This window comes from Ictidomys tridecemlineatus, chromosome 14 (assembly GCF_052094955.1).
Source record: "Ictidomys tridecemlineatus isolate mIctTri1 chromosome 14, mIctTri1.hap1, whole genome shotgun sequence".
Lineage (NCBI taxonomy): Eukaryota > Metazoa > Chordata > Mammalia > Rodentia > Sciuridae > Ictidomys > Ictidomys tridecemlineatus.
Genome location: NC_135490.1, coordinates 45,106,750 through 45,241,536, shown reverse-complemented (window position 1 = coordinate 45,241,536; position 134,787 = coordinate 45,106,750). Strand labels below are relative to the sequence as shown.

Genomic DNA, 134,787 nt, shown 5'->3' with positions numbered 1-134,787 from the left:
AAAATATTGATGTGGGTGCATCCTTATGGTATGCCCATTTTAAGTACTTTGGGTATATGCCAAAGAGTGGGATAACTAGTTCAAATGCTTGTTTCATTGCAAGATTTCTGAGGGATTTCTATACTACTTTCCAGAGCTTGGGAGGTTGAAGCAGGAGAATTGCAAGTTCAAATCCAGTCTCAGCAATTTAGCAAGGCCCTAAACAACTTTACAAGACTCTGTCTCAAAATTTGAAAACAAACAAACAAACAAAAAGCGCTGGGATATGGCTCAGTGTTAACCCCCCATGAGTTCAATTCCTGGTACTAAAACAAATAAAAGTAATGTTTCATAAATCACTTCTGAAAAAAATCTCATTAATTCTCTTAACTGGTGTTTTAAGATTAGGTCCACATACAAAAACATGTCAACCATTTGACACCCAGAACAATATTCTGCCTTCAAAATGCAGGAAATCTTGTGATTTGAAACCCTAATGAGCTTTAGGAGACATTATTCTAAGTGAAAAAAGCAAATGTAGAAGGTCGTGCTCTATGACCTCAATGAAGTGTGGAATCAAAACCAGTTGCTCTGTTAAAGCAGAGAGCAGGATGGTGGTTCCCAGGAGCTCGGGGTTTAGGAAAACAGGAGCTGTTACCCAAAGAGTACAAAACTTCAGTGATGCAGCATGAGCCAATTCTGGACATCTGTCCTACAACTGGGTCCCCACAGTGAATAACACTCTGTTGTATGCTTAAATTTGCTGCTCTGTGAGCTGGGGTTATGGCTCAGTTGCAGAGCACTTGCTTGGCACATGTGAGGTCCTGGGTTCAATCCTTAGCACCACACAAAAATAAATAAAAGAAAGGTATTGTGTCCAACTACAACTAAAAAAAAATTTTTAATTGTTCTGCTTGAAAGTGTTCTCACTACACACACACACAAACACAAACACACACAGACACACACACACATATGTGAGTGGGTGGATATGTTAATTAGCTTGATTACAGTAATCATCAATTTCACATGGTACTTTTATTTTAGTTTATTTTTAAGCAGTTGTTATTATACTAATGTATTAAGACAAGTACAAAATAACCTTGTAATCAGGGTACTGTATCAGTCAATAACAAAGGAAAGACCACTACAGTATGAAGAGATATACAAATGACTCAAGTATACAGCTTTCATAGTTAACAGACAATTTTAAATGGGAAGTTGGTTTCTTTGACAAATGGTAAATTTTCTTGAAATAGGAAAAACAATATACAGTGCTCTAAGCATGAATAATAATTCCTGCCATAAATACAAGTGCCTTGCAGAAACTCCATGCAAATTTCAATTCCATTCTCTTTGTGAGTGTGACACTGTAGCTGACTTACCAGCTCAAACACTAGGTCAAGGGAAGCCTCCTCACTTTTGTCCTGGAAGAGCTCAGTACTCAATTTATCACTGATGTCCAAATGTCCAAATCTGTTGACTTGAAAAATCCCTGGAATATAATCAATCCATTACAATGCATATGCAGTCGGGGCTAGTAGGAATATCACTTGAAACTGAATGTGAGTGTTTTCTCTGATAAGTAGATACTGATCCATAATGGGGGAGGGGGCAAGGGAGGAATGGATGAACTTTGGATAGGGCAAAGGGGAGGGATGGAAAGGGAGGGCCATGGGGGTAGGAAAGATGGTGGAATGAGATGGACATCATTACCCTAGATACATATGGGAAGACACGAATGATGTGACTCTACTTTGTGTACAACCAGAGAAATAAAAAGTTGTGCTCCATTTGTGTACTATGAATCAAAATGAATTCCGCTGTCATGTATGACTAATTAGAACAAATAAATAAATTTTTTAAAAAGTTCAGTCTGGAAGTGCCCTGCGGTCGAATGGACCACTGTCTCACCCGTGGTTTCTGGTGGAAAGCTGTGATTTGGATTGGAACCGTTTTTTCTGGAACATCAGTGGAAAGACGGGCTTCTGGTAGTTGGTCCCCCACAGGAATCAGGACAGATACATCATTTTCTTCTGTTGGACATGATGGATTAATTTCCAGAGGTTTCATTTCCATAGGTTCATGGAAACTAAACTGCTCTCATCACCACTCTCGTCTCTAGATCTAAAATCCCCATGAACTGATCCAGATTCTAGCAAAGTGTTTAACATTGGTCTCAAGACCTCTTTGAGTTCCCAATCTCTTCTGATCCTGCTTTTTCTTAGAACAGTCTTCAATGGAGTGATCTTCTCAGAGTCTCATTTGGCATCAAAGGTCATCAGAACAAGAGGCAGGCTGCACTGCACTGTCTGGCTCAGGTTCGGTGGTTTCCATTCCCATAATGTGGATCAGCTCCAATTCCTCCTCAGGGTCTAAAAACCCTACCAGAAAAGGAAGAAAGATGATCATTTACAAAATGACAATTGAATCCCATTCATTCATTAAAATATTTTGTGTTGGTTTGTGACTAAGTCACTGAAATCACTCCTCCTGTGCTGTATTTATTCTCTACCAGTCCATTTTAACTTTTAAGAAACGAAGGCTCCAAAACAGCACAAGCTATTCAAAATCAAAGCACAGGTAAAGGCAGGTGAGAAAGAATGACTTTGAACAGGACTTGGCAATTATTTGTGGACTTAACACTTTGTAATTCTGCTGGGTTATGAATTTTTATCATAAGGCCAAGGTGGGGTAGGATAGGAGACAGACATAACTGTGTCTAGATGAAGATAGCAGAGAAACACATCTCAGTTTGTGGTTCTCTTTACAGTTGTTTATGTATCATCGGCTTCATGAGTTGAGAAAAACTTGGAATCTTTGTGAGGGGGAAAAGTTCATCAAATGAAAGATAAACTTCAAAATTAAGTTGTGAACTTGGGGTATGAGTATATACAAAGAAAACAAGAGACTCTCAATTCAAGTGTTACATGGGATAAAGTCAGAAGCCTGTTAAACATTTCTATATTCATAAAGTTCCAATATACTCCAAGAATGTGAAAGGCCTAGTATGGCAATTGCCAGAAAAACATTACCACTACTGAGAAAGAATACCAGGTTTTCAGCTTCAGCAGTAACCACACTGCATACTGTGTTAAAAACCAAACAGGACCCCATTATAGGTAAAGGCCTCATTTTTGTCTCCAGAAAAGTTACATATGTGCACTTTAAAAAGCCAGTAAAGGCATATTATAGAAAGGCAGCATAAAATACACACAAAATTTCAGATACTAAATGAACTCCCCAAAGAAATTAAAATGTTCTTGCAAGAATCAGAATCCTTGAACAAAAGTGAAATTTGAGAGTATTGGCTGAGATTATTCCAAGCAAGAAAGATAATGAGCCATTGATTCTCTTCTTTTTTCCCACCAAACTGAAAGGACATGTGAAGCAAAAGCCTAGGCCTTAATCAAATATGCATGGAGGGTGTCCAGTACAGTGCCCAGCACAATGCACACAGTGGGTGATCCATACATATTTCTTAGCTGAATTAATGAAGAAAAAGGCATGCATTAAAGGCTAAGTTTTTGGTTGCTTGTAGGTCAAAAACAAAAACCGAGTTTTGAGAAAAACATTAAAGTCCTAATTGGAGAGATTCATAATTGATCTATAGAAAGTGAATAATCAAACTTAGAAACACAAATCACAGAGCATGGCTCATGACAAAGTGTTTGCCCAGGTACAAAAGGAAGCAGTGGAAAAAGGAGCTTTCAGAGTGAGTGGTCATCCTCAGGGAAAGCTAGGAGGCAGCCAAGCAAGGCCTGTGGTTCATCCTCTGGTGCTCCTGCCTGGAGGCACAACTGGCACAGCCCGCGGTGTTCCCTCTGCACCACCTGAAGCCCACGCATGCTCGCTGACCACTCACCTGGCCCCCACCCCGCGCCGGCGGACAGGTGGGTGCGGGTTCCCTCAGGCGCTCATCCGCCGCCCCTCCCCAGCTCCAGGGCGCCCCAGGCGGCACCCAGTCCCCATCAGCGGGCACCACAGGGACAGAGGTAAGAGAGACACGGGTTGCTGCGCGCCATCCCCGCCCGCCGCGGGTCCCAGAGGCTCCTCCTGGAGGACACCTGCCCGCCGGCCGCCCTGGCGCGCGGGGCAGGCAGCGTTCTAGCGGGAAAGAGGCGCCCGAAGTTCTGGTTGAGCTGCCGCGGGCCGCGGGTCTCAGGCCGCGGAAATGGCCGCCTCGGCCGGTCCGGCTCTGCACACCTGCCGGCGACGGGCGGAGCGTGAGGCCGGGCCAGTGGATGCCGCGCCCGGGCAGCGCAGGTAGCGACCAGAGCGGGACCTGAGCGGCACCGCCATCCCGCAGCCTCCAGCCGTCCACGCTTCCGTTAGCGGAAGCGGGCGCTGGGAGGGAGCGCGGCGGACAGTGCGCCCCCTGCTGGCTGGTCGGCCACTCGGCTGCCAAGCCGCCAAGGAAAGCGCAGGACTCTGCAGCTATTTCAAATCAAAGGCTGAATGTTCTCTCTGATAAGTGGATGCTGATCCATAATTGGAGAAGGGGGGATGGAGGAACTTTGATGGGGCAAAGGGAGGGAGGGGTGGGAAGGGGGAAATGGAGGCTGGAAAGATGGTGGGATGAGATGGACATCATTACCCTAGGTCCACGTATGAATGCACAAATGGTGCATCGTGTACAACCAGAAAAATGAAAAGTTGTGCTGCAATTGTGTACGATAAATCACAATGCATTCTGCTGTCATATACACCAAGTTGTCCAGAGATCAGTTTATTTAGCATAGGTAGAAGCATCTGCAGCAGGAGTGGTGTGGTTCTAGGGACCTATATAGCCCCTAAGGGAAATGTGCCAGATTACAATTGGTCAGGTGATTGTCAGTGCCTGTTGTCAGTTCCATATTGGGCTCCTGGGCTGCTGATGGATCTTTGGCGGGTTCTTTTGGCTGGCTTTTCCTCCTAATCAGCAAGAAGGATCTGGAAGCCTAGAGTCCTAGAGGTGGCTGCCATTGTTGGGCGGTGGCCCATCCCTGTCCTGACTCTGTGCCCAACAGAGGGCCTGACAACACAGAAGTCAGAGCAAGAAGATGCTGTGTGGCCCAGCATTGACTCAGCAGTAGGAGCAATGGCAGAGCCACTCTGTAGCCACCTGGTGTTTGTTTCTGTTTTGTAGGATTGGATCCTGGAGAGTATCTTTGTCTTCAGCAGTGAATGGGATGACCCACTAGACAGTCACACACTGAAGGTAGGACACCAAGGGAGCAGGTCTCTGTAAGAGCTGGAGGACACTGCTGCTTTTGAACCTGGGGAGGGAGTTTTGAATCCAAAAATATATGTCTGAATGCAGGTCTCTTTATAGTTTTCATATCTTAATGACCTTGTGTCAAGAGATCTGATTCCATGACCTTTGAGTGTGCTGTGTTACCACCTTTTCTAGCTCTATATGGAAAGTTGCCCTTTGTCAGGAGATGAGCTCATTCTCTCCTTGTCACCCAAACATCTAGCCTTGGGCTCTGATTGGTGATGACCTCTCAGGCAACAAGCCCAGGAGGTCTTATTTGGGATTAGTGTTTATTTCTGCCTAGACTCTTTCTGCTCTGCAACAAATTACCTGGGGATGGTCATCTAAGAGAAAGAGAAATTCCTTTCTCACAGCTCTGGAGACCATGGAGTCCCAGATCCAGGTGCTGAGCATTGGACTGCTGAGGGCATTCTTGCTGTGTCTGTGCATGGCAGAAGGCAGGAGGACAGAGCATGGGGTGGTGGGTGGAACTCTCACAGGCACAACCTGGAGCCAGGAGACAAAGTTCTGTCATCTGTCAGGTGGAGGGAGGGCAGTGCACCCACTCTCTGCAGGATCAGGATGTGCAGCAGCATCATCACCTTCTCTTCCTCACCCTCAACATCTGGATAACAGGGCACAGCGAGGACTGGATAGTTCAGGAGTGTTTTGTGTGGGATGAGTGTGTGTACGCCACCATTGTGGGGAGATGAGGGGAGAAGGAGAACCTCCTGCACCAGAATCCAGTTTCCTGGAAGAAGGAGATGAGAGGATACTAAGAGGAAGAGGGGAAGTGTGAGATTCGGGGGCTGGATACAGAGTAAGACAAATGGGTGCCCATGTTCTAAAGTGCCCGGCTCACTATTTTGGCAGATGATGTAGGAAGAAACCAGACACACTGAGGGGAGCTCCGCAGAGGCTGCTCCTGTGTGAGCTCACAAGTGGAGACAAGAGGATGGGACAATCCACGTATTTCATTGAAGCAGCCCCAGAACACTCTCCCAGGGAATCCATCACCACTCCATAGCTGCTCCTCCTGCTGCCAGGATGAGGCTCCGTGTCTCCTTTATCCAGACGCAGAGGCTGCAGGTGCTGCTGGCACCAGGGTGTGTGACTGGGGTGGGGGGCTGCCCACTATGTCCCTGATGGAGATGCCACTAGAGAGGTTCAATCTCTTACTCTGCAGGGACTGACAACCACTCTGCCTGTCCAACCCCAACTCATCAGGGCCATGGTCAGTGAATCACTAGGTGTGGAAGGACTGGGAAAACCTGGCCTTCAGAGTCTCCCAGGCTCCTCATGCAGCAGGCAGGACCACCCACTGCACCCAGATTTGCAGCCCTGTGGGCAAGCAGTCCTGGCCTCAAGCAGGGACAGTATGGCTTCAAGGACGAGTGGGACACATCCCAGTCCTGGAATCCCTCAGCTGCTGTGAAGCCTCCTAGGACTTGGGACACATTTCTCAATCTGAGGATTGAAGGACGTGGTGTGTCAAGATATATATCACTTTTTGCACATATGCCACATTCAACCAAGCCCAATACCTATTCATTTCAATGCAGTACTCATGTGGAAGATCAGGATTGTGGTTACTTATCTTCCTTTTTTCCCCTTTTGTGACTGAGAATCAAATAATATAAACATAGTCAGTTTTTTTCTTTGTTTTACTTTTTCTAATTTTTTTTCTAATTAGTTACGCATGAGAATAGAACGCATTTTGACACATGACTCATAAATGGAGTATAGCCTCTCATTCTTTGGTTTGTATGTGATGTAGAATCATACTGGTCATGAAATCATAAGCCATAATTTCATTCTTCTTTAAAGCTGAGTAATATTTCATTGTGTGCATATGCCTCATGTTCTTATCCATTCATCTGTTGAAGGGAACCTAGGTTTGTTAAATAGTTTATCTATTGTGAGTTGATAAATATTGATAAACTTTGATGTGATTACATTACTGTAGTCTGCTGATATTAAGTGCTTTGAGTATAAACCTAAGAGTGGGATAGCTGGGTCAAATGGTGGTTTCATTCCCAGTTTTCTGAGGAATCTCAATACCACTTTCTGTAATGTTTGCACCAATCTGCAAGGCCACGGGCAATGTATGACTGTACCTTTTCTCCCACAGCCTCATCAACATTTAATATTGCTTGTATTCTTGATAATTGTCATTCTGAATGGAGTGAGATAAAATATTAGAGTAGTTTTGACTTGCATTTTTATAACCACTAGAGGTGTTAAACATTTTTTCATATATTTGTTGGTTGATTGTATATCTTCTTACTTAAGTGTCTGTTCTGTTCCTTAGCCCATTTATTAATTGAGTTATTTGTTTTTTTGGTGTTGAGTTTTTTGAGTTCTTTATATATTCTGGAAATTCTCTATCTGAGGTGCATGTGGTAAAGATTTTATCCCATTCTGTAGGCTCCATCTTCACATTATTGATTGTTTTCTTTACTGAGGAGACAGTTTAGTTTGAATATATCCCATTTATTTATTCTGGATTTTACTTCTTGTGCATTAGGAGTCTTGTTAAGGAAGTCAGTTCCTCGGCCAACATGGGACTACTTTTTCTTCTACTGGACCCAGGGTCTCTGTTCTAGTGCCTAAGTCTTTGATGTACTTTGAGTTGAATTTCAACCAGGGTGAGAGATAGGGGTTTCATTTTATTTTTCTACATATGGATTTCCAGTTTTCTCAGCATCATTCGTTGAAGAAACTATCTTTTCTCCAATGAATGTCACCTGTATGAAAGAAGATTCCTTCCTACACAGGATCTAGCCAACGCAAATGCAGACAAATTGGCAGAAGAATTTAAGAGGTTTGGAGTTACATCAAGGGTAAGATTATGTGAAGCCACTCTAGACACTCCTCTTGTGGAGAAAGAAGGCAACCATGTGCTCGATTGGCCTTTTACTGATGTTGCACCACCCTCCAACAGATTTTTTTGGCTCTTAAGTCTTTGGAAAATTACCTTTCATGCAGCACCTGGCTATTTCATTGCTGTCTGTGGCCCTGAAGGCCTTGGGAGGCTCCAGTGTGGGTTGCTCTAGCATTAGTTGAAGGGGCGCTGCGTCATGAAGATGCACCACAGTCTCTAAGACAAAAACAGTGTGGGGCTTTGAACAGCAAACAACTCTTGTATTTAGAGAAGCATCATCCAAAAATGCAGCTGTGCTTCAAGGGTTCCAGGGGGCACAGGAACAACTCCTGCGTTCAGTAAGTCGTGGTGCCTGATGCTACTGCCTTGGAAATGGGACGTGTGATGGGACCTAATTGGGTGTAGATATTAGCTAGTGTGTTGGTGTGCTGGATGGGTGTGATGGAACTTCCATGGGAATACTGGAAAGGAGTTTCACCAGGCCACAAGGTAGACAGAATTACATCATCAATGATCTGGTGATGATCAACCTACGTAGACCCTGAGCAAAAACTACTTTCTGTTTGGTAATTAAAATGCGTTATGCTTTGGGTGTGAGTTGTCCCCCAAAGCTCACGGGTGACAGTGCAGAAATGCTCACAGTGAAGTGATTAGATTGTGAGTGCTGTGGCCTAACAGTTGACCTAACAAATACTGAGTTTTTAAAATACTTTTATTTTTATTTATTAATTTTTTAAATTGTTGATAGATATTTATTTTTATTATATGTGGTGTTGTGATTCGAACCCAGTGCCTCACACATGCCAGGCAAGTGCACTACCACTGAGCCATAACCCTAGACCTCCAAATCTTGATGATTTTGAGTGGATGATTTGAGAGGACTAGGTGTTTGGTGGTAACTGCCAGCAGGTGATGTGAGTCAGCAGGAAGGAGGTCGTGGGCGCACGCCCTTGTGGGTTACATTTTCTCCCTGGGAGCTTGCTCTGTCTCTCTGCATTCCTGCTGCTATGGGACAGGGTAGTTTTCCTCTGTCATGGGCTTTCACCATGATATTCTGCCTCTGCTCTGGCCCAAAGCAATGGTGCCAACTGATCATGGACTGAAACCTCTGATATTGTGAAAATATCTTTTCTCCTTCTACGATGTTCTTGTTAGGTATTTTGGTCACAGTAACAAACAAACAAAAAAAAATGGGACCACAATAAAAAAATTTATATCATTTTTTACAGAAAAAAACAATATCCTTTTATTTTAAAAATTCTATCAAAATAGGTTTCCATATGACACTGCATTTTTAAAAAAATTAATGTTAACCAGCCTGTGAGTTAGCAGACTCTACAGACTTCATCAGAGCATTCATAAATGCTTAGAATATTTACAAGTGTTGTTCACTAGGTGGTAAAGTTCTGTTGCTATTTTTCCAGTACATATTCCACAGTAAAAGAAAGGGCATATATTGGAATTCTTGTTTAAAAATTCTTAACAAATGGAAAAAAGCAAAATTTTCTGAAAAAAGATTTTTCTTGAAATAGTTCTCTTAAACAATCAGGAATATGGAAATGCAAAATGAATGTAAAGAAGAATAAGAAGGTTTAAGTTCATATTATTCTTTTAAATTATTTAAAGTAACATTAAGGTAAATTTTTACATTCATTATAAAAATGTTGTCCCACCTTCTGCAAATGATTTAACTCTGATTGCTGCAATGGAAATTTCACTTATTTAAAAAAATATATACATGGAAGAATGATATCTTGCTTGCTACCTATGCAGAAATTCCAGCTGACCTCAGACTAGTCAGGCAAGATGACCTTTGAGAAACATCAGTCCCAGAGTCTGTTGGAGTCACTACTCAAGTCTTGCAAACTGAACAATATTTTGACAAGAGAGCCAGGAACTCACTGAGTCTTCAAGACTGTGCCAAACAGCCTCCAATGATCTTCTCCATGAATGCTTGTGAAATATGCATGTGGAAGAGGTGTGCAGAAATTCTGGAATAACCAATATTGATTGATCAAAATAATTGATCAGAAGAAACACATGATTTGGGGCAATTCACATAGAACTTTGTTGGAAAGAATCTCTGCATTTTCCTTAGCAGGCAATTGGCCCTGTTCCTAGTCCTAGTTTCTGCAAGCAGTTTAGGAGCCAACCTGTGGCAGACTGGCTGGAAGTGTCCCTGGCCCAATGGAGCAGGCCATGTTTTCACACACTGGCCCTTTCCTAGAGGAGCTTCATCTTCTTTTTCTCTTTAGCAAGCCTCCTGGGGAAATCACACATGGGTGGGATGCACTGTCTACACGGTCCCCACAGTCTGGGCTGCTGGACAAATTCAGACACAAGAGGTGCAAGGCCTTCTTGGGTGGATCCCTCCCCACCTCGTTGTCACAAGGGCTGAGGCCAGGGCCAGAGCACAATAGGAATCCTGTCCCACTGAGGACATGACTTCAGCTGGCAAGGCCAGACTGAAGCCTATGTGGAGCCCATTTGACCTGAATAATGGAGCTTGCTATATTCAGGGTTGGTGCCCTCTCCTGCAGCAGACCTCACAGGGGCTCCTGTCCCTGAGGCTATTGGAACTGTTGGAGGGGAAGTAGTTCTGCTGTAATCCTCTGAGTTAGAAGATAGAGAAGTTGGAGTCACAAGAACCAAATTATTGCTGTTAGGAGAACAAGTCTTTGAATTCATTGTTTTTAGGTTTTGGTTTTCCGGTTTGAATTCCCTGTTTTTTCGTAGGAAGAGGTTGAGGCACTGCATGGAGTTTCTGATAGAGTCCACAGGCATTGCACGCAGGTTTGCCTTCAGCGTTTCTGCACCAGAAGGTCATGATGGTGGTGTGCCAGTTGTCATGGGATAGTCCTAGCCACCAAGATGAAGGAACGTGCTTCTGCTGCTTGATGAGGGGCAGACTGAGGTCATTCATCTTAGTGTAGAGGCTGCAGGCTTTGCACAGGTAGGGGCCAGTTCCCTCCTACCACCAAGTAGTGTCTAGATGGAGCCACAGTTTATGCATTTGGTGCGCTCTCTGGCAGGTCCTCAAGTAGGTTTGCAGTGGGGCCCAGAGGCACTGCAAGCAAACCTCAGGCTTGGCTGTTCAGACTGCGCAGCAGTAGAGTCTCCAAGGGTCCAGCTGTCCAGGCAGACATCAGTGGCAAACCTATGTAGGGACTCAAACTGAGTCCTTTTGAAAACTGCAATACAATTTAGTAGTTTGACTGACTGACAGCCTCGTTTCTTGAATAGCCTTGGCTCAGGCAAGTACAGCAGCTGAACTTGGCCAATGCAGAGTCGTAATATTGTTGTAAGCAAGGAAAGGATTTTGTGCCTCACTTCAGTTCGTAAATACTGCCACATGGCACTGCACACATTAGTTCCATGGACATTTTGTGATTGTGAGGGCTTTCAGAGAATCCAGTCATTCCAGTTGTTGATTTTTGTATTTCTGCTTGCTCAGACAAATTCTATGGAATTGAACTTCTCTAAAGTTATTTTTTCCTTTGAATATCAAGTAAGAGCTTATTCATCTTAAGGATGAGGGTGTTATTAATGTTTATATTCTATTTTCATCATTAAAACATACAACTAGAGTTTCAGGGATTGCTGACCAGGGTTGGCTGTGCTTAAACTCTGAATTCATCTGTGGGCTGGGTACCCATGCTCTGGGTAGCTTCCTGGTTTGGGAAAATTTCCCCACTCAGTCCCATGGCCCTCTAGTAGTTAGGATCCAGCTCTCCAATAATGTCCCTGATGACCCTTGCAGCAGGGCAGGGACATACCCTCTTGCCAAGGAAGTGTGCAGACTTTGCAATCTTCTGGAGGGTTGGACAGCTGCGGTGGCATCTCTTAGTGTGAAAAGTCAGAGTACAAGAGCCTGGCCACAGTGATCTTTTCTGCCCAGTGGTGGACCTGGTCACCCAGGTAAGGAGCTGGACTCCTCCTCTGCAGACTTTAGAGTCACTCTCATGGCTTTAGTGCCCAAGGATCCTGGAGGGCAGAAGCCAGAACTTGCCTCCCGAGGAAGCTGTGGACCCCTCCAGGTCTACAGGCCTGAACACTACCACTCAGCCAGGCAGTGGCCTTTGTGGCTCCCAAAGCCTAGGGGCCCTCTCACCTCCACAGGCACAGATGAGCACTTGCTGCTGAGAACTGCAGGTAGGAAAGGATCTAACCAGCACTGGAGATGAGCCTGTGCATGGAAGGAAGAGGCATCAGGATTGGAAACTGGTGCTTGGTGGGGAAGGGACACCCACTGGGTAGCACCTGAATTCTGTTCCTGTCCCCAACCACATACCTCTCCATGCCCCATGCACCTGGCATAATGGCCACAGCAAGCAGCTTTGAGTACATCTCCTGGACAAAATGCAGGGCTTTCAAGGGCATGGTGAGCTATTTCTACATTTCCCCTTCTTCATTCTGGGGTCCTGAGCAGACAGAAAGCTCCTTTTATTTTGAAAACCCAACTCCAGTGCCTAAATTCATGGCAACTTTGGCAAAAGCCACAAGCCGGATGTAGAAGATGGAACATGACCCTGTTGGAGAGCCCCATCCCATGTATGCTAGTCACCTGCATGACCAGGTGACACCCTCTTACCCAAACACTGTCCTCACTGGCCAAGTAATCTTCCCTCCAGGGGGGTGCAAACTGAACTCACCTGGACTAGGAGGTAGATGTCTCAGGGTCAAGAGGCTGGTGACCCCATCTAGTGCCCAAAGCCTGATCAGATATGGAGGGACAAGGAAGAGAACCAGTGGGGCCAGACAGGGGAAGAATTGCAACTCCCCTGTCATGAACTGCCTGGCTATTGGTGGCAGGGCAGAGAGGGGTGGCCTAGTGAGAACCTGCACATGGAGGAGGCTAGTCCCTCCAAAGACATCTCCCAGACCTGCACCCCCATGCCCTACCATAAGAGGCTGAAGTGGTGGAGGGCAGGCTACCCTGAAAGCCTGAAAGATCTACAAGGGATTGTATTGTGAGCTGCAGTCCATCTCTTTGCTGGTCTTGTCTGGACTTGGAGGGCTGCAGGTTGTTTCCTACCAAACCTCCAACCCCACTATCTTCATCTGTCCAAGAGATTCAATTATGGCAATTACGTCTTTAAGCTGTGTATCTCCAAGGATGCAGGCTCCTGTCACAGTGAAAGGAAGGGTGGGTCCACTTAGCTGGCAGGATCCCAGTGGGAACTTGGTACATAGGATTGCTGTAGTGGGGATGGTACGAATGTGTTTGGGAAATCATGGGCTGGTGTGGCTGGAAGGGGCAGTGGGCTCCTCGAATCTAGCTGATACGTTGTCAGTCCTGCTGGGTTGGGGGATAGTGCCCTGTTTGGGGGGCCACTGGCCCTTGTCTGAGGATCAAAGCACCTCTACCCTCCTATGCTAGTCATTTTTTGGCACTGTCAGGGAGTTCCATGTGTGATGGTTCATGAATTGGATTGTATGTCCCTTAGTTTCAGGCTTTGGGTCACCCAAGGAGCCCAGTATCCCCTAAATAGGGGAAGTACCTGGGGTCAACCTTTATTTATCTGGGCATGGAGATGCTCTGCTGTTCTAACTTTTCAGATTTCAGGGAGAGGCAGCCAAGATTTCATAGCATTCTTTCTCCCACACACCCAGGACCTCTCCCACTGTTTCAGTTACCATTTCCTTGTGTCTGAAGACAAGTCATTATCAGGCTCTCTGTCTTCTCATATGGGCTGACCCCCTGGTACCAGAATCACCTTCCTCTCACACATTCCATTGCCTTGAAGGGAAGGGATTCATCTGTCACATTTGGATAGAAACCTGCCTGTGAACCTGGAGTTCTGGAGCCACAGAGGAGGAAAGAGATTGACCAGTGCTGTAGTGGGTGATTTTCACCACTGAGTAGTGCTACAAAGGCTGTGGAGAGGGAAGGTCAATGGCTTGTCTGAACACTGTCCTGGGGCACTTGATGGGAGGGTTCAAGGTGAAAGGCAGGGCTTCTGGGTAGCAACTGGTTCTCCTCCACGGGCTGGTGCTATGCTGGCAACTGGAGGGATAGACAGAGCACAAAGGATGATAAATGACCTAACCACAGAGGTAGGATCTTGAGAGTCACAAGGGCCTCCTGGCTCATTGACCACTCGCTTGTCTTAAACAGAGATGGAAAGCTACATTATCTTCCAGGTCCCAATCTATACATGTTCCCACATCCACCCCCCAGTAATGATGACCAGAAGTGACCTAGTGAGCCCAGGACACACAGTGCTTAGCCCAGATTCTCAGGCAGCACTGGACCATGCTGTTCGATGGGAGATTACATTCCATACCATGGTGAAGATGAGGCTTTCCTCTAATATATGTGTTTCAAATTTAAGAAATAAGGGAAAGGGACTTAAAAATTATTAGTCAATCCAGGTGTGGTGGTGCATTCCTATAATTCCAGTAATTCAGGGGCTGAGACAAGAAGTTGTTGAGTTCTAGGGCAGTATCCCAAAAGTAGTGAGACCCTGTCTTAGAATAAAAAGTAAAAGAGTTTTGTAAAGCCCAATGGAAGAGCACCTTTGGCTCAATCTTCTGCACACACAAAACATGTTGTTATTCCAAATTTGCATAATGTCTAGCTCCACACATTACCATGAACATATGTCACATCTTTCTTTGACATCTAATCAGAAAGCAAGATAGATGCATAAAAAGAGTCAGAAAAACTAGAAACAATAAAATTTACATACATTTGCGGGGCAAGAGCAAGGCCATGGAGGCAAACACGTGAGTTTTTAAGAAGCCCCTTTAGCTAGCAATGAATATCTTAGCCAGGTTGAAGGTCAGGAAAATTGCCCAGCTCAGATCAAGCAGGTTACTATTAAACCAGAGTGTGGGTTTTGTGATGGTGTCAGGTCAGGCATACATGCAGATCTCTTCTATGCTCCACAGTGAGTGTTTTAGATGCACAGTGTTTAACCCTGGGCTTCAGTGTGGACCCCAGGACTTGAATGAGCACTTCAAAACCAGCTTTCCCTCCAGGCCCAGCAGTGCAGGTTTCAAGACCACTTCATGCCTGAGAGGGAAGCTGGCAAATGGGAAGTCTGGATATGATGTCCCATATCCAGCCCACCTGTGACAAAGTCCAAGCCTTTCCTGGAGACTCTAAACCCATGCAGTGCACTATAGGAAAGCCTAGCCAGCTGTTGAGTGATGTGCACAAGGGCATCTGGGTTGACATCATATCCACAAGACCAAGCAGCCCATTGCTGCTATTCAGGGTTGAAGGGTTGGTGAGTTCAAGCCTACAGCCTGGGCTGAGCTTCCTGGGTGGGTTACACTAATTGAATGTGTTATGTCACTTTGTATTTATACACACAAACTCAACATAGACAATGCAGTGAATGATTATTCCACTTAGGAGGAGTTAACTTAAGAAACTATAACATATATACAGTGAAAACTACTTTCGTTATATGCTCTGAACATCCCATAATTGTGTTAACAAGTTCTTTCTGAATTCTTTCTAAGTTTTAGGTTCCCAAGTTCCACAGGCATGATTTGTGATCTTTTGGAAGTTTTCAGATATTTGTATGTCTGTTTATATTCCTTTCTCCCTTGTAGCATTTTCTTTTCTTGTATTGTCTAGTATTTTTCCTTAAAGTCATCTCTTTTGGTTACATTCAATTTACTGCTCTCCCAGAGCATTCTTTATAACTGCAGGTTAAGTTTTTAGGTTACACCTCAAACTTTACATGGTTTCTATCCTTCCTGATGGAAATAACCCCATTAGTTAGGAAAACCACAGTATTTCTTTTTCCTTTATTACCTTATTGTCCTCTGATGTCTCCTAACATAACCACACTTTTATATATGAAAATTAGTTACTTCCTCCAAACTAAGACAAAAAAGATCTTTATTGTCTCCAGTCTCTGTCCCTGTCACCAAGGGAATTATGATAGAGTGCTTAAACACTGCAATTCTTTCAGACTTTTGTTTCCTAGAAGTATTACCCTCCCATTAGCCTGAAATTACTTGAAAGTAATGGCCATATTTATTTTGCTCATCACCAATTCATAGGTAGTACCATGCAGAGAATATACTCAATCAATACTTATGAATGAGTAATTACTCTTGACCTTCACATTGCATATGGATTTAGTGTTGTAACTACTACTCTAGTTGTATCCTCACATTTTATCATAATCATCCTCTTCCAGAAATGATATATTCAAGAAAGACTTTTGGTAATTGTTAATACAAAACATAAAATAGAATTTGAACAGATAAATTTCTTTTCCCTCACACTTTGAAATGGAAGAGAAAGAAATTACCATAAAAAGAAACATAACTTTGACAGATTTTATTATAGCAATCTAAAAATATTATTTCCTTATACATTTAGATCAAAATCATAGAGAAGCACCCAAATATATAGTACTAAGTAAACTAGAATGAAATTTACAATCCACAATTAATTCCTAAGTATTGATTTGACAGATGAACTGATGAAATCTTATCATTAATCTGTTTTTTATTCAGTTTAGTAGTATTATCTTAAGTTTATTGAGCAGTTATTCTTGTTGTCAGACTGGAATTAAAGAGATGAAGCTAATAAGATGTAAGATCTATGAATTAGTTTATAAAACACACCCATATTTTATTAAAAGTGAAGAATGTTAACTTTTCTCATTTGCAAGTTCTACTTTAGTTCCCCAGAAATAAAAAAAAATCATAAAGGGAATAAATGACTCATGGCCAAAACATCTAATAAAAATTGTGATCATTCTTTCAAGAATTCTTTTTCCCGACACATGAATTTTTCATGTGGTAGTACTCTTTTTGTGCACTTTACAGTGGAATGGAATTTGAGCATGAGTATCTTTTCTTCTATTCCACAGTGACCAGTAGTCTCTTCAGAAGATAATGAATGATATCGAGGGTCTCACTGAGACAATAAAACTACCGTTCCTTTTTTGGTTGAAGCTAATGCAAAAAATAAACAGTGTAAGTCAGTCCTCATGCCAGTGTGTCTAATTTTCATCATATCCTCAGGGATTTATCTTAATCATCTTTATAACTCTAATGCAAAGGAAACATATCTGGGATATAGTGGGGATATAGTAAATATCCTATAAAAGAATGCAGATTGGTACTTTAGGGAGAAGACAAACTAAGTTTAAGGGAATTGAGAAATGGATTGTGGGGATGTTGGGGAAGATCAAATGGCTGTAGTTAGGCTCCCACATTGTGACTTCTGGCATGCTGCTATGTCTCAACCACAGCTGAGAAATAGCTATGTAATAATTAACCAAGGACAGAAACACTCTGATTCAGTGTGTAGACTCTAGGTCATAGACATTTAACTTCTGAGCAGATGTCCCCATATGTAACCTGTTGGCAATGTGCCTTCTTTTTTTTTGGCCTGCATATAAAAAGGACCTATAGAAAAGGTTAGGGGACTACTAGAGACAAAGTGGAGGTAATGAGGACTAAAATGGACCTGGCTGGGAACTGAAACTGAAGCAGGAGGCTGGAGGCTGTGGCCACCACTGAATAGAGCATGTCTACTCTCTTAACTGTGTCTTGTTTCTTCTTCCATCTGCCAAACCCCAAATCTGTTTTCTGGGTCAGGGACCCTACAGGACAATTGACATAATTAGCAGCATGTTCTGCAGGTGAGCGATGCCTTAGTCCCAATGAGTAGGAGGGACCAGTGACTACTGAGTAACACATAGCACTTGGTGACCAAGGCCCTGTTAGCATGAACTCCTGTGTAGAGTTGAGACACAGTGGCTGGGTTCCCTGTGAGCACAGAGAAGACTTCTGATTGCCCTGTGGTGAAAATAGATCTTCCAGAGCAGAGTCTGAACTCTGAGCAGTGGCACCCAGGCTCCTACCTACAGCCAAGGCACAGCCAAGGACAAAGATGGCAATGGCAGTGCAGATGAGACAGAGAAATGACCTGAGGTGCTGCATGCACAGCTGCTGGGGCCATGGTATAGATGTTTCTTCCAGCTCTGTGAGCAAAAACTAATGCAGCTTTACCAGAGACTGCCAAGATGAAGGAGTTACAAGATAACAAAGGTGCCTTGAGTATGGTCTTTGGGGGAGGGTCTCCATACCTTGAAAATACCCATTGGCCTCTCCCATAATACTAGGGAGGAGGAAGAAGAGTAATGCCTGCAAGCATGCCCAATGGTAATACAGAAAATGAAAATAAAAATGGTTCTCATGGGCAGCTGCTGGAGTACCAGCAGGGCTGGCCCAGGTGATGAAGTTCACTACATTCCACCAGTAAAGCGGAGTTAGTGAACTTGGAAAAATATTTTGTACAGATGCCAAGAGAGCCTCTGACTGCTTTGTTGATATACCTATGAGATTTAGGGGTGCCCAGAACTGACAGGGAAAAGATATCCTATGTGCTACATGTTACTGATCCTGTACAACCTTGGGACATAGATGTGCTGGAGGCCAGCAGGGGACAAGAAAGCCCTGTATACTAGAAGCTGGCAGGAGCCAGAGAACCCAAATGTGCTGTACCTAGAGCCAGCAAGGGCCAAAAGATTCCAAGAGTATTTGAATCTGGCAGTGGCCAAGAGAGCCCAGTGTACTAGGAGTCAGCAGGACCACAAAAACTTGAATGTATTTGAGGCTGGCAAGGACCACAAGAGTCCAAATGTGCTAGAAGCTAGTATGGGCTGAGAGAGCCCAAGTGTGCCAGGACCTACAGGGGCCAGGAGAGCCTGATTGTGCTAGAAACTGGCAGGGGCTGAGAGAACCAAATTGTGCTAGAAGCTGGACAGGGCCGAGAGAGCTAAAGTAAGCCAGGCATAAAGAGCCCAAATATGCAAGGAGTCAGAAGGCCTAAGAAAGCCCAAGTGTACCAGAGCCTGCTGGGAACAAGACAGCCCAGATGTGCTGGAGACTGACAGGGGCCGAAAGAGCCAAGTGTACTAAAAACTAGCAGGGGCCAAGAGAGCCCAAATGTACTAGAAGCTGACAAGGGCCAAGACAGCCCAAGTGTGCCAGGTGCCAGCAGGGGCCAAGAAGCCCGGATATGCTAGATATTGGCTGGAACCATGAGAGCCCAATGTACTCGAAGCTGGCAGGGGCCAAGAAAGCCCCAAAATACTAGAGGGTGGCAGGCATGAAGAGCCCAAATGTGCCAGGAGCTGCCTGGGGACAAGAGAGAACCAAAGTGTATAAGGAACCAGCAGGGGCCAAGAGAGTCCGGATGTGCTGGAGTCTGGCAGGGGCCAAGAGACCAAGATGCTAAAAGATGGTAGAAGCAGGAAAGCCCAAATGTGCCAGAAGCTGGCAGGCACTGAGAGTCAAGTGTTCCAGGAGCCTGCAGGGACCAAGAGAGCCCAGGTGTGCAAGGAGCAGGCTGGGGCCAAGAGACCAAGTTGTGTTAGAAGCTGGCAGGTGGCAAAGAGACCAAGTGTGCTAGGAGCCAGGAAAGGCAAGAGAGCCCAGTGTACTAGGAGCCATCAGGGGCCTAAAGAGCCTTGATGTGCTGGAAGCTGGCTGGGGCCAGGAGAGCCCAGTGTACTAAAAGCTGGCAGGGGCCAAGAAAGCCAAAAATGTTAGAATCTGGCAGGTGCTGAGAGTCCAAATGTGCCAGAAGCCTGCAGCGGCTAAGAGAGCAGAAGTGTGCTTTGGGCAGCTAGGGCCAAGAGAGAGTCCGAGGGTGCAAGGAACTAGCTGGGGCCAACAGAGAACCAAAGTGTGGAAGGAGCCAGCAGGGGCCAAGTGATCCCAGTTATGCTGGAGACTGGAAGGGGCCATGAGAGCCCAGTGTACTAAAAGTTGGCTGGGCCCAAGAGAGAACAAGGTACAATAAGCTGACAGGCACCAAGAGAGTCCAACTATGCCAGAAGCTATCAGGCACTGAGAGCCAAATTTGCCAGGACCTGGCAAAGTCCAAGAGAACCCACATGTACAAGGAGCTACCTGGGGCCATGAGAAAGCCCAAGTGTGCAAGGAGCTGGCTGGAGCCAAGAGATGTGCTAGAGGCTAGCATGGGCCAGGACAGCTCAAATGTACTAGAAGGTGGCAGGGGCCAGGAGAGCCCAAGTGTGCATGGAGCCAGCTAGGGCCAAGAGAACCCGGATGTGCTAGAGACTGGCAAGGGCCATGAGAGCCACGTGTACTAAACTTGGCAGGGCCCAAAAGAGCCCAAATGTGCTAGGAGGTGGCAGGGGCCAGGAGATCTCAGGTGTGCCAGGAAACTGTTGGGGTCAAGAGAGCCCAAGTGTGCAAGGAGGTAGGTCAGACCAAGAAAGCCCAAATATGCTGGAGGTTGGCTGGACCCCAGAGAGCCCAAATGTGCTAGAAGGTGGCAGGGACCAGGAGAGTCTGAGTGTGCCAGGGGCTGGCAGGAACCAAGAGAGCTCAAGTGCGCAAGGAGGTGGCTGGAACCAAGAGAGCCCAGATCTTTTGGAGCATTCTGGCAGCCTAAAACAAGAGAGGTGCTAGAGCCCATTAACTCTGTAGGTGAACCAGAAACAAGCCCATACCTTGAAGGTAAGACACCTATTCTGTTCAGGTTTGGTACCCTGATGACTCTAGCCATGGTCAATAGCCTGGGTGGTTGACAGTGACAGTGGAGTCTCAAATAGTCTCATTTGATATGGCTATATGATAAGGAAGCCAGTCAGCTGAGCTAAGTAGTGATTGCAAATGAAGGGTACCCCCCTTAGTTACATGTATAGGTGTAATAGGGATAAGTTCTGTGGAAAGAACTTTAGGAGCTTTAGGAGCTTAGCCCCCAGGAACAGGTGACTATAGGGCATGTTATTGGACACACCCCCCTGGCTAGCCCAGGGAATGATGAAGCAGTTGCTTTGGCTCCGGCCAGTGGTTAGAGTGGATGCCTCCCACTGACTTGGCAGCTTGGTTGCACTGCTGCCTACAATATGTAAATGTGAAGATTATGTGGAATGTAGTCAAACAGTGTGGTTTAATTTGGGATGCCCTGGTAGAGGCCTGCCAGGCATGTGTGGTTTTATACTCAGGAGTATCCTTGGAACCTTGGAATATCCGAATGCTTTGGAACCATGAATAGCCAAGTAATGCGTGGAGGCATCCCTTTAACAACACTGACTACATTGGCCATTTGTTGGGGTCAGAAGGGATGATGTTTCCTTGACAGTAGTTGATATGGCTTGTTATTTGCCATTTGGACCAGTGGTAAAATGAATCACCATGCTACCATTCATGCTCTGACTCTATTGACAGCTTGGCGTGGTCCACCCATTACAAAAGAAAGTGACCAAGGAACTACTTTGCAAGTCAAGATGTACAATGATGGGTAACTCATTTACAGATTCAATAGAAGCTGCACATCCATATCACCCACAGACTGCAGCCAAGATAGAGATAATGGCCTGTTTACACAAGGACTTAAGACTTCAGTCAACCCACCTTCTATGAAGGGGAGGGCACAATGCCTGTGGGCAGTTATGAGAGCTCTAAATGAGCATATCCAGTGAGGACATGGGGACCAACTCCTCCTCACTCTGGAAGTGGAAACATTGCTGCATCACACAACAGCCCCAATAGAGGTCCAGGTGACAAAGGATGTATTTCAACCTGAGTTTTGGAACAAGGGAATGTTCTGTTGCCTGCTCCCACTGGGTTGAATAGGGGGCAAATTGTGGATTGGACATGACCCTAGACAATAAAGGTCCCAACGTTTGTTGGGCAGCCCTGTTAGCCCATAGGGATAGAGGTTTGGAGTTTGATCTTGTAATTCCATTGGTAACTAGGGAATGCCATGCCCCCAGGATATACATGACTTTGACAGGTTCCTCAGATGGGACACAGATTTTAAAGGGTACATTTTCTTTCCCTTTGACCAATTATAGTTCCCTGGAGCTAGAGCACACCAAGCCTGATGAAGTTCAGAATAAACCTGTATGAGCACGGTGTCACCACCAAGGGAAGCTGCCACAGGTGATTAATGTGCTTTTTTAGGATTCTAAGTTGGCATACATTTTCCTGGAAGGATGTGATTTACCTGTGCTAACGCCTGTAACTGCTTTGTTCTTTTGTCTGTAGGCATGTCCTCACCAACAACATTGTGAACTGGACACACATCTCCCACACCTACACCAAAGGTGTCTACTGGATATGCATTGAAATACCTGTGAGGTCTGCTGCTAGACTTCCCTAAAAAATTCAGACTCTGTCCCTGGACAAATGGACATGGCTAAGAAAAACTTTTACTTCTATTCCAATATGGGATGAAACTAGCAATAACTTTTAGTAATTGTGAGTAATGAAGCTTGTCTTTTGGTTGTAAATTGTTGTAGCTTGTATTATTTCTGTGGCCTGTGGATGCAGGGCTCTGTCCTCTTTTCTAAGGGATCATTGCAGAAGACTTCATACATGTAGATTGTACATGAGGAATCCTAAAGGGGTGGATTGAATCAGAAATACTGATTCAGCATGTGGACTCAAGGTCATGAACATTAACTTGTGAGCAGGTGCCTTCTTTGTTCTGCATATAAAAAGGACCTGTGGAAAAGACTCAGGGTGAAGGGGGCTAAAAGGGGCAGAATGGGGCAAAATAGGGGACAAAATCGAACTATCTGGGAGCTAAAACTGAAGCTGGAGGCTATAGGCTGTGGCCACTACTGAATAAAGCATGCCTAGTAACTTAACTGTGCCTGGCATCTTCTTCCACCTGCTGACCCCAGAATCTGTTTCCTTAGTCAGAATCCCTGCACAACAGGAGAGGTGAGAGGTATGAACAACTCAGACTCTTATTTTCTCTTAACATTGCTGAGGAAGTGGACTGTAGGAAGGAAACCAAAGATACATTTTGCCTACTCCACTAATTTGTCTCCAGCCCAGTAGAAAAAACAACAGGCCAGGGGTCGGGGAGGGGGTGCTTCATTTTAAATTTCAAGTGACCCTGTAGTATGCTGTTTTTAAGTCTTTTGGGTATATGCCGAATAGTGGGATAGCTGGGTCAGATGGTGGTTTCATTCCAAGTTTTTCAAGGAATCTCCATACTGCTTTCCAGATTGGCTGCACCAATTTGCAGTCCGACCAGCAGTGTCTGAGTGTGCCTTTTTCCCCAGCTCCTTGCCAACACTTATTATTGTTTGACTGGAGTGAGATGAAATCTTGATTTGCATTTCTCTAAATGCTAGAGATGTTGAACATTTTTTCATCTGTTTGTTGATTGATTGTATATCCTCTTCTGAGAAGTGTCTGTTCAGGTCCTTGGCCCATTTATTGGTTGGCTTATTTGTTGTTGTTGTTGTTGGTTTTTTTTTTTTTTTTTTTTTGGTGTTAATATTTTTGAGAGTTTTCTATATCCTAGAGATTAGTGCTGTATCTGATGTGCTTGTGCTAAAGATTTGCTCCCATTCTGTAGAATCTCTATTCACATCACTGATTGTTTCTTTTGCTGAGAAGAAGCTTTTTAGTTTGAATCCATCCCATTTATTGAATATTGGTTTTAATTCTTGCACTAAAGGAGTCTTATTAAGGAAGCTGGGGCCTAATCCAACATGATGAAGATTTGGACCTACTTTTTCTTCCATTGGACACAAGGTCTCTGGTTTAATTCCTAGGTCCTTGATCCACTTTGAGTTGAGTTTTGTACATGGTCAGAGAGAGAGAGAGAGATGTTTAATTTCATTTTGTTACATGTGGATTTCCAGTTTTCCCAGCACCATTTGTTGAAGAGGCTATCTTTTCTCCAGTGTATGCTTTTGGTGCCTTGTCTAATATAAGATAACTGTAGTTATGGGGGTTAGTCTCTGTGTCCTCTATTCTATACCACTGGTCTATAGGTCTATTATGGTGCAAATGCCATGTAGGTTTTGTTACTATTGCTCTGTAGTATAGTTTAAGATTGGAATAGTAATGCCATCAGCTTCACTCTTCTTGCTAAGGATTGCTTTGGCTATTCTGGGTCTCTTATTTTTCCAGGTGAATTTCATGATTGCTTTTCCTATTTCTATGAGGAATGTCATTGGGATTTTGATTGGGATTGCATTGAATCTGTATAGTGCTTTTGGTAGTATGGTCATTTTGACAATATTAACTTTGCCTATCCAAGAACAAGGTAGATCTTTCCATCTTCTAAGGTCATCTTTAATTTCTTTCTTTAGCATGTTGTAGTTTTCAATGTAGAGGTCTTTTATCTCTTTTGTTAAGTTTATATCCAAGTATTTTATTTTATTTTTTGAGGCTATTGTAAATGGGATTGTTTGCCTAGTTTCTCTTTCAGCAGATTTGTCACTGATGTACACCGATTTGTACACTGATGCCTTTGATTTATGGGTGTTGATTTTAAATCCAGCTACTTTGCTGATTTCAGCATACTACAGGGACACAGCCATATCAGTGTGTATAGCAGCACAATTCACAATAGCTAAATTGTGGTACCAATCCAGATACCAGTAGATGAATGGATAGGGAAACTTTGGTATATATACACAATGACACATTACTCAGCATTAAAAGAGAATTAAATCATGGCATTTGAGGGTAAATGGATAGAGTTGGAGAATATAATGCTAAGTGAAGTTAGCCAATCCCAAAAAATCAAAGGCTGAATGTTTTCTTTGATGCTGACTCATAATGGCTATGGGGGTGGGAACATGGGAGGAATGGAGGAACTTTAGCTAGGGCAAGGGGGAGGGAAAAGAAGGGAGGGAGCAAGGGAGTAGGAATGATGGTAGAATGAGTCAGACATCATTACCCTAAGTACATGTATGAAGATGAAAGTGGTGTGAAAATACTTTGTGTATAATCAGTGAATTTAAAAACTGTGCTGTATATGAGTAATATGAAATGAATTACATTCTGCCATAATGTATAACAAATTAGAATAAATAAATAATTTAATAAATAAAGAAGAAACTAAAAAAAAAAAAGAGGCAATTCCTAGTGGAAGATATGGGCACCACTTGAAAGGGATTAGTGCTCTTATCATGAGTTAGTCTTATGGGACTGGATTAGTTAACAAGAGGGCAGGTTGTTATAAGTCAAGGCCACCCCTTTTGCTTGGCTTCTTTTGTATACACCTGTTTTCCCTTTCACTTCTCTGTAATGTTGTAACATAGCCAGAAGTGTGCTTATCAGACCTCAGTGCAATGCTGTTTTGTCACGACCCCCTTGCCCGCAAGGAAGACGCGACTCAGGAATCTTCTTTCAGCAGTTTATTCAGGCCCTTGATATTCTTCTAATAATTCTTCTACTCCCCGGAATAATCATCGGATGCCCCTCCCAGCCTTAATAAAGCACCACGAACCCCAATGCGAAGCTGCCACGTATACCCTTCTCACAGGGTGCTAGAAAATGACACGCCAACTTTCTCTGATAAGGAGCTGGGAACACGCCAACTCTCTTTGATATGGAGTTGTCCTTCACAGACCACAAGGAGCCAGCGCCATCATGTAATGGCTACCACAGTCCGCAGGAACGGCTCACCACACTGTTTGTTTTTTCCAGCCCCAGAATCATGAGGCAAATAAACATTTTCCTTTATAATAAAAAATCCAAAGTGAAAAGTAATTGATTTTTTAAATACTTTGAGTGTTCAGAGACTGTTCTTTGTAATTTTTGATGGAAGAGTAAATGATAAAATTGCACCACACTGGAAGTACTAATGATTTTCTCATTCAGCCACATGGCAAGCCAGAGGAGATGCCACTGGCAGTGGATTCAAAATAATAAAGATATTCTGAAAATTAGATCAGAGTTTCTGGATAAATGTTATTTAAAACATCAGAGACTGCAGCAACAGGAGAATGAAATCCTATAACTTATGGGAAGATACTGAAAAGGATTTCAGAATGTTGTTTATACTAACAACAATAAGAAATCTTGTCATTTAAGTCAGTCAAAACCAAAACAGCTTGACAGACCTCCATAAGAGGCAGAAACCTAAGAGGAGACATTGACTCCCTCTGTTTTGTGCAGGCTGACAGAGGAAAATATTCCTTTTCCATGTCTTCTATAATAGAATAAATGCCTTAGCACAACTCAAGGATCTGTAGCAAAAAAGGAAAGGCCAACATCCTTAAACCTTATCGGACTTCACAGAAAACCACATACCAGAGGCTAGTGAAAATTAAAATGGTCCTAACCTCTGGTACAAACGAGATGGTTTGTTCTAAAAATTACTTTATATATGTGAATTTTCCCCCTCTGGCTTGCTCTCCTGCTTCTCATCTGCATACCCTACTTCATTCTTGAGTCCCAGAGCTCTTTTACAACCACTGAAAAGGAAACACAGAGTTGGCCAAGTGACAGATTAGGAGAAAGTTCTGTTTAGAGACAGCCTTGGGTAAAATTACACACACCTGCATGAGACCTGAAAGTGGAAACCAGGGGAAGAGCACAAGGGGAAGTGCTCCAGGTTTGGAGGAGTGCAGAGAGAATGGAGACTCAGGAAAACTGAGAAGTGTGGTTGGTGATGGAGAGGTGCTCTAGGATTGTCTCTGTAGGTTCCTGCACATCCCTGGCAGAGAATGGGTCTGGGTGTTATAGTGGCAAAGTGGTACTTTTTTTCTTTCACCTACTAGACTTCTCTCCACAAATCACAGAACTGGGCAAAATACATTTCTAGAATTTGTGTTAAATCACTATCACAAGCCTTTAATAGAGTAATGACAAACTCAAAGCATTGAGATGTCCCTGTCAGCATTCAAATTCCCAGATATGGTATAAACTCATTTTGCTTCTCTGTTATCTGGCTCTTTCCTAAATCCCTTTGAGAAAAGCTGTGACTTTTCGAATGACTTGGTCGATGGTAAAATGAATTGAATTTATGAATATTCCCCCTTTGCTAGGGATGTTCCTTGTGCTGAGGAACTGAACAAAATTAATCTAAAATTGGAATCAGGTATGATTACTAGTGAAGAAATCCAATGTACAGAGCAACGAAATGGTGACATGTCCTGTGATCTTTACTGATTTTGGCAGACGTTTTTGTGTTTTCCCAAACTGCTGCTCATCCAGGGCACAAACTGGATGCTGCTTTGTGTGGACATGCTTCTGGATGCTGGCCAATAAAATGTGGGTAGACATGACATTTGGCAGTGCCATGTCTGCCCCATAAAAATGAGCTGTCTCCTTCCCTATTTACTGGCTGAATAAAAACGGCACCATGGCAATATACTGGAGAAGGGCAAGCCACAAGATGACAGGGTCTAGCACTATAAATGGCCCCTATGTATATGCTGGACTGCTTGAATGGGAAGCTTTTATTAAACTATTTAGATTTAGTGGTTTCTTAGAATAGGAAGTTTTATACACTAGCCAGTGTGTATATTCTTAGGTTGGACTTTATGCATTCCATTTTCTCATCTGAAAAAGAGTGATTCTATCTGCCTGTCCTCTTTACCACAGTTTGGGGAGCTATTAAATGAAAGAATAGATATAATCAAAGTTTTGAAACACACAAATTGTGATATAAGGCATTAATGCTTTAATATTTGACATGCCTAAAAATCAACTAAAATCTATTTTTCAAGTTATAAATTGAACTTTATTGAAATCAAAACTTCTGTTTTGCATAATATACTATTAATAGTATCAAAAACAAATCTTAAAATTGGGGGAAAGAATTTGCAAATCACATATCTTCCAAAAGAGTTATCAATGATCATAAACAAGGGAATTTACAGTAAAATGAAATCTAATATAAAATCTCAAGACAGTTTACCAAATAAGTTATATAGAAACCCACACCTGACAATGTCTTCAACATCATTATACATAAAACCACAATCAGATATTCTAATACTTATTAGAATGGTAGAGATTTTCAAATGAAACTAATAAATTCTGACATAGATTCAGAACAGCATGTTACATGTTTCATACAATGAGCTTCAATTTCATGGTTCTCTGTCTACTTTTAAAAAACTATGTCTATGTTTACACAAAATCCTGCCAATGGATATTGATGTAAGTTATGTTTTTAACCTCAAAAAGTGGAAATAACCCAAATATATTTTAAATTGAGAATATATAAACCATCTGTACTATACTATATAATGTGATATTAATCAGCAATAAAGAAAGACAAAGCAATATGTGTAACACTAAATGTGAAATGTGTGAAAGAAAGCAAACACAAAAGGCTAAATTTTAACTATGATTCTAATTTATATGACTTTTATGCAAAGACAAAATTATAGGTTCAGAAATCAAATCTATCATTGCCAGGGACTAAAGGTGGACGATGATTAGACCAGATAGAAGCAGAGAGGAATTTGGAGGATTGTTCTTCATCTTTTTTTGCAGTGTTGCATATTATTACAATCTTTTTCAGAACTCACAGAGCTATAAATAAATAAATGTTACTTATATACATTAATTATTAAAAAGTGGAGGCAGTTAGTTCTGATTGTTTCTAAAGAGATGGACAAATGATCATGTAGCACAATACTGTTTCTTTGTTCATGAACTTTTAGTGCAGACAGACATAAAATTCACTCATGTAGTCCTTTATTTGGAATGAATATAGGAAGGGGGATTTGTGATGGTATCAGGATAGAAGATGCAAGAATGCCTAAATACTTCTATTTTTTTTTTTCAGTTAACTATGAAGATACCTTAATACTAAGAGTATTTCACCCTTTTCAGTCAGAACAGTCAAATCTTGGAAATCCCTATACTAACAAGGATTGGATATTATTACAAATAAAAAGAACATATAAAAGAAATAGGGGGTACATTTTATTTATGTCTGGATTAGAATGTAGATGGTCAAGACCATTTATGTCTTGGCTTTTCCATATGGGATATTTCCTAACTCGGCTTTAATATGAAAGAATTGAGAAAATAAATATAAATACAAAAATGTTGCCCAAAATTGAAAGCCATCCAAGTATTCCATATTTGCCATGTATATGAACAGGAAAGGAAAGAGAATGCTACAAAATTTGATAAATTTCTTTGACTGATTCATACATTTTCATAGTCAAACAGAAAGGGGAGAATGGGAAAAAGAGGGGATCCCTGAAATGATGAGATGAAAGCCAGCATGCCAGCATTCATCTGACAGACCATGATAGCTCTCCTCTTCTTGTATTCATCAGCTAATGCAGGGATTGAGTTACAAAGAAAGTACTAGGTTGAAGAAAGGAGGTACCATTGATTTCTGGAAAAAGAAGTGTTTTTCCTGAGGAAATCACAATATTATTTTAAAGCAACAAAAATCTCATTGAATTATCTCTTTTAGACTATCATAAGTGGGAAATATGGAGAGATGATGGTAGATAAATAGATGGATAATAGAAGATATATTTGTGCACATTACATTATTAAAATAAGGGGATTTTAAAAAAATGATATGCTGGATGGATGCATTTGCCATACCTCTTGAGTCTATTGTTTATTCTAGAGGTTGATGAACATGCACAACATGAAAATATTCACATATACAGGTTTCAAGTTGTTTCTAGCCAAGAAAAGTCTGATTTCAGAAGTCTCAGTCCATCGATGAAAACTATAATACATTGGTGAAAGAATTTGAAGAAGACACAAATAAATGGAAACACAGTCATTGCTCATTAAAATTCTCATTAAAATATCTTCAATATCCAAGCAGTCTACAGATTTAATTCAATCCATATTAAAATTCAAATGAAATTTTGTTTTTTATTTGTGGCTGAGTAGTATTTTCATATACATATGACATAGTTTCTTAATTTATGTATCCATTGAACACAAGTTGATTCTGGATATTCTTGGCTATTATGAATAAATGCTGCAATAAACGTGAGTGTAGATATCTCTTCAGCAAACTAATTTCATTTCCTTTGGATATATACCCAGTAGTGGGATTTCTATGTCATATGGTAGTTCTATTTTTAATTTTTGGGGGAACCTCCAGACTATTTCGAATAATGTTGTTTTTACCAACATAGTACAACTGATATACCTAGCCTAGTTATCTCATTAGATCAGAAGCCAGCTTGTCACAAGTTATGAAGGATTCATTTCTGTTTTTTGTAAAAATATCAGGATGTCTGTATGGCCTGGCCATTAGTTGATGTTTAAAGCTGATTGGAATGCCTGCCCGTGCCCTGAACTCACTCAGGTCCGGTTTTCCCTGACCATATAACAACCCTTTCCTAAACCTTAGTGACGCCTCATAAATTCTGGCCTTCCCTGGCGGGATAACGACCCTCTCTGAGTCTCTAAGATCTCCATAAATTCTGATGCCGGGGCCAACAAAAATGTAAACTTGTGTTATGCTCCTCAGAGTGTTGTTATCTGTAACCCCCCTTTGTGTAACTTTTTGGGCTATAAAAGTGGGCCACAAAGAAGCCTCAGGGCTGTCCTTGGCTCCCACGATTTTGAGGGGCAAGGCAGCCCAGCCGGTCGAAATAATAAGCTTGCTTTAATTTGATTTTAATTGGAGTCAGTGGTCTTTTCTTGCGTCGTGGTCTAACATTTTGGAGTTCCCCAGCGAGATGAAACTGCAGGACCAGACTGCAATATCAGGCTGCTGGAAATTCTGAAGTCGGACCTTCGCTCCCGGGCTCCAGGCTGGAGAGCCACTCTAGGGGGTGCGCACCTTGAGACGTTCCAAGGCCCCAGGGTGAGCCTTTGGTCCTAGGAGAGCTGGAGTGAACTGCTGCACTAAAACAATTAGCAAGCATCTGGTGGAGGAGGCCTCCATAGGTAAGTGGCGCCTTTATAACATCTGGTATCCGGTTAAGGGAGATCTCTTCTGAAGACAGAGAGGTGGCCTGGTGAGGTTCACATATACTCCTGTCCGGACATCATTCTGTCTTCTGTTCTGTTCTGTAGGGAATTCCTCTGGAAGGGTAGAGAGGTGCCGACGGGCACGCACGCACTCCTACCCGGGAGCTTTGGCAAGACTTTGCATTGCTCCTCTGTTTTTCTGTTTTGGTGTCAGGTTTGTGTTTCCTTGTGTTTTGTTCTGTGTTCTATATGTTTTTCTGTCTTTTGTTGTGTGACTTCTGTGGTGAAACTTAAGGAAAGTGGACGTCAAAATGGGTAATAAAGCAAGTAAGCCTGATAGCCCTTTGAACTGTGTTTTAAGGAATTTTGATAAACTTTACCCCTCTTTTGTTAAGCAGAGCTATGATTATCCCATCACCAAGAATCACCTCCGAACTTTCTGTGAGGCAGAATGGCCCACTTTTGGAGTTGGCTGGCCCCCTGAGGGCACCTTTGATCCCCAGGTGGCATGGGCTGTAACTAATGCCACTCTTGGCAACCCTGGCCACCCAGATCAAATAGGATATATCCTACCCTGGGCAGAAGCAACAACTAATCCACCCCCTTGGATGAAGGTTTGTATGGTCCGGAATGGACAGGGAGGGCAGGCCCTGATTGTGACCAAAAAAACTTACCAGGAGCCCTCAATTAAGAGCCCTGTTTTACAGGACACTCAGGAGGATTTCCTCCTCCCCCCCCCCCTACACTGGGGCTCCTTTTTATCTCCCTGCTGCTGGTGCGGGAACAATGGAGACAGCTGCAAAAACTGCACCACACCTCCTTCCCCCTCCCCTGAGCCGCTGCAACTACCTCATTCCACCACTCATTCTGTTATCACTTCCCCAAATAAACCAGCCCCTGTTTTATCCCCTCCCCATACCCGACAGGGTTGCCCCTATGGAAGGCCTGATTCTATCCCCTCCCCAGGCAGACCCGCAGGCACTGTTTCTATTTCTATCCCAGAGGAAGAGGTGACTCCTGCCCTTGTCCTTCCTCTCCGCCAGGTTCCAGAAGGTCGTTATATATATGTACCGTTTTCCACAACAGATCTCTACAATTGGAAAAACCAGAATCCCCCATTTAGTGTGGATCCTAGTTCCCTGATTTCCCTGGTTGATCCTGTCTTTTTTAATCATCTCCCCACCTGGGATGACTGCCAACAGATTCTGCATACCCTTTTCACTACGGAGGAAAGGGAGCAAATCCTGGCAGAAGCAGCTAAAGCGCTGCCTGGAATAAACTCTCTTACGAATGACGAGAAAACGGAAGTAATCAATTTGGCTTTACCTAAAAGAAGACCAGACTGGGATTATGGGACTGCTGAAGGTAGGAGAGCACTCAGCGATTACCACCAGGCTCTATTAGAGGGTTTTAGGAGGGCAGCTCGCAAGCCCACCAATCTTTCTAAAGTAGCAGAGGTGAAACAAAACCCAGACGAATCGCCTTCAGCGTTTCTCGAACGTCTCCTAGAGGCATATTGTCTATATACTCCTATAGACCCTGAGGACCCGACAAATCTGAAGGTGATTAACCTGGCTTTTGTAGCTCAGTCAGCCCCAGACATCCGTAAAAAGATTCAAAAGATAGATGGCTTTGCAGGGAAGAATAGGTCAGAATTATTGGAGCTAGCCCAAAAGGTGTTCGAAAACAGAGAGAGCCAGGATGATCTACTGATAAGGAAAGTAAATCGGGCCACAGTAGCTGCACTAAGGTCTCCCGAAGTTTTTAATTCCAGACAGATGCAGGTGGCACATGGCAGGGGCAAAAGACGGACTCCCCTCCAAATAGATCAGTGTGCTTATTGCCGGGAATATGGACACTGGAAAAATCAGTGCCCCCAATGCAATCGAAAAGACTTTCCCCTGCTGCAGACCGGAGCCCCTCAGCCAAAACCAGTCCTAACTTTAGAAGAATAGGGGGACCATGGCTCTTTCAAACTAGGCTCCCGAGAGCCAATGGTAACCTTCACAATTGGGAGCCAACCTGTAAATTTCTTGGTGGATACAGGGGCTTCATATTCAGTGTTACAGAAGCCCCTAGGACCCCTCTCTAATGAAACTATGGAAGTACAAGGGGCAACAGGAGAAATTAAAAATTATAGATGGACCACAGATCGGACTGTTGATGTAGGACAAGGAACAGTGACTCACTCTTTCATTGTTATCCCTGAATGCCCCTTCCCATTGCTGGGGTGGGACCTTCTAAGCAAACTTCAGGCAACTATATCATTTTCAGGGGAGATGCCTACACTACAATTGGGGAGTCCTACAAGAGCCTTAACTATAACATGCCCATTAAGTGAGGAATATCTGCTCTCTCAAAATCCTATCCAAGCTTCAGAGGGAAAATGGAAAAAACTATTAATCCAAGAAATTCCTTCAGTTTGGGCTGAAGATAACCCTCCGGGGTTAGCTAAACATGTGCCACCAGTCGTAGTCCAACTAACCTCTGGGGCTATGCCCATTCGGGTTAGACAATACCCCATTAGCTCTGAAGCCAGAGAAGGCGTCAAAATTCATATCAGACGTCTCCTAAAAGAGGGAATACTGATTAGATGCCAGTCAACCTGGAACACCCCTTTGCTGCCCGTCCAAAAGCCTGGGACTCATGATTACAGACCGGTACAGGACTTAAGAGAAGTAAACAAACGGGTGGAAACTGTACACCCAACCGTCCCAAACCCTTATACCTTGCTCAGTATGTTGCCACCAGAACATACAGTCTACACCGTATAGATCTTTTTAGATCTGAAAGATGCATTTTTCTCCATTCCTTTGTCAAAACTGAGTCAGCCCATCTTTGCATTTGAATGGACTGACCTGGAACAGGGGATATCAGGACAACTAACCTGGACTCGACTACCTCAGGGATTTAAGAACTCCCCCACCATCTTTGATGAAGCACTCAACAAAGATTTGAGCCTCTTCCACAGTGAGTACCCCGAGATAACCTTGCTCCAATATGTGGATGATCTTTTACTAGCAGCAAGGGATGAAAGGGACTGTTTAAGGGCCACCCAGGGTTTATTGAGAACCTTGGCTCAACTGGGGTACCGAGTCTCCAAAAAGAAAGCACAAATCTGTTCTCCTCGAGTTACTTATCTAGGATATGAACTGAGGGAAGGGAAAAGGCTGCTATCCCAAGCCCGCATAGAGGCCATAACGAAGATCCCAATCCCAACTACTAAAAGGCAAGTTAGGGAGTTCCTGGGGGCAGTTGGGTACTGCCGTCTTTGGATACCTGGATTTGCTGAGATTGCCAAGCCTTAATATACTGCAACTGCAGGGGGCAACTCACCCTTAGTTTGGACTGAAGAAAATGAATTAGCTTTTAAAAATCTAAAAAAGGCCCTGGCACAGGCTCCAGCCCTAACCCTCCCTGATATCTCTAAGCCCTTCCATCTATATGTTCATGAGAAAAAGGGCATTGCAAAAGGGGTTCTTACCCAAAATCTAGGGCCATGGAAAAGGCCTATTGCTTACATTTCAAAAAGGCTGGATCCAGTAGCGTCAGGATGGCCCCCTTGTTTACGAGCCATAGCGGCTACTGCACTTCTGGTGAAGGAAACAGACAAGCTTACCCTAGGGCAGACTCTAACTGTGACTGCCCCTCATGCAGTGGAAGCTCTATTGAGGGATGCCACAAATCATTGGATGTCAAATGCCCGCCTCACTCAATATCAAGCTCTACTCCTAGATAAAGACAGATTAACCTTCAGTAAATCCCTGGCCATCAATCCAGCGACTCTGCTGCCGGACAGCAATCCAGAGGAGCCAATTCATGACTGTTCAGAGATGCTGGATGTCATCCAAGGTACTCGACTAGGCCTGACTGACATTCCTCTCACCGTCAGAGATGCAGACCTTTACACCGATGGCAGCAGCTATGTCCGGGATGGAATAAGGTATGCAGGGGCAGCTGTAGTCACAGGTCAAAAAGAAGTTATTTGGGCCCAGGCTCTGCCCAGGGGCTCATCAGCCCAGAAAGCAGAAATCATTGCTGTGACACAGGCATTGAGATGGGCAAAAGGAAAATGGGTGAATATCTACACAGACAGCCGTTATGCCTTTGCTACGGCACATGTGCATGGACAAATATATAAACAAAGGGGACTTCTAACCTCAGATGGCAAGACCATCAAAAATAAACAAGAAATTCTTGAACTACTGGAGGCAATTTGGTTACCAGACAAATTGGCTATTATCCACTGGCCTGGACACCGAAAAGACAATAGTCCTCAGACCCAGGGTAACAACCTGGCAGATCAAACAGCCAGGGAAATATCCCTTGGAGAGCCAAAATACCAAGCTGTCCTAGAACTCTCCAATTATCCAAAATTTCCAGTTAAATTTTGGGAAGAGGCCCCATCATATACTACAGAAGAAATAAACTCATACTCCTCAATGAGGGCCCAGCAAAACTGTAATGGCTGGTGGACCCTCCCAAATAAAAAAATCTGCATACCTAAGCTACTAGGGAGAAAATGGTTAACTAATCTTCATCAAGCCATGCATTTATCCCCCAAGAAGATGTCAGAATTGATCTCACCCTATGTCTGGCTACCAGGACATCGAGAGATGCTTCAAGATATCTCAAATCGATGCATGACATGTGCACAGGTAAACGCTAAAAGGAACCAACTTCCACAAGGAAACAGGAGTCAAGGTACTGTACCTGGTGAATTTTGGGAACTAGACTTCACTGAAATTAAACCTGGACTATATGGATATAAATACTTGTTAGTCTTTGTTGATACTGTCTCAGACTGGGTAGAGGCTTTTCCAACTCGGACGGAAACAGCACAAATAGTAGTTAAAAAGCTAATAACTGAGATTGTTCCTAGATTTGGCCTCCCTCTAATTTTGGGGTCTGACAATGGCCCAGCCTTCACGGCCAAATTATCTCGATTGATTTCAAAGGCCCTTAATATAAACTGGAAATTATGCTGTATGTATCATCCTCAAAGCTCAGGGAAAGTGAAAAGGATGAATAGAACATTGAAGGAAACACTGACTAAATTAATTCTTGAGACTGGTGGTAACTGGGTTGATCTCCTGCCTTTTGCCCTGCTGAGGGCCCGTTGTACTCCTTATCGGGAAAAATTTACCCCTTATGAAATAATTTATGGGCGGCCACCGCCTATGGTTCCCTGAATACATCTAGATCTGCTGGGAGACATTCCAGTCTCAGAGGCACTTAAAGGGTTACAACTAATCATGGATAAGATCTTTCCTCAGGTCCAGGCTGCTCAACCCATAGGACACAGATCGCCTGATCATTCATTCCAGCCTGGAGACGCTCTGCTGATAAGATGATTAAAAACCAACAGTCTTGAACCCAGGTGGAAAGGCCCTTACATCATGATTCTCCGCACTCCCACTGCCGTCAAAGTTGCTGGCATTCCTGCATGGATTCACCATTCACAGCTTAAGAAGGCACCTGCAGAACCCACTGGAGGAGAATCAAGCAACCTAAGGTGGAAAGTGACTAACCGTGGACCCTTTAAAATTAAAATTTCTAAGGGTTAATGTTTTGTCACTAACTTCTCATTTTTTTCCTTGTCATTGTAAACATTATGCTAATGTTTTTCACTTGTTGTAATATATATGTATTCTTGGGTTTTAGCTATGCCAGTTTCAACGAACCTTGCACCCCTTCTGTAGCCCAGGTAGGACCTGCCATTGCAGGATCCCCACTAATATTAAATTGCACTTACTCCTGTCAAGATCCAATAATTGGCCCTATCAGATGGTATAAAGATAACCAAGAAGTTTTTAGTCAGGTGTTCAGGGAGAGACCATGGAAAAACCTCACAGATCAGTCCCAAAGAGGTAATATAAACTTTGGAATCTATAAATACTCAGCTCACCCACGAGATTCAGGGCAATATTCCTGTGTTAAGCTTAAAAAGGGAGCCCTGGTGGATACTGTCTATTCAAATGCCACTTTAAATGTGGATGTTTCTGTGAGCCCCCTAGAGTCTGTAAATAACCAGAACTTCTGGCTACAATTGGCTGTTGATACTATGAACAAAAGTTCCTTCTGCATACAAGAAGGAAGCTCAGTCCATCAATTGTTAGCTAATAATCTTATGGGCCTGTCTATAAAATATGATGACTATGTTAAGGTGACTGGGGATAGAGTTACACAGCAAATCTGGCCTGTGTCTCATATAGAGTCAGCCTTGCCGGCTTCACTAATTGTCCAGAAACATTGTCTATGCATAGACTGCACCCTTCCTCGATCCCCATCAAATTGTTCTATTGAACAATATATCTCCCTACCCAATGGCAAACGACTTCCTACAGGATGGGTTTTTCTCTGTAATAAGACAACCTTCCAAGCGTTGCCTACCAATTTCTCTAGAATCTGCTCTGTTGGGAGGATTTTTCCTTTACTGCCATCCCTGGCATCTCCCCACCGAGTTATCCAAAGTCTGCCCCCCAATTGCAATGACAATGTAATCCTCCTGGATCCACTAGACGTTGCAATTGCAGCAGCTTTCATTCTACCAGTCCCGGGACTAATGGTAGGAATTCAAAAAGAAATCACTAAATTAGCCTGTAGTTTTAGCAAAACAGCTAACCTTACAGCACAAGTTTTAGCAGAAATTAATCAAGAGATGAAAGAACTCCGAACCTCAGTACTACAAAATAGAGCAGCTACTGACTTTCTGCTACTGAAACATCATTTGGGCTGCCAACAATTCCCAGGCATGTGCTGTTTTAATATTACTGACTATTCTAATGTTATTCAACAACAGATAGATGAAATGAAAAAGGAAATAAACAAGATTCAAATGGACAACTTTTGGCCAGACCTAAAAAACTGGTTTCCATGGTTAACTTCTCTTGCAGGTCCTATAATTTGTATTCTTCTCCTATTAGTTATTGTCCCATGTATTATTAACTATGTGCTCAGGTTTATAGGGCTACAGCTCAATTCTGTTATGTACCACCGACACTATTAACATATGTTGCTGACATTACTGGTTGATCCCTATCAAAGATTGGAAAGGGACACATCAGAAAAGGGGGGAATGATATACCTAGCCTAGTTATCTCATTAGATCAGAAGCCAGCTTGTCACAAGTTATGAAGGATTCATTTCTGTTTTTTTGTAAAAATATCAGGATGTCTGTATGGCCTGGCCATTAGTTGATGTTTAAAGCTGATTGGAATGCCTGCCCGTGCCCTGAACTCACCCAGGTCCGGTTTTCCCTGACCATATAACAACCCTTTCCTAAACCTTAGTGACGCCTCATAAATTCTGGCCTTCCCTGGCGGGATAACGACCCTCTCTGAGTCTCTAAGATCTCCATAAATTCTGATGCTGGGGCCAGCAAAAATGTAAACTTGTGTTATGCTCCTCAGAGTGTTGTTATCTGTAACCCCCCTTTGTGTAACTTTTTGGGCAATAAAAGTGGGCCACAAAGAAGCCTCAGGGCTGTCCTTGGCTCCCACGATTTTGAGGGGCAAGGCAGCCCAGCCGGTCGAAATAATAAGCTTGCTTTAATTTGATTTTAATTGGAGTCAGTGGTCTTTTATTGCGTCGTGGTCTAACACAACAGTACATCCAACCCAACATTCTCATTTGTACCGTTTGCCTTTTGTGTTTTCTTCTTGATATTTATTATTATTTTGATTGACACATAGTGTTTGTACAAATTTATGAGATACATTATGATGTTTCCTTTCCTGCCTATATTAATCATTGAGATATGCCATCTCAGAGGTAGTCCTGCTGGTTTTATTTGTTGCTGTCTGAAGGTGGGGAGAAGCTGTATTGATTTAATTTCTTCTAGGGTTGCTGGCTAGCTGTGGTCACTGCAAAATGGTTGCCATGCCCAGCATAGCTTTCAGAACCCAATTTGAGTTAAGCTGCTTGATCTTCTTCACTGTATTTGCTTATCCTATCATGTTTTAACTTGGTCTGCTTTTCTTTTGAACTGTTGTTAAGGGAGTAGGCTTAATGTGCTTTTCCTCTTCTTCTTTCTTTCTTTGTTATTGTAATCAAGTGGGGTTGAGGGTCATCAGTAGAATCCCTCTTGTTTCTGTGTACTGGCCTTTCCTGGATGCTTGGTTAGTCTAGCTTAAGGTGGTTTGGCCTCTCCCTAAATACTCAGTCTTCACCAAGGAACCCAGAATTGAAGTAAAATGAAGAGTCAGACAGCACTGTGACTGTGGAGTTGTGGGGAATGAGTCTAAGATTTTAATCCTGGGGTACAGTCAAAGTGCAAGAGTGGGAGCTAAGAGAAATGGAGAGGTTCCACGGAAGGTGGGGGAAAGATAGGCAGCTGCCCAGCTTCTGAAACAGGATTCCTACAAGATCTCCAGTACTGTGGTCCATGGTCAGTTGTTTTTGCAACTTGTCCAGCCCAATCCCAGGTTTGTCCCAACTCTGTAGTTGATGTGTTGTTCAAAATGAACTGGGAGAGGGACCTAGAAAGTGCAGTCTGTGCCTACAAACCTCTCCCTGGAGAAAGGGTAGTACAAATACCTCACCCACAATCATTGTCTTGTGGTCAGGAACTGAGGAACTCTATCCCCAGGCTCCTGAGTTATGCTTATGGCCAGGAATGTGGCAATTTTGTGTCACACACTGAAGTCCATGGCCTGCTGAGACCAGCTCAGCATTGGTTATGTCCAAAGTCCATATTGCTATGGTTCTTACTGCTGAGGTATTATAGTGGCCTAAGACCACTCTAATTGGCCACATGTGATGCCAACCATAATAGCCATAATTAACCATAACCATGTGTTAGTATGTTTATAGTATGTGTTCTCTTACTGCAGTGGATTTATGCTAGAAAGTATTATCAAAAAAGAATATTATTATTATTATTATTAATCATCATCATCATCATCATCAAAAGATTCATGTCTTTTGGGAATGAAACTTCTTAATAACCCATGATCAGAGAAAAGAGTAGAAACTAGAAAAAATATGTGTCCAGTATGAATATCAATTTCATAAGCTCAGTTAAAGCCTTCACTGGCCATTAAGTGAATACTGGGAAAATAGGAATAGTGAGAATAAATAATCAAGACATTATGTCAAGGCAGTAGAAAGAAAATTAAAAGTTAAACCAAAAGAAAGTAGAATACAAGAAATAAGATTAGGGAGCACAAGTTATGGATATAGAAAAAAGAGAAATTATTTGAAATCTGAAGTTTGGTACAGTAGAAAACTAATAAAATTGATAAACTTGTGGTGAGATTAGTCAAGAAATTTATCCTTTTCTATTAAAAAATTTAAGAAATAAAAATGGGAAAATGAGTACAAATCCTATAGTCTATAAAGAATGTCAAGGTTTATGATTAGCATTTTTTTTTGGTGGGGAAAACTTGAAGATTTAGATATGATGAGAAGAGTCCTTGAAAATTACAGTTTATCAGCTTCCCTTCTCAACAGTGTTACATGGGCTTGTCTGGAATTTGAAGCTTGCCTCCACCCTTGGGGGCAGGGGATACTGGAGTGAGAGAGGTAATCTCCAAGGTGAAACTTCTGGAGGTGGTTTAGGTTTAGGTAGGCTCCAGGCACTTTGATGAATGAATGCCAGTTGGTCTGGAGATTTTAAATCAGTGCACCTCTAGGGCCCAGAAATTGCTGGTCCACCCTGGAAGACTGCACCATAGGGATCTCTCCTAGGTTCCACTCATGTGGTGAAGGAGAGAATTCTTAGGCCACTCTGTCATCTATGGATCTCCTGTTTCTTGGTCTCTGGTTCAGTCTTCAAACTCAATTTCTTCTGTCCCTGCTCTTTCCAATTCCCAGCCAGGCATGCCTCTCCCAAGTCTTTCCTGCAAGCAGCCATATTGGAGTGGAAGGGCAAAAGCAGGTGGGTTTCCACAACCAGTATTCTATGTAAACCCCTTTCCATGTTTGATTTTTCTCCTGGTTACATAAGTACACTGTAAGTCCTGCAGTATGATTTTGCCAGGCCTGTATTTCAGACCAAACTCAGGTTTGCTAGGAATTGGCTCCCCTTGTTGCCAGCCCCAATTCCTTGGCTGCAAAATGGTTCTTTCCTGTGTCCTCTGACATAGTTGGGAGAGATGCAGGTTCTTTCCTGCACAAGGATATTGTGCATCATGCCTTTCAGTTCAGTTGGGCTGTGTCTTTGATCTCTAAACTCTTCATATCCAGAAATGATTCAGGCTTCCTAAAAATGTGGATTCCTTTAATTCTCCCTTATCCCCTCACTTTGCTCGTGGAGGCACTGCTCTGGCTATTGCTTCCCACTGTGGCATGGAGGTGGCACTGGAGTTTCTTCCTTATTTAATTATATCCAACCTCCTAAGTCCCTAATATTCTTTATGATGAGCATTAAATTACAGTAAAGTTCTCTGCTCCCTTTTTTGTTTGCCCACCTTGTTGAGAAGCTGCCTATCTGTTTTTTGGTTTCACACCATGGAGCAACCACCATGTTCCACCACCTTGAAACCCCATTGGATGGTTTTATTTATTTTTTCTTGTCTGATTGCTCTTGTTTGTATTTCCAACACTATGTTGAAGAGAACTGGTGAATGTGGATATCCCTGCCTTGTATCTGATATCAGAGGAGAAGCTTTCAGTTTTTGTCATTGATTATGATGTTACTTGTGGGTTTTTCAAAAGTTGCCAGTGGAGGCAGAAGTGGTGTCTCCAGCTACTGCTACTTTTAAAATCTAGGATTGGATGGGTTATGATAGAACTGGAAGGCGCTATATCTGTGAAACTATTGATCCTGAATTTAGCTGAAATTACTGGAATAAACTTCTACTTTAGAGGCAAAATGCTGCTGCTAGTTGGAAAAGGCTGACAAAAGGAACAGTATATGCGAACAAAAAAAATCTCTTCTTCCTTCCAACTGTCAATAATTTGGTGACAAAAACATAGGAAACATAATCTTCAGTATTTTTGTCTCATGATCTATAGAGTATAGAAGGATGAATTTGGAATCTGCTTTGCTCTCTATTCTAGTGCTTATAACTAATTTTATGTATTTTATATATTATTTTTTTCCTTGAGATTCCTTGGGATCCTAGCTAATTTGTATTTTTTATCAATCAAAAGTGAACAATATTTTCTTTCTTTTTTTTTGTAGAGTAGAAGAAATGGAGTGTGCAAGGTTTGGTATAAAAATATTTCCTGTACTCTATTTCTTTCTTAAGTAATTTTAATCAGAAGCTGGGATGGGAAAGGAGGGCTTGCATGGGTTCAACAGCTTTCCAGAATATGACATAAGTAACTCTCCTTTGAGGGTAGACTGAAGTGTTCAATGCATTAATGAACTCTTGGAGTGGAATTACACAAGATGTGAATACAATGAGTCAAGGATGATTGAGACCCATTTTAGAAGCTGCCTACAAGAGAAGGAATGTAAAACTGATTATTAAAATGAAATATTAAATTAATGCCAATGTGATGTTTGAGGTCATTGGATTTTCTGGGATCACTTGGGTTGTCAGTAATTAATAGTATTTTGAAATTAAATTTAATTATTGTTTTGACTCATTCATTACCATTGGGTGGCCAGCACCTCACCAGGGAACTCTTGCCTGCTCAGAGGAATAAAACCTCTGAAGAAGTTAAAATCTAAAATAATTAGTAAAGAACAAAAGACAGAGTCAGAATTAAAGTTTTAAAGGATGGAACACCTGATAGGTTCAGCCCACACAGGAGCTGGAGCTGGAAAACTAAAAAAATGGCTCCTGTGGCTTATTTAAGACAGTACATCAAAGGCAGGGATATGATTTTAGGGGCAGAGTCTTGCTTAGTGGTGTCTGGCAGTCAGCATATTGATTGGCATCTTGGCAGGTCATACCCATCTCTGAGAGGCTGTGGGCTGCAGCAGATCACCCCATCTCCCATGCTGTGTGGGACCTGGGGCAGGGCTGAATAGGACTTACAATGTAGCTGGGTGGCCTTGTCCAGAGGAAATTTTCACTGGACATTCCCAGACACAAGATTCCCCTATTCACTAGGCTGTGGTGCCAGTGTAGTCCACACATAGCCCATGGATGGCTCTCAACAATTCAGGTTGAATAAATCTACCTGAAAAGTTTATATAACCCTACTATAACTTACATTTACACAGGGGCCTTGAATACGTTAATAAGTTTAAAATGAGCTTTAAATATACTAATTTTTTATTATACTTAATATTGCTTTATTTTATAACTTCATAATTCTTTTATAAAGTTTTTTTTCTTCATGTTTTTAGTATTCAGAGGGTTTATCCTGGGAGTCATTTGCTGTCACTATTGTTCAGTTGCTTGGAGTTACTATTGGATTGGATTATGATAATAGTGTGCACTGCTATTGCTCAGGAGAAACATGCACAATGACACCAAAAGCAGTGTAAGATAATGTTCTTTGTTATATGTCTTTTTAGTATTATATTCGTATTAATCAAATTAAAGTGATTTGCAATGATGGAACACTACCCAAAATGACTTTAGAATTAAATTTCTTTTCAAATGTGAATAGAACACTTACCAAAATAGGCCATGTGCTGTCAGCATTCTCTATGCCTGGGGATACTCTTTGTCTTTCCTGTTTGCTGGAATCTGGATTGTACTTTTTTCTTGTGACCAGTTCAAGAACACCCTGTATAATCAAACAATGTAAATTTTGAAATTTTAGTTATTGTGAAAGATCCATATACTGAAAACTATAATACATTGGTGAAAGAACTAGAAGAAGACACAAATAAATGGAAACACAGTCATTGCTCATTAAAATTCTCATTAAAATATCTTCAATATCCAAGCAGTCTACAGATTTAATTCAATCCATATTAAAATTCCAATGACATTTTGTTTTTTATTTGTGGCTGAGTAGTATTTTCATATACATATGACATAGTTTCTTAATTTATGTATCCATTAAACATAAGTTGATTCTGGATATTCTTGGCTATTATGAATAAATGCTGCAATAAACATGTGAGTGAAGATATCTCTTCAGCAAACTAATTTCATTTCCTTTGGATATATACCCAGTAGTGGGATTTCTGTGTCATATGGTAGTTCTATTTTTAATTTTGGCGGGAACCTCCAGACTATTTACAATAATGGTTACTCTAGTTTTAGTTTTCACCAACATAGTACAACAGTACATCCAACCCAACATTCTCATTTGTACTGTTTGCCCTTTGTGTTTTCTTCTTGATATTTATTTTATTATTATTTTGATTGAGACATAGTGCTTGTACAAATTTATGAGGTACATTATGATGTTTTGCCTATATTGGGCATTGTTCAACTTTGAGTAATTGACATATTCATCATCTTAGACTTTTATTGTTTATTAATGGTGAATGCATTCAAAATCCTCTCTTCTAAGTGTTTTGAGATATATTAATCCATTGTTTCTCATTATATTCACCTTTCCATGCCAGAGAGGATCATAACTTATTCTTTCTATCAAACAGTAAAATTGTATTCATTAATGAGCCTTTTACTATCTCCCCTTTCCTCTATTCTTCCAGCGTCTGGTAACCACTGTTCTACTCTGAACTTCTATGACATATTTTTTTTTGTATTCTAGTAATAAATAAGATGATGTGATGTTTGTCTTTCTATGCCTCACTCATTTAACATAATGTCCTATATTGTAAATGAATTTCATGCTTTCTATAGCTGAATAATATTCCAATGCAAAAATATGCTATATTTTCTTTACCACTTCATCTATTGATTAATGTTCAGGTTGATTCTATATCTTGGGCAGTGGAGAATAGTGATTTAATAAACATGGGAGTACAGGTATTATTATTATTGCTATCATTATTATTATTTTTATTGGTACATTATGGTCATACATAGTAGTGGGATTCATTATGCCCTATTCATATGTATACATGCACATGACATAATTTGATCCATCTCAACCTAGTATCTTTCCTTTCACTTCCCATAATCCACTTACTCTAGTGATCTTTCTTTTTGTTTTTTAAATACATGATGGTAGAATGCATTTATGCATTATATCATACATAGATGTGATATAATTTCTTATTTTTATGAGTATACATGTTGCAGAATCATATTGGTCATGTACTCACATATACACATAAAGTAATAATGTCTGTTTCGTTTTACTCTCTTTAGTATCCCCACATTCTCTCCTCTCCTGCTCCTATCACTTCCCTCTACCTAATCTGAGGTAATGCTATTCTTACCCAGTGCCCCCCACCGTATTGTGAATTAGCATCCACATATTAGAGAAAACATTTGGCCTTTGGTTTTGTGGGACTGGCTTATTAGCATGATATTCTCCAACTCCTATCATTTACTGGCAAATTCCATAATTTCACGCTTCTTTAGAGCTGAGTAATATTCTGTTGTGTACATATACCACTTTTTCTTTATACATTCATCTATTGAGGGACACATAGGTTGGTTCCATAGTTTAATTATTGTGAATTGAGCTGGTATAAACATTGATGTGGCTGTAGTATGCTGATTTTAAGTCCTTTGGGTATAAACCAAGGAGTGGGATAGCTGGGTCAAATGGTGGTTCCATTCCCAGTTTCGTGAGGAATCTTCATAGTGCTTTCCATATTGGCTGCAACAATTTGCAGTCCCACCAGCAGTGTATGAGTGTACCCTTTTCCTCACATCTTTGCCAACATTTATTATTGCCTGTATTCTTGATGATTGCCGTTCTCACAAGAGTGAGATGAAATTTTACAGTAGTTTTGATTTGCATTTCTCTAATTGCTGAAGATGTTGAACACTTTTTTTATATATCTGTTGATCAATTGTATTTCTTCTCCTGTGAAGTGTTCTGTTCAGTTTCTTAGTCCATTTATTGATTGGGTTATTTGGTTTTTGGTGTTTTTTGAGTTCTTTATATATCTAGAGATTAATGCTTTATCAGAGGTGCATGTGGTAAAGATTGTCTTGCACTCTGTAGGCTCTCTCCTCACATTTTTTTTGCTGAGAATTAATTTGAAATCTTTCCATTTATTGATTCTTGATTGTACTTCTTGTGCTTTAAAAATCTTATTAAAGAAGTCAAATCCTAGGCTGACATGGTGAAGTTTTGGCCTATTTTTTTTTCTATTATGTGCATGGTCTCTCTTCTAGTGCCTAAGTCTTTGGTCTACTTTGAGTTGATTTATGTGCAAGGTGAAAGATAGAGGCTTCATTTCATTTTTGCTACATATGGATTTCCAGTTTTGCCAGCACCATTAGTTGAATAGGCTATCTTTTCTCCAGTTAATGTTTTTGGCACCCTTGTCTATTATGAGATAAGTGTATTTATGTGGGTTTGTCTCTGTATCCTCTATTCAGTACCATTGGTCTCCAAGTCTGTTTTGGTACCAGTACCATGTCATTTTTGTTATTATAATTCTGTAGTATAGTTTAAGTTCTGGTGTTGTAATGTCTCCTGATTTACTTTTCTTGCTAAGGATTGCTTTAGCTATTCGGGGTCTCTTATTTTTCCAAAGAAATTTCATGATTGCTTTCTCTACTTTTATATGAAGTATGTCTTTGTGATTTTAATAGAAATTGCATTAAATCTGTATAACACTTTTTGTAGTATGGTCATTTTGACAACATTAATTATGCTTATTCAGGAGTAGAGGAGACCTTTCCATCTTCTGAGGTATTTTTCAATTTCTTTCTTTAGTGTTCTCTAGTTTTTTGTTGTAGAGATCTTTCATTGATTCCCAAGTATTTTTTTTAGGTCATTGTATATGATGTAGTTTTCCTCATACCTTTTCAGAGGGTTTGCCACTGCTATCCAGAAATGCCTTTGATTTATGAGTGTTGGTTTTATATTCTACTACTTTGCTGAGTTCATTTATTAGTTCTAGAAGTTTTCTGGTGGAATTTTTTTACATTGCTGGATGAACCCCACTTGATCGTGATGCACTATCTTTTTGATATGTTTTTGTATTTGATTTGCCAGAATTTTATTGATAATTTTTGCATCTATGTTCATCAGAGCTATTGGTCTGAAATTTTCTTTCTTTGATGTGTCTTTGTCTGGTTTTGGTATCAGAGTGATATTAGCCTCATAGAATGTGTTTGGAAAGGTTCCCTCCTTTTCTATTTCATGTAATACTTTGCGGAGTCTTGGTGTTAATTCTTCTTCAAAAGTCTTGTAGAACTTGGCTGAGAATCCATCTGTTTCTGGGCTTTTCTTGGTTGGTAGGTTTCTGATGGTGTTTTCTATTTCATTACTTGAAATTGATCTGTTGAAATCGTATGACCTCCTTATTCAGTTTTGGTAGGTCATCTGTCTCTTGAAATTTGTCATTGTCTTTGAGATTTTCTATTTTATTAGAGTATAAATTTTCAAAATTGTTTCTAATTATCTTCTATACTCAAGCGTTTCTGTTGTGATGTTTCCTTCTTCATCTTGTATTTTGGTAATTTGAGTTTTCTCTCCTTTTCTCTTTGTTATAATGGCCAGGGGTTCACCTATTTTATTTATTTCTTTTCAAAGAACAAACTTTTTGTTTTGTCAATTTTTTCAATTGTTTCTTTTGTTTCAATTTCATTGATTTTTAGCTCTGATTTTAATTATTTCTTGTCTTCTATTGCTTTTGGTGTTGATTTGTTCTTCTTTTTCTAGGGCTTTGAGATGAAGTGTTAGGTCAACAAGTGCCTTTTTATTCTTTTAATGAATGCACTCAGTGCAAAAACTTTCCTCTTAGTACTGCTTTCATAGTGTCCCAGAGATTTTGATATGCTGATCTTCCTTCTATTATGAACACCATGCTGATGACTTTTAACACAGTAATTTAGTTTACTTTGAGTATATACCCAGTAATGAGATTTCTGAATCTCATGGTCATTCTATTTTTTGTTTTCTAAGGAACCACAGTGTTTTCTGTAGTAGTTGTACTAATTAATGTACAATCTCACCTCTACTGGATAAGCAGTGACTCTAATTGATCTCTCGTTCTGGTGGTGCCAGGATTATCTTGTGCTTTTAGTGAAATTTACATTTGGTCTTGGGATAGAGGGAATGTATCTGAGCTACCTTTTGTTGCCAGGTTGTGGTTCTGAAAATATTAAACCCGCATCATCTTTTATTCAGTGTGAAGATATACCCAGGTACTATGCCCTTCCTCTTGTCCTATGTGTCCAAACATGTTTATCTAGCAGTTGATTTTTCTGAATTCTTCTTAGATTCTTGCATTATTTTCAGAGTTTATACTTACCAAGGAGAAGCAGAAAAAATAAGTCTATGCCATGTTTTCTCAATGATAAATCTATAACCAATTTTTATTTGAAAATTTAAAATTATGAATGCAAAAATATGCTCTTAATATTAACACTAACATTCTTATATTTACAGAAACAGCAAAAATGTAATTAAATATATTAAATATTAAGGCCAAAAGTTGAAAATTCAATTGTTTGGCACTAGAAAGAGAAATAAGAAGGATGTAGTTCTTGAATTTAAAGAGTCCAAGGCCATAGGATGTTTTATTTATATTCATATGTTAAAATTTATGTATTTATATATATTTAAAGTATTTTAACATTTGTGGATTTTGGTATTTGAGTTTAGAGTACAGGGAGCCCCAGGATAAATCCCTTAAAGATATTGGGGGTCACCAACCCTGGTTCTTATTTATGACAGAAAAGAATTTTTAGAATATATATATATATATATATATATATATATACATATATATATTTAATTTTTCTCTGGTGGAATTATAAAAGTTTATTAAAGCATTAGCAATATAATTGATGTTTTTAGAAGTGTACTTATTGTTTCAACAAAGAATAAATGAATGCTCTTGAAATTTTTTTCCAGAAATGAAATATCTAAAGATATACAGCAATGATTTTTGTCATACCCATATTTTTATATTTTAGCTATGTTGCTGGTATAAAGGATTTTAGCACTTGTAGTGTGGATAATTTTAAATATTTAACCTCAAAATATGGCCTCTCATGTCTTGAGAATAATCCTTTTGATATGCCAGTTTGGGTAGAAGCACAAAGGAAAATATGTGGCAATGGAATAATAGAAGGTACTGAAGAATGTGATTGTGGCACTTCAAAGGTTAGTAGAATTTTTTTTCCAAATTTTTCTCAGTTTCTTATATTTGTGTATAATAGTAAGAAAAGACAAAAATCCTTTATCTTTTAGTAAGAAAGATTTAAAAAGGGCATTTTTGGGGGGAAGATGGAAAACTTTATATGTCATAATTTTATTTTTTGAAGAGAGAAAATAGGTTTCTTAAATAATGTTTGCCTTCAGACATTATGTAGTGTATTAGCTAAAAATTTAATGACCACAAAGACTATCTAAGCTGTTGAACAATATGCTCTTAACAACAGCAGTAAGAGAATTCTATAGGACTCCCAAAGAAAATAGACTATATCCAATGGAACAGCAAAATGTTATTTCATAATATATACAGAAAAATTGTTCTATTTTCAAATAAAATCAATAAAAATATTTTCATATTGAATCTATTATTTGTCAAAAATATAAAACTATAAACCAAAAATCATACCCAAGGATGAAAGATAATAGAGGTACATCAGCATGCTGGCAAATCAAAGCTGCCTAATGGTTGTAACCCCCTATACAAAGGAGGTCAGTGGTGAAAACCCTGTGGAGACAGCTATTCATTTTGACCACATAGAGACCATAAGGAAATGCCTTATCTCTGCTACAAAATAATACCACTTGGTATCATCTAAGAACCAGGAATAACTCTTCTTTTCAGATAAAATGTGAGCAAGAGGCTCCCACTGGTTCACACCACTGCTTCCAACACCTTCAGGTTTGATACAGGATTATTCTGCAATATTGCAGTCCATGAACCCACATTGTGGTTTGTTCTCCATAATGCAATGCTAGAGGACAGTGGCATCTTGAAACCAGAGTCACTGAAAAAGTGCATGCTGCTTTGGTACCCAGTAGTTACATCATCACTGTGGTTCTACCATCATGAAACTATACTCCCACAGTAGTATGCAATTTTCCCAGACAGGTGCTGCATCTCCTGGGTCTCCCAGGACCAAATTACCCAGGGAGCTTGAATAATTGTATATTAGAAATGAAGAAAGATCTAAAATTAATGATCTAAAATTTCTGCCTTAGGAAACTGCAAAAAGAATAGAAAGCTAAATCCAACCTAAGCAGAAAAATAGACATAAATATTACAGCAAAAATAAATAATATTGAAAATAGGCAAGCAATAGATAAAAATCAGTGAAATCTAAAGGATCATGAGGATCTATTTTGAAAACGTATATTCCAATAAATTGGAGAATTTAGAAGAAATGGACATATTTTTAGACACATATTACATACTAAGGTTGAACCAAGAAGATATAGAAAACCTTAAAAAGCCTATGACAAGCTGTGAAGTTGAAGCCATAAATGAATGGACAAATTAATCAAATAGACATTTCTAAAAATAAGAAATTCACATGGCCAATAAATATATTTAAAATGTTCAACAGTTTTGGGCTGGGTTGGAGCTCAGTGGTAGAGCAGTTGCCTAGTATGTGTGAGGCACTGGGTTCCATTGTCAACATCACATATAAATAAAAAATAAATAGATGAATAAATCTTCATTAACAACTATAAATGTGTTTTGAAAAATCTTCAACATCTTTAGCAAATAGGGAAATGTAAATCAAAACTACAATGAGATTTCAATTCATTTCTGTTAGAATGGAAATCAACAAAAATAGGAGTAATAATAAAAATTGGTGAATGTAGGAAGAAAAGAACACTTATACACTGCTGGTAAGATTGTAAATTAGTACAACCTGTATGGACATCAATATAGAGGTTTTCCAAAGAGATGGAATTGAACTACCATATGACCCAGGTGTACCACTCCTCAGCATTTATCCAAAAGAATTAGCATCATTATATCTAGTAATACATGCATATCCTTGTTATAAAAGCATAATTCACAATAACCAACTCTGGAATCAACCTTGGTGATGTTAATGAATGTATAAAGAACATGAGGTACATATGCACAGTTGAGTTTTATTCAGTCATTAAGGAGAATGAGATCATGTCATTTGCAAGAAAATGGATGATATTAAGTGAAGTAAGCCAAACTCAGAATGTCAAGTATTGTATGTTTTCTCTCATTTGTGAAGGATGAGAACAAGGAAAAGAAAAGTTAGGGGTGGGGAATCTTATGAAAATCAAAGGGAGATTAGTAGAGTGAGTAAAGTGACTAGGGGAAAGGAGGAGTAGAGGGGAAAGGGAAAACACTGGGAAATGATATTGGCCAAATTCATATTGCTATATTGGGCATATATGAAAATAACCACCAATTCCACCATTATATATAAGTATAATGCAATAATTGAAAATACTGAAGAAAACTGGCAAGAGAGAAACACCAAGTTATTTACAAAGGTAAACCCATCAGAATACCAGAAGGTTTATGAGATGTAACTCTGAAGGTCAGGAAGGCATGAAATGATGTACATAAAGACATGAAAGAAAATAACTGATAACTTAAATTACCATATTCAGCAAAGCTATCCTTCAGAATTGAAGAAATAAAATTCTTCCAAGATAGCATAGACTTAAGGAATTAATAACCACTAAAATAGTATTGAAGAAATCACTTAAAGGATTCTTACACACAGAAGAAGACATACACAATTACAAGAACATAGGAGAGAATAATGCTCACTAGAGGAGTAGATTAGAAATGAGGAATAGAAAATCATCAAATATTACATGAATTAGTACATACTTTTTAATAACAACCCTGTATGTAAATGGCTTTAATTCTCTAATTGAAAGAAACAGACTGGTGTGATGGATTTAAAAATTATATCTAACTCTTTATTACATGCAAAAAAATACACTTTTGGTTGTTCATACCTGTAACCCCAGTGGCTTTGGAGGGTGATTCAGGAGGATCATGAGTTAAAAGCCAGTGGGACCCTATCTCTAAATAAAATACCAAAATAGGGCTGGGGATTAGTGGTCAAGTGTTCTTGAATTCAATCCCTAGTATCTACTCCATATAATAGTAATAAATGCACCTCACCAAGAGAGACATACACAGACTGAAAGTGAAACAATGTAAAATGATACTCTATGCAAATGGAATCTGAAAGCAAGCAGGAGTAGCAACACTCATATCTAAGGAAGCAGACCAATATCCAGCTGGGCAAACATGTCCCAATAACTCTGTGAAGTGTCTAAGACACATGGCAAGGAGATGTATTCTCCAAAGGGCGTGGGAAGTCCCACTCCTTTGGTTGTGCTAGTTGTCCTCATGGCCTTCTCTCTTAGCCTGGCTTTCTCTGCAGCCAGCAGCTTTTCTTGGTATACAGTCTATGTTACTGGCATTTATTTATACTTGGTGTCTGCATTCAAGCTTTGGCATTACCTTCACAGCTATAGGCATTATGTTCTCATGGGAAACCCACAGGGATTTCCTGCTACACTTTGCTTGGCCTCCTAGGCCTTCCTTTGAAATCTTAGTGGAAACCTCAATGATCCCTAAGTTCAGAATTTTCCATTCCTGAAAAATAACCCCCTAAGAATGGTCCAAAGTTCTTCTTCCAGGTTGTGCATTTACTCAACCCCTGGGGATCATGACTGAAGAAGCTTCTGAATGCTGGGCAGCTGAGCACAGTGAAAAAAACTTCCTAGGCCCCCTGTGCAAGCAGGGTGCAGCCATCATTTCTTCTCAAAGGCATTTTCCCTTGTATATCCTTGAGCTTACATTAGGTATGGTCTTGTAAATTCCTGAGTTGCCCTCATCCATCTTTTTATATTGTCTCTGAGAAAGTATTTAATACGTTTTTAGTGGCCGTGGTCTCTTCAAAAACCATCATTTTCTCAGTTCCAGTTTTACATGCATTTTCAGGTCAAACTGCAAGTTCTTAATATCCTTTATTTATCCCTACTTTCTGTTCACATTTCTCACAGTAAATCTGGTTAATAGGTGCCAGCAAAATCTGCATGGATACTGTGCTGCCTTAAAATTTTCTCAACTGATTAATTAGCCCATGGACAAGATCTTTGCCAGAATATGAGGGACTTCTAGTTCAGTTCCCAGTAGAATCCTCATTTTCCTCTGAAACCTCTTGAGCACAATCCACATTACTACCTGTATTCTGGTCTTCTGAGCTTCCACCCGAATCACCTATTAAGCTCTGGTTACAAAATGCTAAGACCTCTTCAGCCTGCTTCTCCAAAGTTTCTCAAACTCCTCCCAAAAAACTGTCTCCAAATTCTTCTAAACTTTATATTCAGGTTTGTCACATCAGTGACTCTACTTATTGATAACAATTTCTTTGCAAGTTCACTTTGTGTCACTGTAACCAAAATACCTGACTAGAAAAACTCAGAAGAGGGAATGTTTGTTTAGGCTGATGACTTTAGAGATTTTTTTTATGAGGGTACTTCCATTGCACTGGTCCCAAAGTGAGGCAGAACATCATGGTGGAAGGGCATGGCAGAGGATAGCTACTCAGGACATGATAGCCAAGAAGCAGAGAGAGCATAAAGAGAAGGGGGTACATGGAAGATTAATCCTTTAGGGCACACTTCCAGTGACTCACCTCCTTTGGACACAACCCACCTGCCAGTCAGTCCGTTCAAACTAGGATGGGTTGATTAGGTTACAGCTCTTACAATAGCCTGTTAACATTTCTACACTAACACAGGTGCTTTGAGGGGGACACCTCATATTCAAACCATAACAATCAAAGAAAAAACATCTATTGAAAACAAGAAATGAAAGGAAGTGCTCATAGAGAGCTTGCTTGAATAAACCTTTACTGGCCTCAAACGGACTTAGTACATGTGTGCACAGGCAGGCACACACGCACACAAAATAGATATGAATAGATTATAACATACTGAATAAAATACAAACCATATTTCTATAGGGATAGTAAAAAATGTGAGAAAGAAGTAGAGGGAGAATTCTTTGTTAACAAGAGGAAAAGCACAGAAACATGAAACGATCAGAAAAATCACCATAATGCACAGCCCAAAATAGTAGTGAAGTAAGGTCCATCAATTGATAATAAAGTAACTGGATTACAAAACTTAGAGAATATTTGACATGTCTTCAATATATTCCCAGAGATTACTTTCTAATTATAAAGGATAAAAAGTATTGTAATAATGGAAAAATTAGTGGCTGTAATCTCATGAGGAGAATACAATCTTAACCTTTCATTGTAAGACTTGACTAACTCATGATTTTTTTAAAAAAAATATGCATTGTTGCTGATGAAAATTTTATACTAGAAGTGATGTTTCCTCTTCTATCTTCTTGTTCACTTACTTTTTATTTTTATCTCTCTCAATTTGCATTTTACAGAATAATTTAAAGTCATATTCTATCTTGTTATTGTCAATTAAGTATATATATATATAAAGGTTAATAATTCTTTACATTGATTTATGTCATGTGAAGCTCAACCTACATATTACCTGCCATGCTTAACTATATATTTCTTCTTATGAATTTCATTGTTTATTTTTAAAATCCTTTTGATCATTTAAATAGCCTCTTCTTACTCATGTGTATGATTCTATTAAATTTTTTCAATAGTTCTTTATGTTTGATGTGTATTAATTATACAGAATGAGATTATACATGTAGCATATGTGTACATACATAAAATCATAATTTGATCAATTTTACTTTACAATCCCTCTCCCATTCTTTCTTCCTCCCTATCCCTGGGTTGTTTTATCTACCCTACCAGTTTCCTAATTTAATGGAGTCCCTTTTCTTTTTTTTTCCCTTCTAAATTCCACATATGATGAAAAACATATGATACTTTTTGCTCTGAGTTTGGTTTATTTTGCATAATTAGCATTAGGGTGTTCATTGCCTGCAAATGCAAGTGTTCATTCTTTTTATGACTGAATAAATCTCCATTATGTATATATCCGACAGTTTCTTTATGCATTCATTAAGTGACATACACATAGACTGATGTTCTATAGCTTGGCTATTGTGAATTGTGCTGCTATAAACATGGATGTGTATATATCTCTAAAGTATGCTGCCTCTAATTCTTTAAATAAATACTGAGAAATGTATAAGTGGATCATATTGTGGCTTTATTTTCAATTTTTGAGGGACATGTGTATTGATTTCTACAGTGACTGTATAAATTTTACATATTGTATAAGATTTCCTTTCCCCCAATACATACTTTCCAGCATGTATTTTTGTTTGTATCCTTGTAGCTTGTCATTCAGAATAAGATGCATTTTAGTGCAGTTTTGATCTTCATTTCCATCATGTCTAAAGAAGCTCAATTTTGTTTTATAGAATTACTAGCCATTGTACATTTTTTTTAAATTGGAACATCATGCACTGATTTAATGTTTGCAAGAAGAAGAAGCTTTATAGCAGGTAAAAGAACCAACATACTGCATTGAATTGAATGTTAACCTAAGTAACTGTAATTTTACAAATTCTCCAATTTCATAACTTGCTTCTGAATACATTTTAGCCTCAGTTTTTAAATTAAATGCCTATTCATCAAAGCTTATGGAGAAACATATCTATGCAAATTTACACCCTAGAATACCAGAGTAAACTGGAGATACTATTCAAAGATAAATAAGTTCTATTCTTTTTTTTAAGTTCTTTAGGAGTTTTTAATTCAGAATCATGTCCCACTCTTTTTATTATATGGAATTATAGAGGTAGGAGGTTTTTTAAAATTTTTTTAATTCAACCCACAATGAACACTCCATTTATTTTTCACAACAACTTCAACATGACACATGTATGACTAAATCTTCCCTTTCCCCCAAATGTGCTTCTCTTTCTGTTCCTTATATTAGGGAACTGTGCATGTTGCTCCCAAGGGTCCAAGTCAGAGACCTGAGCCATTCCTGGATTTCCTCCTATGCTGTTATCCTGTATCCAATCCATATTCAAGTTCTAGTAATGTTATATAATATACAGAATCTTTTCATTTAGCTTCCATCTCCATACACAAATATTTATGGAACCATAGAGGAAAATTCAGTAGCCTTGAGGAAAGGGAAATCTTAAGCACTCTTTTTTTTGGGGGGGGTAACAGGGATTGAACTCAGGTGCATTCAACTACTGAGTCACTTCCCAAGCCCTATTTTGTATTTTTTTAATTGGTTGTTCACAACATTACAAAGCTCTAGACATATCATATTTCATACATTATATTGAAGTGGGTTATGAACTCCCAATTTTACCCCAAATGCAGATTGCAGAATCACGTCGGTTACACATCCACAATTTTACATAATGCCCTATTAGTAATTGTTGTATTCTGCTACCTTTCCTATTCCCTACTATCCCCCCTCCCCTTCCCTCCCAAATTCTCTCTCTACCCCATCTACTGTAATTCATTTCTCTCCTTGTTTATTTTCACATTCCCGTCACAACCTCTTATATGTAATTTTGTATAGCAATGAGGGTCTCCCTTCATTTCCATGCAATTTCCCTTTTCTCTCCCTTTCCCTCCCATTTCATGTCTCTGTTTAATGTTAATCTTTTCTTCCTGCTCTTCCTCCCTGCTCTGATCATAGTTGTTCTCATTATATAAAAGAAGATATTTGGTATTTGTTTTTTAGGGATTGGCTAGCTTCAATAAGCATAATCTGCTCTAGTGCCATCCATTTCCCTGCAAATTCCATGATTTTGTCATTTTTAAGTGCTGCGTCATATTCCATGGTGTATAAATGCCACATTTTTTTTTATCCATTCATCTATTGAAGGGCATCTGGTTTGGTTCCACAGTCTAGCTATTGTGAATTGTGCTGCTATGAACATAGATGTGGCAGTATCCCTGTAGCATGCTCTTTTAAGGTCTTCAGGGAATAGTCCCAGAAGGGCAATATCAGGGTCAAATGGTGGTTCCATTCCCTGCTTTCCCAGGAATCTCCATACTGCTTTCCAAATTGGCCGCAACAATTTGCAGTTCCACCAGCAATGTACAAGTGTACCCTTTTCTCCACATCCTCGCCAGCACTTGTTGTTATTTGACTTCATAGTGGCTGCCAATCTTACTGGAGTGAGATGGTATCTTAGGGTGGTTTTGATTTGCATTTCTCTGACTGCTAGAGATGGTGAGCATTTTTTCATGTACTTTTTGATTGATTGTAAATCCTCTTCTGAGAAGTGTCTGTTCAGGTCCTTGTCCCATTTGTTGATTGGGTTATTTGTTATCTTATTGTCTAATTTTTTGAGTTCTTTGTATACTCTGGATATTAGAGCTCTATCTGAAGTGTGAGGAGTAAAAATTTGTTCCCAGGATGTAGGCTCCCTATTTACCTCTCTTATTGTTTCTCTTGCTGAAAAAAAACTTTTTAGTTTAAGTAAGTCTCATTTGTTGGTTCTTGTTATTAACTCTTGTGCTATGGGTGTCCTATTAAGGAATTTGGAGCCCAACCCCACAATATGTAGATCGTAGCCAACTTTTTCTTCTATCATACACAGAGTCTCTGATTTGATATCAAGCTCCTTGATCCATTTTGAGTTAACTTTTGTGCATGGTGAGAGAAAGGGATTCAATTTCATTTTGTTGCATATGGATTTCCAGTTTTCCCAACACCATTTGTTGAAAATGCTATCCTTCCTCCATTGCATGCTTTTAGCCCCTTTATCAAATATAAGATAGTTGTAACTTTGTGGATTAGTCTCTGTGTCCTCTGTTCTATACCATTGGTCCACGCACCTGTTTTGGTACCAGTACCATGCTGTTTTTGTCCCTATTGCTGTGTGATATGGTTTGAAATCTGGTATCGCTATACCGCTTGATTCACCCTTCCTGCTTAGAATTGCTTTTGCTATTCTGGGTCTTTTATTTTTCCATATGAATTTCATGATTGCTTTCTCTATTTCTTCATGAAATGCCGTTGGGATTTTGATTGGCATTGCATTAAGCCTATAGAGAACTTTTGGTAATATCGCCATTTTGATAATGTTAGTTCTGCCTATCCATGAACATGGTATATTTTTCCATCTTCTAAGATCTTCTTCTACTTCTCTCTTTAGGGTTCTGTAGTTTTCATTTTATAAATCTTTCACCTCTTTTGTTAGGTTGATTCCCAAGTATTTTATTTTTTTTGAGGATATTGTGAATGGAGTGTTTTTCCTCATTTCTGTTTCAGAAGTTTTGTTGCTGATATACAGAAATGCCTTTGAGGCTGGTCCGAGTGCAGTGGTGTTTACAACTAATTGACCAGAAATGCCTTTGATTTATGCATGTTGATTTTATATCCTGCCAGTTTGCTGAATTCATTTATTAGTTTTAGTAGTTTCTTTGTAGACCTTTTTGGGTCTGTTAAATATATTATCATGTCATCCACAAATAGTGATAATTTAAGTTCTTCTTTTCTTATTTTTATGTCTTTAATTTCTTTCGTCTGTCTAATTGCTCTGGCCAGTGTTTCGAGAACTATGTTGAACAGAAATGGTGAGAGAGGGCATCCCTGTCTTGTTCCAGATCTTAGAGGGAATGCCTTCAATTTTTCTCCATTCAGAATGATGCTAGCCTGACGCTTAGCATAGATTGCTTTTACAATGTTGAGGTATGTTCCTGTTATCCCTAGCTTTTCTAATGTTTTGAACATAAAGGGATGCTGTACTTTGTCGAATGCTCTTTCTGCATCTATCAAGATGATCATATGGTTCTTATTTTTAAGTCTATTGATGTGGTGAATAACATTTATTGATTTCCGTATATTGAACCAGCCTTGCATCCCAGGGATGAATCCTACTTGATCATGGTGCACAATTTTTTTGATATGTTTTTGAATCCGATTCACCAGAATTTTATTGAGGATTTTTGCATCTAGGTTCATTAGAGATATTGGTCTGTAGTTTTCTTTCTTTGAGGTATCTTTGTCTGGTTTCAGAATCAGGGTGATGTTGGCCTCATAGAATAAATTTGGAAGAGCTCCCTCTTTTTCTATTTCCTGGTATAACTTGAAAAGTATTGGTATTAATTCTTCTTTAAAGGTTTTGTAAAACTCCGCTGTATATCCTTCTGGTCCTGGGCTTTTCTTGGTTGGTAGTCTTTTGATTGCTTCTTCAATTTCATTCATTGATATTGGTCTGTTCAAATTGTGTGTATCTTCCTGAAATCAGTCTGGGCAAATCATATGACTTAAGAAATTTATCGATGTCTTCACTATCTTCTATTTTATTGGAATATAGGTTTTCAAAATAATTTCTAATTGTCTTCTGTATTTCTGTAGCATCTGTTGTGATACTGCCTTTTTCATCCCGTATGTTAGTAATTTGAGTTCTCTCTCTTCTTCTCTTTGTTAGCATGGCTAAATGTCTGTTGATCTTATTTATTTTTTCGAAGAACCAAATTTTAGTTTTGTTAATTTTTTCAATAGTTTCTTTTGTTTCAATTTCATTGATTTCTGCTCTGATTTTAATTATTTCTTGCCTTCTGCTACATTTGCTGTTGTTTTGCTCTTCCTTTTCTAGGGCTTTGAGATGAAGTGTGAGCTCATTTATTTGTTGTTTTTTTCTTTTTTTGAGGAATGACCTCTAGGCGATGAATTTCCCCCTTAAAACTGATTTCATTGTGTCCCATAGATTCCGATACATTGTCTGTATTTTCATTTATCTCTAAAATTTTTTTATTTCCTCCTTTATGTCTTCTGTAACCCATTGATCATTCAGTAACATATTGTTCATTTTCCATGTGATGTAGGATTTTTCCTTCCTTCCTTTATCATTGATTTCCAGTTTCATTCCATTATGATCAGATAAAATGCATGGTATTATCTCCACCCCTTTATATTTACTGAGGGTTGCCCTATGGCATAATATATGGTCTATTTTTGAGAAGGATCCATGTGCTGCTGAGAAAAAAGTATATCCATTTGATGATGGTTGATATATTCTATATATGTCAGTGAAGTCTAGGTTATTGATTGTGATATTGAGTTCTATAGTTTCTTTATAAAATTTTTGTTTGGAGGATCTGTCCAATGGTGAGAGAGGTGTGTTGAAGTCACCCATAATTATTGTGTTGTGGTCTATTTGATTCTTGAACTTGAGGAGAATTTGTTTTATGAATGTCTCAGCACCATTATTTGGTGCATAAATACTGATAATTGTTATGTCTTGTTGGTGAATGGTTCCTTTTAACAGTATATAATGTCCTTCCTTATCCCTTTTGATTAACTTAGTCTTGAAGGCGATTTTATTTGATATGAGGATGGCCACCCCTGCTTGCTTATGAGGACCGTGTGCGTGGTATATTTTTTCCCATCCTTTCACCTTCAGCCTGTGTATGTCTTTTCCAATCAGATGTGTCTCCTGGAGGCAGCATATTGTTGGATTTGATTTTTTAATCCATGATACCAGCCTATGTCGCTTTATTGGAGAGATTAAGCCATTAACATTTAGAGTTACTATTGATATATAGTTTGTACTTCCAGCCATGTTTGATTATTTATCCTTTTTTTAAAAAAAAATTTGTTTGTTTCTCCATGATTATCTTTCCTCTCACCCTCTGTCTTTACCGAGGCACTTCCCACTGATGGTTTTGGTTATTGTTTTTCATTTCTTCCTCGTGTAGTGTTTTGCTCAAAATGCTTTGCAATGCTGGTTTTCTGGCTACAAATTATTTTAACTTTTGTTTATCATGAAAGATTTTAATTTCGTTGTCATACCTGAAGCTTAGTTTTGCTGGATACAGAATTCTTGCTTGGCATCCAATGTCTTTCAGTGTTTGAAATACATTGTTCCAAGACCTTCTTGCTTTCAGCATCTGTGATGAAAAATCCGTTGTTAACCTTATTGGTTTACCCCTGAATGTAATCTGCCTCTTTTCTCTTGTAGCTTTTAATATTTTCTCTTTGTTCTGTATATTGGATATCTTCATAACAATGTGTCTTGGCGTTGGTCTATTGTGATTTTGTGTGCTCAGTGTCCTGTATGCATCTTCAATTTGTATATCTGTTTCCTTTTTTATTTCTGGAAAGTTTTCTGTAATTATTTCATTCAGCAGTTTACTCATTCCCTTGGTTTGAATTTCTGTACCTTCTTCTATCCCAATGACTCATAAGTTTGTTTTTTTTAATGTTATCCCATAACTCTTGGATGTTTTTCTTGTGATTTTTTACCAGCCTTTCTGAGTTGGCTAGGCTCTTTTCAAGATGATATATTTTGTCTTCATTATCTGACATTCTGGCTTCTACTTGCTCCACTCTGTTAGTGATACTCTCAATTCAGTTTTTAATTTGGTTTATCGTTTCCTTTATTTCTAGAATTATTGTTTGATTATTTTTTATAATCTCTATCTCCTGCTTAACTTCTTCTTTTATCTTTTTATGTAATTCATTCTCATTGTGTTCTTTCGCTGCTTGAATTTGCTGTCTCATATCCTCTTTAAGGTTCCATTCCATCTGTCGAAGGTGTTCCTTGAGTTCTTTATATGACCATTTTTCTGATGACTCTATGTCCTCCTGAATATTTAGGCTGTCTTGCATTGTTGTACTCCTTTTCTTTCTTGCTTTTTCAAGATGCTCATGTTACTTCTTGTTCTGTTTGACTGCTGAGTTACTGTTTACTCCTATAAATTTATTTGATGCTTGGGAGAAAAGGTATTAGAAGGGAAGGAAAAACTCACTAAAGAGAATGAGAGTAAGAAGGTAGAATTCAAAGAAGGGGGAATAAGAAAATTGAAAAAAATGAAAAGACAAAAGAAGAAAAAAATAGGAAATAAAAAAAATTAAATAATAATAATAAAAAAAATTAAAATTAGAAAAAAAATTGGAAGAAATTTAAAAAAATTTAAAAACAACAAGAAAGAAAAATGAAAATGAAAGAAAAAACCCAAATAAAAAAAAAAGAAAGAAAGAAAAAACTAATAAATGCAGTCTTAGAGTTTGATTAACTTCTCTTCCAGTAGGTGGCGCTGTGCCCTCCAGGCCAAGTTTCTCATGTCAATACGCGGGAACCAATCACTGTGCAGCAGCTCCTCCTCCCAGACTGGGCGAGTTTCCAATCCTGAGTGCCTAGGGCATCCTCTTGTGTCTAGTCACTTTCCACTTTTCCTCTAGCCAGGCCCCTCTCACTGGTACCGCTCACCACAATACTGGCTACACGCCAGGTCTGATGCTCCCGGGAGCCCTGTTTTCATGAAGGACTGGGCACACTCTCCCTCTCTGCCATTCCCTCAGACCCTAAGTTTGTGGAGCTTGGGGCTGAGAATCCTCAGCGAATTTTACTTGTCCTTCGGTAGCCACGCCCCCGGTAGCTGGTGCAAGAGACCTCAGGTGTCAGCACTGGTGGGAGCAGTAGCTGGGAGTTCCACGCTGCGGGTCCCGTGCCTCGTCTGATTCCCTGGGTCTGGCTCTCGCGCTCATGGGAGAGCTGGGAGGGGCCCTTATGGGAGAGCTGGGAGGGGCCCTTAAGGTTTCCCTGATGTGTGGAGAGGGAAGGCTAGGGGATTACACACCTTTAGACACAGGTTTCAATGAAGTTATCTCCTCCGCCGCAGTCTGGTGAGGTCAGTTCTCTGCCATGGTGGTATCTCTTACAAATGGCGACAGTTCATTTCCCTTTGCCGGGTGACCAATGCAACAGGTGGGTCCTTACTGTCTCTCCCAAGCCCGTTTCAAACCTGTGGCCACTACTTATGAAGGCTCGGTAGGCATTATCTCCGTAGGATCAGAAGGGCAGACCAGTTGTTTCAGCTGGATGGATTAGTGCTGAGTCACAGCTGTTTGTCTGCGAGAAGCAGGTGAACGGGAGCTTGAATTCAGCTGATCTGGGATCAGTGTGTGTTCTGAGAGGTCCAGACCGATCGCCCCAGATCCACGTCAGCTCAGCATTGCCTAGTGATCCTGAGCAAACAGAATTTAGATTGTTTAGGACTCCCTATGCCTGCACAGCTGGAGAGGTCAGAGACTTGATCTCTCCGCGCCAGCCGCCATGTTGGAATCCCCAAGTTCTATTCTTTTCATCATCTGTGTGGTCAGGTTGCAAAGGACATACTTTTCTCTTTGCTCTTCCTAATCCACTTCTTCCTGCCTCTTCAAGAATCAGATTCTCTTTTTCAGAATCTTTAGGGGACAATCTGAAGAATTCTCCAATTCCTTTTTGCCACTTGGAAGTTGGACGTACAGAAACTGGATTTCCTCCTGCATACTTACTTTCAGCTTACCTTGATGAAAGCCATGTAGAATTAGTAGCAGAGGTGGAGGAACCAAGGACTTTTTGGGGGGCTGAAGAAGCCACCACTTTTCTGTAGGTGCCTGGGACACTGTCTGCTTTAGTTCCTACCATGATCAAATGGGAAGAGATGAGAAAAACGCAGATTCCCAGCCAAAGAGGGTTTCAGAGGACAAGGACCTTAACTTGCACTTTTAAGAAACGTTTGTTTAGTTCATTTGTCCATTTATTGAAAAATTTTCTATTTATTTAGTTAATTTGAACACTTGTTAAATTTATATATAATGCACACATATATATGCATATATACTTGTATAAATATGTATATATATTTGGTACCAAATTTTTGAGTAATTTTGATATTCTTGGTATCAATACTTTGTCAGAAGATTAGCTGCAGATATTTTTTTCTCATTCATTAGGCTATCTTCATACCGTTCTTTCCTTTTTTTGTAGATGCCTTTCAATTTGATGCCATACTATTGATTCTTGGTATTATTATTAATTATTATTATTAATATTATTATTATTTATTTGGTCCTAGGGATTGAACCCAGGGGCATTTCACCACTGAGCCACATCCATAGTGCTATTTATTCATTTATTTTGAGTGAGAGAGAGAGAGAGAGAGAGAGAGAGAAAGAGAGAGAATTTTAATATTTATTTTTTAGTTTTTGGCGGACACAACATCTTTGTTTGTATGTGGTGCTGATGATTGAACCCAGGCGTACACATGACAGGCGAACGTGCTACCACTTGAGGCACATCCCAGCCCCTATTTATTTTTTACTTTAAGACAGGGTTTCACTAAGTTGTTTAGGGCCTTGCTAAGTTTCAGAGAATGGTCTCAAACTTGTGATCCTCCTGCTTCAGCCTCCTGAGTAACTGGGATTACTCACTACTCTATCCCTCTACACAGGGATAGAAAATGTTGCAGTGAATTGATTGTTTGACAGTAAAGGCACATTAGAAACAGTAAATTAACTACCTTTAGGACCACTGATAGATAACTTTGAATCAATGGATTTATACTTTTTAACCAGCCCATTAAATTTTCTTTAAGCCATTAAAGAAACATTGCCATAGCCATTTTTTTAATTAAAGAAAGCCAATCCAAAGAATTTCTAATTAATGGCTAATGCCTAATAAGCATATCATTTTACTATGTTTGCAGGAATCTTATATGTGGAAGATTAATTTGTACTTACCCTTTTCACACTCCTTACTACCATCGAGACAATGCTTCCGTGATTTATGCTTTTGTATGACAGAATGTATGTATATCTGTGGACACTGGTGATACAGCAAAAGACCCATTTGAAGTCAGAAGTGGTGCTCATTGTGATACTGAGAGGGTAAATGATTTAACATAATTTTTAAAACTATCTAGTCTTATTTATTACTTTAATCAATATTTTATTGAGTTTTAAGTTTTCATTTGCTAATTAGTGCTAAGTAAACTAAATATTTGGAGAAGAAAATAAAAAAGGAGTTGTTATATATACCTTCACTGCCAAAGACTAGAGAGAAGTCTCAATACATTAAATGTTTAAAACAAATTTTTGGCTTTGGAAGAGGTTTTGTGAAGGTATTTCTTTGTAGGGAATTGTACTGTGATTTAATGTTTAAAGGGTAATAATTTTCACAAGTATTATCTCATTTTTACTCTGGAAGCAAACTTAAGTGCTACTTATGTTTTCTAAAATAACTTTGCTCTTTTTTTCTTGTTTTTTAAGAAAAAAAGTATTTTGTTTAGGTAAGAAAACTATAACTTAGTGAAGTTGAGATTTCTACAAGTAATTGAGTTAAGAATATATCTTTATTCCTCTGGTTATCATATTCTAAAATAATTAACTATGGATTTTTATTACATTCCATGAGAGTAATATATTTTAGTTAAAATATCTATTATGTTATTAAATATTTAGATTTTCTAATAATAGTTCATAGTTTATGAAAACTATACACATGCCATAGTTATATTAAGTTTATTTTCTTTCCATGAAAAATTTTGATACATGTAATAAGTACAAGGGTTGTTTTTTTTTTTTTTAATTTGTGTACTCACAAAGAGTTTTGTTAGATTTCATGAAATTTTAATGAGATATGTTTTTCTCTGATTATGGTAACTTTGTTATGACCAATTTTGTTTAAATACAATCCCCTACTTTTTTTGCCCTGAATCATTTTTTAAATATATATGTATATTTTTAGTTGTAATTGGACACAATACCTTTATTTTATTTATTTATTTATTTTTATGTGGTGCTGAGGATCCAACCCAGTGCCTCACATGGGCTAGCCCAGTGCCTCACATGGGCTAGGCAAGTGCTCTACAACTCCAGCTCTGCCTTGAATCATTTTAAAAAATTATCTATTTAAAATAATCCATTTTCTATTTTAGTGAAGGTTAGATTCACAGCAAAATTTAGTGGAGGCAGAGAGTGTTCCCATATTCATTTTGTACCCTTTCCTCTCTACCCACTACCACACTAGAGCAATATATTTTTTACACTTGATAAGCCTCTATTGTCTCATCATTATCATCCCAAAATCCATAGACTGCATTGAAGTTACCTGGAAAATCCTCAAACACTTCAAATACTTGGTGATTAATCAGTGCATTTCCAAGTATTACGTAGATCAAAGAAGAAATCTCAAGAGAAATTTAAAAATACTTAAAATACTTAATACTAAATGAAAATATAAATACAACTTATCAAAATTTGAGGAATGCTGCAAAAGTAGTGTTTAGGGGGAAATTTATAGCAAAATTCTGATTTTGTTATTTTTTTAAGTGTATCAAATATTTATTTATCTGGGCAACAAAGGACTATGATACATTGACAGGCATGGAAAGTACTGCCAGCACAACTCAATACAATACAATTAGAACTGCTTCCAATATGGCCAGTGAAAATACAGAATACCAGGTGGTCCCAAATGTTTGGAGTTCTCTGAACAAAAAAAGTAAGAGAAAGAGGAAAAATCCCTAACCCTTGGTGTAAAGACAATACTCATTCATTGCTCAAATGATGCTTTTAAGGGAGGACAGTGGAATAAAATAAACTTTTTTTTCCTCCCCACAAGACATAGAAGGGTTATCAAACCACTCAAGTTAAAATTTTTGTTTCCAGGGTCCAATATCACTTTTTTTTCTTTCAGTTCAATGAAAAGCTAAATGTAATACTAATTATAAAATTTTATTTTACTTTTTTTTATTTGTTCAGCTGTTTCATTGTCATCTTTAACATGCTACAATAGGGCTAAACTCATGAATCCCGGGAGGGGGGTGGGAATCCCCCAAACCTTGTATTTCTAAATAAGTACCATGAACCACATGAGGAACTAATAGGGAAGATTCAAAACCCACTAAACAAGAGATAAAGGAGATCACCAGATAAATAAGAAAAAAAAAAGGGCGAAAAAACAGACTTACCATATTTACAAATCCCATTAAATTACACATAAATAAATATATACAGAGACATGAACACTGATTCCCTTATATAAGTGTGAATCGTGTTGCTGGAGAAAGTTCAAGTTGGTCGCTTTACCTTGAAGAGGGAAAACTTCTACAACTGAAGACATGACATGGAACTTCGTGTATTTGTGTTCAAGTTTATTCACAATACTGATAAAAATGTCATTATCATCTTTGCCTTTTTTTTTTAAATATGGCTACAATCTGAACTGAAGAGTGTAAGGGAAGGCGGTGATTCAGTCCCATGAAGCTCAATATAATTTTTTTAAACTTTTTTATGTTCTTTTTTTTTAGAAAAGAAAAGGTTTTTAAATGTTTTTTTTTTTTTTTTTTAAGTTGTTGTTGATTTACTGTTGTTGTTAAAAAAAAAAAAGTTCATAACTCGACAGAAGTTTTCTTTGCGGGCTCCACGGCCTGTTCTGTTCTCTTAGGCTCCACCTGAGGGCCGGGGCGTGGTCCGATGGGGAAGTCGAGGCACCCGGCTGAGTCGACCAGCCTGCCCACTGGCAGTGGAGCGAGCAGTCCCCAGGACCCGGGGCACCGGATGGCGGCGGCGGCGGCAGCAGCAGCAGCAGCAGCGAGGGTCGCTGGTCGGGAGCTGTCACCTGCCGGTGGGGAGGGGCCGAGTGGGTGGGCGCGCGGGGGCTGGTGAGGCAGGCGAAGGACGGGCGGGGCCGAGGCGGGAGGAGAGCCTCACTTTCTGTGCTTCTCCTCTTTGTCACTGCTTTTGGCGCTGTCGTCCGTGTGGCTGTTGGGGTTGTTGCAGGCTTTGAGGGCCTCGGTGAGATAGTTCTGCAGCGCGGTGACAGCGGCGCACACCGCCGGGCTGCGAAGCCCTGGGAGATGAGGTTGAAGTGGGTCCAGCAGCTCTGGATGCCGGGCTCCAGGATGGGGTTGGGCCGCGAGTTCCCCAGGGGAGATGGGTCCTGAGCCAGCAGGTCGGTGAACTCTTTGCATATCTGTTTTGTAGCCAGGAGCATGGTTTTTCTTGTCACTTGCTCCTTGGGATCCGAATGTTGGAGGTTGAGGAATTCAGCTACTGCTTTGGCAGGAAATTCGGTTTCGCACACATACCCCAAGTCCCTGGCTAGGTGGACGGCTTCTCCCTCCATAGTGATGTGAGCAGGGTAAAGTTGGCAGCTTTGCGTCTCCCTGATGGAAGATTTAATCCTATTTTGTCCAGTTTTTCTCTTAAAGATCTTCCTCCATTTTTAGACTTCGCCCTCCTGAGCACTCCGCCCAGCAGCGACGCCTTTAAGACTTTCGGCGGTGAGAGGCACCGCTGCACTTCCCCCACTGTGACCTTGTACTTCCAGGTCTGTGACCTTGTACTTCCAGGTCTGTGACCTTGTACTTCTAGGTGGAGCTGAGGAGTGAGAGTTGACCCGGAACTGAACAGAAAACTTCGTTGGGGTTCACCACGCCACCAAAGAGGTTGTCCTTCTAATGGGGATGGCGGAGACGGCCTTGCTGTTGGACTTGGACAGGGACACAGGGCCTTTCTTAATTACAGTTTGATCTGGGATGTTAATACCCGGGTCTTCTACATGCGGGACGTCCTCCATGGCGTGAGGTAAGCAGTGGATCGGGAGGTCTCCGAGTCCCGAGCCCAGTCAGTGCGGGTCGAGTAGGCGGTCCTTGTGCCGCAGGTAGTCCCTGCGAAGATCCAGGCGGACAGCTGGTGGGGCAGTCCCCGGTAAGTGTGCAGGAGCCCAGACTCCTGGCTCTGCCTCTGGCCGGTCACCCCGTGTGCTGTGGCTGCGGCTGGGCGTGCAGGGGGTTCAGGCTGTAGGGGTCCTTGACATGGGAGTAAGGATCTTGCGACTGGGGGTAGATAGACTGGTAGGGCAGAGAGAGTAAGGGGGCTGGAAGTCGGCATTGGGGGTGTAGGACAGCGGCGGGGCGCTCAAGTAGGGAGATTGACCTACAGTGTCCAGCTGGGGCAACCGCGCCATCCCTTTGCTGGTGCCCTCGTGACGGTCCTGCCAGTCCCCCATTTTGGCAAGTATGGACATCTCTGCTAGGCGCTCCTGGCGATGGGTCCCTACCAGGCTTGGGCTGGTGGGCTCCCCCAGGCCCTCTCCCTGGAATTGCTTAAGCAAATCCTCCTGTTTACCTGCTCACCAACCTCTCACCTGGTCATAAAGACCTCAGATTTGGTTATGTAATTAATTTTAATGCTATGATGGCTGGGCCCCTCCCTCAGAATTAGAAATCTCTTTGTATGTGTTTTTTTTAGATTCGTGTAAACCGTGTATGCGTGGAATCAAGAATGATTAAGGAAAGTGCAAAGACTTGTGCACAATGGTGCTCTGGACATGGAGTAAGTAATAAGTAAGCTCATGTTTCCTTGAATCACGTCTCTCTTGGAAGCTTTTCAATGTCACTCATTAATTTATGTTTATCAGGTTCTGACTATGTGCCAGGCCCTTGTGTATCTAGATTCAATTTGGAGCTAAATTGAGTAAACCCAGCAGCTATAATTAGTGTTAAAAAACACTTTGATTTGAATTGAATTGCTGATGACCTAAAAAAGTATATTATTATAGTTGTGTACTTTTCAAGAGATGTTAAATATATCAGTAAATACATAAACTTGCTCACAAAAGGAAGATAATTCCTGTGTCTTATGAATATAAGTGGTCATGGGAAATTTGATTTTATCTCCTTTTAAAAATATGCTTGCTTTTGTAGAGCTTTAATTTCATAGCAAAATTTAGTAGAAAGTGCAGAGATTTTTGCATAGACTCTCTTGACTCCATTTGTATACAACCTATCACAATTTCAACATCACAAACCACTGTGTAACATTTGTACAATTGATTTTGTACACTGATACATAATTATTACCAAGAGTTCATAGCTTACATTAGAGTTGACTCTCAGTGTTGTTATCTTTGAGTTTTTGATTAATATATAATTACATGTGTCCACTCCTATGATCAGAGTACATTTACTCCCCTAAAAAGCTTCTGAGCTCCATATATTCAATCTTCTCTTTCCTCTAACCCCAGGCAACCACCAATCTTTTTACCCTCTCTGTTATTTTATTTTTTTTGAGTATCAAGTTATTGGAATCATAAATTATGTAGGCTTTTCAGATTGCTTCTTTCACTTAATGATATGCATTTGATATGTATTCTCCACGTTTTTTTTCTTTTCTGGAGGTCTTTTGTTTTTTTAGTAACTAAAAAAAATGAATTAATTTTAAGATTAGTTTCAGGTTCACATCAAAATTGGATTAAGATACAGGTAGTTCCCATATAGTTCCTCCTTCAAGCATGCCTAGCTCTCTTCATTTTCAGCATGCCTCATCAGAGTTGTACAATTCATATAATGGATGAACCTACATGGATACATCATCATCACCCAAAGTCCATAGTGTATATTAGGGTTCACTTTTTATTTTGTATGTCATGGATTTTGACAAGTGCATAATGACACTTGTCTCTACCATTATATCATACAGAGTATTTTTACTACCTTAGAAGTCCTCTGACTTTTCTCTTAATCCTTCCCTCCCACTTAGCTCCTGGAACCCATGGAATTTTTTTTTTCCATAGCTTTTCCATAATATCATATTCCTGGAGTCATACATTATGTAGTCTTTTTAGTAATATGCATTTAAGATTCCTCTATGTATTTTCATGCCTTGAGAGCTCATTTTTTTTAATGTGAAATAATGTTACATTGTCTTGATATACTGCAATTATTTATTCATTTACCTGCTGAAAAACATACTGGTTGCTTCTGAGTTTTAGCAATTATGAATAAAGCTGTTATAACCATTCTTGTTCGGGTTTTTACATGAAGAATATACGTTTTCAACTCCTTTGTGTAAAGGATTGCAATCAGAGAATCCTATGGTGGGAAGATGCCTAATATTGGCAGAAACTGTCAAAATGTCTTCCAATACAAATGCATAATTTCATGTTACCCCACAACCTAGCCAGTATTTTATGTCAATGTTTTAAAATTGGTCATTCTAGTGGTGTGCAGTGATACTATTACTATTTGAATTTACATTTCACTGATGGCATGTGGTGTAGATCATCTTTTCATATAATTATTTTCCATCTGAATATCTTTTTTGTGAGGTATCTGGTACAGTCTTTTGCCCATTTTAAAATCAGACTGTTTAGTTTCTTTTTATAGAGTGTTAAATGTCTTTTGTTTATTTTGAATACTAGTCTTGTATCTGAATATGTCCTTGAACATGTTTTATGCCCATTAGTGGCTTATCTTCTTGTTTCACTAACAGCATTTATCAAAGAGGATAAAAATTATTTTTTATTAATATTAATTCTTAGATATTTCTTTCATATATTTCCTAAGATATGGAACTAGACAAAGATGTTCAGTTTTACTATTCTTATTCATTACTGTACTGAAAGTCTTATCCAGAGAAATTAATCATGAGAAAAATACATGATACATTAAAAATACTTAAAAGTTAGGAAGGGAGAAAGTCAAATTATCCTTGTTTTCAAATGATATGATTCTCCATATAGAAAAACTAAATATTTTACCAAAATACTACCAGCATTGATAAATGAATTTTGTAAAGTTTCAGGATACAGTATTAATATAAAAAATCAGTAGTATTTTTATATACCAATAATAAACTTGCTGATAAAGAAATTATGAAAAATTCCATTTACAATGGCTACAAAAAATAAATACCTGGGGATAAATTTAATTAAGTAAGTGAAAGACCTCTACACTGAAATTTATGAAATACCCATGAAGAAAATTGAAGAAGACACACACAAATGAACACAATGAAAAGACCTTCCATGGAAGAATTAATATTGTTAAAATGTCCATATTATTCAAAGTAATTCATACAAAATACCAATAACAAATCATAAAATTCATATGGAAGCCCAAAAGATCCCAAATAGCAAAGGCAATCTTGAACAAAAGGAGCAAAGCTGCAGGGCATTCTGATGTCTGTATTCCAGATATACTACAGCGCTTTAGTAATCCAAAACCAAAGGGTACTGGGATAAAAATATTCACATAGACCATTGCAACTAAATAGAATTCCATGAGGCAACCCTATGCAGTTATAGTCAACAGAATCTTGACAAAGGTGTCAAGAAATACACTGAAGAAAAGACAACCTCTTCAATCAATGGTGATGGGGGAACTGGATATACAGGAAGCAGAAGTTTGAAACTTGGTCCCTGTCTCTCAGCCCATATGAAAGTAAACTCAAAATGGATCATAGACCTAAATGTAAGACTGGTACATTTTGTTGTTGTTTTTGCCTCCATTCTCTTCTCCATAATTGCTGTACTAATTTACATTCTTATCAACAACATACAAGAGTTCCTTTTTTCTACAGTGTTGCCAATATATGTGTGTGTGTGTGTGTGTGTGTGTGTGTGTGTGTGTGTGTTTGTCTGTGTCTTTTCAATAATAACCATTCTGCTTGGGGTAAGATATTATGGTTCCAATTTGCATTGCTAAGATAACTAATGATATTGAGCATTTTATTATATATTAGTTAGTTATTTGTATTCCTTCTCTTGAGAAGTATATATTAAGATCATGCAACCATTTAAGAGTTAAGTTGTTTTATATTTTGTAGATGAATTTTTTTAGTTTCCTATATATTCTGAATATCAATCCTTTGTCAGATGAGTAGTTAACAAATGTTTTCTCCATTTTTTTCATTCCATTTATTACTATCTTTGTTTTGAAAATGCTACTTAGTTTTAAATAATCTCACTGGATGGTATTTGGCTTTCTGTGCCTGTGCTTTGGGATCTTGTGAAAAAATCCTTACCTACATGGCTGTTATTAAATGTTTACCCTATGTTTTCTTCTAGTAATTTCATGATTTTAGGTCTTACATTTAGGTCTGTTTATAACCTATGCAATTTTTGGCATGGTGGGCTCACCATGGCTGAGGCTTACATTCTAGACCACCTGGGGACACCACTCTGCCTCCCTGGGACAAGAATTTAGCTTTAGAATCAACCTAAATGCCCATGATTAGATGAATAAAGAAAGTGTGGTATATACAAACAATGGAGTATTATTTAGCCATACAAAGAATGAAATTCTGTACTTTGCAGCAAAATGGATGGAACTTTAGGACATGCTGAGAGAAATAAGGTAGGCACTAAAAGACATATAACCCATGTTCTGTCTCATGTAGATCTTTCAAAAAGTTGATCTGAATGTAGAATGTGGATTAATAGTGACTGAGCGGAGTAGGGGAAAGGGAGAAGGGACCAGGGGAAGGGAGTGGGGTAGGGAGAATCGGATAATGGGAACAAAATCAAAATTGCATAGGTTATGAATTTTAGTGTTCCAAAGCACTGTAGGGTGAATATAATCCACAATCACCTATTATATATTTTATGAAGAACTAGAAGAGAGGAACTTGAAGTCTCCAAGCATAAAGAAGTGATAAGGATATGGAAATTCTACTTTTCTTTATTCAATCTGTAAATACTATAAGCATTATTGAAATATCACCTCTACTCTATGAATATATATAATTGTTACATGTTAATAGAAAAAAAATTATAAAAGGGCTTCCATTGACAAATTATGAGGCAATTTGAGCATTGTTATAAATAATGATATTAATAGATTTTTGCTCATTGAATAAAGTAAAATAAATATGATTCTGTTTTAATGAATAAGTAAAAATTTAATAAGTAGTTGTATTATGTGGTATTTACAGTAATATCATTTACTATTATTGATTATTGTTAATGACAATAACTGCATAAATAGATGGGGAGGAATGAAAAATTTTCCTTACAGATAAGCAATATAGAAAGAATGAGGGGGTTAAAGAATTATTAGTGGATTCTAAAACTAGTGGGTGTAAATTTTTTAAGGAGTGATATATTTCCATAATCTTAAATTATTTCCTTATGTGTTAGTCAGCTTTTCATTACTGTGACCCAAGTACTGACAACAACAACTTAGAGAAGGAAAAGTTGGGCTTCATAACTTCAAAGATTCAGTCCAAGATCAGCTAACTCCATTCTTCTGGACCTGACCTAAGGCAGAACATCTTGATGGAAAAGTGGTGGAGGAGAAAAGCTGCTCAACTTATGACAGCCAGAAAGCAGAGAGGGAGAAAAGGGGCGGGGCGACAGGAATGAATGTGTGTGCATGAGAGTGTCAGAGAAAGAGAAAGTTCATGCATGAAGGTATAACCCCAAGGTCAAAATAACCTCATAATTTGAAGAAACTCTTGTGTGGAAATTGTAGGCAGCCGTGCCCCATCAGCCTATAGTTACCACACAATTGTTTAGTCAAATGGATTAATCTCCTGATGACATTTTATTATTATTGCCCCAAAGCCTCACCTCTGAATCTTCCAAAACATGAGCTTTTTAAGGTTAACTAAGTGACATGAGTGAGGGAGGAATACTGGAACAAACTGACATTAGAGGAACATCAGTTTTGTAAATAGTTTCAGGGGAAAAGATTCATGTTCTTAGTTGTAATATTTAGATTCAATGTAAGACACCCCAAATTGAGAGATGTTTTATATTATTTTGAGAGGTAGCATAGTATAATGCTCAGGACTTTCTTAGTTTAAATGCTGGCTCTCTCCATTAGTAGCAGTTTGACTTTTGGAAAGCTAAATATGTATGTCTCAGTTTCTTCATTTGTAAAGTGGGAATGATAATAGTTCTTTTATGCTTTTAGATCTGAAATGTGTCCCCAGAAACTCATGTATTAGGAAATGTAGCAAAGTTCAGAGGTGAAAGATGGAATCATGAGGGCTCTGACTTCCTAAGTGCACTAATTCTTTTGAGAATTAATAATTGGATTGCACTTAGTGGAAGGTAGTGAAAATGATAAGCAGGTGGAGCATATAAAGTGCTCAGAATAGAGACTCACAGCTAATAAGCACAATAAATGTGCTTGCTGTCGTCATTAATTAATTAATTACATTCATTAATTAATTACATTAATTAAATACATTTAATTACATTTCTCAGTTACAGAAAAAAAATCACTTACTACACTTGTACTATATCTAAGCATCTAGATGCTCAGATTACAAAATGCTTTTAATTAAAAATCAAACAAATGCAGATAAAACAAAATCCTGTCCTGTTTAAAGGTAGTTTTAGGCCAGAAAATATTTAGCTTCCAGTCTGGTGAACAGTAAAGTACCTTATGTAGAGGCAAATACCTCAAACTATCAACATAAACCACTGAATGTGGAAATGGGAATTGAGGCATACAATCAGGTTGTAGCTGATTTTAGCTTTCGCAAGTATATCACTGTAAAGGTGGCATTTCAATTAGAATTTAAGTAGTATGTGTTTTTGAAATTGCACACTAAATTTGCAGAGAAATATTTGAAGGTAGTGTATGTTCTTAGTCACTTTATAGTTCTTTATTTTTTTTTATTCTCCTTCTCCTCCTGCTCTTCCTCCTCCTGCTCTTCTTCCTCTTCTTCCCATTTTCTCCTCCTCTTCTTTTTCTTTGGTGTGTATGTTTGAGTCTTTAAGAGATCAAACATTTATTTTGTACAATTATCTCTCTAAATAAATCACTATAGAAATCAAATTATGTTAGGTTAAGATGCAAAACTAAACATGATGATCTATCTCATAATTTCACTTTCAATGCAAAAATATATTTTTAAAAAAACATCCACATTTTAAATAATGATCCTAGGTGTGCAATTACCAAGGTGTGTGCAACTGTTCTGATGGTTACTGCCTCCAGATTGCCAAACAAGTGCCAGAAGTGCTTTTATGACTGTAAAATCGGGCAAGTACTAGTCTCTTTAGATAAAATTTTCAAATTTTTTATCCTCACTAAACTAACATTAGATTTTTATCACTTGAAGTGATACTAACATTTTTAAGGTAATCTGAGTTTTCTCAAAGAATGTGATCCAAATATGCCTTCTTATTCTTTCTCTTTTTTATAGTATTAAAATATTATAATTGAATCTGAATATCTTTGAAACTTTTTCCTTACTGATACCATTGACTTTCTCTTTTAGAATATTTTTCAGCTGGCCTCTATACGATTGAGATTTCAACTGTAAACAAATAGTATTTACTATATCTGTTACTATTACTATGTTTATGTTATAGAAGAAATGAAATAGAAGACAAAATTTTATTCCAAAGGAGTTTGTAGTTTAAATGAGAACAATCTGTATATAGCAGCTTAAGAGTTTACAGAAGGGATACCAGCACAAATTTCAGATTATTCTTTATTTTAGTGCCTGTCATTCATGCGTCCACTGAGTTAGCAAATACTTATGGAACTCTTCATATATACCAGATGTTGATCTGGGCACTGGGGATGTATAGCGAGCAAAGCAAATCCCTCACGTGCTGCTGAGACACTTAAGTTTAGGACTATGCTCAGTGCTTACAAGTGTCAGAATTAGGGTTATGAATTGAAGTTTCTTAATTTTTATGCTTGCATCCTTTATTAGCACCACAATGACTTTACATATAAAATTAGAGCCCTAAGATCAAAAGCCAACAATCTACTAAATAAAAACTGAATATATACAAATACAGTGAGATCTTTTAATAATCCTGTCCTTAGAAAATATTAAAATGATGCAAATTTGGATAACTTTGTGATTACACCATCTCAAATTACTTATTATTGCATCCTTTGACCCACAATTAGATTTTGTTGTAGCTTCTGTACCATGTTGAAAACTATGGAACCTTTTGGGAGTTTAGCTTTCATTTTTAGAAAAAAAGATTTTATACATATATAAAAAAAGATTTTATATATTATATATACACACAAACACATACATATATGTATTATGTATATATATGTAAGATACTATGTATGTATATGTGTATCTTTAAATATTATGATTCTATATTTTTTTTCTTGCTCCTATAGTAACAAAAATTCAGAATATTTTAATAAATTTGTTGCAACCTGAAAGTAAAATTGGATAGCCTAATTTTTAATGTACTTTTGTTTTTAGGTTCAGTCCCGGAGAAAGATTCTGGGAATACTATGAAGAACTGGCTTCTAGGTTTCTACATTGGTTCACCTTTTCTCATTATAATAAGCATAATCGTTGCGGTGTGGAAGAGAGTGAAAAAAAGTGGCTTTCCAAAGAAGAGGAATTCCTAAGTAGCTAGTAAGTTGAATTTCTGTTCTCAAGCTAACCTTTAGTAGCATTTGAATCTAATAATATGTAAGGTAATATGAGCAGCAACAACAATTTGTGTTTTACCAGGATTTTGAGTCAATATCTCATTTCATTGTGTGAGGTGTTTGTGAATTTTTCTTTTTAAAGATGCAGAGATTTGGGAGTATAGTTAAATAACTTGCCAAAGTCATCGCTCTGCCCTTAGCTCCCACCCAGTTAATCCTATCAGATTAATCCACTGATTGAGTTAAGACTCTCATAACCCAATCAATCCAGGTTTTCTACAGGAGCATCACTAGTGTTTATTAAAAATGTACATTTCTTATGATAGGACAAGCATAGAGTAATAGATATAGGTATTCCCACTTTTTAAAGGAAGGTTATAAAATATCTTCCCTGAGACTGCCTTGCCACCCATTCAGGGGCCCAGGCCAGGCCCAGGATAGGCCCCACCGACTAGGAGATCCACACTGAAGCTGAGATCCAGGCCTTCTCTACAGTCCTTTCCACACAGTAGCCTCCACCTTGTGACAATAGACAATGCCTAGAAGCAGGAACATCTCCAAGCGAGTATCCCAAAGCCAGTGCAGAGCCTGCACTTTCAATCCCATCTCTGAAAGAGGTTGCATCAATTTTGGGGGAACCCCACTACTGTCCCAAGTTACCTCTGCTATTTCTGCAACCACCTTACTTGAAGTAGCATTCATTCAGGGACACTGGCAGAGTCTGGAAGCCCAACGCCAAGGTGAGGTACTGGTAATCTGCCCAGATACTACAACATTATAGGGTAGAGAGCTGGGATTGTGGCTTAGCGGTAGAGCACTCACCCAGCACATGTGAGGTCCTGGTTTTAATCCTCAGCACCAAATAAAAATAAATTAATTAATTAAATAAAGATATTGTGTCCAACTACAAGTAAAAAATAAATATTAAAAAAGATTGCAGGGTATAAAGTGTAATACCTCAGATCTTCACTGCAAGCAAGGAACACACATAGTTGATATGAAAAAACAAGGGAAGAAAGTGCCCCAAATAAATCAGAATACTACAATAATAGAATCCATGGACAGCACAGTTGATGAAATGTCAGAGAAAGAGTTCAGAATATACATAATTGAAATGATATGTGAATTAAAGCAGGAAATGAATGAGCAAATATTGATCACTCCAACAAAGAGATAACAGGGCAAATACAGGCAAACATTGATCACACCAACAAAGAGATAAGGGAGCAAATGCAGGTAGCAAAAGATTAGTTCGAGAAAGAGAGATTCTGGAAAAAACACACACACACACACACACAAATAAAATAAAATAAAATAAAAAATCCTTGAAATAAAGGAAACAATAGACCAAATAGAAAACTAAATAGAAAGCATCATCAACAGAATAGATCACTTGGAAGACAAAATGTCAGATAATGAAGACAAAGTATACAATCTGGAAAATAAAGTTGACCACACAGTGAATATAGTAAGAAACCATGAACAGAATATCCAACAATTATGGATAGCATCAACAGACCAAATCTAAGAGCTGTTGGGATAGAGAAAGGCACAAAGATTCAAACCAAAGGGATACACAATCTCTTCAATGAGATAAGATCAGAAAATTTCCCAACATGAAGAATGAATTGAAAAATCAAATACAGGTGGCTTACAATACACCAAATTGCAAAATTTCAACAGATCTATACCAAGACACATTATATTGAAAATGTCTAGCATACAGATTAAGGATAGAATTTGAAGGCCACAAAAGAGAGGCATTATATCACATATAGGAGGAGACCAATTCTCTCAACAGATTTTTCAACCCAGACCCTCATAGCCAAGGAGATCATGGAACAACATATACCAAGCTCTGAAAGATAATGGATGCCAACCAAGAATCTTACATTCAGCAAAATTAAGCTTTTAGATTTAATGATGAAATAAAACACTTTCATGATAAACAAAAGTTAAAAGAATTTACAGTGAGAAAGCCTACACTACAGAGGACCCTCAAAAAAACATTCAAGGAGGAGAAAATTAAAAACAACAATAAAAATCAGCAAAGGGAGGAACTACACTAAAGGAAAGGCCGATAAAAGGAGTAACCAAGTAAAAACCAAAATGTCCAGGAATACAAATCATATTTCAGTAATAACCTGGAATGTAAATGGCCTAAATTCATCAATTAAAAGACAGACTGACAGATTGGATTTACCAAAAAGACCCAATAATACGTTGCCTTCAATGCTCATCTTACAGGAAAAGACATTCACAGACTGAAGGTGAAAGGATGGGAAAAAACGTACCACTCATGTGGAACACATAAACAAGCAGGGGTTTTCATCCTCATATCAGATAAAGTGGTCCTCAAAGCAAAGCTAATAAAAATGGATAAAGAAGGACATGTCATACTGCTTAAGGGACACATACATCAAAAAGTCATATTATAAATATCTATGACACAAACAATGGGAAATCTATGTCAAACAAACCCTTCTCAAATACATGAACCAAATAGACCACAACACAATAATACTGAGTGACTTTAATACATCTCTGTCATCACTGGATAGATTTTCCAAGCAAAAACTACAAAAAGAAAATATAAAACTCAATAATACTACAAATAATTTGGAATTAACAGACATATATAGAATAATCCATCCATCTATGAGCAAATACACTTCCTTCTCAGCAGCAAATGCATCCTTCTCTAAAATAGACCATATGTTATGCCACAAAGTAAGTCTTAGCAAACAAAAAAAAATAGAGATAATATCCTGCATTATATCAGACTATAATGGAATAAAATTGGAAATCAATGATAAAATTTAAAAGAAAAGCTGCTCCAACACCTGGAGACTAAAAAATACCCTATTGAATGACTCATGGATAACAGAGGACATCAGGGAGGAGATAAAAAAAATCTTGGAGTTAAAGAGAACTCCAATACAACTGATCAAAATCTCTGGGACACAATGAAGACAGTGCTAAGAGGCAAGTTCATTGCATGGAGTTCATTTATTAAAATAAGAAAAAGTCAACAAATAAACAACCTGACATTATACCTCAAAGCCTGGAAAAAGAAGAGCAAACCAATACCAAAAGTAGTATAAGATAAGAAGCAAATAAAATCAGGGTGGAATAGAGAATGTATTGGTACAACATATTTTTCAAAGAAATGTCATGTTTTTGGAAAGAACACTACAGACAGTTCATTTAATACTCAGTTGACACTCAGGGCCAGGAGACTTCATAGATCTATTAAGTGAAGAGTTTTCAAAATTATAGGACCTTATATATCTGTTTGTATTTCTATCTTCCTTCTCAAGGTTTGGCATCCAGAAGGCATTCAATTCATACTTTTGAATGAATAAATGAATGAATGTATAAATGTATTAAATGAAGGCACAGATAATATAAAAATAATTTTCCAAACTCAACTAATTATATTAGAATCCATATTGCACATTAGCTGAAACAGAAACCATTCTTAATTGTTCAGGCTTTTATCTTCCCTTTAAAGCAGAACAAAGCATGTCTTCATTTTAATAATTAATTTCACCAATATAATAACTCATCTGCTTCAGTGAGTTTGATGACACAGGAACAGTCCAGCTTTGACTTTGTGAAGAATATTTATACAATCAAGTAGGAATAATAAGCTATGATTATGTAACATCTTGCAAATTCTTCTCAGGATGTGGTTAATTCAGGTATGAAGAAAGTAAAGTCTTTCCTGATCTGGAAAGATCCAGTTTAAGTCAGATTTTGCATCAGTGTGACCAAAATACCTGACAAGAACAATTTAGAGGAGAAAAAGTTTGTTTGAGGCTTACAGTTTCAGAGGTCTCAGTCCAAAGATGGCTGACTCTGTTGCTCTGGGACCGTGGTGAGGCAGATCCTCAGGGGAGAAGGGCCCAGAAGAGAAAAATTGCTCAACTCATCCCAGGTCAGAAAGCAGAAAGAGAGAGAGGGGATGGAGCCCGGGGAATATAGGGAATATGCACCTTTTCAGGGCATGTCTGTGTAACCCCTTCTCTAGCGACACCCACTCTGCCTACAGTTACCACCCAGTCAGTCTATTTAAACTAGGGTATGTTGGTTAGGTTACCATTCTCATAATTCAGTCATTTCACTTCTGAATATTCCTGCATTAACAGGAGCTTTGATGGGCACCACACATCCAAACCCCAACTCCTCCCTTCTGTCCTAGTGGTCTGGAAGCTGGTTATTTATATTTTACGATTTTGCATTATCTACTGATCCTCTCATCTATCCATGTTTCTACATCATTCAGACTGGATGGAATGGGTGCTTCCCTGTTCATATAAGTGACAAAAAGTTTTCTTATACTTTCAAATATTCAAGTTTTTTAAAAAATAACACCACTGAAAGTTTCTAAGGTTTCTTTTGTTCATAGCTTATTGTCTGACCAATGCTATTTACCTATTTCCTGTGAGTGGTTTCACCTTATTCCCTTCCTTCTCCTTTCCCTCCTCTCTTCCTCCTTTCTTTCTTCTCCTTTCCCACCTCCATTCTCCCCTTACCCAACAGTCCAAGTATTAAGTGTGTGAAAAGTTGTTTGCTGGTTACTTATGACATCACCACTACAGAAAGCTCACAGATGTAAAAGATTTTTATGGGGCCTTTGTAGTAGCCAATACTTCTGAGTTTAGTTAAAGAAGGAGAAGGTGAAGACAGATATTTAATGATAGCTAAAGAACACCACAAAAATGTGGTAAAAATTTATAATCTTTTAATTCTTCAGTTGGGAAAATACTTGAGATGTCCACATTGGTCATATCATCTACCTGTGATTAACCATATTTCTAATCATGCACTTAATTAATATCTTCTACTTGGAATAATTCTCCTGTCTTAACACTCAATGAATCATCTCAGTTAATTAATTGAATCTTTATTGTATACAATTTTGCCTATTTTCTTTTTACAACACAATGCCTTTATTTTTATGTGGTGCTGAGGATTGAACCCTGGTCCCACCCATGCTAGGCAAGTGCTCTACCACTGAGCCACAATCCCAGCCCCAAATTTTAGCTATTAATTTATAAAATATTCTTTCTCTTTGGGAATTTCACTCCATATATAAACACATAAAGACTATGTCCATTTTCCCTAGGTGTCTGTTTTCTAAATCGATTAATATCCCCAACACCCGCCAATCAATTTTATACTTCATTCAAAGCCTTATCTCCATTAAACTTTCTCAAATTACATTGTTTTCTCAATTATTTATTAATTGTAGGTCAACTAAAATACGGTTCACACTATGTTTCTATTTGTTTCTCAAATGTATGCTATCTTTCTCCATCTAATTTGTAAATTTCTTTTGAGAAGAAATTACTATAGTTTACTATATCTTCAGTCTCTTTGATGCCCTGTATGGAAATTGACTCAATATTAGTTATAATATTTTAATGCATACAGTCACCAATTGAATATATTTAATATATTCTTCAGTTAAGAAAACAGAGCCAGGGAAAAGGAGAAGTCCTATTCTCACAGGAGCCATAGCTATTGGCAGGTGTACAATATCAGGTATATCTAACATAGATAAATTCTATTGCATTTTGAGCATCAAACCTCAACTTTTCAGGCTCAACTTGCCATACTTTCCATAAGACACAGGAACTCAGCTTATCTTCTCTTCATTCTTTAGAGGCTAATATTCTGCTTATCAAGAGTCTTCTCCCAACAAAGTTTACTTAGAAAAAATTGTCTACTTCTTTGCTATGTTCTACATATATCATAGGCTGGTCTTTTCCACAGAAAAATTGTATTTCTAATCTTTAAAGCAAAAAAAAAAAAAAGATAATAATAAACGTATTATCCTATATCAAGAATTTCTTTTTTAAACTTTACAAGTATCTTTAGCCCTGCGTACATGATCTATTCTTCCTGATTTCTCAGCTTTGATGGCATTTGGAAGCCAGGCACATTTATGTACTTTTAAGGGAGAAACTCATATATCTTTCCCTCCATAACCTCCATACAAAACATGCAGGAGGTGTCATCCTCTAGGTATAAACCATCTTCCTACACAGATGCTGCTTTTCTTAGTGGATAGATCTGCAAGTAGATATTCTATCTCTCCCAAAGTGTCTGCAATGAGTAGTCTGTACATTTGAGAATGTAGTAATGGACAGATTTGTACTTCTTTTTTTTTAATATTTATTATTTAGTAATCGGCGGGTACAGCATCCCTGTTTATATGTGGCGCTGAGGATCGAACCCGGGCCGCACGCATGCCAGGAGAGCGCGCCACCACTTGAGCTACATCCCCAGCCCCTGTACTTCTGTTAATGACCTGGCTAAGAGGAATGATTGCTTTGTTGTGGATGACCACCATATACTGATAACCCAGCCCCTGACCTGCCACTTTCGAAGCAAGGATTCATTCTTTCTCTGGATCATGTGGCACATTATTTCAATCTCTCCTTCTGTCAACATAATTAAACTCATGTTTTCTTTTCTTTGTAATGCACTTACCCTATTGACCTCAGTCTTGGACCAACTCATCCATCCACCTTCTCAGCTCATGGGTTATGAAACAAGAAGAAATAAATACTATTGTGCATATTAGAGTCCCTATATTTTATGAAATGAACTCATGGTTCTCCCCTCAACTAGCCTTTTATTCAAACTTGGAATTTCTACCAAATATGCCTGAATAGATCCTTCCTTCATTTTATGGTGGTTCAAAACCTTTTAAAATTTTACTGTTTTTTTTTCTCTTTCATCAGTGCTACCTTTCTAATAGCCCAGATGTTTTTGTAATGAATCAATGAGAAATTATAAAATTATATGTAAAGAATGTAGCATGGTACCTAGAATAAAGAGTTAATAAATATACAGCATCAGTATTAAATAATCAGAAAATAGGAAATGAAATTACACAGAATTTCACCACCTAGATATATTTAGTGTTTCATAGTTTCTAACAGAAGCAACACATTTTAGATGAAAATTATTTTATTTTAAACAAATATTAGCTTATCAATTATTTCTCTAAAGTTAAACAAAAACTTTACTAAAAACATTAAGAAGCAGAGTTACTAATATATCTTAACCTCATGTTTGTTAATGAAGTTAAGTTTTATACCTTTTGGTACAATTTAATAAAATATAAAAACAAGCCTCTCCCCCATTTTTTCCAAGTTTTTCTTGCAAAAAAATGGTAGTTGCGGAAAAAAGAATAGTCCAATAGAATCCACATACTATTGAAGTAGATTCAAGTATTGATACTTTATAATTTCTTTAGCTGTTTTGTTCTTGTTTGTTTGTTGAAAATTTTAACAAACTTTATAGAGAGAACATTTCTAAATATTTCAGGATGCATCTGCCCAAAATAAGAACACTGTCATACAAAATCATTATTTTTCATTATTACATCAAAAAAGAGTAATTCCTTATGCCATCTAATGTACAGACCTTATTCAGTTTTCCCTGATTTTTCCCAAATATATTTTCTAATTCTGTTATTTCTTTGTTTAAGAAAAGTTAGGTGAGGTCTGTATATTTCCTGATATCTCTTTAATCGCTTTTGTTCTGTGACAGAGCTTACATTGCCCCCTAAGACACTGACTTCTTGAAGAGATCAGATCAGACTATTCTCTACTATTCTCTCTTTTCTTGATTAGTTTAGCTAATCATGTCAATTATGAGAACTAACTGTTGGTTTTGTTAATTTACTTTCTGACATTTAAAAAAGCAGTTTTCACCTACTTCTTTTCTTCCCTGTGTATGAATCATACTGTTCTAGTTTTATTCATTTCATGCAATTATTTTTGTTGGAAACTGGATGTTTTCAGTAATGTAGTATAGCTATTCTGAATATTAATACTCTTGGGGTGTTGGTATTTTGTCGTTTACTTATTTATTTACTATATAACTTGGCTGAACTAACTCTGAAGTCTATTTCCTTCACTGTGTGTTACTTCTCTGTCCCTATACAATTTGTTTCTTATTTTTACATTTTGCCTGATGACCTAGCCGTCACCTTTTGTCAGCATAAACCACTGTTGGTCAAAGGTATAATTAAACCCATGTCCAGATGGATTTTACCATTTTTCATTGAATATGTGCTAGTTTGGAGGCTTTTATCACAGTTCAAATTTATGTGTTCGACTCATGTTCTTCCAGGGACTAGTAGCTTGCCTCTTTCTTTTCTGTTTATTCATGAGCGTGAAGCTTTGTCCATGTACACAGTATTTCAGACTACAGGGAGGTGAGTGATTCTGTTTTTATATCTAGCTTCATAGCAGTTGCCCTTTGGTCAGAGTAGCTTATTGTTCAACCAGTAGACGGCCCCCCTCAATAGGTTGTGCTTAAGGCCCTAGTATCAGTAAGGCTTCTGCCAGTTTTTGTGGATCTGTGTGTAACCTGGAAAGGTTTCACAGTCTGCCCCACATCCTGCTCTAACAGTTTCTGAGTGGAGGCAGTCTAGCATATGTGTAGAGATTTTCCATTCTCCAGGATTGTCTAGGATCTCATGAGGGTACTGAGGCTTTTTCTTTTCTTCCTGCTCTCTGTCAAATTTCTGGTTTGCTTGTTGCTACCATTATTGGAAATTATGAGAACCTCTCAATTGCCCAGTCCCCAGACCCCTATGTTTTGGTAATGTCCTTAGGAATGAGGGTCTCTAAAGGCTATTCAAATAGAACTGTGGTCTAATGTAATGAGTTATTAGTATTGCTCCCCCAAATTATAGTGTCTTTACTATGGCATCTGCACACAAAGTTCAAAATTCAGAAGGTCATGAGTTTGCAAGAGCTGCCTGAATGGAAACTATTGTGAACTCTATCACCCATAGACTGACCATAGAACTGTACTCGACTTCTCTATGCTATGGGGCCAATGAAAGAGTCTGATTCCTTAGAATTGTAAAAAGAAAACCTGAAATAATACATTCAGCTAATCTAGCACAATATTTAGCTTGTTTAACGCTTTTAAAGCTTATTAAAATCACCAATATTACTTTTATAGTTAATGATTGAATAAATATGCTATTCTGTGTCAGCACTGGTTTCACTTCTATGAATAGTAGAGTAAATAAATGATAGAGAAATAGTTTTTGACTTACATTGTAGTGAAAAAAAGGGGACATAATGAAAGATAATAATAAATATTATTAAGGAAACAAGCTGGAAAGAATGTTTAGGTGTGGTCAATGAGCAGGGAAAAGCCCTTCCTTCCCTGAATCCATATGGATATTGGCAAGAGATGATAGCTCATGTCAAAAGACATAAAGGGCATAATGATCAGCCCCGTGGCATCAAGCTGTTGATGAGAATCATGGAATTGGAAGCAAGGACAAAGTCATGGTTTTACTAGCAGTACCAGAATGCAAGGGCTCCTCCATAATGCTCGCAGTGATACCATGGAGGACCAGTGAGCTTCTGGGTTATAAGCTATGATACTGCTTACTCTTGGAAGTTTTTTTTAAATTTTTTTGTTTTTAATTTCATTTTTAACCTTTTATAAAAATTGTTGTCTCTATTAAACGTAGTACTCCAGAAAAACATAGAACCAATAGAAAAGATAGAGAAAAAATATTCTGAGGAATAGGCTTATATGATTGCAACAATCAGAAGTCACAAGATCTACCACTCCAAAACTGAAGACTGAGGAAAGCTAGCAGCACTTTCCTCTGCTATCATTACTGAAAACTAGGTCCCTGTCTCTGTGCCAATCCAATAATGAGGATACAGTTTTGAGAAAAAGAAATCTGATTGTTTTGCTAGCAAAGGAAAAGTACTCCTGCCCATCCTGGAGAACAGGTTTTTTTTTTTTTTTTTTTTTTTTTTTTTTTTTTAAAGAGGTGACTCAAAGGCTACATTCCACATGATCTGTCTAGAGTAGTAATTCACTTGTTAATTTGGAAAATAGTCATTTCTGAGATCTTCTGGTACCATTTGAAAAGTCTGAATTACTTTATTCTTGTTGTGGGTGTGCGCTCAAGGACAGATAACTCTGTTTAGGATGGGGATGAAAGGCAATCCTGTTTCCCTTGACATTAGAGACAGGGAGAAATTAGGAACGGGAAGGGAGAAAGAAGCATGTCCTTTTAAACAATTAGTTGCTGTGGCAGGGCAGCAAGGGCTAATTCAAAGCACAAAGTGGACCACTGCTACTGAATGAGCTTGAAGGTCTGAGAACCAGCAGAACTGATTGTATAAGTATAGTCCACATTTGAAAAATTGAGAAACAGGAAAGCTGATAGTGTAAGTCCCAGTTAAAGAATCTAAGAAGACTGATATGTCAGTTTGAAGACAGTCAAGGGGAGAGAGAGAGAGAGAGAGAGAGAGAGAGAGAGAGAGAGAGAGAGAGAGAGAGAGAGAGAGTAAAATATGCTTTTCTCTGATTTTTTGTTCTATTAAGCCCATAATAGGGAGGGCCAATTGCTTCACTCAGTCCACCAGTTCAAATACTAATTTCATCTGGAAAAATCCTCACGACATACTCAAAAGTAGTGTTTAACTAAATAGCTGGGCACACTACGACTCAACAAGTTGACACATAAATCAACCATCAGCACTTATCATAATGAAATGGTGAACCCAAATGGAGCAAATGAATTTTGTTCTAGATGCTTATAAAAGGAGAGATAAAGCTGCATTAAGAAGTCTATTTTGTTGCTTCTAGAAAGACCCAGAGTTCTGTTAAAATTCACAAGGTGTACTAAATCATGGCAAATCTTGATTTATCAGGTAACTGGTAATGTTGTTGGGACCATGCAACTGTGATTCAAGAAGCACCTTATTAGGAATAAAGGACAATAAGGGGAAAAGATGGTGTCCCTGAAAACCATTAAAAAAAAGGCCTGAAGTTCTATGCTCATCATGGGCTCACACCTTCACTTAGTCACCTTATCACACCTACTCTCATTCTTAGCATTTTCAGAATGTCCCTGAGATTTCCATCTAGACCTCTTTACAGTGTCAACCTTCCAGCAATATTCAGTAATATAATCTCAATTTCCTATTATACCAATACCAGCCCCAAATCTTGTTTAGTTCAGAAAGGACTGTCGGGAATCCAGGAAAAGAAGAGTCCTAATAGGGAGTTACATCTCAAATGTTACATCTCCCTAGATGTAACATTTGAGCATGCTGACAGTCCTGGAGAAGGTACTATCAATGTTTGTTGCACTGAGAAGAAGCACATGGAGACAGAAACTTGTTCTATCCAGCAGATCTGGTGACCATCATGTGGTTCAGACACTGGAAAGATAATCCATGATCCAGTGGATGAGTTGCCCCTTAATTTTGGAAGACTCCATAGAAAATCCTTGGAAGAGAATATACAATGAATCTAGCAAAAAGAAAACAAGGACCACATGGATCTGGGACAGATCATTAGGTCAAGGGTAGATTTCAGAATTATGAAACTAATCAAATCAAAACTTACCCTGGGCTTTTGGGACCCACATGACTGCAGAGTTTAAAAAAAAAAAGGCAAACAGAAGTCAAATATACTTCAAGACAGGGATCTGATAACAAGGAAGAAAACATTTATGCAAAAAAAGAGCTTACTCTAGACAAGTATCCTTAGGCAGGGATATCTGGGGTTGTTTCACTTAAATTATCCACATTCATCACAGTGTTGCTGACAAGATGTTCTGAATTAGGAATAAAGCTTAACCCAGATTTGGAAGTTGAATCAAAATGGGAGTAGGATTCATGGAACTAAAAATCAAACAAATAATACAGGATGGTAATGATCAAATCCTACCAAGCATAAGTGGTTAGTCAAGTGTATTTGCACTCCAAAGAAAGAGAGCACAATGTCATTAAAATATAAAGAAATAATAATGACAATAACCAATAACAGCAACTATAAAACATGATATTCTTGCCATGTACCAGATAATCATATTTAATACTTAAAACAATTCTGCAATAATTTGAACCCTTAAAATTATTCTTGATGAGAATCCTCAACTTCAAAAAAATTTAAAAAGTTACCCAATAAAATATATTTACCAAAAGCTGTACTGACCCTTGTTTCAAATACACTTCTATTTTTATGAAGAACAGAAAGATTTTTTTTCTCATTAGCCTTTATGACTATCTTATTACACATATTTATGCCTGCCCTACTAGTCACTCCTAAGGTGTATACTAATCATATTTGCAAAAGATCAAAATAGAATTTAATAAGATCTAGATCAGTTAATTTGGATACTTGACTAGGAAAAAGATTGGTGCAAAAATCAGAAGACTTGGGCTAACTTATGGGCATGTTGCTAATTCAAATGTGTCCTTGGATGAGTCTTCTTTTATATTCTGCACCTCTGTTTAATTCATTTTTAGAGGATGTAAATGCCTTCCACTTTCTTATCTCACTGGAATACTATAAGGACAAATGAAGTCATATGGCCTTGGAATAGCCACTGGCTTCTCTGGCCAGAGACTGTGGGAAAAATGTCAATTTAAATCATTTTACTTTTAATTTTTCTCCATAGGGAGGTATTGTGGGAATAAATGTGTGAGCTGATATTTTAAGCATATTTAAGAATGACTGCAGTAATATAAGTAAACAACTTAAGCATCTGGAAGGAAAAGTGCTGTGTACACTTGGGGGTGATAATGATGCTGATAGTGATGATGAAGAATTTTAATAACAATAAATCTAAGTGAATTTCACTCAATGTACTAGAAGTAAATAAGCTCAAGGACATTAAGTTCTCCCAAAGGTTAGTTTCACTATCCAGTTTTGCAAATAGAGTGTTCATGACTTTCTTGATCTCACATTCTAGACAAAATGTAGATGTACCAATGCCATATCTTTCTTTTGACCCAGAAAAATATTCATGCCAATTGTAAGGATCAAAAGAAGCTTAAGTAGTTCTTATGAAAGCATGTTTAATTTCCAAAAACTGTATCTTTCCAGTGAACATATGTGCATTTTCTGTTCTTAGCAGAATATGAATAGTGTAGCTTCAATGCATAAAAATAATACAGTGGGTTTTATTTTATTTTATTTTTTTACAGTCATGGTTGATTGCATTCCACCTAAATAAGTACAATCCAGGCAGATGCTATAAACCCAAATCCTGCAGAGTAGTAAATTTTATTCATGAACATACACATAGCTGTCAGAACTAAAGTCTTTGAGTGTTTTACAATAGAGACACAAGCTAGAAATAAGGCTGACCAAGATCAGGAGTATAGAATGCTGATCTTATGGAAATCTCAGGAAAGGGCAATGGGTGCACTCACTCAAAACTTTGGACAGCAGAACAACAAGAATGAACCACATTTTCTGCCACCCTGTCTTGGAATCCATAGAAATGATTGGCTAATGCAGCTTATTTGTTCATATTGAGATTTGGTAACCTTATTTTGAAATTTTTTTTTCATTTTTACTTCATCCTCTAAAGTACTGTATTTTTGTATATTTTGTATATTTTTTGATATATATCATAATAGCACAGTCACTGATATAAAAATATAAAAAATATAGAATAATATAAAAATATTTTTAAAAATTTCAAAATAATTTTCTGGGATTTTAACTCACAGGACAAAAATCCATAGTGGTTTCATGAAGTTGTTATCAGTGATTTATTTTAAACTATGATAATTGAATATGGGAAGAACCATTCAATCATCTCTGTCTTTGATTTTTATTAGGTATGATAAAAAACTAATTCATGGGTAAAACTGATAACTCTTATATTGTTCTGTTTTGTTGATATTTTGTTGTGTTGCATTTTGTTTTATATTTTCTCCATGTAAAATTTGCAACAAATTGATGAAAAAGTTATAATGTTTAATTTAGTAAAAAAATGAGTAGCACAATTAATAAATCTTATCTTTGTGTAAACTTCAATAACTATGATAAATAAAACCACAAATGCACGGGTTAGGTTGCTTCTTGCAATCTCATCACATTCTTTTACCAGTTTCTCAGGACTCCTAGCCCTCCTTGTTTGAAACCTAACAGGAGAGTTCAAGAATCAAACATAAACATAGTAGAGATTAATTACTTTTTTACTTGTAGGTTAATATATATTGTTTAATTAGTGTTTTCAGCACCATAGGTGAGTATCTTATGCAATAGCATTTCCATATCCCATTTTTAAGGGCCTTATATAAGTTTATTTAACAAAAGGCACAATCCTCTCTCTATTTGCAAGACCTGTTTGTAATTCTGTTTCTGTCAATGAGAGCGATTAGAATTCAATATGGAAACTTACTAGCTGAAGTGTCTCTGCAGTCAATCCTTTACAAAACTGAAGATCCATTTTACCTGTTTAGGAAATACAGATTTTCTTAGGGCTGATTTCCATTCCCTTCACTCTTTCAATTAAGAATTATGGGGTCCTTAGGATCCACCGTGACACCCTGCTCTCTTTCCTCTCTTGATGCCACCCTAGTCAATCTGAATTTTCTGTTTTTGAACTCTGTTGGCTAAAGCAGGTAAGACCACTGAATTTGAGTGAGAAAGAATGGGGCAATGTAGTCAAGGGGAAGGGGATACTTCAGCAGCCTCCTAAAAGAATCTCTAAAGGAGGTCTGGCGCCGGCGAAGAAACCAAGAGAAGGCTGGAACCGGGATCGGGACCAGAGTTTCGCTCCTTGCTGAGCGGCACCCAGGGCCTAGTGGGCTATGGGGGAGCCTGCTTCCTTGGTCACTGAAGACCAAGCCAGTGGCCGGAGCTGGTGCTTGAGGCGGGTGGGGATGAATGCCGAGTGGCTGTTGCTGGAGGACGGACGTGAGGTGACTATAGGCTGAGGATTTGGTGTCACATACCAACTGGTATCAAAAATTTGTCCTCTGATGATTTCTCGCAACCACTGTGTTTTGAAGCAGAATCCTGAGGGTCAGTGGACAATTATGGACAACAAGGGTGTTTGTTCTGAAAAGGCAGAAGGTTTTGCAGCAGCAGAGTCTGAATGGTTGAACAGAGAGCACCTGGAACCATTAAAGCTTTATTTCATCCATAAGGGAGACCACATCCAGCTTGGGGTGCCTCTGGAAAATAAGGAGAATGCAGAGTATGAATATGAAGTTACTGAGGAAGAATGGGAGAAAATTTATCCCTATCTGTCCCCAAAGAGTGACCGGATGAATGAAAAAAATAAGGACTTGAGAACTAAAAGGAAATTTAGTTTAGATGAATTGGAGGGTCTTGCAGCTGAAGGCCCCTCAAATTTGAAATCCAAAATAAGTAAAGTGTCATGTGAACCTGGTCAGCCACTGAAGTCAAACGGGAAAGGTGAACCCTCTGAATATTTCGATCCTAAGTTGACTTCTCTTGAAGCACATGAGAAGACCCCAGGGGCCAGTATTTGCCCTGGCCCTCCCACAGTCATAGAGCTTCATCAAAAGAAGCAGAAAGCCTCAAATTCTTCAGCATCTCAGAGCAGCTTAGAGCTGTTTAAGGTGACCATGTCCAGGATTCTGAAGCTAAAATCACAGATGCAGGAAAAACAAGTTGCTATTCTGAATGTGAAAAGGCAAACCCAAAAGGGGAGCTCAAAGAAAATCATGAAAATGGAGCAGGAACTGCAGGACTTACAATCCCAGCTGTATGCGGAGCAGGCTCAGCAGCAGGCAAGAGTAGAGCAACTAGAAAAGACTTTCCAGGAAGAGGAGCAGCATCTCCAGCATCAAACTCTAATGGAAGAGATAAATCGCAGTAAGAAGGATTTTGAAACAATCATTCAAGCTAAGAACAAAGAATTGGAGCAGACCAAGGAAGAAAAGGAGAAGGTGCAAACACAGAAGGAGGAAGTGCTTAGCCACATGAATGACGTGCTAGAGAATGAGCTCCAGGGTATTATTTGTTCAGAATACTTCATTGAGGCGGTCACCTTGAACTGTGCCCACAGTTTCTGCTCCTACTGTATCAATGAATGGATGAAGCGGAAGATAGAATGCCCCATTTGTCGGAAGGACATTGAGTCCAAAACCCACTCCCTGGTTCTGGACAATTGCATTAATAAGATGGTGGATAATCTGAGCTCAGAAGTGAAAGAATGACGAATTGTCCTCATTAGGGAACGAAAAGCAAAGAGATTGTCCTGAAGACCAGCGTGAAGGACATTTGAAAGACTCCAAGGCAATGGGAGCTTGGGATGTTCTTGAGGAATGTCTCTGGGTGTGATTCGGGCCACTCTGGAGGTCATCAGAGACGCCACGTGGGACAGAGACTGAGTTAGGAAGCCCTGCATCACCCACCTCCGTGATGGCCAGCTCTGCTGCCATCGTCGTCTGAAGCAATACCAGGACTCACAGCACCAAGTGCTTCAGGGTACTTAACAGACTGCTTCACTACATGTTGGATGGGTTATTTAAGTTCTGTTTTTTGTTTTTGTTTTTTTAATTTGTTGTTGTTGTTTTTGCTACCTCAGAAGCACTCAGTTGATGTTCGTTTTAGACAGTTGGGTGTACCTCATGCTGCCCCTAAAGACAGCCTGTTTTTGACAGTCTAGTTTCTCTCTTCTTTGTGAAAAAAGATGTAATTTCTTGGAAATAAAATGTAAAACCTAAAAAAAAAAAAAAAGAATCTCTAAAGGATGAACCATTCTCTGAACACCATGGCATAACAACCTCTTCCCTCTACAGCCACTGTTCTTAAAGGAAACAACTAAACCATTTGATGCCTTTTATGTTTCCTCCCTAAGAAAGAAAGAAAAAAACAACTTTGAATGAACCTAGTCAGTAAAGAAAGGTCAAGTGGAACCGTTATGGCACATTTTGTTCAGGGAGTCTTTTTTTTGCTCCTCCATACTGAGCAAGATAAAGGACCCAGTTGGGACAGCCACACAGTGGTTCCTTAATTGAGTCTTCCATCTTCACAGAACTAGATGCAAGAGTCATTTAAAAGGAATAAATTCAAAACCAAGTGCAGTTTCAGAACAAATTGTCCACACCATCTAAAAGTGAAGTTCTTTGAAATCCTGCTGCTGCTTCTGCCACACCAGATCCTTTCTAATTTCAGGCAAAGAGCTCCTGTGTTTAGAGTGAAGATCCCTGTACTGAAGTAACATTTGACTGTTCACAGTGAGGTACACTGTCTCTCACATGAAAGTATTGTTCAAAGTTGCATTTTCTCAACTCTGTTCAAGTGAGAGAACACCATGTGAGGGATCTGTAAATGTTAGATACATATTTCTGGGAATCCTATGGAGACACTGGGCTGAGTCTGATCCACCACAGAATGTCAATGCAGTAATGATAATTGAAAATATTATTATCATAGTACCAAGTGACAAAGAAAATGAGTTGAGAATTACTATTAGATTAGAAGTTGGATGAACATCAAGCTTTATATATTTAACCAAAGATCACGAAGGTCTGAAGTTTGCAAAATGTCCACAATAAGAGACATGGTAAAAGAATAGTTGAAGGCAGAAGCTGAAGTTTAAAGACAGCATGAACTATATGCACAATGAGTTGTTTTATCCTAAAAGAAAGTCATTAAATTTGTTCCTGGAAATTTGAAATGACCAAGATGATGATCAATGAAATTTTTAAAAACAGCTTCATTAAGACATTATCCTATGGTTCAAATAACCTATGCAAATAGAAAACTGGAGAATTAAGATTTACATATCCAATTACTATACGAAAGTATAACAGCTACTTGGCAGGCATAGAAGATAATTGGCACGACAGTCATTTGACTTGTATTGTGATCCTGGATTTATCAGGATATAACTGATTGACACCAGGCAAATTTAAGCCATAGTTTACATCATTAAAATTAGAATTTATAAAATTATACCTTTTGTATAATAGATAAATGATGTTATTCTTTATTATAAAAGTATAGTAAAAGATTAAGGCAGCAAGAAAGATTTAACAAGTGAAGTTATACCCCTACTCTCTGCTGTGTCCCTCAGTCCAATTTTTCAGAGAAAAAAATCATTATTAATACTTTCCTGGAAACCTTAACCAAAACTTACAAACTTACATATGCAAATGCTTCAAAAGCAAGTGAAAATGTTATTACACACACTATTCTGTACATTCACTTATTTACCATATTCATATATTATATACAGATTTGTGTCTCCCAAAATTCATAAGTTGAAGACTTAACCCCCAGCACCTTAGAATATATTTGGAGATAATGTCTTTTAAGAGGTAATAAGTAGAAAATTAGGTCATATGAGTAGGCCTTGTTTGAACATGACTGGAGTCAATAAGAAAAAAAAAATGTGGTACAGGCATGCACAGAGGGAAGACCATGTAGGACGCTGAAAGAAGATGACCATTAGCAAGACAAAGAAGAGACTGCTTCTGAAGAAACCAACCCTGACAACACCTTAACCTTGAACTTTAGGCCTCTTGAGCTCTAAGAAAAGAAGTATTTCTGGTTTAAGCCAATCATTGTATGATAAACTGTTATGGAAGTCCCACCAAATTAATACAAGATATCATAGTTATTCCTATATATTGGGATATATATATATATATATATATATATATATATATATATATATATATATATATAAAACAATTGTACAAAATTTGGTTTTATATGTATGATACAATTGAATTTACAGTAATCTATTCGTGTAAGTATAGGTTACAATCTTCCTCTAGCTTAATTACCAGAAATCAATCAAATTCTTTCCGAAATAAAAAACATTACCTTCAGCCTCAACAATTTTTCAGATTCAGTGATTTGTTTTGGATAAAATGTTCACAAGGATAACATACAAGGAAACAAGGAAATAAAATAAAGTGCCTGAAAACCGAGATAAATATACAGACAATAGATTTCTATTTCTGCTCCTAAAGAGGTAAATGCTACAGGATGATCCCTGTTTTCTTGACTTGAAATTGAAATACATTAAGAACTTTTCAGAGACTAGGTAAAAAGTGGATGTTTTGAAAAATAGTATACAAATAAAAAAAAATTCTAACAACCTATCTTTCTGCCTGAGGTCAATCTCTGATCTATGGTGAAGAAAAAGGAAATCAAACAGGGCTTAGTAATTTCATTGAATACATAAGACAGATACTGAATTATAGGAGACTAAAGGGGCTAGAATTTGCAGATCAGGGTGCCAGGGCATCTAAGCTGAGAATTATTTTCAGTAAATTGTAAAAAAAGACCATTTGAGCTTTTTCTTGAATGGCAATCTCTACTTTTATAGGAGAAAACTCTTATGAATCCAGGTAAATAACAACATGAGTGATGGAAAATTAATGAGAAATATAAGCAAAATATTTTTCAAAATTCATGCAGACCTGCACATTTTCTTGTTTGACACATGATATATTCAACAGAGAATTTTAAAGGATGATACAAAAATGATAATACTAAACTAGTTCTAGAGTGAGGATTACTTTAAAACTGTCCTAAAATAATCTAAAACAAATTTTATAAGATAAACTGTTGTGTCATTAGTTTCATTGCTTATTGGCTAAAGTCCAGTATGCTTTAATAATGCAACAAAACCCATTACTCAAAAACGTATAATTCCAAATATTTAGCATTGAACAAGAAAAATAATAGGCACATGAAATAACAGATACATTTAATTCATGAGTAGGGAACTAGAAAGTAGTCTACCATGAATGTAGTTGGAGTTCTAGAAGTTCAGAGAGCAGAAACAAAATATTGAAAGATATAATGCAAAACATTTTTCAAACTTGATAGTATCTTTATGACTTTAAAAATCTCAATATAGCCCAAGAAGGATAAACAGAAAGAAAATCAAATCAAGACATACAATATTCAAATTTCTGAAACCCAGAGACAAAGGGGAATATCTCAAAATAGCCTGTGAAGATATATATGTTACCCATAGTAGAATAATAACTAAAGACTTGATAAAAATTATGCAAAATGGAAAAGGTCTTTAAGGTCCTAAAATAAAATATTCTCAATGTAGAATTCAATGCCTAGTGACAATATACTTCAAAAATCAAGGTGAAATTAAGAATTTTATACACAAATAAGAACTGAGATTATCCCTTAATGGACAACCTACAGTACAGCCCTTCTGTATTTAGTGTGGATGCATGAATTTAACCTAAGTTTCTCTATCCTGTGACTATTGACTTAATGTCAGAACATAGCTATTATGGAGAACCCATAATACTTTGTGGAAGTGACTGTCATTGCTATTGCAGAGCATTATCATCATTTCTGTCTCTATCAACTAGACAACTGGAGCATCATTTCCACCCAAGCCTAGAGGAGACTATCAGAAATGCCTATAGATATTACCAAATCTCCTAAGAAGTCAAAATCATCACTGAGAAAATCACCAATCTACATAAACTAATTAATGGACCACAAGTACTTATTATGAGGAAAAACAGAAAAGACAAGTTTTGCTTGAGTTTTCACATTTCATTAAAACATAGCTAATTGTTTAAAGGAAGAATATTAGAAATTAATTCTATAATTTTTATCATATTTATATGTAAAATTGGAATACTACAAGAGACAGGGAGAAATGAAAATACATTCTTGGAAGTTTCTTATAAATGGCAAAGAATTTCAAGATAGAGTGTGATGTATTAAGCATGCATTTTATAATATGTAAAGCAAACAATAACATATTGAAACAAGTATAAATAACATTACATATTTATATATGTAAATGATATGCTACAAATGAAAAACTATACAACAGAAGCAAGCCCACAAGTGATCCCTGTGTTGTGTTAGGCATGGATTCAAAAACAACTGTTGTACTTCATGCCAAATGCAATAAATTTGACTCCGAAAGTCAAAGGTTGAATTTTTCTCTCTTATGTGAAAACTAGAGGGAAAAGTATTTTTAATAATCATTCTATTTTTTATTCTTTTTAGATATATATGACTTTAGAGTATAATTTGATATACTGTATTTATATTGAGTGTGTTATTTATTCATATATGAACACAGAAAAGTTATGTCCCATTCAATCTACTATCTTTCCTATTTTTATTTCTGCTTTCTTTCCTTCATTTCCCTTTGTGTAATTCACTGAACTTCTATTCTTTCCCTCTCCCCTTGTGTGTGTCAGCATCCGCACATCAGGAAGAGCATTCAACCTTTGGTTTTGGGGGATGAGCTTATTTCACTTAGCTTATTTCACTTTAATCCTAGGTGCCCTAGGATTAAAAAAAATAAGAAAGGGAAATTTATACAACAGGATCTCATAAAAAATAGAAGAAAGAGCAAGAGAATAGAAATAGGGGACCACTGAGGGGAAGGGAAACAGAAAAAATTGGGTAATGAAGTTAACCAAATTATGCTATGTGCATGCATGAATATAATACAATGCATTCCAATTTTACATATAATTATAATACACCAATTCAGAAATAAATAAATAATAAATAAAGAAAGAAAGAAAGAAAGGGAAAACCAAAATAATGGAAGAAGGAGGTGAGGAGGAGAGAGGAAGAAAGGCAAGGGAATAGTACTGGGGATTGAAATGGAGAAAACTATGTTATATGCATTTATAAATATATCAAAATGAACTCCACCATAATGTATAATTATAAATGAAGTTTAAAAACTGTTGTACATATATTCAAAATCGTTCACATGATGACATTTTGACAACTGAAATCTCTTCTAAAATTGATATACTATTTGAAATTAAAAGATGCATATTGGAAAGTAAAACAAAACATAGATCACTGTGAACTGAACAGACTAAGGCATGAAAAGAAAGGTATGGTAATTATAGAACAGGCTTAAGAGACATATAGGACTTGCATACAATATGTAGGTAAGTGTGATGCCAGACTAGAGGAGAATGAGGAAGGTAAATGTGCAGCATAAAGAGAGCACTGAGAGTTTCTCAAATTAAATAGACTTTATGCCACAAATACAAGAAGTATTAAAAATAACAAAACATGGATTTGAAATCATATGTGAAATCCAGCTTAATATAAGATAATACAAAATTTATGGTTCAGAAATAAAAATAAATTTAATTATCAAACAAACCCATAGTCGATAAAGTACATGAGAAGAGGATATTTGATAGCAATGATATTCATAATAGTAGGAAAACAAAGTTAGATTGTTTAAAAATAGGTTGGGAATAACAGTTTACCAATAAGGAAAGATAAAGTTGAATATGTAACTTATTCTTTGTATAAAGTTTGTCCCATAAATATGGGTCATTGGTAATTCTCAAGGGAATAAGATCTTCATAATTAGGACACAAAATCAAGCAAGATAAAGGGTGAAATTAACACATTTGGTTACATGAAAATAAAAATTAACATATTAATTTTAGTTAATTAGGACATTAAACAAGAAAAGAAAATAACAAACTACCAGTTCACACTGAGATTATACTTCAGGTTTTGTTCTTATATTCTCAAGTAAGATATACTTTTATATTTGCTTTTACATAGGAGACTGTGATTAATATTTGTAGAAAAACATTCATGAAGAATAATTTTGATTTTTCTCAAAATTCATCAGCCCTACAAATGAGTGTTAAAGCTTTTAAAAATAGATATCTTAAACTTGCCATTAATAATCTGATCTCAAGGACCCCTAGGCTTATTCCAAGCCATTTTGATCTCAAAGGGTATATGATTGCTATAACCATATGCCAGGTCCACTCACTGAAAACTCAGTGCTTCACAGGGGTTAGGTGGGAAAGTGAGACAGGCTGTGCAGCTGCTTTTTATTGCACATAGTAGAAAAATATATAACAAAACATTTCAGTAAAGCTCACCCAACCTACCTATTGAATCACAGAATGAACAAACATAAATCAAAGCTGACAAAGTTGAGTCTCTCTCCTCAGAGGTTTGAAAATAATAATATATCATCCTCTAACAATACACTATCCATCCTCCCCCACATCCTCTCTCATCTTGTTGGCAAAAGGTCCCTCTGTTAAAAAACAAACCTTCATTATACCAGTTGAATATAATTCTCATGCCAGGGAAAGAGTATCAGATTCATATTAAAGAGAAGACTGTTTTATACAAGGACTGGCCAGAAAAAGACTTAGAGATGAATTATGTTGAAGCCTGCTGTGCTCCTTTAATGAAAATTCTAGTAGGTAGCCAGATGTTTTATTGGGGAAGGAAATCAAGAGAAACACAGATTGTCCTGCCATTCAACTGAATACTGAAGCTGAAATTAGAATGACTCACAAATGAACATAATTGCCTGGAATATTTTTTTAAAGAAAAATAAAAATCCTACTCCCTATTTTTTTCTTGGTAAAATAAAAATCAGTTTTCTATTGTGAGAGTTTGGTATACCCCTGTGGCAGAAACAACTAATGTTGGTAGTTATTCTGATATTTGTTCTACTTCTCTTCCTTACTAACAAATTTTTAATCTTATTTAGAATGGCAATGTGTTAGCTCAATTCAAAGTGGTGGTGGCGAGGGGGGGGATCTTTTGAAATAAAAAGTAGTCCTGTGACCCAATCATGGCTTCTGAGTTGAGATGCAAGTAGGATGTATTTCTTAAGAAGCTCTTTGCAGGGAACTAACTCAGCTGGCATTAACATTCTCTCTCTCCCTCTCTTTCTGCCTCTCTCCCCACCTCTCTCTATCTCTCTCTTTTCTCCCTCTTTTTCTAGTGTGGAAACTTGAATTTAGCCAAGATAGCTCAAATTTGGGACAAATGATATGATACCAGAAGGGGATTAGTCATCTCATGATGATGTAGCAACAAGTAGAAAAAAGCTAAGGATAGCTGGCCGAGTGAAAAATAGAGGATTCTAATAAGGCTGGGTGTTAAAGGTGTCCAGAACTAGACAGTGATGCTGCCTGTTAAAACTGTGAACGTACTCGATGTCACAGAATCTAATAATGCAGAGTTGTTTCTACACAGCGATGAACTACTTATTTCTACAGTTCTTGTGTATTTAGAAAAATGTTAAACAATATTTTTTTAAAAATAGAACAAACGTATTGATCTTAGTCAATGCAATTGCTAACTTTGCTGTATAATTTATCCAATTTTTTTCCTTTCTACAGTATTACCATTGTATGGTACTATAATTATTATATTGTTTCAGCCAACTTACAGAAGACTGACTTAGGGTTGAAGGGCTCCACACTTCCCTGAGTTTTTAAACTTAAGTAAACTCCAAAAGTAGCATTCTAGCAGACTAATGTCATTGTACTTACTATGCAAGCTTTCATTCTGTCATATTATCTCTGATATCCTGTCCAATATTATGAGAGGTAGAGTTTGGAAATGACCAAATGATGGGATGTGAAAATTCTCTAAATGTAACAGCTCCTTTTCTTATACTAGTACCTATATAGAACCAGGAAACATAAAGACCTCTGAGACTAGTATTAGGTTGTTGAAATTTCGGTAATTTTCATTGCAATATTTATCCCAAAATATTTACACATTGAATCATTCTGAACTCAATTTGCTGAGTATTCATGATCTCTTGGATCAGCCCACTTATTGGAGCATAAGAAAGAATACCAACTTGTTTGGTGCTGTTTTGTTTAATTTATGGTCTTCTGCTCAGTAAGTCATTTGCAATACAAGTCACAGACATTAATTATTTAAAATTAATTTCAGTATAAAGTAATGAGCTCTAAGGAGGAAATAGAAGCTGGTACTGTGGGAACATACCATGGACTCCAGGTGGAGAAAAACTACTTGACTAAGTTGACTCTTGCTGGTGATGATGCACTCTGCTAAAGGATTTATGTTTTTCAATATCTATTCCTATATTTCTCTTCTTAAAATTACTTATGGCTTGATCTGGCCAAGTCAGAGAACTCAAATTCAAAGAATCTAATATTTTCTAGAACCCCAAATTCCTTGCTTTATAGCATCAAATGTTTTCACAAAGCCTCATTGATCTCAAATCTGAAAAAAAAAATGGCAAGACTTCTTCACACATTTGTTTCAACCATAGAAGACTAAATCAATTCCTTCACTATTTGAGACTGAAGAATTGCCTTGGAGATGGTGTAGTAAGGGGTGAGGAATCTGACCCATGGGTTTCATTGCTAGTAGAAGTGAGGAGGACCCCAAGTTCCCAGGAGAAGACCTGGACTCAGAAGTCTCAGACCCTGAGTGGTGCTGCAATGAGGGCATATCAAAGTTATGATGGGCAGCTGACTGAAGCACTTCACACCTTAGCTGATGGGGAAGAAGCAGAGAAAGGCATCTGGCTGCTGTGGAATACATGAGTCTTACAGACTCACTTCTCCTCATGAGCTCTGCTAGAGGCCATGGAATGGAGTCAGTTGGTGAGAAATACTGATACAGAGAGATGTAGAAGATGAGAGGTTTGAAATATTCATAGATCACACATTAATCATATAAGATGTATTGAACTATTTACAGAAGAAAATGTGTCATATAGTTATATATGTTGAAATTGATGTTATGTTTGGTTACTAGAAAGAAAATATTAAATTAGATAATTTTAAAACTTAGGTCTTAGCAAGTTAAATGAAGGCACAAGTGAGTTAGGGTTGAGGGGGTCATTTACTGTTTTACTTATCACAAACACAAAGGAAAAATTTAAAAAGAGCTCCTTTCAAAATGACTGTAAATGTGACCAGGTTTTATGAGAGACATGAAAAATGCTGTGGGATACCGGGGAAGACACAGGGGAGAAAACTGCCTGTAGTAACTGGGGAAGGTCAGAGGAAAATTAAGTGAAGTCTTATGGAAAACACGGAATGTTCCTGAAGACACCCACGAGCCCATTCCAGACAGAAGGGACTACCTGTTCAAAGAGCTACTGAGTCCGAACTTTTTCATAGGAAGAAGAAGGAGTGTCTGTCTTGTTTGATTAGGTTTCAGCTTTTTAATTTTTAAATCCAAGGAACATATTAATCAATTCATGTTCTAGAAAGGGAAATACAGATGTATTATGAAAAATAGCAGACTAGGAAGAAATTGATACAAGGAGACCAGTTTTATTCTTTCTTTCGTTTTTATTTTTATTTCATTTCTTTCTCCTTTCCTCTCTTTCTTTCCGTGATAATTTGTGAGGGCCTACTATATTCTTGGACCTGAGCATTTTCTTCTTTAAAGTTCAAAGCAACTCTATGTACTAGATATCATTTCTCCCTTTTAGAGACCCTGAGAATCAAACTGAGGAGATAAACATCAACTCTGTTCACATGGTTCACATGGTCTGAATCCAAAACATTGAGCCCCAGGACCCTGACTTGTACTATGTTGCTTATTCTTTACACATTTATTTTGTTCTAAATTCAATTCACTAAGTACACATTATTCCTACAATGTGAATTAAAGTGTCATCATTAGATTATTAGATACATTGAAAGTTGATACATGTGTACACATAACAGCAATTTGAACATCATTATTATTTTAGTTATTTTAGGTTATTCTGTGAATTAAGCCATTTACTTCTACAAACAGTTTAAAAATGTTTTAAATAGAAAAAACTGACTTTTTTGAAAATTATTTGAAAAAAATTAAAAAGCATTATTAATGCAAATAACTTGTAAGAAAATAAAGGAGAAAACACTCTACAAGCTAGATATTCAGACATATAATAATTTTATGCCAATTTTAAATATCAAGTTATTTCTCTTGGAACTTCTCAGGTATATAAAACATCATTGCAGATATATATAATGTGTCCTCTTTTCTGATTCTTGTGTCTCTTTTTCTTGTCAAGTTGTGTTGATATTTTCAGAATAATGCAGAACCAATTAAAATGTTTCACTATATTTTTATCTTTTCTTAAAAATAGGTTTTATTTTTGAAAGTAGTTTTGTATCATCAGGAAAATTAAGTGGAAAGAATTTCCCTATACCCTTATGGCTCCACACACGCAGAGCTTCCCTATTATCAACCTCCTCCACCAGAATAGTCCATTTGTTGATGAGAGAATCTCATCTAACACTAACAGATTACCACTTAAAGTCCACATTTTACACTATTATTGATTCTTGGAGCTGTGCAGTCTATGAGTTTGGACAAATCTGTGACATTTGTCCACCATTGTAGTATCATACAGGGTAGTTTTCCCCTCGAAAAGTCCTCTGTGCAGTGCCTCTTCATTTCTCCTGCTGTAGACTGGACGTGTCTTCCCAGAATTTATATAGTATAGCCTAAAATCCCAATGTGATAGTATTTCCATGTGGGGCCTTTGGGAGATAATGAGATCATAAGGGTGGGACCCTGATGAATGGGAATACTGCCCTTATAAAAAATTATTGGGGAGTTTTCTCTTTCCTCCTTCCCCCTTTTTTTTATATGAGATACAATGAGAAAAAACATGGTTATTTGCAAATTAGGAAAAAGGCCCTCACCAGATCCCAGAGATACCATATCTTCCAGAGTTTTAGTTTTGGATTTATTTATTTTTTTGAGAGAGAAAGAGAGAGAGAGAGAGAGAGAGAGAGAGAGAGAGAGAGAGAGAGAGAGAGAGAGAGAGAGAGAGAGAGAGAGAATTTTTTTAAATGTTTATTTTAGTTCTCGGCAGACACAACATCTTTGTATGTGGTGCTGAGGATGGAACCCGGGCCATACGCATGCCAGGCGAGCACGCCACTGCTTGAGCCACATCCCCAGCCCGAATTTATGAACCTCAAAAACTATGAGAAATAAATGTTTCTTGCTAAGCCACCCAGTCTACTGTATTCCATCAGAGCAGCATACGCTAGGACCTTTCACTCCCCTAATCCCTAGAAACTACTGATCCTTACACTATATCCATAGATTTGGCTTTATCACAAGGCCAGAGAGTGGAATGATACAACAGACAGAATTTTTGAATTGGCTTCTTTCACATAGTGACATACATTTAGGTTTCCTCCATGTCTTTTTATGCCTTGTTAGCTCATTTCTTAATATCGCTGAATAATATTCTACTACAATGCACCACAGTTTATTTATCCATTTATCTTCTGAAGGAAATATAGGTCATTTCCATGGTTTAACAATTATAAATAATACTTCTATAAATGTTTAAGTGTAGGTTTTTGTGCATACATAAGTTTTCAGTTTATTGGAATAAATATGCACCACAATTGCAGGATCACCTGGTAGGACTATTTAGATTTGTAAAAAATAAAATCAGCTTCCATGGAGGCTTACCATCTTGCATTCCCATTGGCAACAAATGATTGTTCACATCCTCACCAACATTTGGTGTTGACAGCATTTTTTTCTGTATTTTAGCTATTTTCACAGATATATAATGTTATCTCATTGTTTTAGTTTGCATTTCAGTGATTACACACAATGTTGGACATCTTTTCATTGGCTTACTTTCCACTTGTTTATCTTCTATAGTGAGGTGTCTGCTCAAATCTTTTGCACGTTTTTAATTGGGTCGTTTTGGTTCTTATTGTTGAGACTTTATAGTTCTTTATATTTATTAATAACAGTATTTTCAATTGCATTTATGTATTTTTTTCTAATCAGTGGCTTGTCTTCTCATTTATTAAACAGTGTCTTTCACAAAACAAGTTTGCAATTCCAATGAAGTTGAGATAATCAAGTCTTTATTTCATCAATCATATCTATGATGTTATATGTAAAAAGTTATTGCCCCATCTAAGATCAATTAGGATTTTGCTTATGTTACTTTCTAGGTGTTTTATACTTTTGTATTTTACATTTAGACCTATGATACACTTAAAATTGATGTTTCTGAATGGTGTACAGTGAGTGACTATATTCTTTTTTAGTTTAACATGAATGTCCAGTTGTTCTAGCACTATTTGTTAAAAACAATACATTTTCTCCATTGTATTGCCTTTGTCAAAGGTCACTTAACTGCATGTGATTCTATTTGGGCCTCTTTATGCTGTTCTATTGATCTATTTTTTTAATTTTTTGCAAATATTGATGATTACTAAAGCTTTGTAATAAATCTATAAGTTGAATAGTGTTGGTCTTCTTTGTTATTTTCCTTCAATATTGTGTTACCTATCCTGGGTCTTTTGCCTCTCCGTAAAAAATTTAGAATCAGTTTCTTAATATCTACAAAGCAACACTAGTATCTTCATTGTAATTGAACTGAATTTATAGATTAAATTGCAAAGAATTGACAATATTGTGTCTTCCTCTCCACGAACATGGAATTTCTGTCATTTACTTAGTTCTACCTTGTTTTATTTTTTAATTGTAATTTTATGGATTTCCTCATGTAGATTTATATATATTTTGTTAGGGATATACACAAGCATTTCACTTGGATGCTAATATAAATGTTATTATATTTTAAATTCAAACTCCACTTGTTCATTGCTGATATACAGGAAAGTAGTTGATTTTATATATTAACTTTGTACCTTACAACCTTCCTGGAACTAATTGCTTTTTAGTTCCAAGAGTTTTCTTGTGTATTTTTTTTTTTAGATTTTCTGCATGATCATGTCATCTATGAATAAAAATAGTTTTATTTCTTTCTTGCCTCTTAGTGGTGACTTTGCACTATATTCAAAGAGGAAATGTAGGCATTGAAGACTATCTTTAACAGCCAATCTGTCCCTTAATTTTGGCAAATTGTTTTTATTCTGAGACCTATGAAGAGACTGGACCAGACTCTAAGTTCTATATGTTATGTTCTGTGATTCCATACTTCTGATTTTTAGTTATCTTTCTTAGAAATGAGTTCTGTAACAGAGTCCCGGGAACTTGTCTTTTTCTCTTCCTGGAGAGAGCTCTGACCTTTCTAGGCTGTCTTCATGAGCACTTCCGAGAGAAGGCTGACATACATTGAGTCTCCAGCTGCTATAAAAGTGATAACAAATTTTCTGAGGCTTGTGATTTCCAAGATTTATGAATTAGATGGCTCTTATTTATGCACACAGAGGAAACATTCCTATGAAAATGTTTAAAGTATATTGGCTTTACTGCAATTTCTAGTGGAGAACTCTACAGGAAAAGTTTACAAGGAAAGGGTAATGAAGTGTGGCAGCAAAGCTCTGGTTCCAATTGCTATTTGAATCCACTTAACTTCCATTTTCCTATCTTTAAAGTGGGGTCCTGGATTAGTAGAACATATCCCATTTTCCAAGTATTAGAAAACTACTAGAATATATATTACTATGCTCTGGACAGAGACCTTCAATGTGAGATATGATGGGTCTTTAAAATGTTGTTTAGTTCCGGCTAGCCTTTTGGCCTTAGAAAGATCAATGTAAAACCTTCTAGGAGGAATTCATATGAAGCTTTCAAAACTCATCACTGATACTTTTGTTCTCTTTATTTCCTCAGATGAATATGGGATACATTACATTCACTTGAAATTCTTACAATTCTTTTTATCATGAAATAATTTTTCATATTTGAACTTCAGGGGGGAGCAGTGATATCTGTGCCAATAATGTCCTGCCCTTTTTGTTTCTATCCATGTACTGTACAAGGAACCCTGGTGGAACAAATAAACCAAGTGTGAAGAGTATTCTGGAGCTTGCAACACACACACACACACACACACACACACACACACACACACTTTGACATGAAGAAGTATTAGGATAATCAAATTCTCTTTAGATAACCCTTTTGAGAATGCCAAATACAGTTGAGTAGTTTTATTGATCTGATACTATATATCAGGTTATCAATTTAAGCTCTAGACATACAGCAATTAAATACTTGTCACTACTCTTAGGGAGCTTATCTTCTTGGTGGAGAAACAGATAATAAGTAAATAAACATAAATGTAAGATGGTGATAACCTCCACAAAGATACATAAGACAGAATAAAAAGTGGAGACTTGAGAGGGTGATATTTTTAGCTACCATGGTCATTCTTTCTAATGAAGTGACATTTGAGCAGAGAAGAAAGTGAAGGAAAGGAAAAAAAACATATGGACATGAATAGCTGAGGGAAATGCATAGGAAAAAGGAACAGAAAGAGAAAAAGCAAACATATTCAAGAAACTACAAGACGCCCCAGATGACTGGAGCAGAATAAGGATGTGTAGCAGGAAATGAAGACAGAGAGTAATGAGGAGCCAGACCTTAAAGGGCCATGTTCACATGGTTAGAGTTTCAGATGCTATGTTGAGTGAAATGGAAGCCTTCAGAGAACATAAATTTTCATTATAAAACATCCATTATTGTGCAATAAAATAAGGGATACTCTGAATTAAATTTAAATTGTGGGTATTATATTTAAATCACTCTTTGACCCTTAATCTACAAATTCCTTCTAAGGGTCATCAAAGGCCAAGGATATAACCCACTATGAAATAATTCATTAGAACCTTGTATGTTATTATTTTTATCAAAATATTCCTTCCCATATGGAAAAAAGATCTATACTTCTCACCTTTATGTTTTAATTGTATTCACAGGACACATTTTTCTTCTGACTGAAAACCATTTGGATATTTTGCCCTGATTCATCTGTCTGGATCTCATGCAGGATTGAATCTTGTTTGTGATTCTGCTCAGGTCCATCTTTAACACTTTGTAAGTTTGGTTACCAGAACTAAGTAAAGTATTCATTTCCACTCATTTCTGTTAAGTGCTATTATTCACATCAGTTCAAGAAAGTTGATTTTTCTACTTTGGGAATAATTTCTGTGTTCCTCTTGAGTAACCTGTTGTTCTCCTTAAGTTGAATTGGCTTCACTTGGTGGCTTAGGGGAAACTTTTTAGGTTAGTATTGGTCATCTCTGCTATATCTTAGCTGTGTGCAGTAGCACCTGTGATCTAGAGTCCAGTAGCACCTGTGACAAATCCTGAGAAGGCCCTACTATTCCCCCAAATGGCCAACTTTTAAAATATTTTTCCCTCTTCATTCTTTTACCTTTCTATTTCTCTTTCTTCCTATTACCTACTTCACCATATTTTTGGTTATTTTCTTCTATTTACTTCTAATGTTGGAACTACCTACAGGATTCAATAATACTCACAAGATCTTATAGCTATTGCAATTGATCAGAGTTAAGTTTCAATCATACAGTGGGGAAATGACAGTGGATGGATTACATGAATTCAATGGTTCTAAGAAGGAATCCTAATGTCTGAAATTCTATTTTTACATATTTTTCTTTGTCTTAAATATTTAAAGTAACACAATGGTCATATTGTCAGACTGAAAAGAATCAGGGAGTTTCAAACTTTACTACTTCCAAAAATATGGGTAGTCAACAGATGTAGGCAATACAAAAATATGTTTGCAACCCTCAAAATAGTTCCCTGGTCCTTCCAAGTCACAATTGTATACACTTTACCATTGTCAAGATCCAAGAAATACCTATCTCAGATTATCACCTGAGGTTCCTACATATGGAACATAATATCACTTACACACAGATAGCTGACTGTCATGTAGTCTTTCCATGTTAGTCTGAGAAAATTAGAGTTGATGTTTCTGAGTGTCATACACCATCAATCCACAAAACTCATGTTTATTTATTATAACCAATTCTAGGAGATCAGGAATATCCTACTAAAAATGTCCCATAGATAAATACATTTTGTAGGTGAATAGTATTAATGGTTCAAATTAGAAAGTTCATAAGGAAATTTGGCCATGTATTTATTTCTGTTTCTTGTTTCTCTCTCTCTAGGATAGGAAGGATGAGGTTCAGGTACAATAGTAACTTTTCTCTTGCCAGAATAAATTAAACCACTATTGGTGGCTTTAAAGATGGAGAAGGAAAGACTTCATTCAAGAAGCATGGGTAGTCTCTAGGAGCTGGAAAGTACAAGAAAATGGCCTTGCACCTCTAGCCTCCAGAAGATATCTTACCCTAATGCAATTTGACTCCAGCCCAGTGAGAGCTATGTCAAACTTCCAAATTACAGAAATTTAAGACGAAACATGTATGTTGTTTTAGGCAACTAAGTTTGTGATAATTGGTTAGGACAGTGATAAAAAAAAAGAACAAAACAGGCATGTTCAATTGAAACTTGTGCAATGATTAGCTGTGAGGAATGAAACCAAGTCATCTGAGGAAGAGTGGGAAGCATTGGAAAAAATATGTACAGAATATGAATAGAAAAAATATCAAAAGTCTTTACATGGAAGAGATTTGCTATAGATTGACCCTGTTAGCCTCAAGAGGTAGAATAAGGACCAATGAATGAAACAAAATATATTTGATGCCAAGCAAAGCAAAAACTGATACTGAGATATCTTCAAATACGTTGTGCATTTCCTAAGAAGATAATTAATTCTCCATTATTGGAGAATTCAAACAAACTATGTTTCCACCTGGACCGAATAAAAGCAATGTATGAGTGACTAGAAAAAAAAAATGTTATATTCTCATGAAGTCCAGGTAAAGACCAGATACCTTTAATATGATATTGAATAAGTAGATGGAAAGGTTAAATCTGAAAGTGCTTCAGAAATCCACCAGCTTTAAATTATAGGCAAATAAACACCTATTCTTAAAATTTGGTTCTATCATTAAGAACTTCACAACAAAATAATCTTAGTTAGCTTCTAAACAAAGTCATAAGCCTTGAAATACATACTAATGGAGAAATTGATAATGTAATCCAGTTGAAAGCTATGGCCACTCTTACCACTAAAACAAAGGTTAAAGATAAAACTGCTTTCCACAGTTCCATTATCCCACTTAATATGTTTCTCATTATTTGTGGTATGGCAGTTTACACTCCATGAACCTTTTCTTTTATTTGCCTGGAAGGAAACTTTCAATAATAAGTTGATGTGGCAAGTACATAGCACTGCCTACACTGCATTTCACTTTGATTTCTGACAAAGTATATTACTACAACAATTTGTCAGAATTTACTGCTAATAAGGAGTGCTTTTCTGTATCTTAGCAAGTGATTGGTAACAAGTGTTTGTAAAGCATCTGGAATAGAGGCTGTTTAGCAGTGGCTGGGGGTAAGAGAGAGAGAGATAAATAAAGAATTAAAAGGCATTGATGCTGACTCAAAAATGTTTTATCTACTCAAGGACATAAGAAATGACCCCATGACATTGTAAATAAGCAAGATGTGTATCTTTTTATATTATGGCTACATATAGATTAGATAAGATTCTGCTAAAGTGTATAGTACAAATAATAACAATGTATAGTATTCCAGTCATTGTATGAGTGGAAGAAATTAAATGTAGAGATATCAGTGGTGGCTCCATGGCTATATTCTCACCCAAGATAGATCTCCATGGTACTTACTAACCTTCCCTCTTTATTATAATAATAAGTAGACAGTCAAGGTTGTCAATGGCTAGAATATATTCTTGGGCTGCTTTATTCTACTATCTCATCTCAGAGCTCTGGGAATAGCCTTTTCAGCACTATACATCAGATGGTAATTGTTACAATAATTTCCCATCAAGGAAGCCAGTTCTACATCTTGTACTTTAATATGTTTATGTATGCAGGGCCTATGCTAGTTGTTTTGGAGAATGGATGAGTTTCCAGATGGTAGAAAGAGAAATGGGTGGCATGAAGACATGGTGATCCCATCATGGCTCAAATATGCTCTGCTTCTCTCTAAATGTGTACTGTATTCTCTGTAACCTACCATATTTCTTTAAATCCCAGGGAAGGGGTAGTGGAAAGGTGAAAAGAAGATAACTAACTGAAATTTCTGCATAATAAAAACTCAGGTACATTTACCAGAGACTCATATGCAGATAAGTGGCTGTTAGATATTTTATTACATATATCATAAGAATGTGTATAGAAATATTTTGTATTTGTTCTTTTTAGATATACATCACAGTGGAGTGTATTTTAGCATACTAACATACATAGAATATAACTTGTTCTAGTTAGGATCCCATTCTTTTCCTTGGACATAATGTGGAGTATCCCTGATGGTCTATTCATATATAAATGTAGGAGAGTTTGATCTGATTCATTCCACTGCCTTTCCTATTCCTATGTCTCCTCCATTCCCTTCATTCCTCTTTGTCTTATCCACTGAACTTCTAGAAATTGACTTCTTAATCTGGAGACTCTTTCACTCTTTGTGTTGACGGTCTGTTTGAAAAAGTAAAATTATTTTTTCTCTTTCCATTTCTAATTCCTCAATTGTTATAAAGTAGAAGAGAAAAAAATAAAACTTGGCTTGCCAACATTTGAATTCTTAAAAGCTTTTGCATTTTTCTTTTAACGTATGGACACTGAAATTAAAATTTATTTGACCCAGTGGTAACCTTGATGATAGACTGATGCCAAGGAGTTCACTAGGCAAAATGAGACCCTTGTCATGGTTGATTTTGAGTTCCATACACAGGCTAGTCTCCCTAGAGCTGTCCCTCCATAGATGTTAGGATACACTGGAGAGAACTTTTGATCAATTAGCATCTCAATGCTAATTGTATTAAACACTTGACATGACAGTGAAATTCCTGGTCATAAGGAGAACTTAAATCCATGACTATAAAGGAACTGGATAGTTACATAGAGAACTAAGACTTGAACCTTGCATATGTTTGTCCTTGCTATTCTACATAGCTTTTTCTTTTAAAAAATAATTGCTTCCCATCAGTAGAATAATTCTATAAGTATCTTTTACTTGGAATGCTCACTGTGAATTGAATGGGTACGGCATGCTCTGAGGTGAGAAAGAGCAAAGAAGTGCTCAATCAGAAGTGGTCAGATTCAGAAATATCTCAAGAGTCTGTGGTCACACAAATAGTCAGAATCATACAGCTATGGCAGACACTTCCAGTGACATACAGAGATAGAATCTGGAGAGGTGGATGAGGTCAGCATTGTGTTCAGAGATAAACAGGCCAGAAATTTGTTCATTTAAAAGAGCAAGTTGAAGCAACACACACAAGCACACATAAAAACGACCACCACCAACAACAAAAACAAACCCTAGCAAACCCCAATTGTCTTACAGTATGTATGCTGATGGAAAATTCAAGGAGTAAGATGACCAAAGAGACCCTGATCCCTGAACAGACACTGTCCACTTACCCATGAGATTCATTATTTTCTTTGCATGTAAGTAGTTGAAAGTACCTATTTACCTGAAGGTAAACGTGCACTTATATAGCACCAATGCAAATTTCACAGTCTCTTGAGGATTTCTTGCTCCAAAGAAGGAACACAAGGAGAAACTGAGGTAGAACCAACCAAAGCTAGAAGCTTTCAATAGCTACCTTACCTTCACGATATGTAAGATGAGTATGTGTTATTTTAGTATTCATTAAATCATTTGCTCTTTCAAGCAACTATTTGTTGATTTTGCCTAATATTATATCATGCACTGTCCTAAGTATTTAAGATACAAAAGTAAAAAACAAACAAAACAATGAAATTACATTGTTCTCCTATTAAAGCTTACTTTCTGGGAGTTGTGGGTGGGAGATATATGATAAAAAATTAAAGAAATACACATATAACTGGTAAGCATACAGAAGAAAATGAAACAGAAAAATACTTTGGGGAAGGCCTTCCAATTTTATATTAGATGGACAGAAAAAACCCTGTGTTTAAGGTGGTTTTGGAGTGGAGCCCTAGAATATAGCAGGTCCTATCAACTGGACACAGGGGAGGTATTGAAGCCTCCTGCCAGCAAGACCTGGAAGCGTATTGCTCAGCTTTAGGCATATCTTCCACAGCCACAACCCCAACCCTCCAACAGACCCTCAGGCAGAACCACAGTCCCAGATTCTACATCACTCCCAGATTTATGACTCTCAGAAACTGTGTGAGATATTATATATCAATTGTGTTAAATGGCTGCATTTGGGAATGACAGATGTCTCATTCCAGAGCCATGTGGATATATGGAATCAGAGCAATCCAAGAAGAGGCAAATGCAAACATATCATGGGGGAAATTTTCAGTGTCTAAGTGTGGAAGCTCTCAGAGTTGGAACGAGGTGAATTGAGGGAGTGCCCACAGAGAGAGGTGGGAAAGGTGCAATTAGGACCTTATGAGCAGTTATGAGTGAAGATGTAAAGGAAAGTAAGCTAGAAAGACAGAAGACAGTGGTCAGAGAGCAGATGACCAAAACTGAAAGTGTGGAGGGAGGGTGTAGTTACAGGTCAAGGATCATCATGAGAGAGGGGCGGGGGCAAGGTAATTGATGAAGAGGTAAAAAGATTAAAAACAAAAAATATGTGTGATCTTTCTATGGAGATTTTATCTCGCTTCCTTCTTGCCTAGCTGTTTACATGTATGTCATACACAGAGAACCAGGAAAAATTGTTGACTTGATCATCTCACTATTAGCACAACAACACAAAACATACAATTTTATTGCAAAACAGACATAACCTGGATTTCAAAGATGACTGAATCCTGTAAATTCTCTAATTCCTAGAGAAGTAAATTGCACAGCTCCTAAATGAGTACCTCTATCACTTCCATCTGTTTTATTCAGTGTAAATTGATTTTGTTATCATTTCTTTATTCTAGGCAGATTTATCAAATTAAAGCTCTCAGCATTTTTTAATTTCTCAGTCTAAGTCTTTATACATATTTCTCATTTAAAGTGTGGCTACTTTTGTTAGCTGTGAACTGGGGTTCATTTCTTAAGTGATATTTGAGGAAAGGATTGAGTTGTTCGCTCTCTGTCTGCATAAGGGCTCCTCTGCTTCCCCATCCTCCTGGGTTGAACTCAATACAAACAGCATTGATGGGTTTACAACTTCCAGATATTCATTTTGAATAAAGACAATAAAACACAAAGATCAGAAACTGAAAAAAAAATAACTTCAGATAAAATTTGTATCTCTATGAGGGAAGCTGTAATAAACATATTTGGCTCTGTTACCTCAGACTTTTCAATTAAATATGCTTTCTATTTTCTAAGATCCATCTTGTCTATTATCTCATTAACCTCAATTTTGTAGAGAAATAGTTAACAATAGATATGAATTTGGTCATTCCATAGCATCAGTATTATTTTATAGAGATATCATGAACATGGTGATCTTATGCTGGCAGCTGGATCATCAGCTGGCAACTGGAAGTTTGCTGGCAGCTGGAAGTTTGCTGGGGCCCCTTTGGCTGTGGCTCTCAACATCTCCCCCTCTCTGTTTAAACAGAAAGCATGTGGCTTAGGGACCGTGCCTGCCTTAGGTTGTCCAATACTACATATGATCCTTACCCGTCTTCGGATGAGCTGACCTCAGGGTGTCAGCCTCCTGTCTTAGGTTGGTACCATTGTAATTGGATCTTACCCGTCATTGACTACCGGTCCAGTGTACAGCCACACCTGTGGAGAGGTCTTTGTACCAGTGGGGGGGGGTGGTGAGGTTCTTTGCCTCACCTCTGTTGGCCCCCAAATTTTAGCTGAATGATCATGACAAGCAGAAAGGAGGAAGATACACCAAGCCAATTGACGGCTCTTGTTGGAAAAATTGTACCACCGATGACATCATCAGCAAAAATACCCGAACACTACCACAAGTTAATGCACTAACAGATCATTCACAATGCATACAAGTGAGTTCACAATGCATACAAGTGACACATAGTCTAGGCAAGTTCTGCAAGCAGTTCAGTGATGGCTATTGCAGAAGCTGTAGATTAGTTTTATCTTTGTCTTCACTGGCACTAGGATGAAGATAGGAATTCTGGCAATAATGGCTAAAGAAAAAATTGTGTAACATTCCAGAAGGCACTAAAAGAAAACAATTTTCTTAACAATTTACATTGTCTTCACTGGCACTGTGATGAAGATAGGAATTCTGGCAATAATGGCTAAAGAAAAAATTGTGTAACATTCCAGAAGGCACTAAAAGAAAACAATTTTCTTAACAATTTACAGCAAACTTCCAGCTGCCAGCAAACTTCTAGTTGCCGGCTGATGATCCAGCTACCAGCAATCTTAGATGGTGAGAAACTTTAAAACTATTTCATTTTTTAAAAGTTGTTATACTTGTGAGACATTTGGAAGATATTTTGCAGTCATTTTATTTTTTCATCTTTTGAAATCTTGAAAACTTGATTTAGATTTTTTTTCATGGGCAATTACTGTCTCTTCTTCCTTCTCCAACTCCTCCAGTACTCACTGAAGCACATAATATAAAGCCATTCAAACCCTGGAGTTTCAAAAGAATCTATGACAAAAAATTGGAGGCTTGAATTTTTTCTTGAAAGTAGGACCAAATAACAGAATGCCAGTGATTTTTTGGGGGGTGGTTACTGTTTTCAGCAGATGTCCAAGAATAATTGTGAACTGAAATTTCACCATATTTAATTACCTGGGAATATGAAAGTAAGTAGAAAACACAAATCATTCAAATTGATCCGTGTATATCTTGTAGCAAAAACATGTTAAAGAAAATTAGCCATATTTTTTTCTTAAAGATACAATTTGCCACATAAGAAATATTGGGTATGTAACTGGAAGAAGTTCAAAGTTCATATTCTATCCAAGAACCATTAGATCTGAATAAGTCAATGTGTGCTGTGTGGAAAATTAAGAAAATGGCAAAGAGTAATTTTCTCTGAAATAGTGGACTATTAACAACCAGAATATGCTATCAGCATTAAGGTTCCAGAAACACTATTTAAAGTAATTTACAGGTTGACCAATGATTACATTTTTTCTTTCTCACTTGTACTCAACAGGATTATTTCTAAATAAAATAATACACGGAGTCCAATTTAGCTTGACATATAATAGATGAAAAAAAAGTTTGCTTGGTTGTTTGTATTTGCTTACCTTGACTAGGGCTTTTGTCCCTTCTTTCTCACTTTTTCATGAAATCTCAGCTATAGAAAATTTGCTGTGTTCACGATGTGAAGGACAGAAATAGAAAGGTGCTTTGTTTTTGTTTGGGTTTTTATACTCGGTGGAATTGTATTGTATACACATGAATGGACATAAGAGGAACAAATCCTGCTTCTTATGCCTGAAACTAGCTGGGGACTTTATTTATTTGGAAAAGAAAGCCAAATGCTCCCCTGTCTCATAAACTATGAAATTCTATTGCTGTGAAATCATTTATTTATTCATTAAATACTTACAGAGTGCTATATGTCAGCTAATTTTACAAGCACTGGGGACAAATTAATGGATAAGATGGACAAAAATTCCTGTCCTTATGTAATATACCTTCTAGTAGGAATATAAATAATAAGCACATTGTTAATTGTACAGAATGGAAGAAGGTAGTAAGTGGTATGGAGAAAATGGAAAGGGAAGGAGTGGCAAGGGGAGGCAGGGAGAAATGCAATGATAGTGGCAACCTGTTTAATTACAGTTTTATTGTTTTCTACTTGCTATTATTGCTGTTTAGAAACTTTCAGTTTGTTGTTGGAATTGACCAAAACTTGTTTACAACTGCTGTTGACATTGTGATTTTACTCCACAACAATATGTGGTGCTTCAAAAGGCCACAGTAACTTAAAAAAATGTTCCACATGGCCAGAGATTTACTATTCAATTTCCATGATTAGTAGTTTCTCAACTCTTAAGATTCTAGAAGAAGGCAGCCTCTTATTTTGAGCTGTTCTACCTTCCATTCAGTCTCTAATTCAACAGGTGCTTGAAGACAGCTAAGGGCCATTGTTTTAGTGCTTCCTCCCCTGTGGCCTATGCAGCCCTTCCATTCTGAAAGGCCTTTTAGTGCAGGTAGAATGAACAGTCATGATCTTTCTACTCTGCGTCAAACCTTATTTCCTCATGGCATATACTTCAAACCCTATTTCTTCCTGATTACCTTTTAAGGTCCTTTAATTTTCTATGAATTCCCCTTCATTACTATTCAACGTACAATCAAAAAAATGAAAACATAAAAACCTTAAGATTGACTTGAACCTCCTAGATCAAAATTCTCCTCTATGATGAGAAATATGTATTCCCTGTTAAATTGGCCATATATGAATTTCCTAATTGAAGCCCTAAAAGCCCTGGAATGGGTTAATGTGATTCATATATGTAGCTTTCAATTATCACAGAAACTCTGGAAGGAAGTAGGGACAGGAAAGAATTAGCCCATTTTATGGAGGTGATATGATGCATAGAAAAGGGGTTAAATGAGAGAAGAAGATAGAACCTAAACCCAGGTATTCGAGACCCAAATCCAAGCTTTCAATCATTACAAAAGAAAAAAAAATTTGGTTGTGCAAAAGAGGTTTATCAGTACAAATTTCTTGCAAAGTGTCTTTTACATACATTTGGCCTCTCTTCTTTCTAGACCTAAGTTATTTCTTAATGTTTTGAGTGATTTCTTATGTCATCACAGAAGCATCTGGAGATGATACCTCTAAACTCTAGATTGTACAAAATAGTAAGGATAGCCTGGCTCCACAGAACTTTCCCACATACTAAGAAACACTCTTTGTATGATCTTTATTTTACCACACATGTTAAATCTCTGTGAGAGAAACTCTATTTGGTTTCCTTAAATAGTTGGATTAATGCCTATATTCCCTGACCCCAGGGTTTCTCAAACTATGATCCATAAATATCAGAGCTCCTCAGAGGGGGGAAAATAGGTTCTTTAATAAAGTGTGATTGAAAAATATTTAGTTAAAAAGTTTCATCAGGTGATCAATCTTGTTATAGGAATTATCAGAGTACCTTATGTTAATATGTATAAGTCTCTCTCTCCAAGGGAGGAAAAGTACATGCAGAATTTTTGGTCAAACACTTTTTTGGGCATAATAAAAATCAGCATTTTATAAGGCACCAGTTTCAAGAATATTCTTTTGGGAGATACTATTTTATCAAGAATTTCCTACCCAAGAGTTTTCACCATAACTTAATGATTACACACACCATGTAATTCAATTATTTAAGGACCAAAGGGAATCCTTAAATTTGGAGATATTAAGTTGGGTTTATAAATCTAGCATCATCACATATTAGGTATTCTGGAAAAAATACCTATTTAATGGAACTAAACTTAGAAATAAATTAACTTTAAAATCTATTGTTGAGTTTGCATAAAATCAGAAATCCATAGAACCCAAGGTAAACAAGAGCCAATGTGATATTTTCATGCAATGTTTGTATTGACTGCCTAGAGATTCTCTGGATGACTTCAGTGGTCCCAATGAAGGTAGGAAATTGAGAAACTTGAAAGTCAAAAAGTTGTAACATTTATTTATGCATAAAAACAAACAAACACAAAACAATAAAACCTCATGCAGAAGAAGACCCATTTGCACTCTTGTGCCATATAGAAAAATACAGGTTCTAATATTTTATATTAATATGCTGGGCCTCATGCAGAATTGCATTTTGCATTCATGTTATCATTTGGTTTGAAAAATTTCAAGTAGAGAAATTAAAGTGATCTCAGATTGGTAGTAAATATCATATTTGATAGAAAGCAAATGCAAATTCTCTCTAAAGAAACTGAAGAATTCCACACACAGAGTTCCAAGTAAAGGGTGTTTCACATTCAAAACTCATAAAACAGATTAGGACAAAAGGCACCATGAGTGAGTATAAGCCAAAGTAAGCAACAGTTGTCACAGAAGGACAAATACTTCAGATTTCCTCATCTAGGCTCCAAATTAAAAATAACTCCATTTATTAATTTTAAAAATTATAAAAGAGGTTGAGATTATGTTTAGAAAATTAAACATCTGAAAAAAGATAACTGCTATAAATGGAAAACATAATTGAATTTTTAATCTCAGGGTAGAGTTGAAATACCAGAGTTGATGTGGTTGAAGAGAAAATATTTAGGAAAATATATAAAGAAAAAATCCAGAACACAAAAACAAATTGGAAATATAAAAGGAGAGTGAGAGGCAAGGAAAAAGCTTCAAAAGATCTAAATCATGTTTAATCATAGTTTTGAGAAAGATAACAACCTAGAGAAGAACTGATATTGAAGACAAGATGGCTGAAATTTCTAAGACATTTTGAAAGCAGAACTTAGAGCTAGGAAGTCTGGTATATTTCAAGCAAGAAGAATAAAAATAAATCCTTACTTTAACACATCAAAGTAAAACAATAGAACACCAAAGAAAATTGAAACCTAAAAAAAATAGCCAGAGAGAGAATATCATAATTGGCAATAACCCAAAGATTGACTTTTCACCAGCAAGAAAGCTGGAAAGAGGTGAATGGTATCTACAATGTGCTGAGAGAAATGAAAGTTAACTTAGAATTTTATATCATGAAAAACATCTTTCATGAGTTAGCACAAAATATTTATTTTTATAAAGAAAGAAAAGGTGGTGTAACAGAAGACACTTTTTACATAAAGACAACTTACAGGACACAGTTTAAGCATATGAAGCCAGATGAAATGTCTGTATTGATATATGAATGGTAAGCAAAAGTAATAGCAAATACTTAGGCAACATATACACTGTCTAATAACAAGAATCCCTACTTTGTGGGATGAAAGAAACTATAAATAAGAGTTTGGTCAATAATATTCTACATATTTAATATGTACATTAAAATAAGCAAATGTTAAATAACTAATATAGAACACTTAGTAATTAAAGAAAAAAATTTAATGAGAAGAAAAGAAATTGAAAAGACAAGGGAAAATACAATACGGAAAGAAATATCAAAAACAGGACAAAGGGAAGCTGCATACATAATAAGATCCTTCTCCCTCTCCTAGCAGTAATTGTACATGAACTGTATTTGAGAGGTAAATATCAAAGACTGATAAACTGATTGTTAAAAGTAACACAGTTTTATGCTGTTTACAAGCTTTAAGACATATTGAGGGGCTGGGGATGTGGCTCAAGCGGTAGCGCGCTCACCTGGCATGGGTGCGGCCCGGGTTTGATCCTCAGCACCACATACAAACAAAGATGTTGTGTCCGCCGAGAACTAAAAAATAAATATTAAAAATTCTCTCTCTCTCTCTCTCCTTCTCTCTCTCTCCTTTCACTCTCTCTTTAATAAAAAAAAAGACATATTGATATATAAGGCTAAAAAGTCAAATGAGAGAATATAAATACAGCCAATCCTAGCATGGAAAAATATGTGGAATGCCATTAATATTTGACAAAGTAGACTTCAAGACTAAAATCATTAAAAGCAAGAAAAGCAAGTAATAACTTAACACCAAATGTTCAATTCACCACAAAACAATATTGGATAGATAAAGGAAAAGAAGGAAAATTCACAATCATTAGTGGAAAATTCTAAAATGCTAATATTTCATTATGGATATTTTAAATGATTTTTAAACTCAACAGAAGAGGACTGGGGTTGTGGCTCAGTGGTAGAATACTTGCCTAGCATATGTGAGGAACTGGGTTTGATTCCCAGCACCACATATAAATGAAAAAAGTCCATTGACAACTACTGAGATTAAAGTGAGGAACCTGGAGAAGAGTTAGCAAGAAAAGAAGGATGGATATCAGGCAGAGGTACACATGACAGTTTATTTGTAAGGACTGACAAATAAATACACATCTCTCCATAGATGGAGAGAGGCAAAACAGTCTTGGGGTTAGGGACTTTTATGTGGTAGGCTTAGAGATTAGAGGCAGGTGGGTGCAAATGTGGGCGGATAAGGGTAGGGTTGGTATGAGGAAGTGGTGAGCTTTTCTCAAAAATATCCTTGGGCAGGAAAGTGAATTGTTTTTAAAATGGCGGCTGTCATTTATGATGGCTGTCCAGATGCTAAGCAAGGATCTTACAACTACATTAAACAGAACAGAATTACACACTACTACCCGTTTTCTGTTGCAGTTTACTGATTTGTATCTTTTGGGAGAATTATCTGTTTATATCCTTTGTCAAATATCTAATTTCTTTTTATGGTCTCCACTCATTCCATTTCATTCTTCCGCCAATGTGTAACAAAAAGCAGTTTGTTTAGAATTAACTCATTTCAAGACAACACAAGCCAATTAAGACCATCACACCCTCTTTGCTACAGTAATTTATTTAACACAAACTTAAAACCAATGACTACCTGTCAGCCTCTTGTGAGAGGGATAATTGATTCATGGTACAGTAGTCGCCCTTATGCATAGTTTCATTTTCTGTGGTTTTAGTTACCTACAATCAAACACGGAGTAAAAATCATTTTAAAAAAATTTATAATTTGTGTTTTAAATTATATGCTTGTTTGAGTATCATGATAAAATTGAATACATTTTCACTCTATATTGCTCAGTAAGTGAATCCCTTCACATAGTGTTTTCCTTCTGTATATGCTGTATATGCCTACCCATTAATCACTTAGTAGGTGTGTGAATTATTAGATGGACTGTCATGGTATTTCTTGTGTTTCATTAACTTTTATTTTAGTTAATAATGACTTCAATGTTTAAGAGTAGTGACACTGGTAATTTGGATGTGCCAATGAGAAGTGAAAAAGTGAAAGTTCTCAACTTAATAGAAGAAGAAAAATAATTTTATACTTAGGTCACTAAGACATAAAATAAAATCTAATAAAAGGAATAAGAGTGGCTGTATTCTAATAAATCTTTATTTATAAAAACAGACAATGAACCAGATTTCCCCTCTCTTAATTTTAACTGATTGAAAAATAACATGACAATGTATATTTCACATAAATATCTGATGATATGAATACATTTAAGGACCCTTGTGACTCTTGAATGAGTACAAGTCAGTACACTGTTAAATCTTAAACATGATCAACATTAAAATTAATCTTTCTCTGACTACAAATGTGTGCATTTTTTATCCTTTATGATTTTTGCTTTCTTGATTTAAGATAGTTCCTACAAAGAGACATAAAGTTTCGTGCCTTTTCCTCAGAAAATTTAGAAGATTTATTTTGCTTTTGTGTCTATGTCCTTAATCCCTCTGGAATTTATTGTTTTGAATAGTGTAATGTAGGGATCTATTTTTTATAACATTTTAAATTTTTCTAGAGACACTTATTGAATAATTTATTTCCCCACTGATTTGAAGTGCCACTTCTATCATAGTATTGAGTATTGAACTATGATTCTTTTTCTTCCTTCTATTAAGATCTCTTAATTCCTTCAGTAAATTTAATATTTTCTCTATAAGGAATAAAAGCCTAATATATTTTTGTTAAGTTAATTTCAAGATACTTTGTCAGTTTTGTAGCTTCCGTGAATGGAATCTTTTTTCCTCCCTTGCTACAGTTTTGAATTAGTTCCTCCAAGAATATGCAAAGCTATCAGGTTTTAGTTATTGATTATATATCAAATCATGTTATAGCTCTAATGTTTTGCCAGTTGATTCTTTTAAAGTTTCAAAGTAGATGAGTATGTTGTCTGCAATAAATTTAAAAACATTTTCTCCTGCATTTTAATTTTCTTATTTGTTGAGATTTTAAGGTTATACCAGCATGTCAAATGAGTTGAGTAGTAATATATCTTGTTATATTTTCTGGAACAACTGTAAAAGAATGGAAATTATCTAATCCTCAGTTCTTTCATATTACTACACAGAATTCATCTGTAAATTATGATTGGTACTTTTTAAGTGATAAATCTTTGACTGCTTATTGAATTCATCCTGAAAACATGTTGCAAAAAAGACCAAAAACATTATATGAATTATTAATAAAAGAGCCTTATATTCTTATACAGTAGATCTTTCTGCTTATACCCATATTTCCATTCTTGCTATGGTTTTTGCTATTTTTGTTTCTGCCTCTGTCCTTTTTGTTTTCCTTGACCATGCATCCTAAGAATTTATTTATTAGTCTTTAAAAAAATGTTTCTATTGATATTCTCTTTTTATGTCTATTTGCACACTTTTTATTTTTATTCTTTATAATTTTCTTCTTTCTTTGGATTCATTTCAACATACTTTTAAATAAAAATATTTTTATATAACACTTCTTTTTTTAAAAAAAAGAGAGTGAGAGAGGAGAGAGAGAGAGAGAGAGAATTTTTAATATTTATTTTTTAGTTCTTGGCGGACACAACATCTTTGTTGGTATGTGGTGCTGAGGATCGAACCCGGGCCGCACGCATGCCAGGCGAGCGCGCTACCGCTTGAGTCACATCCCCAGCCCCTATATAACACTTCTATTTATTTAAATAAATTACTTAATACAATATATTTTCTTCTAGGTATTTTATGTTTCTAGACTATAAATTTCATCATATATTATATCCTTTGTCTACTTTTAAATATTTATTGATTTTCATTTTTAATTTATTTTTTAACTCTTTAGTTATAAAAATTGAGGTTTTAAATATTTTCTTTTAAATGAGATTGTATCTTTTGCATAGATGATTTCTAATTATATTTCATTCAACATCTCTAATGTTTAGTCTACATGCCACGATAATTTTCAATTTGGGACTTTTATTTTCTTAATATGTGCCCAAGTTTTTCAAATGTTCCATGTTTTTGTGAAAATATGGATTCTGTGCCTTTCAATTTAGTGGACAATGAACTGATGTGATATATTCACAAATAATGCTGAGTACCCACTCCTTGGAAGATTTTATTTCTTTTTTTCTTTTAATTTTTTTATTTAATTAAATTAACTAATTAGCTCATTTATTTATTTATTTATAATTTGGCTATACTGAAGATTGAACCCAGGTGCAATTTACTACTGAGTTAAACCCCCAGTCTTTTTTATTTTATTTTCATTTTTTTGATGCAGGGTTTTGCCAAGTTGATAAGGCTAGCTTGAAACTGGCAAAACTCTTCCTTAGTTTCCTGCTTACTACCTGGCTGGAAGAGTCCCTTTCCCTATCCCTTACAGTCTGTCATAACTATGTCACTTGCTTGGTCTAATGAAATGTGAGTGGAAGAAAAAAAGAGCTAGTGCCTAGTTCTCTGGCTATCTTCCCTTGCTCCTGTGATGCCTGGGGCTTCACTTAGAGAATGTACATCAAAACATGGTATAGCCTTTCTCAGCCTGATACCCTAAATATTGACTATGTAGAGAAGAGCTCTCCTACTGAGATACTGGCTCATGTAACAGGAGAAAAAAACAACCTTATTTTTAAGCCAAGAGATTTGGGGGTTATTTGCTTGTGTAATGTATCATGAATAAGCTTGGGCAGATTTATGTTGTTATAGCAAATAACCCTCAAATTGCAATGACTATACTACAGTAGCTTTCCTTTGGCTTGTATAATCTGGCTAGTGGCTAGTAAGATATGATATGGCTTCGGATATTCACCTAGGAATTATGATGAAGGTGCTGTCCTTCTGAGACATGCTTGGTGCTATGTCAGAAGGAAAATAGCTGGGGGCAGACACAATGGCTCAAAAAGCTTGTGCCACAAGAAGTATATGCCATTTCAACTTATACTGCTTTTGCCAAGGAATACATCATACAGCTAAGTTAGGTGTCAACTGAATAGAAAAATTGCATTTTCATTAGGATGGGCTTAATAGATAAGAGCTGGTAAAAAAAAGTCAGCAGATGCATTTACAATAATCATTTCTAAGACATGCAACACAAGCTAGTCTCTCTTATCCAATATAGAAAAATGAATTACATTCTTGCAGTTTGATTATACACCAACTGTATTTTCTTGTGGTTGTATTCGCCAGAACCTGTTCATTTTAAAGATTATGGAATTCATACGTCTTTCATGACATATCTTCTTAATGAATTAGAATGTTTATAATCGGGAAATATTTGGAGGAAATACCATTTTTTCCCTTTTTAAAATTTCTCACCTTAATTTTTTTCCTCTTATAATATTACTGCAGAAGCTTAGATTTTTATACTTTTCAACAGTCTATGTTTAAAAAAAAATAAAGGCAAATTTCTGAAGCTAGACTGTCTTAGTTCAAAACCTGATTCTGCCAGTTACTACTTGTGTAAGTTCAAGCAAGATAATTAACCACTGTGTTCCTCAATTACTTATTGGTGAGGTTAAAATAATAAGTCTTCTTGGCATTATTTTCAGAGTTGGAATTGTATTTGGCATGTAGCAAGCACTGGATGAGTATTTACATGGTTTATGATTATTTATTTGTCCAATGTATTTTGTAAAAAAAGTAAAAAATGGCAGGATTTGGTTTCCTTTTTATTACAGTCTGAGATTTTAGTTGCTGAGTATTGTCTAATCATGGTTACTGCAATCATTAACAATTTGGGACTCACATCTTTTTTCCCCTCGTCTTTTTTTCCCCTTTTATTCCATTCTTTTCTAGTTTAAAGTTGTTTTATTTCATTCTTGAAAGTATTTTAATACTATGCACATGCTTAATCAATATTTTTCTAATTAAATTTAATCAATATCTCTATACTTCACCTCTCATTTCTACCTCACCTCTAATATTGATACAATTATAGTCTTTGCTCTCCTTGTAAGAAGGAATACATTTTACAAATGTGCAATCCTTTATTAACTCTATAATGATTATTAATGTATTTTATTTTCTTTTTCTGGGGGACATGATACCTTTATTTTATTTATTTTTATGTGGTGCTGAGGTTTGAACCCAGTGCCTCACATATGCTAACAAGTGCTCTACCACTGATCCACAACTCCAGCCCCTCTTAATCTATTTTTGCTATCACTTCTCACCTACCACTTTATCCACTTGGGATTTTTCTTGGTACTGAAATATTTTTTCTTCAGATGTTTCTAATGAAAACCTCTTAATGACACCTCCATTCCCACAAGCTACCACTTTCCTCCATCTCAGTTTCATCTCTATTCAATCTATTAGGCCTTCCTCACAGTTTCTTTTGACTTAAATTTTTCTTTCTTTTTTCTTTTTTTTTTTTTTTTTTGTACCAGGGATTGAACCAGGGGTGCTTAACCACCAGCCCTTTTAATGTATTTTTTTTTTTAATATGAGACAGAATAAAAGTTTTTAGGGCCTTGCTAAATTGCTGAGGCTGGCCTTGAACTTGTGATCCTCCTGCCTTACAAGTATATGCCACCACTCCTGACTCCTCTGCTATTTTTAGCATGAACATGTATTTAATCAAAACTTTTTACCATCATTAAAAAGATTTATAAGAGGGGGAAAATGCTTTGGGTTTCCTGATTCATTTTTTAAGTCATAATTATATCTAACACTGTTTTATGAGTATTTACTAACAAATGATGAATGGATTTGAAGGCTACAGAATGGTGACTGTAAACATCATTTACAAATGTACTTTCTTTAATTTATGAGCTAATGATCTGATTTCAGAATTTTCAGTACTGTGCTTTCTGAATGTTAATAGTAGCTTCAGATTAGAAGCATAAAACATGTAAATTTGACTTTTTAGAAATTAACTAAGTCCTTGAAATGACCTTAATCAAATAATTTTCCATTTCTTCTTAGTAAATATTTTAATATTTATTTATTTTCCTAATCATGATAAGTTTAAGAAGATGTGAAACTATTTAAGAATAAAAGAAAGATTGACTAGGATAAGTTCTAATGCCAATGGAATAGACATGTATATAAAACATTTATCATCTATTCTTCTTACTTTTTTGTCATTCAGCCAAACTGCATCATAGCTAGAAATATCTGTCTCAAATGCAGATCATATTGTACAAATGTGTTCGTTGGGACCCATGGACACTCTGAATTTATCTCACATGACTCACGATAATCAACATCATGGTCCCAACATTTTTCTAGCTGATGTTTAAACAATTGACATGAATGCTTCTCCTGAGTTTGTCCACAAGCTCCTTGTGTTCATCCTTAGCTAATGCTATTAAGAATTCCAGGCAAGACTGTGCCAACATTTCTGATGGTCCAAATCCTAAAAATTGTTTAAAATTTCATTTCAAGGAGCTAAGGTTGTGGCTCAGTGGTAAAGCGTTTGCCTAGCACATGTGAGGACCTGGGTTTGATCCTCAGCATCACATAAAAATAAATAAATAAAATAAGGTATTATGTCCCTCTACAACCAAAAAATAAGTATAAAAAAAGATTCATTTCAAGATGATGACTAGGATTTTCTCAACTCTTTATAAATTCTCTGGTTTTTAAATTTCAAGCAGACCTTGCTTGCTTCTTTGACATGTCTCTCCATCTAATAATATATTATGTAATTATATTTTCTGTATTTCTCTCTCACACAATCCACCTTCTTTTCATATGCTTATCAGGAGCTTTGACAATCTCAACAATATCTGTTTCAGTCTCTGCCATTAGACTAGCAGAGAATTTCTTTCTTTTTTTTCATTCTTCTTTTTTTTTTTTTTTTTTTGGTACTGGGGACTGAACCCAGGAATGATCTACAACTGTACTACACCCACAGCCTGTTTTATTTTCATTTTGAGACAAAGTCTTGTTAAGCTGAATAGGGCCTCACTAAATTGCTAAACTGGCCTCAAACTTGTGATAGCTCCAACCTCTGCCTCCCCAGTTACTGGGATTACAGGTATGTGTCACTCCACCTCTCAAGAGTCTTACTTTTTAATAAATGTTAAAATATTTATGAAGAAAAATGAATTGGATTGTTGGATTGTTCTTACTTGTATAATACTCTATATATCTATATATTCAACTACTAGATCAAATATTACTGGCTGGCAATTCTTTCTTTTGATTTTTAAATATTCAAAACTGGATTTTTTGAACTCTAACCTGTACCAATCCTTTGGATTTGAATCATGACATTAAATAAGTTCAATTCCCTGAAATCAACTACTAAATAAAAATGCATGCTGAATGCAAAATATCTGAGGAGTCTCAATGCCAGACTATGTCTTAAGTGAAAGAGAAAAAAGCTGCTGAGATGGAGGTCCCACAGAAATGTTTAATTTCTTGAGTGCTAAATAAAATCTGTAATCTCTTAACATTTGGCTAAACTCATCTATTTTGCTGATTTTCCATTTTAATGAGTATTTAGGGAAAAGAAATTCTCAGTTTAATTCTAAAATTTCATTTAAATATTGGGTTGATTTGTCAACATGAGCCTAAGCTAAACTTTCAAGCCTTCCCCTCTTTCTGATTGTGATATCTCAGGCTCCCTTGGGGTGACCTAGATGTGAGGGTAACTAATTTATGCATGGGCACAGATGGAGAATTTCATATACAAAAAAAAATGGAGATTGATTAATCCTGTTCTTTAAACTTCATTTTTATCATTATCTAAAAGGAGGAGTTTGAGATATATATATTATAAACATCAGGTAGTAAGAAAATTTGAGTCAAAAAAAGCAAAATTTCCAACAAGTGAATATATTACTTTAGGTTAATTGCAAGACAAATATCATTAAAATATAATAGAATTGGGCTGGGGATGTGGCTCAAGCGGTGGCGCTGGCATGCATGGGGCACTGGATTTGATCCTCAGCACCACATAAATATTAAAAAATTCTCTCTCTCTCTCTCTCTCTCTCTCTCTCTCTCTCTCTTTCTCTCTCTCTCTCTCCCTCCCTCCCTCCCTCCTTCCCTCCCTCTCTCTACCTGTATTAAAAAAAAAAGATAATAGAATTGCTGGGCATGGTGATGCACACCTGTAATTCCACTAACCAGTGAGGTTGAAACTGGATGATAGCAAGTTTGAGGCCAGCCTCAACCACTTGTTGAGACCCTGTCTCAAAAAAAAAAAAGGGGACTGAGGATATAACTCAGTAGAAAAATATCCTTGCTTCTATCTCTGATAAAAAAAGGAAGAAAATACAACCTGGATGTTCCTAGGTCTTATAAAATGAGTCACATATGTCAATAGATCCAACTCTTATTTTTCAATGCAGGACATTCAGCCCTCTTCTAAATTTCATTCCGTTATTTGTGGAAGTCCTTCAGGATATGTGTTCTTTTTTTTAATCTTTTTAAAATTTGTTTTAATTAGTGATAAACTTCTTTTTTCAAATTAATTTTTTTATTTATTTTAATTAGTTATACATGACAGTAGAATGCATTTCTTGCACTTTGATATATCATAAAAAAGATGGGATATTATTTCTCACTTTTCTGAGTATACATGTTGCTGAATCATAATGGTCATGTAGTCACATATATATACATACAGTTATAATGTCTGTTTCATTCTACTATGTTTCCTATCCCCACAACACCTTCCCTTCCCTCCCATCACTTCCCTCCACTTAATTTAAGGTAATGCTATTCTTCCCTAGTTCCCTCTGCCTTATTATGATTTAGCACGTGCATATTATTTTTAATTTATATATATATACATATATATATGTATATATATATATATAAATGATGGTGGAATGCATTACAATTCTTTTTTAATTTGTATTTGGTTTTTAAAAAATAAATGACAGCAGAATGCATTACAATTCTTATTACACATATACAGCACAATTTTTCATCTCTCATTGTATATAAAGTATGTTCACACCAATTCATGTCTCCATACATGTACTTTGGATAATGATGTCCATCACATTCCACCATCCTTGCTAACCCCCTGCCCCCTCCCTTCCCTACACATATAGAGCACAATTTTTTATATCTCTGGTTGTATACAGAGTATATTCACACCAATTCATGTCTCCATACATGTACTTTGAATAATAATGATCATCACATTCCACCATCATTTATAACCCCATGTCCCCTCCCTTCCCCTTCCCCTTGAGCCCCTCTGTCCTATCTAGAGTTCTTCTATTCCTACCATGCTCCCTCTCCCTATCCCACTATGAATCAGCCTCCCTATATCAAAGAAAACAAATTGGCATTTGTTTTTTGGGGGACATATGTTCTTTAATAGATCTTTCTGAAAACATGCAGTGTCAATCTTGCTATTCTCTGTGGTCTCCTTTTGAGGTCTATTCCTATAAAGCTTCATCAGAGCACTTCACATTCATACTACATACATTGTTCACCAGGACTTAGGTATATCAGTCTTAAGGAAACTGTCTTCCAAGTCCATTAATCCAAAAATTCTTGAAGTGCCACTTCCAGGTCTCATAGTCCTGAAGCAACACTGTTTTCTAAAGGAACTATAGGGCATTTCCTGTTTACAATGCTGCAAATTTTTCCTTAAAAAAACAGTACTGTTCATCAGCTGAAGTAGCAGAATAATCATAATAAATAATGGAGACTTACTTTGTTTACGTCTTCATTCCTTAGCGGTAAGTCTGGTTCATCCCATCCTTTGGCTTTTCTTTAGCTAGTAAGCAGTGTCTGCTCTTTTGGTTACAAAATGACTGCAGAAGGACAAAACTTTACATGATACATGAGGATACATATTAGGAATAATTACAAAAAACTTTGAAATGGGAGGGGAGAGTACGACAAATCTTCTCCAGTGTACCTTTTGAATTTTCTTTCATTGTCTTTGAGCAACTCTGTAAACTGTAAAAGAAAAAAAAATGGAAAATAATATAAATGAGTCTTGCCCATAGAAATGCAAATGAACTGTAACCAGTATAATGCAGTTGATGATTGCCTTTTATATATAATGGTTTTGTATCAATTTATAAATTATTTTAGAATACCTGATGTGTGCTTTTTAATTCTCAATTGAATCAATTGTAACATCTTATTTGTTTCCTCATTAATTAATGTATTCATTGATGAATTCAACTTTGAGATTTTTATGTTTGCATGGCAGTTATGACTGTACATTTAAAATTTTTAATTATATTCTAACACATGTCAAGAAAAAAAGAAAGGAGTATTCTACAAGAATAGAGAAAGACCTTTCTTCATATTTCAAATTCTATGGTAAGAGGATAGAAAGCAAGATGGTGGATGAGTGTGGCTTTGGATTGCTCCACCTATGGAACTCTTCAGAAGAGCACCTTGAGCCCTTCCCTCCCAAAGTAACAGACTAAGCCCTTGAATCTAATGTTTTAAGAAAGAATACCTTGGATAAGATTGTGCTATTCTCTAAATATTCTTCCCTCTTAGATATTTGTTTATTCTTCTGATCTTTTTCCTAAATCCCTCTGCCCCCTAAGAGGGCTTCTAGTAATAATGCTGCCTTAGTTCTTTCACCTTGCGTATTGGGTTTTGTCTGAAAATGGCAACAAATTTAGCATAAGCTCAACATTGAAGTCCAGACATCCTTCTAAGACAAAGAGTGTAAAGCAGAAAGGGGCACTTGAGATCAGGAACCACAGACCAAGAATGAGGCACCAAAAGAAGGTGTATTGGGGAGTGCACCCAGGCGAGGTTCACCTGTCAGCAAAAGGGTGAGGGCCAGGGAAGTCCTGGGCAGGGCAAGGCAAGAACAATGCTATTAAGGGAAACTGAAGGTAGGAGGCCCTAGGTCATCTAAATTGCAGCTGCCAATAGCAGCTTGGCCAACCTGTTTGGGGGATCGTGTCTATTGCTGGTTGGTCAAGGCTGATTTGAAGTGACAGAATGATTGCTTCTCCCACCAGGAAGCTTGGTGGTTGGGGTCCAGTTGCTGTGTCAGCTTCTGATTGGCCATTTTGGGTCTTCTCAGCCAGGTGGAACATCCCTGCCCATAGCCACCATGAAAGGGGAGGGGGAAGAGAAGCCTCCTGATCTAACAGAGTACCATCCTTTACCTCCAGGCAGTTTACTCATGGGCCAGGAATAGTAGCAAAGAGGAGGAAATGCTTAGGTTGGGATTTGCTTCCAACCCTAATAAAATAACAATGACTAGCACTAGGGAGAAATGAAAAATTCTGAAGAAAAAAAACTAAGACTCTTGTCTTCTACTGCTAAAATTTTCCAGCCAAAATTTACCATTTCTGTGACTCAGTTTTGTCAGCTCTAAAATAAATGTTGAACTAGATGAAACCTTTGACCTTGCAGTTCAATGTGGAAAGATTCTATAAAGTTCAATTCATCCCTGGATCATAAGTCCTTTAGAAAAGAATGAAATAAAGCCAACCAATAAGCTAAACAAGAGGTATTAGAGAAGCCAACAAATTAATTATTATATTTTTTCTAACAAATGTTTCCCAACCTGCCCAAACTGAAACTGTGATATATGAAGGCATACTAGGGAGACTACTAGCCAAGGCCTTTGTGTACTACTAACCAGCTATTTATCAGTAAATTACTTACCTTGTCTGAGCCTCTAGTCCTGACACGTTAGACTTAATGCCTACGGTCTCTTGCAGCGCTAAAACATCATGCCATAGGATGTACTTCTGTATTATGCTCATGTCTCCAGTTGACTCTCAATGATGATTTCAAGTTCAAAATAACTCTCCTCCACTGTAATTCAGAGAGGTAAACAATGTTCACAATGACAAAACCAAACCATAAGAAAAAAAGCACAAATTTGAATTAAATATAACTACTTTTACCAGGCAAGTGTGTTGTTAAAGATCTAGTTGATCTCAAATTATTAGCTCATTATTTATTATTTATCAGCTCAAACAATGGCAAACACACATAATACACACACATACACACACACTCACACACACTAAATTTAAGTATAATATTTTACATACAGAAAAATGTCTTTAAAAATAGATATGGTATAACTATAATGTTGATAAAATAAAGCCAGACCCCAAATAATAGGAACCATTTGATTCAATTTATATAATGATCCAACAGGTAGAAGCCATCTCTGATATTAAAGGTCAGCATAGAAGGGAGGGTGCAATGACTGAAAAGGAAGATGGTGACACTGGTGATGTTCCAATTCTTGATCTGGCTACTGGATGAGAGTATGTTCATCTCATGAAAATGCATCTTCTGTACACCTGTGACTTGTTCATTTTTATGGGTGTTTATCAGCTGTATTTCTGAGTGTTTATCAGTATATTAAACAGGTAGAAACTTTCATTGATCTATTAAAATTCATACAGGGAAAAAGTGTTCATTTTTCAAATTTTAATCACCAGTGATTTCATCATAACTGATTTGATCATCATTTATCATCAATCCAGAGGGAGCATATGATTACTCTTTCCTAATTTTTTTTCTTAAAAATGCAGGCATAAATTACGCAAAAAAAAATTTAAATGCTTGCCAAAGTGGTGGAATTATGACTAGTTTTCATTTTCTTCTTTATAATTTTCTATGTTTTCCAAGTTTTCTCTTTCAGAGGCGTGTGAATTTTGAATTCATAGAATTTTAAATTCATGTAAAAAATAAATTTACACAATAATTGTGAGATTAGAGGTTTTCTTTTGTTAGAAAGTTTTCACATATGGTGGACAGATGGTAGGAAATCACTGAGACCAATTTATTTTCAAGGTGAAAATTACATATTTTTGATGCTGCCTTTCCTTTTCCTAATATAGTATTTTAACAGAAAATGTGGCAAAAGAAAATGTAAGACCATATAATTTTTGGTGCTCCCTATTTTTGTCCATCTGTAGAGGGACATACAAAGATTTGCAGACTCATGGACTATTTCCTTACCTCTCTGAAGCATTCATTGAAGAATCTGCACTCTTTGTGATTTCACAATTCACTTGTTTTGATGGTGCCTAATAACACATTCTTTTTTATGCACGGTACTTGCTTGCTAGAGAATTAGTGATGCCTTATTTTCCTATTGTTGAGAGGGGTACTGGATACCAAGGATACTTACGGAAAGTTATACTGGGCTACCTGTAGTTGATATTAAATATCTTACTGTATGACTATTTAAATATCTAAACATGAAGGATGTAAATGATTTATGAACTACTACTATGGCTTATCAGCATCAGCCTTTTGACATTCCTTCTCACTTCTCACTTCCTTCTAACTTTGTTCCTCTTTCTTGTACTCCCTTTTATTTATTTATTTTTCTTTGTCTCAGGCTGTGCATGTTGCCTGTAGGTTACACATTTGTAACCTACAGATCAACACTTTGGTCAACATGAACAAGAGTCAAGAGTAGATGATGCTATCTCAAGGAAAGTTTGCACTAGAAACAAACTGCAAAGAAGAATACTCTTTAGAATAATTATGACCAGTATGATTTTAATACAACACCATTGTATTTCAGAGGGGTAGTATACACAATTGCCACATTTGCAAATAACATAATTATATATATTAAGATTTAGAACTCTTACTCACTATGGAAAATAGGCCATTTCTTTATACCCAGGAAATGAGCACATACATTTTGAATATTATGGGTTCCCATAAGCCTGACTAATACACAGAGTGTGGGTAAGTTAGTCAGATTTTCAACACTGTGATCAAAATACCTGACAAGAACAACTGAGAGGAGAAAGAGTCTATATTGTCTCATGGATTCAGAGGCTCAGTTCATAGTCACCCAACTCCATTTCTCTGGGCCCAACCTGAGGCAGAACATTCTGGCAGAACTGCACTTCAGAGGGACACTGCCCCATTCATAGCAGCTAGAGGCACAGAGAGAGCACAAGGAGCCAAGGCATGCTCCCATTAACCTAACTTCCTCCACCAATGCCTCACTTACCTGCAGTTTCCATTCAGTTAGTCCACTCCAATCATTAGTCCATCGGATGGGTTAATCCACTGATTAGGTCATAGCTGTCACAACCTAATCATATCCAAATGTCTCCTCTCATATCCAAACAACTAGTTTGGATATGTGGCCAAGAAAAGGAGAGCAACGTTTTTATAAAAATGAACAATCACTTAAGATTCTTTTATAGTTCTATGTACAGATTTGTTTCTTTTATGTCAAGATAGTAGTGATAATGATATTAACAATGATAAAAGTAGTAGCAATGCAG

General features: G+C 37.3%; 2 protein-coding genes, 2 long non-coding RNA genes and 2 pseudogenes across 4 annotated transcripts; 4 read left to right on the top strand and 2 right to left on the bottom strand.

Moving 5' to 3' along the window:
* The first annotated feature begins 3,882 nt into the window (after positions 1-3,882).
* LOC144370352 (uncharacterized) lies at positions 3,883-6,867 on the top strand. The gene is made up of 3 exons (XR_013430342.1): positions 3,883-3,974; positions 5,108-5,179; positions 6,089-6,867. It is a non-coding gene; the product is annotated as an uncharacterized LOC144370352 (long non-coding RNA).
* Positions 6,868-31,045: 24,178 nt separating this feature from the next.
* On the top strand, positions 31,046-35,926 carry LOC120883926 (uncharacterized). Its single transcript, XM_078031324.1, is given in 2 exon segments — positions 31,046-32,615; positions 32,715-35,926. Coding segments are annotated over 2 exon segments (4,782 nt in total).
* A 6,162-nt stretch (positions 35,927-42,088) lies between these two features.
* Positions 42,089-63,021, bottom strand: LOC144370511 (PCNA-associated factor pseudogene; annotated as a pseudogene).
* A 4,041-nt stretch (positions 63,022-67,062) lies between these two features.
* Positions 67,063-68,406, bottom strand: LOC101974925 (transcription factor AP-2-alpha-like; annotated as a pseudogene).
* Positions 67,860-108,047, top strand: LOC144370603 (uncharacterized). Its single transcript, XR_013430513.1, has 4 exons — positions 67,860-67,964; positions 68,631-68,714; positions 76,359-76,517; positions 107,776-108,047. It is a non-coding gene; the product is annotated as an uncharacterized LOC144370603 (long non-coding RNA).
* On the top strand, positions 91,162-93,052 carry LOC101963224 (E3 ubiquitin-protein ligase RNF8-like). The gene is given in 2 exon segments (XM_078031357.1): positions 91,162-91,402; positions 91,436-93,052. Coding segments are annotated over 2 exon segments (1,389 nt in total). The 3' UTR covers positions 92,584-93,052.
* Positions 108,048-134,787: the final 26,740 nt, after the last annotated feature.